The following is a 144,179-nucleotide window of genomic DNA, read 5'->3' on the forward strand; positions in this document are numbered from 1 at the left end:
ACCCAGAGCCATGTGCACCAATTCAGAGAGAGATCCCGACTTCCTGGGCCCTATTGTGATACACGCTGACCCAGTTGTAGCAATGGATTTCCCTGTGACACCGTTTTGTATCGGTTGCTGGGTACCCGTGCAGCTGACACAGGGTGTGAGAATAACCAACGCCACAAGAGGACAGGTGGGACCTTGGACTTTATGGAAAGAAGAAGGAAGCCCATGGCTGGAGGATTGAGATGGGTGATTATCCTAAGAGGCAGGTGCCAGATGCAGTGGTGACCAGGCAGGGAGTTACAAGAATGTAGTTTCACATTTACAATCTAGGAGCTGCCTGTCTCTGTGTGGGTGTCAGTTTTCTTGTCTATGGGTATAATAATGCACTTCTGATTCACGTGGCTGCTGTCAGGTGTGGGAGATGGAATAATGGCCCTCCGAAGATATTCACATCCTAATCCCCAGAACCCAGGAACATGACCTTACATGGCAAGAGAGACTTTGCAGATATGATTAAGTTAAGGATCTTCAGATGGGAAGATTCTCCTGGAGGGCCCAACGTAATCACAAGGGTTCTTAGATGAGGGAGACAGGAGAGAAAGAGTCAGAGAAGGAGATGTGACACGAGCAGAGATCAGAGTGATTTGAGGAACAGAACATGAGCCAAGAAATGTGGGAGCCTCTAGAAGCGGGAAAAAGGAAGGAATGGATTTCCCCACAGGGCCTCCAGAAGGAGCACAGCCCTGTGACACCTTGGTTTTAGCCCAGTGAGCCTGTACTGGACGTCTGACCTCCAGAACTGTAAGGTCAGAGGTCTGGGTTGTTTCAGGCACATTTACTACATTTGTGCCGATTTGTTAAAATACACCATCAATAGAAAACTAGTAACAGGTTAAAATAAGATCATGGATGTTCAAGTTCTTTGAAAAGTCACATGGAAATCAGAAGTGTCCTTGTTGCCCAGAGGCAAGGAGGGGTGGGGATGGCCGCTGGATTGACCACATCCCTGCAGGTGAATTTGTCAGCCTTACCTTCCCTATCGATTTTGGATCCTCTCTAGGGGAATAAAACTCCCAAAGAGCTGAAAGCTAACATCATCCTTCCCGTACCCACCGAGGCATGTACTGCTGACCCCGAGCAGAAACTAGGAGCCCCCCCTTCCCTTTCTACCAGTTTTGGAATCTTTGGTGGTTCTCAACCGTGGTGTCACATTAAAACCAGCTGGAGAGATTTTAAAATATTCCTGTGAGTGGTCCCCACCTTCAGAGAATCAGATGGGCTCGTTGTACAGTGTGGCCCAGGCCTCAGCATTTTTTAAACACTCCTGCAGGAGCATTCGGTGTGCAGCCGGAGCTGGGAACGGCTGGCCAAGAGGGGCCACCATGCTGGTCTACGGGAGAGTCGTCCCCCCTCACTGACAAGGATGCTGGTGTCCAATTTCTCCCAGCCCCTGCAGCCTGGCTGGCGTCAGCTTTGCCCACTAAGCCAGCTCCTCCCAGACAGGCAGGCTCAACCATAAATTTTAATTCAAAACTTTTCCTTTTTATTATTTTCAAATGCTCAAGGCCCTAAAGGAGATGAGAAATTTTTCTCACGCTGGGACCTGCAGAAAAGCAGAGAGCTCTTCTGGAAGTTCTCCTTCGACAAGGTGCGGAGTCTTTCAGCAGCCCCACGCCCCTGTATATACACGCACACACTCTCACACGTTAAACTGGTTATTCTTTGCATCTGTGGATACTGTTCTATCCAAGTGCGAGGCCAGTGCCTTCGCTCTGCTAAACCCTTTGTGTGGCGGCTTCTTCTCTGGGGCCAGATGGAAAGAAAATCCAGATAATCGCGGGTAATGTAAGTGCTGACAGGTCCAGGCGCATGGCCCTACCTGTACAGCCTGCCTACTCACTGAAACACATGCAACGTGCCCGAGCGTGAGTTCCTGGGGCTCCACGTTGGCATGAGCTCACCTGCATCCCCGGGTTGTTTTGTTTCTTGACAGTGCTCCAGACGCCATGTGCCTGGGAGCGACTGAGCCCCTTCTGGATGGCCTTCTGCCTGGATTATTGAAAACCCGAAAACCTGAAGCTGAAGGCTCGCTTAGTACCTGGAGGGAAATCCTGGTCCTGCTCCTGCCCTGGCCTCCATGGCCTGAGCCTGGGAGTGGAAGGGTCCATCCTCGAGGTCACGTGGCCCCAGGCAGCGGCCACTCTTGGTCTAGGAACTCTTGGGAAGTCACATTGTTCTGGTGAGCTGGAGAAATCAGATCCAGTGGGTCTGGGGCAGGGCCTGAGGTTCTGCATTCCTCACAAGCTCCCAGGGAAGGCCAATGATGCTGGTACCTGGACCACACATAGAGCAGAAAGGCCTGGGGGGTTCTGATGCGCTCTGAATCTAGGTCCAAACCCAGCTGGAGCTTTAAAGGAAACATCACTTGTTAATAGGCAGAAAAGCTCCAAAGGGAGCCATGGGGGACAGTGGAAGGACAGCACAGCACTGTGACCCATTTATGGCTATGGCTGACAAGCAGCAATGTTGCTAAAAAGCAGCCAGTGGAAGAGGCCTCCCTTTCCTCTCCCTTGCAGCCTGTACCTCCCAGCAGGGAAACCAAAACAATGTTCCCTTGCTGGATTCCTTCTGTAGCTCCCTAGACTAGGCGATACCCTTCTAATTGCTGGGGCAGCGTGTGGGGTCCTTCCCTTGGGTCTCAACCCACCTCTCCAGCTTGAGTCCCCTGCCCCACATCCCTGTCCCTGACCCCTGACCCCCACCCGCTCTCAGGCCAGGACCCAGGGACACCCCATCACGGTCAGAGGCAGAGCCCAGTAGTCGCCTCTTGTGTGTGGTCTCCCCACCTTCAGCTAGAATGATCCCCACGTTCCCCAGGCCTTGCAACACCTTGTTCATTCCCCTGCTCTGGAGCTTTCTCAGTTGTGCTATAATTGTCTCCCCTGCAGGCCTCTGAGCACCTTAAAAATAGCACCTGCCAGGCCTGTGGTCGGCAGGCAGTCAATGGCTGTTTAAAATACAAACAGGGCGAGCCGGCTTCCCCCGTGCACAGAAGCAATCTTTCCCTAACAATATAACAAAAATGCAGCCTGGTTCAGAGCCCAAGGAGGCACAAAGGGCATTCTCAGGGCAGTGGTGCAGGGGTGCAGAGGATGACTGCTCTGAGATAAGAGGAGAGAGGTGGAAAGTTATCTCTTGCTCACTCTGACAGCCCCCCTTAATCTTCTTTCCTAAATAAAAAGCCCCAGGTCTGCCGCAGGCCTCCTCGGAACCAGCAGGTGTATGGAAACCTCACAGTGTGAACACTGAGGATCCCTTTGACAAAGAAGTTCATCCCCAGAGGTGACGGCCAGGCTCTGGTCCAGGGCATCCCGCCAAGGCCAAGGGGCTGTGGTCTCTGAGGCCTCAGTCTTTTTGTGATGAGATAGGCTCACGGTTTTTCCATCTCTTGCTTCTTTCGGGGTTGGAGTAGGTCTTTGTTAAGAGCTTTGCGGGCTCCCAGGGAACTCGCTTTTGGGGAAGCTATTCCCTATTATATCAAACAGAATAAAATACATCCCTGGCTAATATTCGAACACATTTTTATATGAGTATTGTATTAAAGCAGAGTGGTGGTTGACTTTTAGATGTAATGTTATGTCTTGTAGACATTAAATTCAACACGTATTAATTTTGGTTTGTTTTTTCACTCCCTCTCTTTGAGGGAAGGGATGTGGCTTAAATTCTTCTGTAGAGTCTGGGTCTTGGCAAGCTCAGTGCCTCTAGGGCCCTTGCAGACCCGCCTGGCTGGGGAGTGAGGGTGTTGGGGGGTGGTCAGAGGCAGGCATCACTTTTCTCTTCTCCCATTATCTTCTTGGACAAGCATCAGTGCCCCGCTAACAGCTTCTCTTTTCTGCCTCCAAGCAGGATTCTTCCTCCAGGTTCCCTCCTTTGTAGGAGTGAGGGGAGTGAGCTCCCTGTAGGGTAGAGTAATTTACCTCGAGCTAGGAAGTCAGTGACAGCCCAACCCTTAGGCCACCAGAAAGCCTCCAGGACCAAGAAATCAGCTTACGGGTTTGTGTTCTTCTTTGAGAGGGGCCACCCAGGTGTGATTGTAGAGTTGCTTCTTTTTGATGTTGCACAGCCCAGAGCCATTTCTAGGGGCCCTGACTCCTGCTGATGAAGCACCTCTGCTGCCCAGGGGCCATTGCAGCTCTTATCTCCGGCCACCCCTTCCCTCCCCGCCCCTTTATGTAAGTATGAGTCCCTTTAACCCCAGGTGTCTTCATTGCCCTCCCCTCCAGACGCCCCCGGAAACACACCTGCAGCCCGAAGCCTCCTGACCTGGGCTGGGCCAGGCAGGTGCGCACTCCACATTCCTTGGTGCGCCTCACCTCCGGGCTGGCTCAGACAAGCACCCCTCCCCAGCTCGGGATGCACAAACAGAGGCCTTTCCCTCTCCCCAGCTGGGCCTAATTGCAGTGAAGCCTGGATGTGAGTGTCAGGCGGGACCGAGGAGAGCAGGTGAACATGCCAGGACGCTCCCGCTCTGAATTCTTCACCAGTCAGGATTCCTGCCCCAAGCGTGAGGCCCAGAAACAGAGACAGTGCAGGCACAGGAGCTAATTAAGCTGTAAGCCATCCCCAGAGCCCCAGTTCATTTGTAATTATGCTGTCTGATCTCAGAAGCACCCCCAGTGCTCTGGGAGAGCAAGGAGGAAAAGGGGGAACAGATGATTGAGAAGTTGATCAGGCCTTTTAGAATGGATTTTCATGAAACTGACATTTACACCATTCTTAGAGAACCCAGCTCCCTGAAAAGAACCATAAACCGTGCCTAATTCTGCCATGTGATCTGAGGAGCTCCAATCGGCCGGCCCCAGGGGGTGCTGACTTGTTTCATGTAGGTCAGGGGACCCCCGTGTGGTGTAATTTTGGAAGCCCCCCCACCTTGCTCCTGCCCACAGAAATACCCCAGCTAAGCTCATTGATGCTGGCAAGCAAGCTGTGCTTTCATTCTACTGCTTTGGCATCGCAGAAATCCAAAGGCTCTGTTTGCTTTCACAGACGCCACACCTCAGTGGGCAGGAGGCGGATCCAGTCTCTACGATGACGTGACCTAACTGCTGTATCCTCCAACCTGTATTTTTTTTTAAACCGTCAGCAAATCAAGACATGACCTAATTTTTAGACCTAATTTTTCAAATGGGTAAACTGAGGACCAGAAAGTGTTAGTGACTTAATTCAGTGTCATTCAGGCAGCATGTGGCAGAGCGGGACTTACATCCAAGTCCTCTGGCCTCCAATCCAGAAGACTCTGCAGTTCATAAGAAGTAGAGTGTAAAGAAAAAGCTAGAAAGCTAAGGATTGGTCAAGCAACACTATGGAGGCTGGTACTGGGTAGGGAAGGGTGCCTGCAGAAAGGGTCGCAGCCTGAACTTGGTCCCTGTTATCATCTTTGGTCATTTTTGATTTGTTAACTGTTAGAAAAATCCAGGTTGAGAATACAGCCATGCTCCAAAGGATAAGTTGCCGGCAGAAGCTCTCAGGCCGATGCGCTTGCATCTGTTAACCTCATCCCGTGTAGTAATGGGCCCTGTTGACAACTGACTCAGGTCTGGGCCCCGAGCACAGGCTCTCCCAGACCTTGCTGCTACCTAGACAGCCCCACAGAACCAAAAGGCAGCTGCTCATCTTTACGCGCCTTTGAAGAAAACCAAATAATACCGGGCTCAACCTAGCTTAGGCAGTGGCTATTTCTTTTAAAAACAAAGAAGGAGACAGACAAAATTCCTGCCTGAATCTGTTTGCCCTGTCCCTGTGGCCAAGCCCCAGGAATTCTGTCCTGGCTGGGAAGACTCAGGCCTCAGCACTTTTCTGAGCAGTGGGGACTTGGGCCAGAGACTCTGATTTTAGTTCCCAGAGTAGCAGCAAAGGCGTGTCAGAGGGAGCCGGCCTTCCAGAGCCTTCCAAATCTGTGGAATGAAGCTAAGGGATCTTGAGACTTTTTCTATTTTTATTACAAATTATAAAATGTAAACAACTCTTGTTTCATAGAATTTTAATAAAGAGTCAAGAGTTAAGGAACTTGGCCCAGTGCCGGGCAGAGGGTAAACACCCCCAAAATGATCATTATAGAAATAATACATTTCTAGTGATAAAGGTAGCTGTCTCATTGTAAACAAATTTGGAAAACACTGAGAAGTACAAGGAACAAAATTAAATTCATCTACAGTCCAAACTCTCAGACGTGGGACCTTATATATAAGGTCCTTATATATATCCTTCCAGAGTTTTTTCTAACCATAAACTCAATATATCTATATAATAAACTGGTTATGTCTATATCACATGTCATAAATGGAATATATTTATTCACACAAAATTTTTATTTGTACATGGTTATACGTACTGTTTGACTACATTTTCACTTGACAGCGTTTCATGAACTTCTTTTCATATTAACAAATATTCATCTAATTCATTATTTTCATGACCACATAGTACTCCCTTATATTATAAACAACTCTTCAGTGAACATCTTTGCACATAAAGATTCATCACTTGCCTGATGATTTTCTCTGGATAATTCTCAGAAGTCGAACTCTCAGAGTTAAAGCTTTTAGAGACACATGGCCCAGCTCCCCTCCAGAATGAGTGGACCAGTTTTATCCTGAGATCTTTTCAGGTACTAACAATACATTGACATGAGTCTATCCTCCTTATTCATGGATTCCCTGTTTGCAAATTCACAAAAAACATTCCCCAAAGTGTTCCAGAAATCTCTATGGAAAAATAGGATTCAAATTTTGGATCTTTTAACTCTTACTGTCCCTGGTTCATAGTAAGCACTCATTAAATACAGTGTGTGTTGAATGAGTGGGGAAAAAAGGCAGAGGTGGTTATACAATTTGGACCCCAGTTCAGCATAATGAACTTTTCTGCTTCCTCTTTCTTTAACCTGTATGTTCCCCCACCCCCACTTTTGGCTGGCTCTTTTTTTTTTTTTTTTTTTAATTTATTTATTTTATTTATTTATTTTTGGCTGTGCTGGGTCTTCGTTTCTTTGCAAGGGCTTTCTCCAGTTGCGGCGAGCGGGGGCCACTCTTCATCGCGGTGCGCGGGCCTCTCAATGTCGCGGCCTCTCCCGTTGCAGAGCACAGGCTCCAGACGCGCAGGCTCAGTAGTTGTGGCTCACGGGCCTAGTTGCTCCGCGGCATGTGGGATCTGCCCAGACCAGGGCTCGAACCCGTGTCCCCTGCATTGGCAGGCGGATTCCTAACCACTGCGCCACCGGGGAAGCACCTGGCTGGCTCTTTACAGGAGTTTATCTGAGGCACAAGCACCCAGCTTACACATACCCTCTCAGAAGCAGGCCACACCCTTGACCCTTCACCACACACTGAATCTGAAGGCCATCGATGGCGCTGAGCGCAGTGGAGATGCTGCCGACATCATCCCATTTCCCGGATGAAAGAGTCAGAAACGAGGATGTAATCTGATTTATAAATCTATTTACGGGGAAGAAGAAAAATATTTGCAGAAAAATAATATTTTATACAGAGCTCAAATTTCAGTGTCCATAAATAATGTCACAGGAACATAGCCACTCCCATTCGTTCCTGACCATTGTTGGCTGATTTTGTGACCCTGCGGCCGAGTGGAGTAGTTGCTACCGAGACTGTACAGCCCACAAAGCCTAAAATATTTACTCTCTCTGATGCTTTACAGAAAAGTTTGCCAACTTCTGACCTGGAGGTAGGAAAGGATATTTAGTCACAACGGACATTTTTTTTTTCTTAATTTCATGGTTGTTTTATTTATTTATTTATTTTAAGGTTTTTTTTTTTTTTTTTATATTGGAGAGTAATGGACACAATAGACTTTTAAGTGCACATGTGTGTGTACGCACACGCTAGGAGTGTGAACGTCCTACTGTTGAAAGCTATGATTCTCAAACTCCTTGGCCTCGGAAACCTCTTTTACCTTGAAAATCACTGAAGACCCCAAAGAGCTTTTGTTGACTTTGAGTTGTATCTATTGACATGTGCCATATTTGAAATTAAAACTATGAAACATTTTAGATATTTATTTATTAATTCATTTAAAATAATGTAATAATCCCACTACGTAGTCACACATAACACATTTTTAGGAAAATGATATTTTCCAAAACAAAAATTTCAGCCTAGAAGAGTGGCATTGTTTTACAGTTTTGCAAATCTCTTTAAGAGCTGGGTTAACAGAAGACAGGTAGATTCTCACCATTGCTTCTGTATTCACTCCAGTGCAACATTACACATCATACAACCTCTGGAAAACTCCACTATGTACCTATGAGGGAACAAGGGCGAAAAACACAAATAACATCCTAGAATTATTATGAAAGTAGTTTTAACCTAGTGGATCTTCTGAAGGTTTCTTGGGGCACCCCAGGGGTCCCGGGGCCACACTTTGAGAACTGCAAGTTTAGAACACAAGGGACACACATATGGCAACCTTTGCAGGGTGAAGCCTCTATGAGAAGCTGACTGAGCTGCAGCAAAGAGCCCCTCTATTGCCTCCCCTTCCAGCAAGGTAACCAGAGTGTCAGAGATGGAAAAGGTTAAGACAACACTGGCCACCCCCTCACTTGTCATGCAAACCTGGGGTGGGGGAGGGGCAGCTGCTCACTTGCAATCATGGCAACCAAAGCCTTGAGAGTAGCTGGAGCAGCTCAGGAGTAGCAGTTCCTCCTCCCCTGGGTCCCAGGCTTTCGACCAGCCTTGTCTGTCTGCTTTCCTATTTCTTCTCCTTCCCTTCACCCTCACCCATAAGCTGGGGGAAAAGAAACCAGGTGACATGCCTCCCTGTGCCCAGTATGTCATAGGGAAGGACCAGAGAATTTTCGTTTTCATTTCACGTGGGTATGGCTATCCCAAACCCTCCCTTTCCCTGGTGGAGCCATTTCCCCTGAAGGCTCCCCCGGCCACCTTGCTGCACCAATGCTTTTGGTATCATTTGGGTGCAGCTATTTTCTCTCCCAGGGAACATAAGATTCAGTCTATTCCCACACCTGCTTTTGCTCTTTTTATTTTGAAATTGTTGTTGCTAATCTGTAGAAACAGAAGGACAGTCTGTATACTGAACACAACCTGAGAACAAAAGTAAACTATTCTGAGCATGAAGGTGAGGTCTTTGATGTGCTTGAAGCATGAGTAGCTCCATCCCGCACGGCAGACTTCTGATAAGAATATTACTCTACTTTTATTGTCTGCTCACTAAGTACCAGGCACTTTTGCAAATACTTGAGACACAGACTGCAAATTGTATACCCTGATATCTGCTGTTCCCCTTTTCTTGAATTCATGGTTTTAAGCTAGGCACATGGCTTCGCAGTATAGAGAAAATGTCTTCAGTGAGGGTCTCATGGTTGGAACCCCAGTAACCATGGGCTAGAACTAGTCACATGGACCCACCTACCTGCAAGGGGACTGGGAAACATGGCAGGGCACATGATATGTGGTGAGAAGAAATGTCTCTGCCATCGCATGTAAGCACCCACATGTCTACAATCAGGTCCTACTGAAAAACATTCTGAGTCCTTTCCTTAGTCTTTGGTGGGGATGCATGGGAAATTCTAAGCTCCTATTAATGGAAAGCACAGATGCATAAGGACTTTCATGGGTATCCTGTCCTGGTGACAGAACAGGTGAGGACCTTAATAAGTATTTGATGGCTAAGGAGCAATTAGTCAAGAAGGGTCTGAGAACTAAAAGAGGAAACTTAGTGGCCTGAGGAGAAATAAGCCACTGTCCCAGCTGAGTCTGCCTTCCAGGCATGAAGACACCTGGACCAGTACCTGGGGCGCCATCTACTCCTCCAGCCCCTCTGATCACCCCCGACAAGGATGAGAGGAAATAGATACACAGATTTGTGGACTTTCTAAAGAGATAACTCAAGAGTATATATCTAGAGAAATGTACATTTTTATTTATACCCAAGTCCTCCAGTCTAAACACATTAGATTTTATTTAAGAGGTTTTGAAGAGAAAGAGTCAGCTTCTCTTTTTTACAGTTGGCCAATTATAACTAGCACCTAAGGACCTTGTGGAACCAGGGGCTGGCTTATTTTTGCTCTGGAACATAAATCGATCACCCAGGTATTTACTTTGTCCCTATCATGTGCCTGGTGCAATGTTAAATACTTTGATGAAAAGAAAAGTACAGTGTGCTATACAGCAACGAGACAGGTTTTGTAGTAAAAAATGTCACTTGTTGTAATATTTAGCCTGGAAGAATTTGCCCTTCAAAGTAGTCCCTTTAGAAGGTTGTATACTAATTTCTGAGATGGAGATGAGAAGGGCTGTGGCATCCTCTTTTGCAAATGTCTTCAGGCCCCAGGTAAGGACTCATATGAAAGCTGAGTCCATTTCTACTGTGACTTCTCCTTTTCTGTTATTATTATTATCCAGCAGAGTTGTCTGCCTTGTTTACTAGAGTTGGCTTTCAATACCTTTTGTGTATCCTCAGAAATTAAATATACACTCAACAGAGGAAGAATAGCAATGCCCAGTGAATATCTAGAAAAAGGCTCTGTAGCCTCTGAAGGCAAACCCCAACGTGTATTTTAAAACGTTATGACAGATTATATTTTCCAAAAACAATATTTCTAATGATATTTCTCATTCTATATGCTTTTTGAGAAACTTAACACCCACCCACCAAGAGGTAGAGTCTAATTCCCCTCCCCTTGAAACTAGGTGAGCTTCTGACTCACTAGTAAGCGATAGAATGCACGGAAGTGATGCTGTCTGATTTCAGGGTGAGGTCATAAAAGGCAGTGAGTTGAACAGTCTCCCCGGAACCCTGACCCACCATGTAAGCATTCTGATGGCTCTGAAGCTTCCATGCTGTGAGGAAGCCCAAACCCCCGACATGGAGAAAGCACATGCCCGTGAGCAGCGGGAGATCGCCAGCCAGCCCCCAGCTGTTCTCTGTGCACGAGAGACCCAAAACCATCCAATCAAGCCCTTCCTCATTTCCTGTCACACACAAACTGTGAGAGATAATAAAATCGTTGTTGAATTAAGCACAGCCAGTGGTAATTCTGGGCTCTCCAGAAAAAAGAAAAAAATCCTAATTTGTACTGTCTGTCTATTTCCATGGTATAAATACTCCTACAATGACCAACCTTAAGCTACCAATGAGGTGACTACTGAGTTGGGAAGAGATGCAAACAAGGGGCTCAGTCAGCGGCACGAGCTGGCTCCAGCCAGCCCCTATCCAGGGCTGGAGCAGACCCTAAAAGAAGACAGCTCTGCAGCCCCAACTGGAGCTGCTGGGTGTGTTTTAAATTTCCTTCCCCAGTTTATGTGATGGAGCCCAGAGCCAGATGGTATTGGGATTTGTGGAGCTTATCTGTGCCGGCCTTTGGCCAAGATAGAGAATAAAGCCCTTTTGGCTTCATGGTAGACAGAGAACTGAAACCTCTAACCAACCCTAAAGGACCCCTAATTTGACAGTATCTTCCCCTTCTAAGGGATAGATATGCCGATGGAGGTGGACAAGTGAGGCCATGGTTCTTTGGGGTTCTGAGGACTCTTCTTCCCCAACTAGGCTGGGAAAGCCTGTCCTGAGGGATTTGCCAAGTGCAGAAGAAACTTATATACAAGAAGCTTTGGGAATGCTGGGTCTGCTTTGTGAGAGATGGCCACCCTTGCAGGGATGGAATGTGCCTCCACCCCCTCCATCACACTGCCCCCAACCCTGGCCACCACCACTTGGGAAAAACATCCATCTCCGCCCATCCGAGTCTGCATGAGGGGTTCAGACAAAGAAGGTTATGCTATTTTCAACAACTTGTTTTCTATCATAAATTAATATATTTTACTGTGGGGAAAGAAACCACACAGATAAAAGGAGAAAATAAACCACACCCGATCCCTACTATCCCATTTGAAAACTTTAGGTTTTTGTTTTCAGTCTTTTAAAATATACAGTATGTACAGGTTTTACATCCAAAGCTGTTGCCTTAGCGTTACATCATGGGCATTTCCCTAAAAAAGTAATGATAAGAATGGTTACATAATACTCCATCATTTGGATGCTAACAGCTGTAACAGATGTAGAGCCCATCTCCCAAAACTTTTGAGCTACTCCAAAAATGGAAAACCTTGTGAGTAAGTCTTTGTGTTCTTATCTGACGGTAGAGCATTAATAGAAGTAGGAAAACATAATGAAACGATATGGCCATTTTTAAGACTCTTGATTAATATTATTGTCTTTTTTTTTTTTTTAAAGACAGTGAAATAGAGAGAAAGTCTTTATTTATTTATTTATTTATTTATTTATTTATGGCTGTGTTGGGTCTTCGTTTCTGTGCGAGGGCTTTCTCTAGTTGTGGCAAGTGGGGGCCACTCTTCATCGCGGTGCGCGGGCTTCTCACTATCACGGCCTCTCTTGTTGAGGAGCACAGGCTCCAGACGCGCAGGCTCAGTAATTGTGGCTCACGGGCCCAGTTGCTCCGTGGTATGTGGGATCTTCCCAGACCAGGGCTCGAACCCGTGTCCCCTGCATTGGCAGGCAGATTCTCAACCACTGCGCCACCAGGGAAGCCCAATATTATTGTTTTAAGAAAGTTTCCATCAGTGTGAACTCTGACCAGAAATGTGAAAGAGTGTCTGTCCTACAGCAAATTAATGGGCAAAATGGATTTTCATTATTGGTTTGATTTACATTTTTGATTAATGTATATGAGTATTTTACATGTTTGTTGAACATTTGTATTTCTGTTCTTTACTCGTGTTCTTGGTCCATTTTAATATGGTTATGTTAGCACTTTTCTCATTGTTTTGCAATAGCCTTTCACATAAAAATAAGATTCTTTGTGATACTTATCACAAACACCTTTCCAGTGTTACTGATGCCTAGAAGTTTTAATGTCTCTGTGGTCAAACCCAATAATCTTTTACTTTTTAACCTATGTCTAAGCTTTTATAGCTATAAAATTCCTCTCTCAAGATCTGAAATTTCCCCATGTCTTCTATTTTTATGTTATTTTTGCATATAACTGTTAAGTACATGTGGAATTTATTTTGGTATATGGGGAGAGCTAGGGATTATCTTTAATATTTTCCACATGGTTGGGTCCTAACATCCTTTATTGACTAATCTCCCTTTCCTCACGGATCTTTACCACGTACTAATTTTTTATCTCTATTAGGGTCTGTGTTTGAGACATTCTGTTATACCCATCCATATGTTGATGGTTTGATTTGGCTATTGAAGTTTTATAATATCTTTGTTTTTCTTCTTTTCCCTCAACGGTGTAATACTTTCAATGTATTTCTTTCTCAAAATATTCTGGGCTGGATCAAGCTACCAAAATTTCCTGAGAAGGAGCATTCCTGGCTACTGCAGGCCTCGTCTGAATATGACTCCTATTGACCTGAGTAGCCACCGTTGTCTTACGATAATAGTCAGCTTTATAACTTTCACCCAGGAACCTACTCTTTTGATTTTTTCCTGCTCATCCGGACCTTTTGCTGTAGAATGGAAAAGCAAACAAGGGCAGAACGAAGACAGAGCTTGGGTCTTGCTGGGCCACCTCGATAGGAAACTAATGTGTGTAGTCACCTTCTTCCTATTAAGAGCCTACTGTATAGCACATGGAACTCTTCTCAATATTATGTAACAACCTAAATGGGAAAAGAACTTGAAAAAGAATAGATACATGTATATGTATAACTGAATCCCTTTGCTGTACACTTGAAACTAACACATTGTTAACCAACTAGATACTCCAATATAAAATAAAAAGTTGTTTTTTTTTAAGAGTGTCATTTGCCTATCGTTGCTAGAAAGCAACAACTTGGATTTAGCCATGTCTTCAATGAACCTTAGCAGAGAGACACCCACAAAGGAAACCAGTAGCTTCTCATTAAAGAACACTGGCAAGGGGGAAGGGCTCTACTTGTAACTTTATCACTGAATTCTTTTGGGTGTGCTGCAGTCTCTCGGGAATTCTGCCGCACCATCTGTAAAATGAGGCTTCCAGACTGGACACCCTCCCAGCTCTAACGCAGCACCACTAGACAGCCCCATCCAAATCTTGCAATGAACTCCTCCAACTGCCTTTATTTTCCTGAAACCAGCATTTGTCAGAACTTTTCAATAGCTCTAAATTCAGACATCTTCCTGTTTTTCCTGAGCCTTCTTGCTTTGTGAACGGTCCTTTCAAGATCCCAGGAATAAAAGCATGCCCAAAGTGTGAAGCAGATAAAAAGCAACAGCAGTACAAGAGAAGAAAAAAGATGTGGGTTTTCCCCCCTTCCTCTCATTAGTTTAATTTCTGACCGATTTAAACATTTGTTACATTTTTCCTGGAAACTTCAAAGTTTAATTTGGTATCCAGTCACAGAGAGAAAATTCTGCTGAGGATATAATGCAAAAATATGGTTGCTAATGAGTGGCACTGATTTAACAGGAAATAAGGAAGAAAAATACAAATTTTGGAAGAAAATAAGCAATTTCATAATGTTTCCATTTGCTCCATATCCAACTTCATTGCTTCAGGGGGTAGCTTGGAAATTTTTCTCCTGAAAGCACAGTAAATATTCCTGTAGACTGTCTATTTTCTGGCCTGGAAGAGGTGGGTAGAGATGACAAATTTCCTAGAACCACTTCTGGGAAATTTGTGTTGATGGCACCTCTGATTTTAAACTCTTCATTCTTTCCTCCAGCAAAAACACACCAAATCGTGCAACAATGCAGGACAGAGCAAATTCCTGCGTCTTTCATTAAAAAAAAAAAATCTTTTAAGTCTTTGTTGTTGCTTTGTTTGTATGCGAATGTGTCTGGGTGGGGGGTGGAGTTTGGGGGCGGTGTTTTAGATGCCTTTTGAGATAGTTCAGGGAGATATCACAAAAATGATCACCTTCCTCCCCATTAGAAATTCTGATTTTACACCATTAATTGGCATTTTCAAAACAACCAGCGCCCAATTTGAAGTCTACAAATAAAATACAAGCCCAGATGCTGCGTTCACACTTGCGTGCATTTAACACTTCATAAGCAGTTCATTAAACTGATAACACTTTAAACAGAAACACTGCCTCTTTCAGACTCCCTCAGCCTGCAATTGTCCAGAGGCAACGAATGAACCCTTCCTAGGCTGCCAACCACAGGAATATACATTCTTGACGTGCGTCTCTTAATTATGGATACCCTGGTCCCTGGCTGAGTCAGAGAGGGCCAGGCCCGGGCCTGCATGCCCCAGTTACTGGGCACACAGGGACAGGTCCGAGGGGTTGTCGCCAGGACGCGGCACAGGGACAGATTCCAGACAGCGGCAGGAACAAGGCTGTCTCACAGCTTTCCAGAAACACCTTGGCTGGGTTTCAGCTGAGCCCCTTGGCTCTCCTAAACACCCTCCTTCTGACCAGAAGCTGGTTTTCCAAGAGTGAATCTTCCTGATTAAAAAGGATTTGGATCTATATGTGGAATCTAGAAAAATGGTACAGATGAACCTATTTGCAAAGCAGAAACAGAGACACAGATGTAGAGAACAAACGTATGGACACCAAGGGGGGCAAGAGCGGGTGGGATGAATTAGGAGATTGGGACTGACATATATACACTACTATGTATAAAATAGATAACTAATGAGAACCTACTGTATAGCACAGGGAACTCTACTCAATGCTCTGTGGTGACCTAAATGGGAAGGAAATCCAAAAAAGAGGGGATATGTGTATACACATAGCTGATTCACTTTGCTGTACAGAAGAAACTAACACAACGTTGTAAAGCAACTATACTCCAAAGAAATTTTAAAAAAAAAGGATTTGGGAAGAACGTTCATCACCGTCCTCCTGAGAGTCCTAACCCCTACCGCCCAAGTTCTCTCGAGATCACGGGAGACCCTGGCACAGTGAGGCCCCAGCTTCCCAGCACACACCTCTAGGACCTGGGGGTGACCATAATTAGAGAGGCAGCAGGATGTCTTGGTCAGCATCCCCGCACACAGTACACTCTCCAGAACAATGGAAAGATTAACAGTCTTTGGCTATTCGGGGTGTGCCAGGCGAGGTGTGAGCTCTGCACGCCTTTCATTCAAATAAACAACAAGCTAGAGAGGACACTGGACCTCTTCTGCGGATGACGACCCGAGACTCGCTTGGCCTGAGTTAAAGGGTGACGAGGATCAGTCGACTTCCCCGTGTGCTTGAGCGCAGGGCGCTGCTCTGAGTAAGCCTTTTCCAGCATCCTCTCCTTCAATCCTACTAACTGGTCGGGTCTATTATTATCACCATATTGCAAAAGAGAAAAGGGAGGCAGAAAGGCAGGGATGGTATTTGGAACTCAAGTCCATTGGGCTCTCATAACAGGGCAATTGACCTATACGCTCTGGTCCCTCTGTGGACACAGGGTGTATACAGCGAATTAGAGGCTCTCAAAGCCTGGTTCCTGGGGTTTCACCCCGAGGGCAGCGAGAACCCTGCCCCTCTGGCCCCTCTGGCCCCTCTTGCCCTGCCCGGCCCCAGGCGCCCTGAGTTCCCACGCCTCCCGCCTTGGGGATGATTTCCAACCCCATGGAACTGATGGGTAACTGATGGGCAACTGATGCGTAACTGATTAACCTTTGCGGGGCTGCTGCGACGCCGGAGGCGACCCGCGAGCGCCCTTCCCAGGGTTGGAGCCCCGCGGTCGCTCGGAGCTGGGAACCGAAACCTGATTTCCCATCCGGGGGGTCCGGCGTGAGCGCGCGCGGGGGCTGGATGCGCGGAGGCTCCGCGGCCGGCCCCACAGCGCCATCGTGTGGCCAGAGTGGGCAGCGCGGCTGGGGCCGTCGGCTCCCACCTTCTCCAGGACCAGAGTGAGTTGGGCGATCACGGTGGTTGGGGAAGGACGGCCACACCCTTTGGGGACATCCCCTGGGCTCCAGCTCTGGGCGCGGGCGGCCTGTGTGGCTGCAGCAGCAAAGGGAATGGCCCGATGGGGTCCTACTTGGCGAGGACTCTTTGGTCCGCCCTGAAATAGTGTGGGGAGCAAGGCACCCAGCCTGCCCTGGTGGAGCCGCAGGTTTGTCACAGAGAACAGCGCCGGTGATAAAGGCTCCCGGAACCCTTCTGCTCCTTCGGGGATGCATGGGTCCCTGAACCCGGGCAAGGTTATATTAAGCCTCCTGCTAGTATTCATTCGTTTTATGGTTCATTCAGTAAGTCAGTTCTCAAAAATGTAATGAACACCTGCTATTGCCAGGACCTGAGGTGGCTCCGGATGATACAGAAAAGAATAAAAGTGAAGGCTTAGAGCATGCTAGGTGCCTTTGCCAGTCAGATGAAGCCCCTGGGCTCCTTTTAATTGTGAAATAGTCATGTTCTTTGTTAATACATGATGTAACAAGAGCTACAGACCAGTATGTTAACTACCATTTTTTCAAAATAATGATGAGCACAAATGATATCAAGAAAATGGTACTGGGCTTCCCTGGTGGCACAGTGGTTGAGAATCCGCCTGCCAATGCAGGGGACACGGGTTCAAGCCCTGATCTGGGAGGATCCCACATGCCGCGGAGCGACTGGGCCCGTGAGCCACAACTACTGAGCCTGCGCGTCTGGAGCCTGTGCTCCACAACAAGAGAGGCCGCGACAGTGAGAGGCCCACACACCGCGATGAAGAGTGGCCCCCACTTGCCGCAACTAGAGAAAGCCCTCGCACAGAAACGAAGACCCAACACAGCCATAAATTAATTAATTAATTAATTAATTAAAAAACAAAACAAAACCAAAAAACGGTATCAATTGCAATATGAAAATAGCTGTGATCTCTGTTGGTGACAAAGTCACAGCCACTGCTAAAACACTGTGACATGTTGCCTATATTCATAATTGAAAAAAAGTTACATTTCACTTCGAGGTTAGTGAGACTAATGATGTAAATGCTTCCCTAGGCAAGTTCAGGGACCTCCTGGATTTTATGCACAGAACCCTTGGTTAGGAAGCCTGGTAGGTGAGCAGACAATAAATAAGTAAACAGGGTGAGTATAGACGGTGCTGAATGCTTTGAAGGAAATCAACAGGGTGATTCTGACAATACAATGAGAAGAGAGGGCCTGAATCAGGTGGGGCTGTCAGGGAAGGCCTGGAAGATGTGAAATTTGGTGTTACCAAGTCTTATACAGAGGTAGGAAATGGCCACCAGGGGGCCCAATTTAGCCTAAAAACCTGCACAGTCTGAAAAAATCTGACTCTCCTGTGCAGGACCAGTTTTTACCCTCTGACCACCATGCTCCTCCAGTTTCTAAAGCCCTGACTCATTTACATCCTGTCTAGACCCTAAAGGCATTTGATTGTGCACCTTTGCTGCTTGGGGGCAACCCAGCCAAACAGGAGCGATCTGCCCAGCAGAACAAAACCCCTCAAAGTTTAATCTAAAGAAAAAGCTCAGGATCTCTGAGTCCTATTTGGGAACCAGCCTCCTTAAGGCTTGGAGAACCCCCGAAGCTTCCAGGTCTCTACCATGTTTCATTCTAGCTGTGATGCCCCGGGGTCCCTCCTAAGCGAGTGGGTGTGGGGCACCTCTGTTCTCATCCGTGGATTCCCAGTCCAGCAGCAGCACGGGGCAGCGTTTTGGAAGGTGGTTGGTGACTTAGGGCAGGGTCAGAGGTGGCCTTTGCGGTCGGGTATGAACCAGTGTGGCAAGCTTGCGGGGTGATGTCAGGACTGGCACCGGCGAAGAACAACTTTGTTGACAAGAAGATAATTAGACAAATGTAGTGCCCATCAGTTACTGCCACCCCTCCTTGGGGTCAGCTCTAGTCAAGCCTTTTGCTAGAGACTTTTTTGTTCATCTTTTTGAAAGAAAGCCTAATTTCCTAACAAGGCAGCCAGAAAACAATTCATGGCGTGCCAGTGAGCAAGTACCTACAGGCAGGTTCTGAAGGAAGGGTTCCTGCAAACCGCCAGGCCTCGGGCTGGCCCCTCCTGGGAGCGACCGGCCTCTTCCTTCTACCTGTACAGACCCGGCCCCAGGAAGCATGTTGAGCCCTGAATCCTTCTTCACGAGGGAGGACGCCCCGTTTGTGAGCTCTATGGATCTTGCTTCCCCTCTGCCTTTCATGGGAGAGCGTCCCTAGAGAGGGGTTGGCAGCCAGCCATGCCGGGTCCTCAGAGCTTGGGGCCTTCCGCCACCTACACCTTCCCTCCTTTCACATGCCCTCTTTCTCCTATAGGCTCCTGCCCCATTGTCCCATTATTGGAAGAGACAATGAATCAGTAAGTCGTCGTGGCCTCATTCATCATTTGATAACTATTCATTGAGCCTCGTATGCCAGCAATACTGGGGATACAGGGGTGATCTTGATACATCAGGCCCTTGCCTTTTGAGGGCGGGAGCAGAGGCTTATATTCTAGAAGGAGAGACACAGCAGTGAGTAAAATAAATGCACAAACGTGCCTGTGGTAAAGGTCCAGAAGGAGCTAAGTGAGGGGATGTGGTGGAGAGGGCCTGGAGGTGGCAGCCATTTTGGAAAGGGCACCCCAAGGAGGCGAAATTGCAGTTGAGGCTTGAGGAGGGAGGGAAAATGGGAGGGAGAGCTGGCTTTCTCTCGGCCACAGGGGACAGGAGTCCGATGGTGCCAAGGGAAGGGGCTCTCTGTAAATATCCATTGACTGAATGAATAAAAAATTTTCTAAGTTGTGTTTTTCACACTTTAATGTGAATTAGAATCTTCTGGGGGAATTGTAGCCCTGTCTCCAAGCAGCCTGTTCAGTCCTGTCAGGTCTCCCTGAGGTCCTGGAAAGCCCTCGCGGTCAGGCAGTGGGCACCCAAAGCCCATGTAGCTCAGCAGGCCAGTCCCCCCGTAGCTTGTCATAGCCCAGGCCAGCCTGGGGGAGGCCCGGGTCCCATGCGTGGCGTGGTGGAGGCACCTGAGCGCACAGAGACTCCTAGGCCCAGGCGTCTCCTTGGCAGTGGTGGGTGGAGCTGGCCTTCTCTTTCCGGGGCCTCTGAAAGCCTCCTAGGGCTGCGCAGGGGTGGTAGCACTCAATGGCTTTGTCAACGTCCTAGACTCCCTAGAGCCCCACGGGTCCCCAGTAGCCTCCTGGACCCCGCACCTATTTCCTCTATTCCCGCCTGCAGGAATCAGCTGAAGGTCCACATTCTACTTTGGTGGCTGATGGGAGCCCAGGGTCTGATGGGCGCCTGCACCGAGCGGGGTTCTGGGAGCCCGGCCCTTTGAGGAGCGAAGCACCGTGGTCAGTGCAGAGCCCTGGGCCTTCCAGCACAGGAGCAACAAGCTTTGCTGCCCTGAGGCTGTCCTGTCTGAGACCCAGGCAGGAACGGGGACCTGCTCTGCCCTTGGGGCCATGCCCTGTCTGTGGGCGGCATTCTCCGGGCCCAGGCGGTACTTCCCTGGGTCCTGTCCTTGCAGAGGTCATCTTGAGTCTGCAGAGCCCTGAACCGGCTCCGGGTCTGTGTGGTGCCGGCCTCTCCCCCTCCGTCCCTTTCCCTTTGGGCGACGGCGTGGCTGGATGAGCCCGGTGGAGGAGGGGTCATGGACAGCACTTGGAAACGTGGGGCTGGTGGGAACACACACATGTGCAGCAAGGCCCATCGTGGCCCCGGAGAGAGCTGGGTGTGGACCTCCGGGGCGGGTCCCAGCCCGGCTCCCTGTGCCGCTGCGTGCTGACGGGCCACTCCTGCAATTCTTAAGTTCAAACTTCACCTTCCAGATGACGAGGAAGATGTTTATCAAGGTAGAAAAATAACACATTTTCTCTAACAGCTTATTATCTTGATTAATGATAGTACTCAACACCTGCTATGGGGCTTCCACTTTTGCTCTTGTCCTGGCCTCCAAAACGTCAGGGAACTAGGAGACACTTGGAGGAATTTACCAGAACGTAGGAAGCGTCCTCGTGGGGATGGGTGAGTCTGTGCCCCCTTTCTTGCATCCTCCCTGACTGAACCTCAACTCCGTGATCCTCCAAGTATGGATGGAGAAGACCAGCCTGGGTAACGTGAGATCCTAGGGCCGCCCCCAGACCTGATGATCGGGGTCCCGGGTGAAGGTCTCGGGAAGCTGTGTCTTTTGCCCTCGCCCGCCCCCAATCAGGTGACTTAAACGCACTCAGAAGTGTGAGCCCTTCGTGGCACAAGATCCATGCATGGAAAAGGGGACGGGAGTTCTCTGTTTAAAGCCTGGTTGAAGAGGTGCAGACTAGGAATTATCTGCTGTCTCTGAAGAGATGTTTGGGGGCCCTGGGGTCAAATCTTTGTAGGGAACTCCCTTTTCCAGCTGCACATGGAGGGTTCTCCAAACTCATGGGGCCCAACTCAGAAACTACCCGTGTCCATCGCATACCCCGTCCGGAGGCCCCCAGCACCCCACCTGGCCTGATTCTCTTCCAGGAGGGAATGTAAAAGTTAGAACAGGATGGAGTGAAAGGCCTGTGCATTATCCTGACCTGCCACCAACATGTGACCATGGACCCCCTGGCGCAGGGTGGGCTTTAGCACTGCACCCCCAGTCTTATTGGCACTTAAATGACTGACTTTCTGATTTGTTCTGGAGCCTGTGGATCCCAATCATTCGTAAAAGAAAAAGTTTGGATCCATCTGAACCTAATCTACTAAAATCAAGCAACACAAATCCAGTTGCTTACAGCTCTTTGTGCAACACCAGAAATATGGGTACATTTCATTCTGTCCCAGGAACCAGCCAAACAATACTAACCAACTAGTCAAAAATACAGCAACACTGTATGTTTTCATTTTTAAAATGTCATAACCACAAACACATCTAGAGAAAAAAAAGCTGTTGACCTCGACATTGCTGGTCATTTCCAAGTTCCCTGGTGTACGTGTGTTTGTTCCTTTGCTCGCTAGTGCAAGGTAAGCGATATCCAAAGCAATGGAAGATTTGACAGTGACTTGCTTTCTCTGGCTGACCTGGTGGGAGAGTGCCTTTTCTTCCCTCTCCAGTCCTCAGTTTCCCAGAGCTGTAAAGGTGATTCAGAAAAAAACTTCTGTGCAAGGCATTAGTTCACCTCTCCCAGTCACAAAAGAGAAAGCAAATGGATTAGGAAGTTTGTTGTTCCTTTGGCTAGTGGTTTTTGGAGCACTCCGTCGCCAGACTGCTGTTGTTGAAATGGAAGACAATTCAGTCCGTCCACGTGGTGTTCAGTGGGGTGATCGAGCTCCCAATTCTGCTCCGTTTCCTGATCTCTGCTGCCCTCTGCTGCCCAACATGGGCTGGGACAGGCCAATGCAACCCGCAGGTGTGGCAGCCCAGAACCACTTTGTTTTTACTGGCAGGGGACCTGAGGCTCAGAATGGGCAGCAATTTCTTCTAGGCCACACAGCAGGGCTGCTGCCGCCCCGTCAGCCAGGCAGAGGGTCCTCTGACCCACGGACCCTCCTGGTGCCTGGAACAGCCTCTAGAAAGGCAGCCTCCCAGGCCTCACCCCAGACCTTCTGACTCAGAAATGGTGGGTGGGGATCAGCGCTCAGCATTTTAATAAACCCTCCACGTGATTCTCATGCACACTCTAGGTGAGAACCTTTGCTATCTCTTTGGACATAGAAGTCTGGAGGAGGAATAGACCTTTTTTTTAAAAAAAAAAAATCATATTGTGCATCTTTAAAATTAAAATAAGTCATGGAAATGCAGAAGTTCGACTACTTGGTTTTTATTTCGTATTTGGGAAGTTTGGTGCTGTGAGAATGTTGGATTCCCACAGCACACAGGTGGGCTCCGTTCGAGCTTTTGCAGAGAACAAGACTCCTCAGGGACAGATAGAAAGTCTCCTCTGATCTGGGTGACACGTGTGCCACTCCAGTGAGTGACAGAGAGCTTCCGCTGTTGAGCAGGATCTCTGCATTTTGGTGACACCCATCTGATGATCGGCAGCATCGGGCTTTGGCTTTTCTGAGACAGTCCTGATTCGAATTCATTCATCCATACTTTCACGCATTCACTTATTTAGCAACTGTTTCTCGAGCACCAACTATGTATTCTACAGATGGTGCTGGCTGTTTGGCCTTTGGTCCCTACCCTTATTGATACAGTCCAGTGGGAAAGACAGATAGGAGAACACAAATTGCACAGAGAATGAATTTGCTGAAATTAATTAGTCACAATGATAATACGCTCTACGAAGAGGACATTCTGGGTGCTCTGATAGGCAGGAGGTCACAGCCCAGGGAAAGAGAGGATTATAAAACAGTGTGAAGACACGTCTTATGAAGGAGGTGGTCCCGAGTGCTATGGGAGAGGGAAGGATGCCTCAAAACAAAGCTTCCCAGGTGGGTACAAGGGAAACCCAGAGAAAAGACATCACAGAGGTTGGCATTGGTGGGCTGATTCTTTTTACCACTAGAATTTAAACATGACTTTTATTATGGGACGATTTTTTATTGTTAAACATTTTTTAAATATAGATAATACAGTGAACATCTTAAACCACCGACAATCCCATCATGTAGATGTAACCACGGACAAGAGTTTGCTCTAGAGCCTTCTGAATATTTTTATGTCAATCTACGTGATATATATATTATACTATACTATACTATACTAGCCACCATACTATATTGTTTGGTGATTTGCTTTTTAAATGAACAATTTACCGGGGCATTCTTTCTTCCTGCCTGCTGTTTGTGTGTGAACACCACTCTGCTAGTACTTGGCTGTTTCAGGTGCATCCAATGCTTCTTTCATTCTGATACGCATCAGGTTGTCTCCCCGCCCCCAAGTGTACCCCGAACACGTCAAACCACTGGGAGGGATTTTCTTAGTAAAGATACGGTAACTTTAAGAAAACAGTGGCAGTGTTGTAGGGCTTACTGTGGGAAAATCATTACACAGTTACAGAGATAATGATCCCCCAAGGGCAGGGGAGCACAAAATATGGATCTGGGAACTCCAGGCAAGAGGGGGGAGAATAGTGTGGGCTCTGCACGGGCAGAGACTGGGAGGGTAGGGGCAGGGAGACAGCAGTGTGTGGGGAACCGCACTGGGAAAGGCAGAGCCTGATTGGAAGGGGAGCAGAGAGCTGGGGGCTGAAGCGCTCACTGCCCACTCACCTCTCTGAACAGACACTTGAGGGGTCAACGTCAGTAACAAGGACCAAAGTCTTCTTCCCACAGTCTGCCAATCAGCAGCAGAGCCATGTGTCCACTCTGTGCCCTAGACCAGACATGGCCCTGGGACTCAGCCTCTGAGGGTGACAGAGCCTTCCACCGAGGTTCTGGTGACAGCAAGGCAGGGGCGAGGGAGAAAAATAGCTCCCAGTGCGAGGGTCTGCTTGAAGCAGCATGGGGGTATCCGCTGGGGGTGCAGAGGGCAGGTGAAGAACTAGGACACAAAGAGACGTCTGGGGACAGGAGAAAGCTCAGAAAAGCAACATACGCATGTGCACTGCACTTCACAACCTATTAGCTGCTCGCAGAATTTTGCATCAGTATCAGCATGATGACTGTGTTAAGAGTAGGGAAATTCAGGCTTCCCTGGTGGCGCAGTGGTTGAGAGTCTGCCTGCCAATGCAGGGGACGCGGGTTCGAGCCCTGGTCTGGGAAGATCCCACATGCCACGGAGCAACTGGGCCCGTGAGCCACAATTACTGAGCCTGCGCGTCTGGAGCCTGTGCTCCGCAACAAGAGAGGCCGCGACAGTGAGAGGCCCGCGCACCGCGATGAAGAGTGGCCCCCGCTTGCCACAACTAGAGGAAGTCCTCGCACAGAAAAGAAGATCCAACACAGCCATAACTAACTAACTAAATAAATTAATTAATTAATTAAATAAAATTAAAAAAAAAAAAAGCAATGTTTAAAAAAAAAAAAAAAAAAGAGTAGGGAAATTCAGATCACATAGCAAAGCGCTCCAGCAAGTGACAGAGGAAAGACCCACCCTGGGGCTTTCCCCTGTCTCTGAAGGGTCCAGAGAGTGGGCCAAGATGTCTGTGAAGAGGTGGACGCACCCCTATGCTGAGAAGACGGTTCCTTCTAAGCCGTCGGGGTCTTTGATGAAAGGAGTAGCCATGGAGGGCACGTCAGCTCTTAGCTGCCATCACTCTGATAAGAGAATAGCAGAGGGATAAGCAAGTAAACTCAGTCCTGACTGCACATTAAAATCACTCGGGGCGCTATGCAAACCTCGATGCTCAGACCCCAACTCTTGAGACTCCAACTGAACAAGGCTGTGTGGTTATATGAATTTATTTAAAAAGTTCACACACACTAATCAGGTGACCTGGAGTGAGGCAGAACTGTCTGGGACTCTACTCTCAGAGCCCAAGGGTATCCAGGAGGGGCCCTCGGTAGTTCAGGGAGACCATGGTGCGCCGAAGAGTTGGGATATCTTTTAGGCTTTCTTTCTTGCCTATTAACATAGTGGAGCTAATAAATGAAGTGTGATGCTGATGCTTTCTTATTTTTATGACCATGGAAGTCACAAACTATTGGCACAAGAGCTGATTTTGGCCCAGAGATGTATTTTCTTTGGCATGAACTGGCTTTTTTAAAATTTGAGCCAACATTTAAACATCTGGATATTTCATGTAGTTATTTCGACTTGCAGCTCCTTTTGAAAGATCAAAAGATCTGACACTTGGTGCCCCAATGGCACTGTTTCTGTGCCAACAGGCAGCTGGTGCTGAGTAGTGGCTACTGCTTTCTTTCCTGAGCCTGTAGCCATGGGACCCCCTGGCGCAGGGTGGGCTTCAGCACTGCACCCCAACAGTCTTACTGGCACTTATGACTGCTTTCTGATTTGTTCTGGAGCCTGTGGATCCCAGTCATCTCTGTAAAAGAAAAAGTTCTGGTCCATCTGAACCTAATCTGTACTAAAATCAAGCAACACAAATCGAGTTGCTCACAGCCCTTTGTGCAACACCAGAAATATGGGTACATTTCATTCTGTCCCAGGAACCAGCCAAACAATACTAACCAACTAGTCAAAAATACAGCAACACTGTTTTCATTTTTAAAATATCATAACCACAAACACATCTAGAGAAAAAAAGCTGTTGACCTGGACGTTATGGGTCATTTCCAAGTTCCCTGTTGTACACTGTGTTTGTTCCTTTGCTCACTGGTGCAAGGCAAGCGTTATCAAAAGCAATGGAAGATTTGACAGTGACTTGCTTTCTCTGGCTGAACTGGGGGGAGAGTGCCTTCTGTGGCATTTACAGTGCACACTGCAGCCCTTAGACCATGCAGGTGAGAAACCAGGGCTGCTGAGTCTTACCTTTTTCTTCAAGAAGTGGCCAAAATGTTTTTTCCTGGGTGTATACATGGTGACAGAGAGGCTGAGAACCAAAGTGAAGCTTTCAGTAGACAGGGAGGATTGAGGGACCCTGAAAGGCTTGGCATGCTCTAAAAATAAGAGTAAACCAGAGATAGACCAGCCCTCACAAGGGTCAAAACCCAGTTTGAATCATGTCATTTCCCAGCTGGATTAAGGTAACCTGAGGTTGCTAGTGCACCGAGCTTAGCTGCCTGCAAAACCTAACTAAGTCCTCTCTCGAGGAAGCAGCCCCAACCAGAGCTTCAATTTCCATCTAAATTTTTTAATATAGAATATCTGACAATCAAAAGTATCAGGCATATTCAAAGGTGTGTCAATAAGTCTGAAAACTGGCTTCTCCATGGAAATAGCAGAGGCTGGGAGACAATGGAATATCTTCAAAGTGCTTAAATAATTGCCAACCTAGACTATCCACTGAAAATAACCTTAAAACATGGAGATCAGAGATGACTGTTTAAGCTGGTAATGGGTATATAGGGGTTAATTACATTATTTTCTCTACTTTTATATGTTTAAAATTTCATAAAAGAAATGAAAACAAAATAGAGTTAAGAGGGCTTCCCTGGTGGCGCAGTGGTTGAGAATCTGCCTGCCAATGGCAGGGGACTGGGTTCGAGCCCTGGTCTGGGAAGATCCCACATGCCGCGGAGCAACTAGGCCCGTGAGCCACAACTACTGAGCCTGCGCGTCTGGAGCCTGTGCTCCACAACAAGAGAGCCGCGATAGTGGGAGGCCCGCGCACCGCGATGAAGAGTGGCCCCCGCTTGCCGCACTAGAGAAAAGAGAAAGCCCTCGCACAGAAACGAAGACCCAACACAGCCATAAATAAATAAAGGAGTTCCAAAAAAAAAAAAACCAACTATATGGTACTTAGGAGGGATAGCCTTTCTATATAAAGACACAGAAGGCTAAACATAACACAATACAAGCACAAGGGAAAAGAAGAACAATGCAGTTGTGCTAATATCAAACACTAGACAATGAGACAAGAAGCAAAGAGCACATGAACCAGTGGTATGTGGACCTGATGGCGTTGTCATTGCAGTAACCTCAGCTTCTAGTAAAGACATGGCCTGTGAAGGTCCTGGCCCCTGATTCACCACGAAGACGCAGGTTCATGGAAACTTGGAGGTGCCTGGCACTGTAGAAAAGCCAGAGATGCTGGCGGGGTAGGGCTGGGGTGGGGTGGGAGGGAGGCTGGTCCTGCTTTCCCAGGGCCAGCCCAGCATGGGAGGCTGGCCAATGAAGGGTACTTTACCATGTAGAGTGATAGGATGTGTGGGCCTCAGAGATGGGGCCCCTGCTCTGGGTTGTGGGGAAGGGAGGCCTCAGATGGGAGAGAATGCTCAGCCTTGAGGACGTGTAGATGCTCTCCAGGCAGATGAGACAGGAAAGGCGTCCCGGACAGCAAGGGCAAAGCTGTAACGATGTCACGTGATCAGAAACCACAAGCGTTTCGGGTTGATTGCATCGTGGGGTGCAAAGAGCAGATGCTGAGCGAGAAGCGGGGCCTGGGCCTGGGTGATGGAGGGCCTTTCACGCCATTTAAAAGTGAACTTGAGCCTAGGGGGATCAGTGACAGTTACACTGATTTATGGGGAAAACTGGAGGGGCAAAGTGGTTTTTTAAAACCACTTTCTCTTTTTGAAAGAGAAAGCTCCAGTAGCAGAGAAGGAAGGGAGGGACATCTTCATTGTTGTAGCTCAACAAACCACAATCAGCTGAAAGCAAGCAGAATACAGGGAGAACCTGTGATCAAACAGGTTTGGGAACCTTGAATACCATGTCCTTTGCTTGGAGGGACACAACTTGTATCTGACATATTAAAAGCCCTGAGAAGTTCTGCAGTACAGAAATTTGTTTAACTATATTTATTTTGGCAGTTCGCAAACTTATTTGACTATGATGTTTAAAAAATATTTACTAATATTTTGCAGGACATTACAGTTCTGAGGAACACATATTGGGATAAACTGACTAAAGGTATTCTTGGTTCCAGAAGCCTGGAAAGTTAAAACCACAGAGAATCCCCAACTCTGGAATCTTCCCCAAGCCAGAATCATGGGTCTGGATGGCTTTGACTACCAAGTGGGACTTCCCTGGGCTGTGGGTTCTGGAATTGCTGTTGTCCCTGGTTCTGCCTGATCAGCAGAGGGCAGTGGAAAGAAATGCCAGCAAAGCATCAGGAGCGCTGCTGAAAAGAGGCAGTCGGGAACAGAAAGCAGGGAGCCTGGTTATGTCAGTCTGGTTGACAATGAAATTTCTAGGTCCAGAAGTGCAACTGAAAACCGTTCCTTTCTTTTTGGAAAAGTGGGTTCTTCCCTGACAAAGCAGATTCAGTAAAACAAATGCAGGCTGAAGGCCTCCTCCAGCCCAGCCACAAAAGAATGGGGGAATGGAGTCAGAATTCTTACTGTTCTGGGTGAAGAAGGGGGACGTCAGCCCTACAACTTGAAGTCCCTGAGGAATTCCGTGTCCTCCTTTTTGCTCAGTGCAGGTGTCTTAGTTTGCCAGGACTGTCGTAACAAATGACCACAAACTTGGTGGCTTGAAACAACAGAAATTTGTTCTCTTGAGGTTCTGGAAGCCAGATGTCTGAAATCAGTGTTGGTAAGGCCATGCTTTTTCTTCAGGTTCCAGGGAAGAATCCTCCCTTCTGCTTCCCAGCTTCTGTGCTTCCAGAGAGCCTCAGCGTCCATGGTTGGCAGCTACGTCACTCCGATCCCCTGTCTTCACATGGCCCTCTTCCCTCTGTGTGTCCTCTCCTCTTCCTAGAAAGACACCGTCATTGTTTGATGATTTCATCTCAAGGTCTTGACTAATTATATCTGCAAAGACCCTATTTTCAAATAAGGTCACATTCGGAGCTTCCAGGTGGACATGAATTTCGGGGGGACAACATTCAAGCCCCTACAGGGAGGCCAGCAACTCCCAGCAGCCTCCAGCAGGTGTTCCAGCGCCCTCACCCTTGGCAGAGGCTGACGTGTGTGTCCGTGGGGCTCTTTCTGGGTGGATTTGGGTTTGATCATGGCCTGAAGGTCTGGGAGCTCAGAGGCTGGGCTGCAGCCCTGAAACTCACCAGGCATCACTGTTACTCTGTGAAAAGCCAGAGCCCCTCACCCCTCAGAAAGCAATCCCATGCATATTCCTAGTCCAGCAGGCTGAGGCATGAATGGCTGGAATCTTGGGGGAACTTAGTTTGGCCCAAAAACTTGAGTGGGCAGGGTCCAGTAGCAATGGAACTTGAATGTTTTCCTTTGTCTTTTTGCTCTTTTAATCTGCCGCTGTGTCCTTGACGTTGTGAGCTGGTTCTGTTTCTATAAGTGGTTGGAGACTCCATAATTCACCTTGGGGATGGACTCTCTTTGTTGCTGGACAAAGTGGGTCCAGGGGTCCTGGAGAGCATTGCAAGGATACTGTTCCTTCACCAGGCCCTGAGGATTGGAAGCAGATAAGGGGAGAGGGTCCCCACCATTGGCAGCTACAAATTTACACAGGGTCCCCGGAGAGGAGAAGGCAATGCGATCACAACCCTCTCACTGGGGTTCAGAGCTAGAAGAGCCTAAATGTGGGCAGGAAATGAGAACAGGGCGCCTGAGAGGCCATGAATCAGAAGGATGGGGCACAGCACCCCTTCCCTTCTTCCCCAGGGGCCAATTGTGCAGCTCCGGGCCAGACCCAGCGAAGGAGGGCCCTTTGAAGTCCCCCTCCCTCCTCCCTCGCCTGCTTCTCGGACTCCAAGGCCGCTCCAACACGTCCTGGTAGGAAGCTGTTGCAGGGGTCAGGGCTGAGGGGCGCTGCAAGCCTGACCGAGTGATGAGACATCTCTCTGGCTGTGGACGTGGCCCAGCAGTAACTGCCCCAGTGAAGCGGGGGAGGGGCTACAGGGCTGCGGGGAGGCGAGAAGGCGCTGAGGGCGGAACCGGATCTGAAGGCTGGGACCGTGGCTCTCATCACCGACAAGTGCGTGTTATGGGGGAACCCTTACTCCCTGCCCCCCAGCTTCCTCCACCCCCTCCGGTAGAGAGTGGATACTGGCTTTTCCGGACAGGTTGCCTCTTAGTATCTACAGATTTCAGAAAAGAAAAAACAATGAACATCATTTTCCTCTCTCAAAAGTGCTTCTTTCTGTATTCATCAACTACAGCAGAGGATGTTGTTAGACTGACACTCCAGTTAGTAAGTTTTCAGAGAATTGCATTTAAATAAGACATCATGTGCATTCGCTAAAGGAAATGAGATATGATGAGAAAAAGATGCGTGAGGAGGCTTGTCCTGCCACACGTGCCAGGGAAAAATGGAAACTTGTGGAATGTGATTACCCAACACTTGTCGGTAACCCTTCTAGAACACTGGAGAATGTAGGGGCTGCCCGAGGGCGCAGTCAGGTGGGAAGGCCTAAGGCGCAGGCCTGGTACCAGGCTGGTCTCGGAAGGCTGCCAGAGCCCTCCAGAGGCCCTGCCTGTACGAGTGGATCAGGGTGGCCCTTCCGATGGTGAGGTGACATTTGAGCAGAGGTCTCAGGGAGGGAAGAGCGAGGCCCGTGAACAGCAGGGGAAGAGAGCTCCGGGCAAAGGGCACGGCAAGTGCAAAGGTGCTGAAGCGGACGGATTGGCATGTTCAAGGTCAGAGACGTGGACAGAGGCAAGTGGGCAGGGCTAGATCATGCAGGGCCTTCCTTATAGACAGGCGTGGTAAAGGGCTGGCTTCTACTCCAAGTGCGATGGGAGCCGCTGGAGAGAGGTGGCCAGGGCAGCATGTGATGAGAATCTTGTATCTAAAGCATCACTCTGGCTGCTCTGTGAATGGACAGCAGGACTAACAGTGGAAGTGGGGGTACGGCTAAGCTGCTCTTCCCACCTCCAGGCCTGGACCTCCCTTTCAGGGGTAGTGGGCTGGGCCCGCCACGGTGGTCCGACAGACCTGCAGCCTCACTGCCCAGCAGGTCAGAAGCTCCTGCCTCTTCCTTCTCACCCACCGTCAGCGATGCGGCTCTGGGAACGCAGCTCCCCTGCTACCTGTAGCCGCTGATGGGAGCCGCTGGCCGGTTCTCTGGTGAGCAGAGAGCACAGGACCGGGCCCCACGGGGGCCTCCATGGGCGCCCGAGCAGCTGGTCCACACGCTCCTGCCACCCAGCCCCAGGGGACGTATCCAACATTGCTGAAAAATGGAACCATTTGCTGGTGTTGGTTCTAGGTCTGTTTTCACGGCCACACCTTTCTTTGCGCTTTTCATCTGCCTGGACCGGCTGGGCTCATTCCTGCCCATCCTTCAGGGCCACGCTGACACCGCCTCCCCAGGAGGCCCCAGGGAGTCGCCTGCTCCCTGGCCTTTCTGAACCCCACGGCACCTGCTGTGCGCCTTTCCTGGTCTGTCTTCCACTGTTCGCCGTGTGTCCTTTCACGGCCACTCCCGGGAGATTCTGTTCAGTCCTTCCTCTGTCGGGGGTGAACGTCCCCTCGTGCCCAGGGCTGCTCTTCACTTCTCTACTCCATCCCAGCCTCACCCAGTTGTAGGGAAGTGCCTCCCACGGAAGGTGGTGGCTCAGTCCACGCTCGGAGCTTGGTGGTTCCCACGGGTAAGGACAGGGCAGGGGGTGGGGAGGCAGCAGAGGGCTGGGGTGGGGGAAGGTGATGTGAGTCTCAGGCAGCAGGAGACCTGCTGCGTATGGGGGAGACGGTCAGGGAGGAACTGCTGGAAGTGGACGGAGCAGGTGTCTGGAGATGCCCCATGGAGACAAGGTGGTCCACCCTGGCACCAGATCAAGTTCTTTCTACTCAGAACAAGTTCTCCACGATGCCAGAGTGGGCGACGGACGCTAGGGGTGCCGAGAGTCACTTTCTGTCTTCCTTTTCTCTCCCTTCCTCCCGGCCTTGTTCTAATCCCAGCTCCTGCTGGTCTGTGTCTCACAAGCAAGACTCCCCGTCCTCAACGAAAGCTGACAATCTCACCCATCTTCCCACGAGCAGCGACGCAGACAGAACACACACGTTCCTGAATAACTTCGAAGGACTTGGGCATCCTCTAGACTGATGAGCCCTCCCACCTGTCATCTGTCATCTTTCTCTCAACCACCCTGGGAGGCAGGCAATATCATCCCCCTCTTACAAAGGAGGCTCAGGTGGCGGCTTGCCCAAGGTCAGGCAGCTAGATGGCAGGGACATGCCACCCCGAGGCCACGCTTTCCTCTTTGTTCCACACCTTGGGCACTGGTGTTCAGAACCACTGCTGAGCAGGTTTGCAAAAGCAAAAAGCAAAACCCAAGGCTTGGCTGACAGTTACCCTGCTAGCCAGTGTGGCTCCCGCAGACCCTCTGCAACGTGCAGTGGCATTGCCAAGAGCACAAACTTAAATCAGATTCTTAAGATCCCTTGAATTAACTAATGCTAGACTCTTGCTAGAACACTATCCTCTAGGACAGCTTTCCAGCTGCTTCACGGGACACGGTCTATTCTTCTTGTCCTACTCTTGACAGATATTAGCAACTTCAGACATGCAAGGGCCTGTCGTTCAATTACATTCCCGATGCGCACTCGAGACCACTGGGAAGTGAACTTAATCCACAGAACTAAATTTTGTTGTTGGACAGATGGTTCTTAAGAAAACGATCCGAATCATTTCCCCCCAAATCAGCCTTTAAGAAATCTCGTTTCTCAGGCCTTCCTCCTTCCCTCCCTCCCTCCCACAATGTATCTGTGCCAACTTACGGTTTGCCAGTTTCCTCCTCAGTTGAGCTTTTCCATTTGATTATGCTGCAGGCTTATCCATCCTCCCCTTTTGATAACCGTTCCACTTCCTGGCTCATCCATATGGGATTACACGAAGCCCGAGTCATCAGTTGCTGAGACTTCCCCCACCCAGGGTTTCTGTCCAGAAACATCTGTACCCTGTGAACTCACGTCAGCAACAGTTAACACCTACCACGGGCTTAGGGTGTAACGATTTTTCATCTTCCACCCTGCCTGAAGCATGAAAGCTCTAGACGGTAGAATGTCAAAATATTGGAATAAAATGAGGTCTTATTATAGCAGAACACGTTAGGAGGTGTCTGGAGTAAGACTGAGATTTGCTTAAAATTGCTGATAATGAAACAGCTCTTAGATATAAATTTTCTATCATCTGCTGATGTCATCTATCATCGACTGATGACGTATATATACCATCTATTTATCTCAGAACTGTCAGAAATAAGACTAAGGTCAGCCCAGGTGATACATGTTGTACGTAGTTTCCTAGACCCACTGCCATGGGAATTGGGGCCCATAAAGGAGCCGGATGCGATAACACTTATAACAACATCTTTCTAAAAAGAGGTAAGTTCTAGTGTACCTAGTCAGAGAAGGATCACTGATCTGTACCCAGAAAGACAACTGGACATCTGAAATTTCATCTCAAGTTGGCATTATGGACCTAGAGTAGGAGTGGGTAAACTTTTTCCTGTAAAGGGCCAGACAGTAAATATTTTAGGTTTTTTAGGACATAGAGTATCTGTTGCAAATACTCAAATCTGTTGAATGCTACGGACACTGAACAAATGGTCACGGTTGTTCCAGTAAAACTTTGTTTACAAAACAGGCAGGTCTGCAGGCCGCACTCTGCAGCCCTTCGTCTCGAGGAAGCCACGGAACGGGGGCCCCTTCCCGTGCAGCCTACCCGCCCACCCCCACCCCCCGCCAGCCCGCACTGCTGCCCCACACCAGCCCACCCGACTTCAGTTTCAAGAAGACAGTCAACGCGAGAGAAAACTGACCCAAGCAACGTTTTTAAGGCAGTGACTGAGGAATATCTTTTTATCTGATCTTAAAGTCTTAACTAATTTGTTCAATCTTTCTGAAGCAGTACATCACAGGGTTTTTAACAGCTTTCTTGCCTAACTGCACTTGGCTTTGCTAAAAATAAATATGGAAGATGGAAAAGCTAGATATCAACCCAAATCACCTACGGAACCTAGAATGTCTTTCCTTCTCTTGTACTTTGGACAGTTACTTTCACCTTGACTAAGTCATATTTCTCAATGTCACTGAAAAAAATAAGGAGGGTCGGTGGTGTTTAGTTGGCCTTTTTAGGTTTGAGAGCCAAATGCTGAGGCAAAATGCCTGCAGGGACTCATCTGAGAGCCGCAGTCACTGAAAATCTGAGTGGGAGAGAAGTGGGGCCTTCATGGCATTATTCTGCGTGGGCCTGGCATGGCTGATGGAGCAAACACATGCAAGGAGCCTTTAAGGACAAGAAAGGCAAGCGGGGCAATCTGCCCATCTGAGTGCCCTTTGGGCCTGCCCAGCTAATTGGATTCCAGCAGTTCTCAGGAGAACTGCATTCCTAAAGCCCAGCTCCTTCGCTTTTCTTCTTTTAAAACACCAGCACCTTCAAGTATAACCAATTAAAAATCCCTTTACATTTTAATTGAGAGACTTCTTTCATTCACAAGTTGCTTTGAGTCAGTCAAATCAGTTACAAGATGGGAGCAGAAGCTTTTGTTCTTCTAAAATAGATCCCAAAGAAATAGAGCCCTACTGGCTCAGAGAATATTCTAACTTGTCTGTCATTTCTGCCTTGCAGAATTCTTTTATTCTAGCATGACTACAAGTTTGTACCTGAACACTTTACTTCAATCATGAAGTGCTGCCAAGGAGAATGAAATACTGTGGGTGATCCCGAGCTGAGGATTCACTGAAACCTAATACTGTCTTCATGCAAGATGAAATCTCCAGGCAATAAATAGTCGAGAGAGGACCTGTTTTCATATCGAGGTGAGGTCTATTCTGTAGAGAATTTCTGATTAGTTGCATCTGGGAGGGACATGAAGCTTGTACTGATGCTGCTCTGATATCTATTTTAGAAGAACAAAAGGTTCTGCTCCCACCTTCAAAGCGATGGAAATAACTAAAGCACAAGTGCGGGCAGGCCGAGAGCATGCCACCACCCGCAGAACAATTAGTAACCGAACAGGAAAAAGGTAACAGTGAGCGACAGGAAATGGCTCTGCGAGAGCAGCCAGAGGAGTGGTCTCACACGGGGCTTCCCTTGCGCAGAAGCCCCTGCCCACCAGACCAGGTTTCTCCCCTCCACCCAGGCTTCCTTCATTGCCAAGGGAAGGGCCAAGGGCCTGACAAGCACACCTGTGGGGATTTGCACAGGGAGACACCTGCTGACCTGAAGTCACGGTCACTCTCCTTCCCAATTCCCGCTGCTTGTGTCACCCTAGGAAGCCTCCTTTGCTAATGCATTGATAACACAATGTGCTTAAAGACCTTCCGTGAAAAGGGAAGCTGAGGTTCAGAAAGACTGACTGTGAATGTGATTCACCTACCCTTGAATTCGAATGCTCACCAGAGGGGCGTGGAGCACAGTTTCAGCTTTGAGCCCACAAGGACACGGGGGAAGGGAAGTCCGGGTTCTGTTCAGAACGGGACTTTGAGTTGTATCTTGACACAGACTGGCTGCCATCCTGACCAGCCGGTCTGTAACATGTTCCAGGCTCTCGGGCCTCTCTGCTCAGCAGCTGCTGCTGAGCTGCGCCTGGTCCTCTCCTCCATTCCCACAATCAGGCAACAGCTCACTGCCTATTTGCCGGCCTCCAATTCAAAGCACATTTAATTTTCAAGATGCCCTATGCTGGAATTTCTTCTTTTTTCTCTCTGCTTACTAAGGCCAGCATTCTTTTATCCTTTAGCTAGTTGACGGTTGAATTAATAAAGTCTATCCTGACAATCATTTAACTAATAAACAATATGAAGAGAGCTGGGTTTGCCCATGGCCTTCAAAAATTCTATGTAACCTACCTAGGCAAAGAAAGGGCAAGAAGGTTAGCCAATCACAGGACCAATGAATGGGTCCTGGGTTTCTTCTAGGACATTTAGCCAAAACACTGGCCTGGGAACAAGCATTCCAGGGACAGGCTCTTCCTCTCCATGGATCTCAGTTCCTTGTCTGATGGGGCAGACTGGTTGATATCTAAGGGTAGAGACTACGATTTTATCTAAAAACACCTCCTGGTGGGTGTTACGATACGTGCCACCGTGGACGTCCAGGAGGAGAAGACAGGAAGGCCATTTCCTCACCTCTGAGAGCCACAAGCCGAGCCCTGCCCACCCAGGAACTCAGAGGCAGCTCTATGCTGCGGGCCTGAGTTCCCGCAGCCCAGGTTCTCTGGATTCAGCAAAGCGGCTTGGATGCTGGAGGGCCGGCAGCTCGACCGACTCCTGAGGCGCCAGCCCAGCACCCAGCCTGGTGCACAGCAGCTCAGAGAACACAAAGGCCTGGCTGGGATGAAGTCCCTTTTTATTTATCATTTCTGTAAATTATACACATTTAAATTTTTAGCAATAATTTATGACAGTCACATCTCATATAGTTCAGTCACTGGAAGAAAACAAAGACTATTAAAGAACAGCGCCTTCAGAGGGGGGGGTACTGTAACGCATCCCAGGAGTTAAAATCCAAATACACAAGATTCCACACACTGGACAAAATATAAAGCGGACAATTTCTCTATGCGCCTATGAACCTGCAATTACAAAACTTAGCAACTGCCTAAATCAGGAAATCAACAGTTCTGTTTTCAAGGTTAAGAAAACCAGGAATGCTATGGTAAGTCACCTTTACTGTTTAAATGTTTCTGCTCTGTTTGTACCTGGAATGACTGTATATAAACACAGGCAAAGCACAGATTTCAGAACAGGTCTCACAAACTCCTTTTACTATAGATTTAAATCTAGTCAATGAGAAAAGCAATTCAGCTGCTTGGATCTTAACTTTAAAAAAAATTAAAAGTGTTTCCAGGGACTCTTAAAACTGTCTCCAAAGTATAAAATGTTATACTTTCAAATTCTGAAGCGCTCCCACCTTCCTCTGAGAGAAACACAGGTCCTAGAACCCGCTCCTGACAGTGTGAATGTTCACACGCTGCTGTGCACAGGTAGTGAAACGGCCCACGAGGACCCCGGCAGGGACGGTGTCCGCATGAGCCTGGGCTGTGGCCGTCCACAGCCAGACCAAGGCCCCGGCCGACTGCTCGCGAGGCCGGGTGCCCCGGTACATGCTGACCTGTCACTCTTCAGTCACTTCTTGCTTGGGGGACTCCAGCTCATTCAATAAATCTTTGCCAGCTGCTCCAGCTTTTGAAGCAAAAAAAACCGCTCCCTGTTTAAAACCAAGGTTCTTCAAACTTCGGGCATAATCCGCATATATAGCAGAGATGAGTTTCTGTAAACCACAGTTAAGGAAAAGAAGGGCAAAAAGGGCTCCACCAGCTTCCCACAGGCCAGAAACAATGACCAGCTCTGCCGGAGTGTCCACGGGAGGGCAGCACGGGAGAAGCACAGGTACCTCTTCCCTGGGGGAGGGCAACTCCTGGCTGGGGAGGCGATGTTTCAATGTGTAATGTCCCTGCACTTGCACCAGCTGAGCCCAGAGCTTGTCCTTCTACAAGACCCAACTAACATCCTCCCGGATTCTCCAAGGTCTAAATGCACTTAACGACTGGAGAAAGAAGGATGACAGAAGTGAAACTCACATGCATACCCTCATGCCGTCTGAAAGTCGGAGAGGCTGTGGTTTAAGGGGCAGATGAGCTTCACTGAGCGGTTCTATTTACAAAGCCTGCCCCAAGGCAAGAGCTCCAGATAGCTGGGTGTTGGGATTTTAGACAGCCCTGTTCCACTGTGTTCTGATATCCAAAATGGCTCCTTCAAACTAGAGCCAACTTCCCCAGTGCCTAGATATATGACACTGAGTTGTTTAATTTTCTATAAAAAAATATACAGAAAATCAAAACCATGGCATGTAGAAATGAGGCCACAATGTAACAATTCAAGAAAAAGTGCCATGATATAACAACAAGGCCTCTGCAAACACAAGGACCTGAGAGTTGGATTCTCAAGCTCATTCTTTTCATAGAAACACATGTGACTCAAGTGACGTGTAGAAGAACTGAAATGCTCCTGGTCATACGTGGACCACAGTGACCTGCCTGCATGACACGTCTCTCTGAAGTGCTGCTGTGTCTTGTTCCATGTTAGACTGTCCCTATGGATAACAGCAAGTCTTTCTTTTTATTCTATTCCAGTATGCATTTATTCTAGTAGCAGCCTCCTATACCTTTCCTAAACTAGTCTTCCTCTGTCTTCTTTTTAAGTTCAAACAAAACATTACAAAATTCGGGCTCCCTCCCCTTTACAGCCCTTCCTGACGCTCCGTCTATCTCACAGCTGATGCCGGTGGTGCAACAACCTTCTTTCTGATTCTGTCTCTCTCGTTTCTCCCTCTTTCTTGGCTCTGGAGGGTCAGAATACAGATCTTTCTTGATAGACTAGTTCTTCCCCGGCAGCACAACTGAGAGAGATTCTAAAACCCGCTCACGGCATCCGCTCCTCCTCAGCACACATGTCCCGGCAAAGGATATCTCTGTCCTCGCTGACTTCAATCGCACTGTACTTGAGACAAGCTTCCACAAACAAGGCCGCTCTGTCGAAGTACCTCATGCTGCTCAACAGAACACGAGTTAGGTGCTATAATTTACGGTATCTGAGAGGAGAACGATCCCAGGGCGTGCTTCCATGTAAAGACTTGTACACACTCTCCCCAGAAGCCCAAGTGCCGCGTAAGTTGCACCAGCACCGTTCTCAGCCCTGGCTTAGAGGAAAGGAAGGGAGAATTCTCACGCCCCAACCCCCCGCTCTTTTTTATTAATACTTAAAAAAAGTTTGTGAAATCACTGAATTCCACAGAAATCTACAGAGATAGGACAAGGATTCACATACCCATTGCCCAGATTTAACAAGTAAGCTTTTGCAGTATCTGCCTCAACCTACCTCCCTTAGTTTTTAAATAAATAAAATGTCCTATAACAAGTGATGAGTATTAATTACCCTTCAAGGTTCTCAGAGGGGACACCTCCAACTCGCCACCCTTTCTTCACCCTTCCTACTGCCTTCTAGCCTTCATCTCAGTTGTTCTACTCAAAGATGAATTGTCCCCAATTCTCTGAAGACTTTTTTAATATTCTTTTTAAACAGGTACCTGTTAGGTGTGACTAGCATATTGGTAGGAAAATAACACAGTTCCTAGACCAAATGAAGAATTAATAAACATAGACTGTTCCATCCCTTTAGGTTTCTTTTTTAAATAAACCTAAAATGTATGCTCCTCCCTTCACTCCCGACACCGAGGACTACCATCGACCCGGCAGAGCCTCACGACAGCGTAAGGTGGTTAATCCCGGGTGGTCCTGACCAGCCGTGGACACTGGGTGTACCTGTGAAGCGTCTCAGCCACGCTGGAAAAGCAGCCCAGGGAGAGGAGGACCAGGAGGGCCTTTGACTTCTGGTTCACTTGAGGGGAGCAAAGGTGGTCAACCCACCGCTTTAAAACATCAGCGCACTCTTCTGAATTTAAACGGACCTGGGAGAGATGCCCACGTTAAAAACAAAGACATCCTGCACTATAGAAGGAAAAAAGAATTTAATTGAAATGGGATCTGTACCTATGAAACAAAGCTCGGCTCTGCTTTATTACACACCCCCTGATGCTGCAGCATCATGACCAGCAGTGACGGGGACACACACCTTCGGGACCGACAGGCCTGGCAACACCTCTGGGCTGTAGTCTGGGCTCACACCCCAGTAGGGAGAGGAGGCAGCTGCTTTCACTTAATTGCTACAAATGCAACCTCCAACTTGCAATAAGAAATGTAATTTATACTCAAAGAACAAGAGGATGAAAGTTGCAAGAAAATATTCGCAAAGCCGCTTTGCAGCCACAAAAATGCTTCTAAATCTTGAGTCAAACGTTCAAGACTGAACTTTCTATCCCAAATGTTCAAGGCACCTACTAGAATCACCTACTTTGGCAAGCCACGCTGCCCGGCTCCACTCGCCATAGGTCTGCAGGTAGCGGCAGGCATCTGCAGCTTTGTCTATCAGGCAGAGCAACTGAACACCCTCTGGAAGACAAAATAGCAGCTCTGCAAGTGACACTGGAGCTGTCTCTCTGACGAGTCACTAAAGGGTAAAATCACCATTTGACTTCATCTGCTCTTGGACATTTTATACCTACCTATTGGAGACATTACTGACTTAAATTTTAAAATAAAATATTAAAATAGGGCTTTACAATGTTACCACTCAAATGACCAGGGTTGGAAGTACAAACACAGTCCAGAAAACAAACAAGTAAAGCCTACCTCACTCACTGGTTTTCAGCATTTAGGGTGCCCAGGTTTATCCAATTTATGCCTATTGTCTTGGCAATTATTAATAGTGCCCCATTTACTCTTTAAAAAGCACTCTGGTCTAGATGATTAAATTATATGGTCATCTTATAAACTGCTAGCAATAATCTTTCTAGTTTTCTCCAGTGTATATAAAAAAGAAAGAAATACCCCTAATAACCAATTACTTTCCAGGAGTGGGTCTGATTTTCCAGAGTATTGACGAATATACCCAAAAACATGACTTACCTGCCAATTTCCCATTGGCAATCATATTAGTTGCCACGAGCTTAATGGTGCTCTGGGAGGGGCCTGACGAGGTGACAGTTGTGACCAAGCAGGCTTTCAGTGAATCACAGTAATAATGCTGGTTATCTGCGCTTGTTTCCAATAGCAACTGCACAGCTCTGTCTGTCTAATAAGAGAAACAGTTCTTCTAATTACGAGGCCATTTTCCTCCAACATAACCTTTTAAAATTCATAATTTGGAACACTGAAGTTTTCAGCTTAAAGAGGACTTTTCTCAAAAATGTTCGTGAACACTTTGTTTACATATATACAAGTTGAACAAAAGTACAACACTGCTTCTTTAGGACAAATGTAAAACCACATTCTGGTTTATACAGGTGCTTATGTAAGCTTTGCGCCAGTCAATTCAAAGACACAGAAGCAAAACAAAACAAAACTAGTTAGGCCTCATGTGACATTATGGAAGCCAAAATTACAAGCTGGTTAACCATATACCTTTGCCTTCTCAGAATGTTTGTTGGTCTTATTTTGAAAGAAAGCATAAATTTATACTTATACTTTTATACTTTTAGGGAAACACTATAGTGTATGTGTGTGTGTGTGTGTGGTATAAGTAATGCTGTAAATTACTAATCAACTAGGAACTCCCTGAAACATGAAAAGAGTTATAAAAATTGACATACTTGACCCAAGAGAAGTAGCTGGTCTGTACATTTCCTGGTATGATCATAAGTTGACCGTTTCACCTCCTGGAGATTAACCCTTTCCAGCTGAAATTTCTAGAAATTTCAGAAATTTTCAAAAAAAAAAAAAGAGAGAAAATTGAGGCTGGATTTTAAAACTTTTGAATTATTTAAATTATACTTAAAGTCATTCTAGTAAACATTACTTTGACTTCTGAGGTTATTAATCAGCTTCATAGAAATCTAACAATTTAATAAGAATCTAAGAAGAAAAAATGTTGAAATGTATTATAATCTGTATGCAAGTTTGCCTGCTTACAGAAACTTGCACTTCAGTAGAGCTGGAAGAAAAATCCCTATGTGTAATTTAGTACTCTACTGGAGGTTAAAAAAATTATTAAGCTACCTTTATATATATAGAACAGCAAATTCAAACCAAGTAAATTAATTATTTGTTATTTATAGAAAATTAAAATGAACCAAGTTAAAAATTTTAAGACCAAAAAAAATTAGAAGACTGTTAATAATAAAATTTTAATGTCTATTAAAAAACTCTGTAAGCATTTATGAGCTTTTCAAGTACTGAGTCAATCCTTTTTTATGTGAATGTGCCAAGGGACTCATTTCTATTACGTGGACCTTTACTTAGTGCGAAAGTTTCCCAAGGTTAAGATACTTACAAAGACAGAGCTTTAAAGGTTTTTAACATATGAAACCTAATACCTGAAAATAGGCATTTTCACAGAGCACGTCGTAACATATATCTAGTGGGTTGTTCACTTTGTCCCGAGGAGCAGTTTCTTCGGCAGCTGGTGCGCTTGCTGCCTTTTCCTGGGACAAGCTGTGCAGGTAGTGAGCAGCAACAGTCCAGAAGTGCAGCTCCGATTCATCGCCGTAAAGCCTGGCAAGGGTGAGACCAAAGTTTCCAGTGAACTCACACAGCAGAGCGGGGCCTGGATGGGGGCTTCCCACAGTAGCTTCAAGTGCTGGGAGCATGGTGCTGGCACGTGAAAGACCACGTGCCGGGCTGGGTGGAAGAGGTGAAGCTGCAAGTCCTCCGGCCCTGTTACTGGGTCTCGAACAGCACAGGGCCCTGACTGCATGAGGCCCCTTCAGACCCAAATCCCCCCTTGTTCTGTGTTCAGAGGAACACCATGGTTCTGAAGCCTGGGCCATTATTTACCTGGTTTCCCATTAGCATATCTTTCAATCTGGACCAACTAAGGAAGAAGTTCCTCTGGAATAACTGACTAGATAAGGTGTGGAAATAATATGCTATTTATTCTCTGGGGAGTGGAGGGAAATGTCTTTTTTTATAAGGGACAACTCTACTGTACAGTAAGAATGTACAGGTTATTACTTCTCAATATAACTTATTGGTATATTTAATACCAATATTGGCATACCAATATATATAGGTATATTTATGCACTTTGTAGCTGATATTTTAAAAAGCTGTCTGTAGGAGGGAGTCTTTTCAATAGAGAAGGCCTAGATCTCATGTTTAAAATGTGGGGGTTTTTTTTTCCTATTTGTAGTACTACTTTCAAAATTAATTGTAAGCCAACTATAAAGGATGAACTGATATATTTTCTAAAATCCAGAAGAGTTTGGTCTTAACTAACAACCTTAATAAAAGAAATGAGTTAACCTGAAATTCCCTGTGTCTTACACAAAACACTTCAAACAGAGTTACCTTGAAACAAGCAGGCATCTCTGCAAGAGAGTAAATTCCGGATCGAGCAAGAGTTTCTTTATGTCACTGCGGACAGGAATCCAGACAAAGGCAAGACAACATTTTTGAATCCAACAATAAAGGAGATAAATCAGTATACTCTTAAAATGAAAAATCCTACCCAAAGGGTATGTTTAGAACTTCCAAAAGAAGTCACTTTGCTGTGACCCGGAAATTGCAAAAGCTTACAGGGCTTAGAGTGTATCTAGGTTTGGAGAAGCAGTACCCATCAACCACCACAGCTTAAGGCTCTAATTGTGATTTACCTTCTTGCTTCTTGAAGCAGTTCAACTCATGTTTTTAAAAATATGAACAGCTGTCTAACTATAGGAACAAGAATGTCATTGTTGATAAAATGATTTTGCTGATAATCATCAGGAACAGTATATACTTTAGAGACGATGCATTCAGAATTTATTCTTGAACGTATTCAAAAATTAAAATATTTAAGGAAGAAAGGCTAGTGCTTTTATAAATTGCTATTTCTAAAATAGCCAAATATAGAATATTTATAAATCAGGAAGAAGAGAAGATAGTCTTTAAATCTATTCTTTTCCATTTAAACATAAAGGTTAACCTTGCAAGAGAGAAAACAATAAAGTAATTATTTCGAATTTGACATCAATAAAATATTCTATTATCGTTAATTTATTAAATATTAAAATACATGTGGCAGAGTCTAGATTGCAAAAACATGCTATGTTTTACCAAGAACTCCTTGTGGACCCATATTTTTCTACTTCCTTTCCAATATTATTCCCAGTACATATTTTTAAATGCTCTTGGCTCTAGGGAGCATATTAATTTCTTAGCCAGAATAGTGCACACACAGCTCCTGACACAGAGAGCTCATTTTAGGAGAGGGAAACGGACACACAAGAATCACCCTGCGTACACCCTCTAACACGAGGCTTCGCAGGGGACTTGTGCTGGAGCCAGGCTGAGCTACAAGACATCCACCGCCCAGCAATCGGATCCTTACTTCCACAAGACAAAGGTTCTACAGGGAAACACACCTCTGTGAACAGAATGGTCTCTCCGTGGGCCACTAAATATTTTCTAAAACAAAGCTTATTTTAATTTTAAAAAGCCTAAATCATTATGTTTTTCTTTTTCATATTCTTATCTTCTAATAAAACATAGTTGGAGTGCTTACTTAGACAATGAGTTCAACTGCTCTTGAAGGAGATTCTTTATTTCTTCATTTTCTGGATAATCACTGTACCAAGAAAAGATTTTAAATGAGTTCATTTTCTCCTCACTTACAACGATTTATTTCTTCACCAGAAAAAAAGTTGTATTAATATAGAAATAACTTCTTTGTAGTCCTTGGTTAAAAACCTGGTTGTAGACCAAAATAGCAACAGTCTACTCAGGAACTACTCAATCATCTTTAATGTCCGCTTTTATGTTATTTAGTCAAAACCAAGAAATGAGTACAGAAAGTCTCCTTGGCTTTCAAGAAACCAGAAAATTTATCAGTGAGCTCTAAAAACTATCAGATTTAGATTCATGTTAATAAAGAACTTAGCAATGACTAAAGGAATCTGCTTGTTCTGCTCTGCAAAATGAGCATTCTTTTCTTTAAGTAGATACTTCTTGGAGAAAAGACACCTCATCATATTATTATCTTTTTAATTCCCCTAACCCATGCCTATCTGTGCATTCCACAGGGCATAAGTCCTGTAACACCTGTGGTAGGTTAACTAATAACCACTAATAATTTGAATATTTTTTTGCAATGAGGCAGACTGTAAAACATAAAATACCTCTGAAGTAGGCCCCTTCATGCTGCTTCTAAAAAGAATTAATCTTGTCCCCAAATTCCTCTTGGCCTCAACCGGCCCTCTTCACACTCAGTATGCCATGCCCCATGTTCAGACAGTAAGACTACCACAGAGCCACCTGAGAGCAGCATGTGTACTCACAGCTGTCCACAGGCTCACGCTTCCCCAAAGTCCCCAGAGGGGTGAAGACAAGAGGCAGATCAGTGATTCTTTTATTGTGTCTGCCATTACTGCCTCAGCTTGGTTTTAAGGTTCCAATCCCTATAAGCCCTGGAGACAGGCCACTGCTGATTTTCATGGGTGTCCTTCAATCTTAAATCAATTAGGAAAGGAAAACAAAAATGCAAAAAAACTTACACATGAGAAATGTCTAAAGAATACCGTCCATTCCAAGGCTGATGTAATAAGAAAGCTTTCAAGGCGAGGGCGGCCCTTGGAACAAGGAGATATGGGCACCACACAGGTTCTAGACAAAAAAAGTTTTTGCTTTTAATAAGTAAAATGTTATACTACTATAAAGCTTCAGCTATAGACAGTTTACAGAGAAGTCAGCAGAGAACGGTGTGTAAGTCTGGTGGCAACTCAGAGAGTATATTCAATGTAATCACCACTTACGACACAGGGGCTAAGAGCTGGGGAGAAAGTGAGATTGAAGAGTCTCTGACACCATAGTGACACTATTTAAAGTGCTTGGAAACAGCATCATACTAAATGTTATTAAAGTCTCATACTCTTGAATTCCTTTTAGATGCTGCTAAAAAGAATATTAAGATTGTTTTATGCCATTTTATGCCCCTGATAATTGGCAGTGGGCAAGAAGGATTCTCCAACTCAAAAACAGGGATTCCAATTTTCTACATTTGTCTGACCTCCCCCTTTTTGGGGGGCGGGGGAAGGTATCAGACAAATGTAAATAAAGGCCAGGTGGAAGAAGAAGACTACCTAAGCTATTCTAAGAAAACATATTTGAATCAATATATTATGATATTTCTACTTGTCATCAAGGAGAATTGAAGAAAATATATTAAATATTACATCACTGCCTATGACCTCAAATGATTTTATTTTTATCCAACATCAGTAAGTCCAAAATACATTTCTAATTCCTCAGAATAGGAATGTATCATATCAAACAGACTGATATTTTTCCAAGCTCAAATCAGCACATATCTGGCAGCAAACACAGACATCTTTTTCCTAACTCCATATTTACACTCTCACCAGTTTTTATTCTTTAACATTTATTGAGTGTTGTTCTGAGTTTAAAGTTCAATATGTGGAAATATGCACAATTTTATTGACCTTTCCCCATTATTATTTAAAAATTTTTCCCTTTCTGGCTGAGGTCACACCAATAGAGATTGGATAGGAATAATTTTTTTTTTTTTTTTTTTTTTTTTTTTAGTATTAGGAAAACTTTAAAAGAAAAATGTAATCTAAAATCTGGCTGCACTACATGTAAAAGAATGAAATTAGAATACTCCCTAACACCATACACAAAAATAAACTCAAAATGGATTAGAGACCTAAATATAAGACTGGACACTATAAAACTCTTAGAGGAAAACATAGGAAGAACACTCTTTGACATAAATCACAGCAAGATCTTTTTTGATCCACCTCCTAGAGTAATGGAAATAAAAACAAAAATAAACAAGTGGGACCTAATGAAACTTCAAAGCTTTTGCACAGCAAAGGAAACCATAAACAAGACGAAAAGACAACCCTCAGAATGGGAGAAAATATTTGCAAATGAATCAACGGACAAAGGATTAATCTCCAAAATATATAAACAGCTCATTCAGCTCAATATTAAAGAAACAAACACCCCAATCCAAAAATGGGCAGAAGACCTAAATAGACATTTCTCCAAAGAAGACATACAGACGGCCACGAAGCACATGAAAAGATGCTCAACATCACTAATTATTAGAGAAATGAAAATCAAAACTACAATGAGGTATCACCTCACTCCTGTTAGAATGGGCATCATCAGAAAATCTACAAACAACAAATGCTGGAGAGGGTGTGGAGAAAAGGGAACCCTCTTGCACTGTTGGTGGGAATGTAAATTGATACAGCCACTATGGAGAACAGTATGCAGGTTCCTTAAAAAACTAAAAATAGAATTACCATATGACCCAGCAATCCCACTACTGGGCATATACCCAGAGAAAACTGTAATTCAAAAAGACACATGCACCCCAATGTTCATTGCAGCACTATTTACAATAGCCAGGTCATGGAAGCAACCTAAATGCCCATCAACAGACGAATGGATAAAGAAGATGTGGTACATATATACAATGGAATATTACTCAGCCATAAAAAGGAACGAAATTGAGTCATTTGTTGAGACGTGGATGGGTCTAGAGACTGTCATACAGAGTGAAGTAAGTCAGAAAGAGAAAAACAAATATCGTATATTAATGCATGTATGTGGAACCTAGAAAAATGGTACAGATGAGCCAGTTTGCAGGGCAGAAGTTGAGACACAGATGTAGAGAATGGACATATGGACACCAAGGGGGGAAAACTGCGGTGGGGTGGGGATGGTGGTGTGCTGAATTGGGCGATTGGGATTGACATGTATACACTGATGTGTATAAAATTGATGCCTAATAAGAACCTGCAGTATAAAAAAACAAACAAAACAACTAATACTAAACTTTCATTGGGTTATTTGTATGGAAATATGTTAATATAAATGTTTCAGACATTACATGAAATTTCTAAAAATCTTATATTTGTATTTGTATGGAAATATGTATGGAAATATGTTAATATAAATGTTTCAGACATTACATGAAATTTCTAAAAATCTTATATGTTCTGGTATAATGTTATAAGTAATAATCCTAGTTATTACTTCAAAATGTATATCTCAGAAATAACTAATTTTCTTGTCAACTGCATTATTATGAACTTTCATCAAATCTTTAACCGTGGTCAAAATAAATAAATAAATAAATAAATAAAATCTGGCTGCAGGTCAGCTGTTCGGGTATGGTATTAAACATGTGCTAATGATGGGCTCTAATTCTGTAGTCAGTTTAATTTAAAAATAAGTACCCTGGCTATGGACATTTTTAGATACAAATTTTAAGTTAAAGGTTAAAGAAAAGCTTCTCAAACATTTAGATTATATTTGCACACTTCTTTGTCTAGAATTAGTAACTAAATTAAAAGAAAAATCATCCTTGAAATTCCCTCCATTTCCTTAATAACTTTATGTTTAAAATATTATCTATGCTTGTCCTTCCCTAGGAGGAAGTCCTGTTACTTCTGCAGAGCTGGCAAGTGTCTCAAGGACAGATATGGGAATGCAATGCTCAATTTCTGCCTCAGCAGATGGCAGACACGGTTACAGAATAAGAAGTGGTGGTTCCCAAATACAGTGGCAGGGTGGGGCAGTGACAAAAACAAGAGCACACCTAACATAAGGTAGCCCAGCGAGAAGTGGTGGTTCCCAAATACAGTGGCAGGGTGGGGCAGTGACAAAAACAAAAGCACACCTAACATAAGGTAGCCCAGCCAACATAAACAACAACTTGGTAGTGCCTCAAGCACAAACATAACATGAAGGGGCAGGTTTTCAAAACACTATTGCCTCTGAATGTGCCAAAGACTGACTCTACAAAGGTATAGACAATTCCCAGAGCTGACAGTTTCTAAGATGAAACTCAGTAAATGACTAAACAATTCTCTAATGAAATTTTTTACAGATCAGATAGCTTAGAGTGTACACCAAATATATGCTTGGAGAAAACTTAATGAAGGAAGTCTGATTTTCTAGTAGATTGATGGGTGCATTCACAAATTTCTCATCCTTTTTTTACAGTCACAGTTATTTTTGCTAAAATATTTTTCATTCTGGAAAAAAAAATCTCAAAGCATAAACCATACAAAACCATACAAAAAAGGGTAAGGTAGTGCAATCATCTAATTTTGTTTTGACTGGCCCTTTAACAAGTCGTAAGATGGGCATCAAAATTCATGATACTCAGCACACTTTCCAAAGTGATTTCTCCATGATGCATGGTTGAGAAAGATATAAGGCTCACTATTAAAAAGCCAGCAGCACCTTATCACTAGATTTATGTCCTCTGATGAGTTCTCCTAAAGTCTGCGGAAGCCATTTTTATAAATGTAAACATCTTTGATCTTTTGACAGAGCACTCAGAAAAGGGTCAAGGAAGGGGTGCTTGGTAAACCAGAGTCGGGGAATGATTGACGTCTGCAGTTACAAAGAGTCTAGCATCTCAGCAATAAAAACACTCAAGCTTTAAGTTAATATATAATATTTTCTTAAACTCAGATTCCTAGAAAGCAAGACTGAGATGAAACAGAAGCATCTCTCCCCAGAAGAGAGCAGCTGGTACAAAATAAAGACAGGTTTCCAAACATCCTTTCCCTAGAACTCCATACCGGTTAACTCCTGTTCATCCATCCTAAAACACGTGGACTTCATGGACATCTCCAGGACCCTGATACACCCATCATCTGAAGCCAGGATCACTTTATCTGATGTACACCAGTCCACGTCCAGTATCCGAAAGGTTACATTTCTTCCACTTCTTAAACTGCTCACCATCTGAACCTTCAAGAGTGAATCTGATTGTCACTTTCACAAAGAAAAGGAAGATGTTTATCATTCCGGATTAAACAGTCAAGGAAAGACAGCGCCTGTGGCAAAGGTCCAGTTTACGTTCAAAACTGAACAGTCTTTGGCAGTCTACCTTCCACATGCAGACTGCATTTTAAAGGTCCCAAAGATAGTGATAACATTAAAAATCTGTTGGGCTATCACCTTTAAAACAGAAATACTGTGAAAGAAAAATTTTAAAGGAAGAAAACTTTTAATCAGCTTGACAAACCCATTACATAGTTTTCATTTCTAAATCAGAAGGAAGAAAAAAATACATAGTTCCTGTGGCCAGCGGCTTCATTTGCAGTGTACCCACGTGGAGCTGGGCCTACCTCTTTAGTATCCCATACTTCAGCTCCATCATTGTACATTGCTATTAATTTTTGGTTTCCTTTACCAGGGGCAAAACGAATCTTCCTCACCCAACTTCGGTGTGTAGGTATTCCTCTGAGGACAAACAAACAAAAACCAAAACACCAATATGAAGTAGAGTAATATCTCATCATCAAGAGATATGTCCAATGTCTCTTTCTATTTCTGTTTTTGACAAGGTCTAGTGACGTGACAGGAGAATCTCTGCTTTCTGGGACAGGGGCCACATATAACAGAAAGTGTCTGCTCTTTAACAATGGCTGGAATAGTGTCCCAGGACTTATGCATGAGCCACCTGCAGATAAGGGTCTTCTATGAATGTTCCAGAGTTTGGCTCAAGGCCCTTCCTCCCAAGTGCAGTGACAAGAGACCCAAGGGTCCAAGCTCCACATGACCATATTTGGTGACCCTGCTTATTACCAAGTCACAAGCCTCCAGTGGAACCATACCAAGAGATTTTTTTTTTTTAAACCAAATAACACGATTGCATTTTTTGATTCATACCTGGATACTCTGCCTTTCAAATCCCAAAAATTTAAATTTCCATCCATATCTCCAAGAACTAATGTATCACCTTTCCAAGCGATGCAGGTAATACTACCCATACTTCCCTAGGAAACAACAGCCACAAATACACATCAATTTCACCATTTATAAGCAGTCATAACAGAGAAATATTTTTATTTAATAACTGTGATAAAATAATAAAGCTATTTTAATAAAACATAATTATAAATGGTTTTGCTTTAGTAAGAACGTCATCAAACACTAACAGAGTTCAGACACTACAAGAGCTACCTAGCATTTCGATTTCAACTAAGAAGAAACAGGAGATTTCAATTCGATAGACACTGTTATCTGAACTAGATTTATAGAAAAGGGATGTCTTTTGAGGAAGAACTACTTCAGAGAAAAGAAAATTAAAAGAAGAAAAAAAGAGAAGGAAAGGACACCCTTTCAAGAGAGTTCTTGTCTCCAAGCTATCCCTCACTGCAAAAGGATAAATAAATCTATTCTGGGGGAAACTTAAAGCTGTTTCACAGCTAATTGTTCAGCAATTTTTCTATTGAAAGAGAGGATCCATCACTATGTAGTACACCTGAAACTAACATAATATTGTATGCCAACTATATTTCAATTAAAAAAAAAGAAAGAAAAAGGAGATCCAGAGCTTCACTGATACCTTCTGGAATAAGGAAGGTGAAGAGATACTGTGTATTAAAGGCATCTGCACAATTTGAATTCACAGAAGGCTCTGCAGAGAAGTTACATAGGGAAACACAAATAAAAGAATGAAACACTACTGTAATAAATCAAAGTGGGGAGAAAGGAGCTTCAAGATCTAACACATGCACAGAGGTAATGTGATGGAGAGCCGAGGAGCCTGGGCTCTGGGGTCAGCTGCCTGGGCTTGAATCCAAGCTTTATCATGTAATTTGCTGTGTGATCTGGGGCATGTTTACTTAATTTTTCTGTGTCTAGAATTTATCATCAATAAAGTAAGGTAAGCACACAGAACTTGAGGAGTTCCTATTAGTGTTAATAAATTTCTACAGGTAAAGATTTTATGACAATGCCTGCCACAGAGTAAACAGTCAATACATGTTAGCTATTAAATAATATTATTGCTCAATTACTTTTCTACTTATTCTCTACTTATATTAAAAGAAATCTTGTTTCTTAATTTATAGAACAATATAAAAATTCACGTGTTTAGTTCTCATGGCATCGATAGTAAGTAGGAAAGTTCCAAGGGTTTGCCAAATTGGCTATTAATAGACTTGCACACACACCAAATACTGCATACATCATAGTGTTAGTCAAGAAGCAAAAGAAAAAATTGGATTAAAAGCGAGTATTTTAATGAATTCAATTAATAAAAAACTTAGAAAGCTATGTTAAAAAGAATTCTGTATAGTATAAAGATCTTATTTCTATTCTCCTGACCATATTAACAGAATGTTTAAGAATTTGCCTTTAAATTTACTTTTTCAGTCTTAAATTTTTTTTTACATTTTATAATCTTATTTTCTAACTTCTAAAAATTAGAATATTAAAGTTTAAATTTGCCCAGAAATCAGTGTTACCAGCTTAGAATTACAAGTGATGTATTAATACAACTGCACAATTAAACAACCCAGACCTTTCCACCTAAGAGCTTGTTGATGGGATATAAGCCATATGGAAAGCCTAAGGTGCTTTCAGAGGATGTGGCACAAACTCGCTTTGTGGCTCCAAATAATCCCAAGAGAACCAGTGTAAGATTTAAAACTCTATGATAGAGTATTATTAGTTGACATTGATATATTGCCTACATGTAAACTATGATGTTCAGAAGATGAGAAGTAAGGCTGGCAGCAAAGCAAAGATGTTCATTCTCTCCTGCTGTTCTGATTTTCTGAATAAAGGCAGTCAGTCAACTATAAACTCTCCATGAGAACATAATTTAAAATATGTCAAGCTTTCTTCTTCTTTTCCATTTTTTTTTTTTTCCTTTTTTTTTTCCCCCATTTTTATATACTGTATAGTTCTGGGGCCAAAACTCAGGGGAAGTTTCAACTCAAAACAAATGTTTAATACTTTACATTTGGGAGGAGGGTAAGATAAATATTGGATTAAAATAAACAAACAAAACCTCTGCCTAAATTCTACATATTAGTCATTGAAAAATGTTTTGATTACTGCAAATAAAAATAATGAACCAAAACCAATTTCTCATGTTTTATATACTAGATGCTTAATTCTCTTTCCCTAAAAATAATCTGCTCTAAAATATGCACTAATTTCACTAATAAGGCTGGTCATTCCTTGAGGAAGCTGCTTCTAGCTGCGGAATAAAATAATCTGGCAGGCAGAATAGAGACTTGCTATATCCTGACTTCAGATCTCCATAAAACAGTGTAGAATCTTAAAAGCTGTGTGGTGCAATAATCCTGAAAGAAGCAGTTACAAAAAGGAAAATTCATGTGTCTAATGTTCAAAAATTTTAAACTTTTTTTTAGGGTGGGGGGAACTAGAATCTCAAAAATTATTGGATTATTTCTATTCTAATCTCAAATGCGACGTGATTAGAAAACAGAGAGACTGAGCTATTTGCAAGTGCCACTATCGGAGTTCAGATGGGTCCTTCTCTGGAGTCTAGAGGAGGAGCTCTGAATATTACTAAGAAAGCAAACTGATTTTCCAGAGGACAGTTCATTACACTGCAACTCTTATGTCCACACCCTTTAACTGCAGCTTTTCTTGCTACACACTTAAAGTTACTGCTCCTACTTATAACTACCAAATATCAATTTTTCACATTTGCATTATTTTCACACTAGTGAAAACTTTTGGCAATATTAGAGAGTTTCAAATAGACATTACTAAGTCTCAGATATGACTTGTTCTATATAACAGTAAAAATATAATTACAGTTTGAAAAAGCACTTTCACATGCTAGTTTCAATTTTTATTAATGAAGGTTTTTTGGATGCCCTCAATTCTTCTAAAGTTGTTAATAAGGAAGATGTGGTAGCCAGCACCTAAGAGGCCCACCCCCCTACCTGATTCTGCCTTTGGTATTCACGTCCTTTGGTAGTCACCTCCCACAATGAACAGTGACCCAACAGCATACTGTGAAAATGTGACTTCTGAAAACGAGGTCCTAAAAGACACTGCAGCTTTCTTTGGCTCTCTCTTTGATCACTCGCTCTGGAGGAAGCTAGCTGCCATGTCTGAGGACACTCAGGCAGCCCTACGGAGAGGTTCATGTAAGGAAGAACCAAGGCCTCTCATCACGGCCAGCATTAATAGCCATGTGAGTGAGCCATGTGGGAAGGGGATCCCCTGCCCCAGCCAACATCCTCACTGCAACCTCATGAGACTCTGAACCATCTGTAAAATATGGGGGCTGGCATTCGACTACAACATTCCATTTTTAGATGGCAATTTTAAATAAATATATATATATTTTAAAAACCATCTCATCCTCCACTTAACGGTTATAGTATTATACGTTAACAAAAACATTTTCTTCATCCATCCATTAAAAACAACCTGTGAGATACACGTTGACACAAATTATTAACTACAAAACCTTGGTTAGAGAACTCCACAAGCCCACAGGAGGATATATATGTTAGTAAATATTAATGAATATTTTTATACCTACAACCTGATTACTATTACCCAAAAATAATACTAGATTTTAGTCAAATCCTTCAGGGTAATGCTTGAAATGGAAAGAAGAGAAACTAGAGTCAGACAGACAGACCCGGGTTTAAGATGCTGCTCTGCCATGTCACTAGGCTGGGCAACCTGGGGAAAGTTACTCACTCTCCCTCAGTCTTGTCATAGATAAAATGTAAATAATTCCTCATGGATTATTATAGTGATAAAAATGAGTAGCACATGGTTAAGCACTTAATCGAAACAGTTATAATGCTATTCTCTAGCAGTATGGAACAAGTTTAATCAGTGATAATAGCTCCTTAGTAAAGTTTAGTTACATTACACTTTTCTGAGATAGTTTTCAAACTCAACTATGGCTTCACTGGATATAGAACCAATAAGGACTTTGATAAGAAATCTTAATGAAGATTTAATCACAGGTTGGACTCACGTCTGGTGGAATCCGAGCACTATCTTTCACTGAGTTTCCTTCAACAGTGAGATGATAAACTTGGCCATCACTATCGGTAAACACAAAATGCTCCCGGGCAGAGATGTTCTGACTGAGTTCAGATTTACTCTCAGCCTCCTGCAACAAGCTTTGGGATAGAGGAAAATAAGATAAAGATATTTCTTTTCCCTAGAGTGACATAATTAATTAACTCGCCCCAAATACAGATGCATTAACAGGAGGTCAAAACCATTTTTAAAAAAAGAAAGGCTGAAACTAATCTTTGCCTAGCAATAATAGGAAAACACAAATTACTCCTAACGCCACGAGTGAACGTTTACCTTGCACAGAAAAATGTGGTGATCTAGACCTCACACAAGAAAAAAAGCCTTTTTCCTGTTTCTGCTGCAGAACAGAGGCCTCACCTCGACTCACCATTCTCTCTGAAGTTTTTTGTTTGTAAATTTAGTGGGGATGGGGACGGGGTGGTACATAAGTTAGAACTCCTAATACCTTTCCTTTGGTGAACATAAATGACAATATGATCCATCTGGATATTCATGCTACATTCATTTGAATTTCAGAAGCTGAAGTTTATGGAGCAGAAGGGCACTGAGAATGATCATATTCACTAACGGGTGCTGATGTGTAGATGTTACTGCACAGGTTACTGCTGCAAACTGCACCAAGCAGTGCAATACTAAAACTAACTCTATAGTAATATGAGCATGTACTGAAACACCAACGTATGTTCAAAAGCAGACTAGCGGTGCCTTGGGATGACATTTGTCAATTTCCCAACCATGACTTGGCTATTACAAACGACAGGGGCGGAAACAGGGTACCTGATCACAGATGACTCAACAACACTCAGCTCTGTATCTGAGACCACGGTCTGGCGGGCCATGGCCTCTCGGGTAGCCAGCTGTTTCTTTCTTAGGCTCTTCAAGTTGTGAGAAGGTGACCACTCCTGTGGAGTAAAGATAGACATGCCCACAAGTGATCAGTTTCTCTGTCAAAGAACCCTTCCAGAAGAGCTGGGCATACCCGCCATTGTCCAGCGTCACTTATTATTACTACACATGAATTCACAATCTGTTCTTAGGTTTTACTTTTTTTAGAAAGGTTGAATGAATGCATCTTCATTACAGCTTATGGTAAAAGATTTTAAAGATCTACCTCTATTTCCTTCTACCTCTAATCTTCAATTACAGCTTAAGGGAAAAGAGCTTAATGGCCAACTCCAACAGGTTTTAAACTTTTGATGCTTTCATTTTTTTACAGAATGAAAATAATATGTTTAATTATGGTATCTCCCACTCCTTACCTCCCCACCTCCCCCTTAGGTACACAAGGTGAGATGATCACACTCCTCCAATCATGGCCCATTATCATCTGTAGGTCCACCCCAAACCTCTCCTTTTATTTATTTATTCCTGATTATTCTAATGCATTTAATCTAATATCCTCTCATATGTATAAATTCTTAACATGCAGTTATTTTACATGCACATATTTGTGATCTGCATTAACAGTAGTGTGTTATATATCTCATCCTGTTTCTAACTCTTTTTACTCAGTGCAATGTATTCAAGTCCCACCTCTGTTGTTTCTGCATGTTATATAACACTCCATAGGTACATCTGCTAATTTTTAGCCTAGTTTTTAGTTTAGTTTAGTTTCCCAGCAAAAGACACCCAGATTGTCTCTATACTCTCCTCACGGCAAATTACACTGCAGTCAATATCCTCACAGAAGTTCCTGTATGACCAGAAGCTGATCAGCTGGGACACAGGGGATGTCTGTGTTTGCCTAAGTGCTGCCAGTTTGCTCTGCAGAATGGCTTCACTGGTCTACATACCTATCAGCAGTGCCAAGGAATTCCTACAGCCCATATTACACCCACATGGGATGCTACCTGGCTTTCCAATTTTTGTTAGTCTAAAAGGTATATCATGGTTATTTTACTTTGCACATCTCAAAACCGATGAGTTTGAACATTTCTTCACATGCTTGTTGGCCTTTTAGGTTTCTCTGCCATTCATTAACTGCTCACATGCTTGTTCATCCTTCCACTGGGGCTCCTGTCGCTTCACTGCAGGAGTTCCCACAATACTAATCCCTTAGAGGGATTAGTTAGCCCTTTGTCCATCTTAGACTCTGGAAAATTTCTTTTTTCAATTTGTCTTCTATATTTAACCTTGACAATGGTCTGATTCATTGAATAGAAAGCACCAATCTTGATATAATCAAATTCATTCAATTTTTTTGCCTTTTGGTTTGAGCTTCGGATATCCTCTTTTGCCCCCAGAAGAGAAAAATACTCTTCTGTATTTGTATTAATTTTATAGCTTTATTTTTTTTTACATTTAGGTCATTAATCCTGTGGAGCCCACCTCTGAATATGGTATTATGCAGAGATCCAGTATTTTTCTCCATAAAGTGAGACAGTTTCCCCAATACTGTCTACTAAACAGTCTGTCCCTCCTCTTGGGTTTGTGAGCTACTTTACTGTACAATCAGTTCGCAAACATTCATGGGTCTGTTAATGAGCTCTTTATTATACTGATCCATTTCTGTTTCTTGGGCCAATATGACACTGCTTTTATGTCTACGGTTTAATAATATGTACTGTATGGGGTAGGATGGGTCCAACCCCTACCCATACTGCCTACATTACTCCTCTTTTTTCAAGGATGACTATGACCTTTATTTTTCCATAAATATTTTAGAATATGTTTATCATGTTCCTCAAAATATCTAAATTAAATTTTAATTGGAATTTAATATAATATTAGCTTAACCCATCCAAGAAAATAAGAGTTACCTCCATTTGTTTAGATCATCTTCTCTGAATACACATTTTTGACAAGAAAATACACAGGAGTAATGATTTCAATTCAAGCTAAAGAAAAATATTCACCACATATATACATATCTAAATAAAATGTTTACTTCTTAAATTGTAACTTACCAAAGCAGTTATTGCAGGGAAGTTTTTGGACATTTCTCTAAGAATGGTACAGGTCCTAACATCCCATAACTCCAGGGGTTTATCTTTGAATACAACTGCCAAATACTGCCTAAAATAAACAAAATTACTAAATAAACCTCTTTTTGCAAAATTTTCACAAGCAGTGCAAATAAAAAGTTCAGTAAATCAGAAAGCTCAGATGACACATTCTAAACAAAGAGAATTTAAACTAACCTTTAGCCCTCATGATTAATATAGTCCTAAGAAGGTAAAGCTCTAAAATGACCTGTGAGAGCCACATAGCCATAATTAGGCAAGGAGCCCAGCTCAGAGTGATGAGAAAAGGCATGAGTTCACATCCTGGTGCCACATCTTACAATAACCCTCCTGCGGCTCAATTTTCTCATCAACACATGAAAATACCACTACTTACATCAATGGATTGATTGGTATGCAGGTTATGTAAAAATTAAATGAAAAAGTAAGTAAAGTTTCTATCATGCTGACAGTGAGGAAATGTGACAGAGTAGGAAGATCCCTGTAGCTCAGTGTTATCAAAGGACTCCCACTTGATAATTATGTGACCTCAGACAAACCATGTGACCTTTTGAGTTTTATTCTGCTTATCTTTAAAATGGCAACACCTGTCTTACATACCTCACTAAATACTGTAAGGATAAAAAAAAAAAAAAGGACCAGCACACATGAAAGAATTTTATAAACCGTGATGGATTATACAAATGCAGTATGTTACATTTTTTTATTACATCTAATATAAAAACAAGTAAAGGCATGTATGTAAATAACTAATACAAAAGAGAATCTGGTAAATGCTATAAAGATTCACTATGAAAGTTGAGATTAATTTTGACAATAGGAAAATGGCATTCTAGGCAGAGTTACAAGTGTGATAAACGGCAAAAGACAGGAAAGGACACAGGGTGTTCGGGGGAACATGCTGTTTGAAATGCAGAGTATGTGACAGCAATCATCATGAGAAAGAAGGCTAAAATGTGAATTTTGGATTCACATTATAAAATCCCTAAGACACCTTAAAATGCAGTGCTAGCATGCACAGAGATTCATCCTGCAGAGAATAGCAGATCACTGAGTTCTGAAGCAGTGGTGATAATGTGATCAGTTGTTTAAGATGTACTAATTTAGTAAGCTTGTGTAGAGTCAAGACTGACTGGAAATAGAAGAGACTGGAGTCCAAACAGTTTGAGCAATTCTCAAACTTCTCAGTCCCAGGACTCCCTTACATTTAAAAAAATTATTGAGGCTCTCCTCCAAAGAACTTTTGTTCTTACGTGGGTTATACTAACTGATATTTTGCATATGAGGAATTAAACCTAATATAATTATAAACTATATTAATTCATTCAAAATGAAAAAAAGAGAAAATAACTACCAAGATGGTAGATGAAAACATATGCCATATTGATAATTACATTAAATATGAATAATTTAAACAATGCAATTAGAAGCAAAGATTATCAGATCAAACAGTAAAACAAGTCCCTATTATATGCTCTCTATAAGAAATCAACTTTAAAGACAGAGATAAGTTACAAATAGGAGGAAGGAAAAAGATATACCATACAAACACTAATCAAAAGAAAGCTAGAGTGGCTATACTAATCAGACAAATCAGACAAACTTCTGAACAAAGAATATTACCAAAGACAAACAGGATTATTTCACAATGATAAAGAAGTGAATGAATCAAAAGGATATGATAAGCATGGCAGTCAATGAAACAGAAAACAGAAAACCAGGGAGAAAAATCAAAGAAACCATAGAGTTTATTTGAAAAAATTAATAAAATTGACATAATTTACTGATTATCAGAAATGAAAGAGACATTACTCAGATCACACAGCCAGTAAAAGAATAAGGGAATTATTATGAACAAGCTTATATCAATAAATTCAACAACTTCAATGAAATGAATGGACAGATTACTTGAAAGACACCAACTACCAAAGCGTACTGAAAGAAATATATATATAACCTGAATAGCTTGGCATCTATGAAAGAAGATGAATTTATATTTTAAAACTTCACTGCAAAAAAAATTCTAGACCCAGATGGGTTCCTCAGTGAATTCGCCCTATTTAAGGAAGAAATAATATCAATTCTACACAAACTCGCCTAGAAAAAAGAAGAGGAGGAAATATTTCACAACGCATTTTACAAGGTCATTACCCTGATTCCAAAACCAGTCAAGGATATTACACAAAAACTAGACCAATATCCTTCATGAACTCAGATGCAAAAATCCCTAATAAAATATCAGTAAATCAAACCCAACAATATATCAAAATATTAGCAAATCAAATCCACTAATACATCATGACCAAGTGGAGTTTATCCCAGGAATGTCAAGTTTAACATCTGAGAAATCAAGCAATATAATTCACCATATTAAGCCAACTTAAAGAACAAAACAAAAACACACCAAATGATGATGTCCATAAATGCAAAAAAAGCATATGACAAAATTCAACACCTACTCAATGATACAAAGTTTCAGCAAACTAGGAACAAAAAATTTCCTCAACCTGATAAAGGGTATCTAGATATATCTACAGCAATATCTTTCTAGATATGTCTCCTCAGGCAAGGGAAACAAAAGCAAAAATAAACAAATGGGATTACATCAAAATAAAAAGCTTCTGCACAGCAAAGGAAACAATAAATAAAACAAAAAAGACAACTTACCGAATGGGAGAAGATATTTGCAAATGATATATCTAATAAGGGGTTAATATCCAAAATATATAAAGAACTCATACAACTCCACAACAAAAAGACAAACAACCTGATTAAAAACTGGCCAGAGGAGGTGAATAGACTTTTTTCCAAAGACACACAGATGGCACGTGAAAAGATGTTCAACATCACTAATTACTTGGAAATGCAAATCAAAACCATAATGAGATATCACTTCACACCTGTCAGAATGGCTATTATCAAAAACATAAGAAATAAGTATTGGTGAGGACATGGAGAAAAGGGAACCCTCAGTTGGTGGAAATGTAAATTGGTGTAGCCACTATGGACGACAGTATGAAGATTCCTAAAAAAATTAAGAATAGAACTACCATATGATCCACTTATCCCACTTCTGGGTATTTATCCAAAGAATAAAAAAAAAAAATCCGAAAAGATACCTGCATCTCCCATGTTCATCGTCACATTAATTACAATAGCCAAGATACAGAATCAACTTAAGTGCCCATCAACAGAGGAATGGATAAAGAAGATGTGGTATATATATATATATATATATATATATATATATACACACACACACACACAATGGAATATTATTCAGCCATAAAAAGAATATCCTGCCATTTGCAACAATGTGAATGGACCATAAGGGTATTATGCTAAGTGAAATAAGTCAGAGGAAGACAAATACCATGTGATTTTACTCATATGTGGAATATAAAAAACATAAACAAATTAAAAAAACAAAATAAACAAACCAAACCAAATTAAAATAAACATGTAGATACAGAGAACAGAGTAGTGGTTACCAGAAGGAAAGAGGTAGGAAAGAGGGCAAAATGGGTAAAGGAGATCAAACGTGTGGTGACAGATGGAAAATAAATTTTTGGTGGTGAGCACGCTGTAGGGTACACAGAAGTATCAATACAGTGCTGTCCACATGAAACTTACATAATGTTATAAATAAATATTACCTCAGTAAAAAATTAACTATTTCAGTATATAAATAATAATTGAAAATTGAAATAAAAAAAGAAAAAACACCATTTATAATAGCATCAAAGAAAAAGCAAAAAATAATTCACAAATGATGCGTAAGACCTATATGCTGGAAACTACACAAGATTATTGAAAGAAATTAAAGAAGAACTAAATAAGTGGAGAGATACACCACGTTCATGAATCACAAAACTCGGTAGACGTCAATTCTTCCCCATGTTGATCCACGGATGCAATGCAATGAAAATCAAAATCCTAGGAAGCTTTTATGGTAAAACTGGTAAGTTGAGTCTAAAATTTATATGGAAATGCAAAGATCCTCGAAAAGCTAAAGCAATTTTAAAAACAATTTCAGAGTGCTTACTCCTTCTTTCTTTGTTCTTTTGATTAGTTTTCATTCAGTCTCTGTTGTCAATAATCCTGCTTTACATTTATTTTCCCTTGGAACAAAAAACTCAGAAACTTACTGGAATTAGATCTAAATTACAAATAAGGAAAATGAATTCTTTTACTCAGTAAACCCAAACTGAGGTGGAAGTTGAAATAAGAATTTCACCAGACAACAAATAACATTTCTTAGTGAGTGACAGGCATTTATATCAACATAGCTATAGTGGAACACAATGGAGTTACTGGTTTTACCAATCTAATGAAATGTTAAGGTTCAGATAAGTTACCTTGTCTTTTTAGAAGTGGAGAATTAAAAGCAATAGCAACTTAATTTTGTGATTAAAATATTTTCTTTGATATGGCTGCACATCACAGTTTGCTGTCACTAAGAAATTCTATACGCATGCACGCATACTCTCCCTTTCTTAAAGATAAAAAAATCCCTGAGATTACCTTGTGATAAGACCAGAGAATTTTTTTTTAGGATGACACTTACTTCAAATGAGATACTTTAATCATTTCGATGGGCGATTCATCATTACCTCGTTCACCACGAAAAGCAATGCTCCTACCTTTAATTGCAAATATTAAAGAAAAGGTAAAAAAGCACATAAAACATGTAAGAAACTAAAAGCTGTACCAGTGTAATTTGATCAGTGCTACCGTCTATTCCTGTTCACTCTTCCATTTGCTTCTAAGCTGTTTCTAATAATCTAAATTCAAAAGTATTCTCAAGTACTCAAAAGTATTACAAGTTAAAGACCAACAGTATATTACTTACATTCAAATATCTACTTTATAAAAATATATTTTCATTTTTTTATAGAATTTCTTGAAGTCCTTCTGTGGTTTCTTTCAAATAATTTAATCTTAGAAATTTAGAAATACCAATTTCTAAAGTTTTAATGCATCTATGGTAAAGCAACTACTTACTGTAAAAACTACTGGTACATTCAAAGTAATATAAATATTTTCATGTTTACAAATACTAACTAGTGGAGAAAACACTCTTTGAACAGGTATTTAAGATTTCTTGTCCCATGTGCAAAATACTCAACTACAATATTTTGACATGTTCCTATCAAAAGGTCTCTATAAACTGAAACTGGGGAATATTAAGAATTAGTTAATAGCCAAAGAACCTAAATGGTTTTCTATAACTTAAAAAATGCAAGTTCTACTTTATGTTTGAACAAATATACATTTTTTTTGGCTGCGTTGGGTCTTCGTTGCTGCGCGTGGACTTTCTCTAGTTGTAACGAGCAGGGTCTATTCTTCATTGTGGTGTGTGGGCTCTCATTGCGGTGGCTTCTCTTGTTGCAGAGCGTGGGCTCTAGGCGCACAGGCTCAGTAGCTGTGGCACACAGGCCCTAGAGCATGCAGGCTTCAGTAGTTGCGGCGCGTGGTCTCAGTAGTTGTGGCGCACAGGCTCAGTAGTTGTGGCTCAAGGGCTTAGTTGCTCCACGGCGTGTGAGATCTTCCCGGACCAGGGATCGAACCCGTTTCCCCTGCATTAGCAGGTGGATTCTTAACCACTGTGCCACCAGGGAAGTCCCTGAACAAATATATTTTAATATCTTTTCCTAGATTTCTATTACATTAAACAAAAGAGAGAACATACTCAATTCAAAGACAAATGGATGCCTATATGTCTCCCTGCTCTTCAATGCCATCAAACAGAATCTCACTATTATTATTCGCCAAACACCCTATATCCTTTCCTGGCTCTGCTAGTCGGCTGCCCTCCTTAGAAGACAAGGCTGTAAAAGTCTATAATCAATAAATTTAAATGTCCCACCTAAGTCAGTAACTATTACTCAGAAATTTGTTCCTCAAAAATAAATCTGCGAAAGACAGATTTTAAGTTATCTAACAGTCCTAGACCTGAGCTGATTGGAAAAAATGAACAGGCATTTTTTTAGTGAATGATACTACAGAACAGCATTTCTTCCCTGGGCCACCATGTAACTACAGTGACCAGTGCCAGTTTATTGGCAAATCAGGAATGTAGGGATAGGGGTCACCGGGCAGGTCATTTCCAATTAGACTAGAGCAACACTGGACTAAAGTGGGGCTAATTCTTTGAGGTTTAGTAACATACTCTGATAAGTAAGAACAACTATAAATTAGAAATATATATTGAGAATACAAGGAAGCAACCATGTATATGATTTATTATATACACATGTAACTTACTGGTTAAAACTATCTACATATATTCATATTGCGAAGCCATTTAAAAAAAAACTCCCCACAATTTTGTAAAAAAAAAAAACTATTTGAAATCATTCCATGTGCTATATATAAAATAATATAAAACCTTCACCTTACTCTATTTTCAAGTTCTTATTTTGAAACTCACTGGGCTGTAGGTTTTTAACAATCGTGAACAAGTTACTTTACTGGAATATTTCCTATTGTAAAGTCTTTAAACTCCGAAATTAAGTTTTCCTATTTAGCCAGCCAGAGATTATCAAAAGTTTTAAATTTAAGCATTTAAAAAGAATCCTTATTTATAAGATTTTTAAGGGTTTCCTGCAAAGGCCAAAATTTTTAAAAGAGAATCTAATAAAGTATAACTACAAAGATTTATTTTAAAACTGTACTTCTGGTTATCTACAACAATGTACTTGAAAGTACAACTGATACCATATTTATGAATTTGTCCATTCAGGCTAATGGTACTCCATTTACCATGCACTTGTGTTAACACAATTTGCATACAAACAATGATGAGTCTTTTCCAAGGCAATTATTATAGAACAACCAAAAGATGAATACATAAACATAGAATATATAAAAATGAATATATAAATGAGAAAAAACTCCAAGGTGAAAGAAAGTACTTTGGAACATGTTTTATAAATAGCAACATCTCTGATCAATATGATGGTACCATTTTAAATATCTTAATAGTCTAAATACACAAACCTGTTGGAAGATCAACCAGCTGAAGTTCGTTCCTCACTAATCCCATGTTGTTTGGTGTTGAGGTAGAAAAAGAAAGAAAACCAGTTAAACTCGTCCATTCAATACCCCTATAATGAGAAATTAAACAAAGATTAATCTAATATTCTTTTTTTGTTTGAAAAATTTATTTGAAAAATAAGTTTTTTCTATGACCTAAATTTTATTATACAAGTTAATTAAGGAATTATATTAATATGACATTTATTTGAGACTATATTATCATACATTTCCAACATATATAAAATTATTTCTAATTAAAACTTTATCTCCAAATCCGATAAAAAGACAGGTTAGTTATCAGAATTCATAGCACTAAAATAGCTATTAAAATCTGGCAAAGGAAGAGAGTCACATCACAGTATTTGCCAAGAATTCCACTGTTTAAAAACAAGTGGTACAGAAATATTCTGAGCAGACTGCTTAATGTTGAGTACACGTAGGAACTATCAAATTTTATCAAAATTCCTAGTTGGTCAGGAAGCAGAAATTCCTGAAGCAAACAATACAAACTGAGCTACTAGATTTGGAAGTGGATGAACGTTCCAAACAGTATGTCAATTAGAGAAAAGCATAAAAGAAAAATCAGACACGTATGACAAGACAGTAACCTATCAACCTAATGTCCTGGGAGTCCCCTTTATTTGGGACTGATAGTAGGTGAGTCCATGTTTTTTTCCCACTAACATAACTGGCTTCATCATCAATGGAAAATGGGGGGGACCCAGGACAAGTGAATTCATCAGAGTCACAAAAAGAAGTGAGAAACACTACTATTACCCTGCATTGCTTACAAGGTAGCTGGCTGGGAGGCAAGTCTAAACCTCTGTTCTATACGCAATTGCTCATTCAGCATTTACAGGACAACCATTTTTAACAATGACATAATGTCTATGGCTGCTTTCACGATACAATGGCAGGGCTGAGTAATTGTGACAGAAATTTTATGGCCTACAAAGCTTAAAATATTTGCCATCTGTCCTTTACGGAAAATGTTTGCTGACCTCTGATCTAGTTTTTCCACTTCTACTCCAATTTGAATGCTATTGCTAAATTTAGCATTAATACTGCTCTGAACATGTCTCTCACCTGCCCAAGAAAAGGTATCAATACAATGGCTCCTGCATCAAATCCAAACTCTTCTCTGTGACTTTCAAAGCCATTCGGCATCAAACTTACCTCTCAATCATCTGAACCTTGTGTTAAAAAGGTTCAGATGTTAAAAAACCTTGCTATTTTAACGAGAGTAGCTTTTCCTCACTGACCCCTGTGTACCCACCTACTTGTCTTTTCTCAGAGGAGCAAAGATAATCCCAAGAGAACTGAAAATAATATTTGCAACAGCAGGGAATTACTGTAGTTATCAATTTATAACTCTTCAAATGTAAAGTTGTGTTGAAACACTCAGATTAGGCTGCTAAAAACAGAGAACTCTTGAGACTTTCCATGCCTGGAATGACCCCTCTCCTTCCCTCTTCAAATACTATCTAGTATCAAGTCCCGGCTCCAGCACTCACCAGCTCTGTGTTCCTCTACCTCTCAGTTTCCTCATCTGCTGTGCGGGAGTAATAACACTGAGTGCATAAAGAAGGCCTGGCACAGAGTAAGCGTTGTATGTATTCATAATCACCATCAATGATTACTCTTATTTCAAGATCTAACTCAAGCCCTATTTTCTTCATTAGGCCTCCTCATTTACTATACTCAAACTGCACCTATAGCGACTACTATATAAGTTGGTTAATTATTCACTGGAAAAGTCCCTTTGTCTTGTTTCTCTTTCTTTCCCCTAACACATAGTACTCATTAATTTTTCTACTGAGAGTGAACAAAAGGAGACAAGAATCATTTTGAACTTCTGTTCTCTAAATAAGTCTGGTAGCTTCAATCAGATCTGTTTACCCACAGAAACCTTAAGATATACTTTCCAAGTCTTGCTGCTGGCAATCTGAACTACTTATACTCCAGTATAGTAATGCCACTACCTCTGGACAGTAAAAATTTCAGTCCTCCCACTTTTCATTTATTATTTTTAAAAATACATCTGTTAGGTACCCCATATATGCGGGTGCCTGTGCTATTAAGTACCCAGTACATGCCAGCAACTTTGCTAGGCTAGGGAATACAGATGTGAATGAGATGGAGGTAACTGTTGTCCTTCAGGAGCCTACAATCTAGCAGAAAAGAGACGTTATACAAGTGCATCCGGTATTATCTATCTCAAAAGAGAACAGTGCTGAGTTCAACAGGAGCTTGTAAGAGTCACATGGAATCTGGTCTCAGGGGCCAGGCTGGGCTTCCTGGGGAAACATTAAAGCTGAGGCTCAAAGGGCAAATAGGGTTTTGCCTGGAAGCCTCAACTGCTTTCAGTGGAAACAACAGTGTGACCGATGGAGAAGCACTGCAATAGACTGTACTCTCTTAGAAGGGAGGTACCATGCCCTGTCTCTCTAAGCACATGACAGGCACTCAGCAAATTCTGTTAGATTAAAAGAACGATGTCCCAAAAAAGCCTACCATGCCTCCTTATGTTTCTAAGTGCCATACATATTCAGAGAAGTGCTTTCCCCACTGTTTACAGGATGTCCCAGTGTTCAGGATATAACAGAACATGGGTGGCTGCTTATTTATAATCTAGCACCACGAGTGTGTTGCCTTTGAGCAGATTCCAGCAGCAGCCTGTATATCTGACTGCTACTGATCAACTAAAGAAAATAAAAATCACGTTGGACTTCAAAGTGTATTAGATAAGGAGGGGATTATTTCTCAAAAGAAAAGAATGAAAACTCTTGTCAAACACAGCTGAGCACAACACTGCTCCCAGGGTTAGAAAACCACTGTCTAGGTTTAACCACACACTGAGCTCTACAAAAACTCTTAAGAACAGCAGCTCATTTTCTGACTCAGTCTAAGTTTGTTTTGTAGCATTCCTTACTACTGAACAATTGTAACCTTAGAATCTACCCACAGGTATTCAGTGTTTTGACTCCTACAGATTCCCAAGTTGGGCCTGTTCACCTGCACTGGGGATGCTACGTTAGCTACTTCTCAACACTGGGTGGCTGGCGGGGGCAAACACTTTCTGAAAGGTCTTGAAGTTCTACCATTATATGAAACTAACTTCTGCAAATTTACAGACAGACAAAATAGAGATCATTTTACTTTCCACAAATCACTCAATGTACTCAAAGCAATACTGAATCAATCAGTGTTTTGATACCCATATAAACTGCTGTTTTAACAGTTTTTGACACTGAAAGTAGTATTGGGCTATATTATTGTAATTTTAGCCTATTGGACAAAGACACCAACTAATAATATAAGAACTCTAATAATCTAAGAAAACCTATATGTACCACTCTACATTATTTACTTCTAGGTATCTTCCACTGGATTATAAGCCTCCCAGGTTTTGTCTGTTTACAGGCATACAGAAGAGGATCAATATATACTTCATATTTGTAAAGCATAACTGGTTAAAACGTCATAGCTTTCAAAAAACGCACAGATGCAACTATCTGTAGTTAGGCAGTACCAGGCCATATGTATGCTAAAGACTGAAGTACTTAAGATGAAGTGGTTTTTAAAAACACTTTTAGTACTAAGCAGAAAAACAACTTTCTAAAGTTGGCCTTTAATTTGCATATGAGTATCTAGAACGTATTGGGTTTATTGCTAATAAGTTCAGCAATTTTTATAACACATCTGTGAAATTTTCATAATGGCTTTTAATTGTAATACTATAATTGCATTAATTGAAACACAAAGACAGCAGTATTTTAGCATCCTCTTGGGCACCATCTCTGGATGTAAAATGTGAATTATCTTCAAAATGGCAATTAAGAGGGAAAATTTATATTTAAAAAAATGGAGCATATTTGCGTGATTGTTCACAACACTAGCCTGACTGAGTAGCATACCCCTTAGAGTTATTTGGTACCCCAAGTAACACATTATAAATAATTTTGGTGTCAATAACAAATATTATCATAACATGTGTAAGTCATGTACTTAGTGACATCTACGACCTGAACAATCCAGGAAAACAATCTTACTTACAGTAAATAGCTCACTGATTAACTAGCTATTGTGTCTTTATTAAAGATTACGTACTGTGGTGATCATTTCACAATATATACAAGTATTGAATTACTACATTGTACATCTGAAACTAATATGTTATATCTCAACTGTACCTCAATATAAATAAACAAACAAATAAATAAATAAATAAGATTTCAGTGTTCCGAAAAAAATGACAATGTGCTTGATTTTCCAGAAGCATGTACCAAATTCCTGGCATTAATCCTGGTTTAGTCAACATTTTTATCTTATTGCCAAAATGTTTCCAACTAATCTATGTGAATTTTTTAGCTGGAGATTTAGCACATGTATCCTAAGAGCTCAGTTCTAAAGCCTGAAACGCCTGGACTGAATTCCATGTACCTTTTCATGACTCCACAATACTCAGTTTCTTCTTCTGTAAATTGGGAATAATAATAGTGCCTACTGCATAGAGTTGTAGTGAGGATTCAATGAAACAATGCCTGTAAAGTGTCAACACTTAACATAATCCTTAGAACAAATACTGATTAAATGGTGAGTTTTGATTGATTGGTGTTTGCCATAAAAGGGAACACTGCACACAAAAGCCAGGGGTTAAAGGAAATGTCAAGAGAAGAAACGCAAACAGGAAAGAAAGGGAGAGAGAAGGTATCAGTGGCAGCAGGGACTACTGGAAGGAGAGAGAAAAGATGAACAACAGCCTGGAAGGATCCAAGCAGAGACCTGTGTCTCTGCACCCCAAAAGCCTAACACTTTTGAAGACATTACTCCTCCATGTAGATGTATTTAGGGAGATACTGTAGGGGCATAGCATAAGGTGGCGATAAACAGTCACTCAGGCTGTACCAAAAAATCATGCACTTCAAAGAATAAGGCAACATAAACGCTTCAGAAACTTCCATCATAATCAGAAGTTGAGATACTTCAAGGGTTGACCCTTCCCCATTTAGAAAATGCATTTATTCCGAATAATGTGCACACTAAGGGTTCACTAAGAATTTTAACGCACACATGAGAACTATAACTATAATACAACATACAGGAGTGAGAAATGGCCTTTCGGATACATCTGTTCCAACATCATCAAAAAATACTGGAAGATTAATAAATTTATATTATATATGTGTAACTTTACAATCCGTCATTGCCAGGGCAAAGAAAGGAATATAGTCATGTGATCAGCAAGGTAATGCTATGGAGCAGGTATGTATGTACTTTACTTATTTTTAAAAAATTTTTATTGGAATGGCATGTATGTACTTTAAAACAGAAAGCAAGAGTCATCCTTCTGTCCTGTTAGCCTTCCCTCAGATACCTCTGCATACAGAGAACTCATAAAACAGATCACATCTCAAAATGAAAGAATAAATGAGATTAATTAACAATTAAAATGCCCTTATTCAAATTTTTCATGAGCAGTCCTACTGAGGGATCTTTACAGAAAAGGGAAACAAACTATATAAACCGGAACAAGGGAAAAGAGTGATATCCAGTGAGAAAACAGCCTAGACCTTAGGAGAGATAAATAAGATGCAGAAATAAAGTGAGAAAAAAATTCTCCACTGCATAATGTTCTCTACAAAGTAAACAATTAGTACTCATCCTTGATGAACATAGCCATTAGTTGGACATGAATATGCATTATTCAAAGTTTTCAGCCAAATAATCACCACTGCAGAGTATTCAGTGTCGAAAAGTCCACAAGAACTTTTTTCTGGTATTACGTATGTTTATGATCTCAATATCCCAATGACAGACTCACTTGACTTCACACGAGTGGATGCTTAACTCCTTGTGCAGCAGCCCACTGGTGAGATGGTACACCAGGACAGAACCGTTACTTGTACCTATTAAAATGACATAATAGAGGAGAATTAATCTAGTGGAAGTTCCAAATCTAACAAAAGTCTTTTCTCAAGATTTCAATTATTTTACAATATCTATATTTTATAAAAGGAACCCAAGCTAGGTGTGAAGAAAGAGTAAATTTCTGTGTCTTCCTTCTCATCAAAAATGGGCTAAATCTCATGTGCTCTGTAATCCTACCTAAATCCAGGGACAGATTTTCAAAGACTTCACAACCTAATTCAATACACACAAAATCCGAAGATGCACCTTCTTAAGCTTTTTGAATGTTTATTATAACTGATCCTCAAAAAGGCAACCTAGCAGAACTAATTAACCAGATTTTTCTAGTTTTCTTTACAAAGATTTTGGTTTTGTTCTGTCTTTAACATTAAATACATCATAAAGTAAAGCAAAGTACAGTGGCTCACTGTGGATTTTACAGTTAAAGAAGCCTGAGTTTAAGCCCTGGCTCTGCCCTATACTCTTGCAAATTACCTGCCCACACTAAATTTGTGTTAGTATCCCTTTAACATGGGAATAATGGAAAATCTATTTGTTGGAGATTAAATGAGAAACATACGTAAAACACTTAGTATAACACTCGGCACAAAGTAAGTACATGATTATTACTATTTCTGTTATCACTGTAATTATGATTCGTAGTTATTATTATTCCTAAAGCTTTTCGTGGTCTCAGGTAATACGTCTAAATTTTAATTAGAAGGGACATGGCCACTTGAGAAAGTAATACTTTCTTGAGAAAGTAATGTTTCAGCCCTCAACATGTTTTTATAAGTCAAGCAATAAAAGTGAACAATGTAAGCGGTTGCACAATCACTTTCTCACTGCACATGACTTAAAAGAATTAATGGATTCATACAAAGCAATAGAATGTAGAAATAATAATAATATAATAATAATAAATGTAAAAATGCTAGGCAATTTCCAATTTTAGCTAACTTGCTGAATTAAAGCTTCAGAAATTTCTTGCAAAACTATTCTAGAGAAATACAGTATTACACTTGGTTACATTTATCACCTATTCTACAGTATCTTCTAGTACTGAGAAAATATCTAAAGAATTACCAACACTTTTCAATTATCAGATGTTCATAATAATCATATGATTTCTACAGTCTGCACATTTTGGTGATGTTGAAACTATGATTTAATATTTAAGGGGCCCAAGAAGAAGAAGTAATTCTGGTTGAACTCTGCTTCTCTTTCCTAATGACTCTGCAAGACTTTAGGCACTTATATTTTTTGCTTTTACTTTGTTATTATACTAAATTCAATAAATGACTTGCTATTCACTATATACCAGCACAATACAGCTTATTCTACAATGGAAATCTCAGAGCCTGACTCAGCTCTTGTTATCTAGCTATCCCAAGAAGTAATTTTCTCCAAGAAATTAATAAAATCCTAATTGAAAAAGAAGATATACTGACATTGTACAGAGAAGTACACACTATGTACACTGACAAATCCCAATTGAAACCTCAATGAGAAGTTTAATATGAATCAATAGTTTCTAAAACAAAAATTAAACATCTATCTGCATTTATATAAATCTGGACACCTGTAAACACAGACCACTGAACCTTAAAATTCAAATCACTTTCAAAAGATAATAATGGAAAAAATGGGAAAATAAGAGTAGTGCCAAACAGTAATACTCAAACGAGCCATTAGGGCTCACAACTCAGCCATTAAGTTGAGACACACTGGCCATAAGGTCAGGTTTTCATTTTAGGAAAAAAAAGAATCACAAATCACATGTTTACAGACCTTCTGGGAAAAAGCCAGAAGTCAAACCAACAGCATCTTAAGAAAAATGTTGACAATTTCAAACAAATATATTATTGTTCAAAATTTTAGAGAAATGAATTTTAACCTTATATACTAGTAGCAAATAGAAATTTGGTCCTCTCCGTAAAAGAAATCAGGTTAATCCCATTACCATGAAATTACTGTGACAGCAAGTTGAAACCCAGACCAATTTTTTTTATCTACAACATAAAAATATGCAATTTCAACCCAAAAGGCAAATCTTTAGTTTATAAAGACAATAGCCACTTTAAACACAATAAAACCAGGTTTAACATACAATTCTTAGCACATGAAGAACCTTGCTATTATTAAACTATTAAATGTGACCATATTATTAGTTAACAAAAACTCAGAACAAAATGACATGCACAGGAAGAGCTTGAGATGGTCCAAGAAAAGACAAGTAGTCTGGTTTCAGCATTACACAGGGACTTTCCTCCTGACATTTTAGAGATGTACCCATGGTGTCAGGGTCTCTGTCATCTGGTGTCAGGTGAATGAGTTATCATTGTGATTAAAAAAGATTAATAGAACAGAAAAAAACAAGTATTTCAAGATGAGTATTTATACAATTTCATTTAGCCTCTTCCTCCTCTTAAAGCATTTTAAAGGAGAATAAAGGATTTTCTAGTAACCAGGAAACTTAAATATCTTAAAAATGTAAAATAGACATTAAGAATTAAAAAAAGAACAGGTCCAATACTCACCAACAGCAAGCAATGGCTGATACATCTTGATATTTTTTGTGGTCAATGGTGGGCACATACGGATAGCAAACTGTGGTGAGGGCAGTCCTGAAAGCAGACCTGTTAGCAGGAATTTGAGTTGCACTTCCTGCAGAATGGAGCCTTTGGGATGTTCTTCCCCAGCAATTGCACTTTGCCCTGATTTGTAATAAAAAATACAAATATGTTATTTATAACATACGCTGTTCTTAAAAATCTAAAGGAACTTTACAGTGGAAGTATACTCTTCAGGTCTAGAAGGTGTAATGTAGCACTCTAGTGCCTGTAGCTATACAATGAGTCTTACTTGGCTATGGGACTTAAACTGCATCATCTAATATCCCAAAGGATAGATTACTCCAGAGTATTGCTATCCAGAATTCAGGGACCTTTGTCTCCTAAGAAACACCATTTTAGCCAAAGTTCCTGGTATTAGGGCACCCAAGGCAAATGAAGAGGACTAGGGTTAGAGAACAGTTTCTGTAGCATGAGATATTACATTCCTGTCTTACTGCCTTTCTAAAGGGTTACTTTTCAATCTGATGCTCTTTAAAGTGCACATAAAATTGGTAATCACAAATAGCAGGTTCAAAGAACTCATTTAGATTTCTAATAAGAAATCTTAATGTGTCAATGTAATTACAACATTTAAGCTTTATAATTACATATTTTTATATAAATAAGTAAAATAAAATTTAAATACATACTTACAATTACTAATATATAATATATAAACCATCACTAGTGACAGTTAAGTCTTAAATGGCATTATTTTTAGATACAGTGTTCGTACTTAGGTTATCAAATTTCAAACTAAAAAGATGATTCAAATAAAAACCATTCACAAAATGTGAATACAAAGTGTGCAACAAAATCAAAACCATTCACTAATAAGGGTATAAAAATTTTCTTCCTTTAAAGCACTACTGAATACTGGGATAAAGTTGTCAAAAGTACGTATCAGGAATATGTGTGAGTATATATATATATGTATGCACACACACACACACACACACACACACATTGTGAAAGGGAAGAATGAAATAATTACTAGGAGTGGGTGACGGGATTCTAACTAAACCTTTTAAAGCTGTAAAGTTGTTTTAGTAATAATGTTATTGTAAAATCGGTAAGATAAACAGAAAAAAAGGCCATCAATTGAATCCAAATAAATGATCCCTTAGGATAAGCCATACAATTGGTATCAATCTTTAGTAACAAAGATGGGGTCTAAAGGAATGGCAAGTTCAACAGGTAGGTACCATGTTTACCAACTCTTGGCAGCTTGGAGTTCACTTCAGGAAACTGCCATATTTCTCTTCAAGCATCTTCATGTGAGGTGATTCACAAAGTAGGGCAGATCAGGCCTTATAAGCAGCAGCCTTTACCCAATGAATATAAATCAGGCCTCTGTCTTTAACTGAATTGCCTTTCAATTACCACTAAGTACATAGTGAATTTCAAATTAAAAGTTTTAATTAAAATGTTTTCAAGTAACAAAGATTTATTTAATACTTTTAAATCAACAACACTGTCAAGAACTGCTATACAATCTGTATCATTTTGTCTCCTAAAAAATGTAATTTATATAACTGCTATACAATCTGTATCATTTTGTCTCCTAAAAAATGTAATTTATATATCACTTAGATAACTAAACAGCATAAAATTTCAAACTCCTACAGGCTTTGTATTACTGATTAGTTCTGTGCATGTGTGTTTATAATTCTTTTCACTTTAATATTTTATATTAAGTGCAGACAAGGTCAATTAACTTGGAAAATTGTGTAACTAATAAAATAAATTTTGCAAAACAATTATGTGTCTAAACTTCCTCGTATGGATTTATGTCTAGAAGGTGAAAGAATTTTAAGTATAAAAGTTAGTGTCACTGAGCGCAAGGATTCCACAGCTGGCAGGAACTGTGAGAATCCCAGGGTCTGGAGAGGTCAGGTCTTGCTTAGATTACGGTGAAGCAGCCGGGACTAGATGCCGGGCCGAGGAGCAGACTCCAGACTGGGATGACTAGGTTTACACTCCCACTTATTGGCCGTGTTGTCTGGGGCAAGTTTTTTAATACCCCTGGGTCTCAGTTCCCACATACATAAAATGGAGATAATAATAATAATAATAGTACCTACTTTGTAGGGTTGTTGAGCTAATACTTAAGAGAATTTGGCACAGTATTTAACATAGTATTAAGCACTCAATAAATGTCATCTCTGATTAAGAGATTAATAAGTAATGCTCTTTCTAGTATATCATGGATCTTTACAGCATTTCAACAAAAGAACCTAGTAAATAATATCCATTTTCAATTACACTGTGGGAGAACAAATAATGATAAAGAAAATCCTTTATAAACCACTAGCCACAATTTTAAAAGAATTAGACGTCAGCACTGCTTGGCATATTTACAATTTCTAGTTGTATATATTTGAAACCACCAATCCTCATTCTTCCTTGAATATATAGTGGTCCTATAATAATTAAATAACTTTGAAGCAATATATTATCTGCAAATAAAGATTTGTTGAAAGTAAGAATTCCCAATGTGAAAATAAGAAAATTTAAGTCAAAAAGTTAAGACGATTTTTTCTAATACTGCTCAGTTACTTTATTCCTTCAATAAATATTTATCACACATCTAGAATGTGCAAGGCCCTGGGCTGAGCGCTGGGGATGCAAAGCTGAATCAAGCACTGTCCCACCCTTGTGGAGCTTATAATTTACTGTAGGGAAACAGACAAGTAAAATCACAACTACAATCAGCTGATGACTATTAGGGACCACATACATCAGGCTTGGGAGATGAAAGAAAGCAACACCTGAGCTGAATTTTGAATAAGGAGTAGCAGAAAGGGAGAGAGAGAGAGAGAGGAAGAGTGTCTTCAATTCTGAGCTGAGGGAGCAGCGAGCATGGAGGAGGGGGTATGGTGTTGCCCAGCAAGGGCTATACATGCAGCGTCCAGATGCCTCACGCTGTCTCCTTCGTTTAGATCAGAGCCCCTCACGAATGGACATTTTCATTTAGATCAGAGCCCCTCACGAATGGACATTTTCATTTAGATCAGAGTCCCTCGCGAATGGACATTTTCATTTAGATCAGAGCCCCTCGCGAATGGACATTTTCATTTAGATCAGAGCCCCTCGCGAATGGCCATTTTCATTTAGATCAGAGCCCCTCGCGAATGGACATTTTCATTTAGATCAGAGCGCCTCGCGAATGGACATTTTCATTTAGATCAGAGCCCCTCGCGAATGGACATTTTCATTTAGATCAGAGCCCCTCGCGAATGGACATTTTCATTTAGATCAGAGCCCCTCGCGAATGGACATTTTCATTTAGACCAGAGCCCCTCGCGAATGGACATTTTCATTTAGACCAGAGCCCCTCGCGAATGGACATTTTCATTTAGATCAGAGCCCCTCGCGAATGGACATTTTCATTTAGATCAGAGCCCCTCGCGAATGGACATTTTCATTTAGATCAGAGCCCCTCACGAATGGACATTTTCTAATTCCAGCACTACAATAACAGTCTATACTACTTCAGGTACTGTTATGCTTAAATATTTTATACCCCTCTGATTTATTTAGGAAAGAATAAGTCTACATTTTAGTTTCCTGAAGTATTAACTTTGACTTTATAATAACTGCAACCACTGACTATTAATTTTGCCCTTCAAAAAGTATACCTAACATGAAAGTGAGAGAAAAAAAAAAAGCAGTTTACCAATCATGTTATCTAAGGAGAGGTCTGGGAGTTTATTCTGTAGCACTCCTACAGGAATTCCACAGAAAGACACGGGTGAATATAAAGGTGACACGCCAGAACTACTGCAAAGACATAATAATTAGATGGTTCTTACATATTTAAAACATATTTAAAACCTGGTTCTTACATATTTAAAACCTGCATCACATGTTAGTAACTCAAAATACTAATTTTAGATCATAGTAGTCTATCAATTTTTACAGTATTCATTAATCTAACCCATAGGTGAAATATCTCTAGCAGGTTACATAATCCCCTAATAATCTAAAGTCTTAATTATCAATTTAAAAATATTTTTTCAGAAAAAAGGTCCTGCTATTTTTATATGATTCTGGTATCTAAAGAAAGGGGGAAACAAAGCAAAACAAAAAGAGATCCTATTGGTTCATTTACCTGTTCCGTGAATTTCGATTACAAACGGCAGACTTCAGTTCCCATATCATAACCCTGCCATCACTCACTATGAGGGCAGCTGCATTCTCATTGACAGGACAACACACCATGCTGAAGGGGCGGACAGTTTTTGTCACCCTGATGGCATCACACTGGCTTCGTAAATCATAGGTAAGCTCCTGGACAGGATCTGGATCTTAACAGAGTATAGTTTTCTTTTAAATATTAGAGAGCAACCATATCAATGTCACTGCTACTTGTTTTAATTTAAATAATACCTCAACCAAAAAGGATATTATCCCTTCGCTAATGCAAAGTTTGTCAAAAATAGCTTCCCTGTTTACAATTACTAATTTCTTCAGGATATAAAGATAATTTACTTAATGACTGTCTACACCAAGTTTAATTTCCAAAATGACAATTATTATCAAAATAGTCTATTTAATATTTTTAAAATAAAGAAAATTCTTTGAAAAAGGATCAACAGTAATATATGATTAAATAATGAACAGTGCACTTGTAGCCCAACATAGTTTACTGTGGTCTACAATAAGCCTGAAAATAATTATACTTTATAAAAGATGTGAAAGTCACTTTCACCTTTACATAGTACATCATTCCATAAAAACATTAGTTTTGTTCTCCAGGATAAGATTGAAACTGACAACTGAATGCCCTGGAGACTTATTAACCTGTTAACTTTACCATGGAAATCCTAAAGCAGAGAAGTCAAAGGGGTGTAATAATAAAGGTATATACAAGGTTGGACTTGTGCTAAAGAAATAATCACAAAAGATAACATCCACTTAGCTCATGGATATAATCAAGAAGGGATTACAAAATATTACTATCTTTGCAGCATACAAGAGGTGCACTGTTACAACACTCAGAGATTATCTTGGGCTTGGGCTTTTTTACGCCTCATGTTATAACCATATTCTACTTTCTTAAGGCAAGGATTATTATTAACTCCATGCTTTGGTAAGTATTTGCCACATGAAGCTTTATAAAATAATTCTGAAGAAAAATATAATTAACATTATTGTGAGATATAAACTCACCTGGTTCCTCACTTGAAGTGGTGAAAATACTATTGTAAGATCTTCGAACACGTAAGGTTATACAACCATTTTCATGTAGGCAAAATAAACCATCACGTTGAAAGCAGGGTATTACCTTTAAATAGATGATGTATTTGTTTTTAAAAACAATAGATTTTAAAAGTATATAAAGTGAGATTCATAAACTCATATTTAGAGAATATGGGTGAAAAAAACCCCAAAACACAAAAATATACATATAATCCCCTAGTTTTAAAACTAAATGAACATTTAAAAAAATCCATCAATAATCCTAAAAAATCTGTCTTTATCCATGTAACTTAAATAGTTCAGTACATATCTCCAGATCAGTCAGAAGAATTTCTAGGGTTAAATCAAACCAATCTAAAGTGCAGAAAAATAAGGAATGTAAAATAACATTGTTAATATTTAAATAAATAGAAAAAGAGAAAGTGAGACTAAGGACTTTTGCAAGATTATGGTTTTTCTCTACATAATTCATAATCAACTTTTGGTAATATAATTTATAAGCTGTAGATACCTGCAGAAATGGAACTCCTGTTCGTTCTATTGCAATCACACCCACTGTCTGATTCACCTCAAGGTCAAGGATTAAAATCTCTCGAGGATAGAGTAGCAACATGTGATTCCTTTTAGAAGGCAGGTATGCCAACTGAAGGCAATCATTGAGAGTTATGAATTCAGCACTGAAAAAAGTAAACATTTACTTCAGGCACCAAGAAATGAGTCAGACTCACAGATGAACTTATTCATGAAACAGAAACAGACTCAGAGAAGCAGAAAACAAATTTATGGTTACCAAAGGGGGAAGGAGGTAGGGGAGAGATAAATTAAGCGTTTGGGATCAGCAGACACAAACTACTATATATAAAATATAAACAACAAGGTCCTACTGTGTAGCACAGGAAACTAGATTCAATATCCTGTAACAAACTATAATGGGAAAGAATCTGAAAAAGAACATGTAATATAATACATATAACTGAATCACTTTGCTGTACACCAGAAACTAACATAGCATTGTAAATTAACCATAATTCAATTAAAAAAAAAGAGTCAGACTTTATTCGTATCAGAAAAAGCTAAAAAAGGACTGAATTTTGTACTTTCCACATAATAACTGTCAATGAGAATGTACAACTGTTTCCTGAAATGACCAACATGGGCTAGCATCTAAAAATTAGCTCTCTCCTTTGTGCCAAAATGCAAATTACGACAATGATACTGCATAGGTCAGATAGAGACATGTTTCTGAATATTTGAAAATGTAAAGTAGTCTAAGTCTGTGGTATGAAGCGGTCAGTGACAATACGATATGGCATTCACAAGATAGTAGTTTTATTTTGATTTTGTAATTAGAAGTACTAGACAGACTGCTGAAATGAAGCCTCAGGACTAAAACATAAAGCACGTAGGGCAGTTAGGGCTAGGCAACTGGATCAGGAGTCACTGTACTATCTGACGGCTTGGGCAAGGCCTTCATTCACTTTTCAGCTGTCTTAAAGCTTTCTTGAAACAAAGCTTGGTATTTTATTCACTTACCACAGCATTTTCTTCCGTGTAAATAAAAGAGATGAAATGATATGAGGATTATAAAGACTGTTAAAGAGTCTCAAAACTCATTTTAGTAAGTTGTGATTGTGGTATATATTTAATCACAACTTTATTTTATAATAAATTTATATTTAATATATTTCAGTAGGAATGGGCATACATTATGTACCTTTTTTCTACATAACAATTTTATTAAAAGGTTTGAACTTCAAATAAAGTTAGATTAGAGAACTAGAGACAGGGATGTGGATTGCATTAAAATCCTGGTCTGCATTTCCTAGCTGGGTGAGCTTAAGTAACATTTAAACAATGTGAGACTCAGCTTCCTCATTTATACGTGGGCACAGTACTACTGCCCAGGATATAGCAAGATTATATGTAATAATGTATGTGAAAGCACCCAGAGTAGTTCTATTTGAAGGGATAAATAATGCATTTCCCCAGTACTCAAGATGAACATATGATTCACATGACAGAAAATATAACGTATATAAATCATAACTTATAAAACTATGCAGGCAAAAAATAATTATTTATGATACAGAATCAATGCAAAGTAAATAAAAAGTTCTCAAGATATTTAAGGAGCAATCTAAATTATTTCAGCACAGGGTGGGGATAAATTAGTGAATTTAATCAGCCTATGGTTTACTATATAAAATGATATTACATATAAATTCAGAATGTATTTGTAGAGCAATTTGTATTTTCACTTTTAGGTAATTACCCCACAAAGTCTAGATAGAATAATCTTACCATATTAAAAATAAAAGCTTTTAAAAAATGAATGCCAAAAACAACTACCAAAGCAATAAAAATATAAGAACTACCAAAGCACTAGGAAAAGACAGAAATCTTATTTTTAATGCATAAATTAGTTCTTTAAAATAAAATTGTATCAGTTGAAATTTCTGAAATAACAGTAATAGCTAGCCTTTACCAAAAGAATGCTTATTGAGTATCAGACACTATGTTCAGTACTTAAGCTATGCACCTATTAATCCTTACAACCCTAAGAAATCCTTTTAAACACTATTTTAGAGATTGGAGAGTGAAATTTGAGCAAGATTAAATTATATTTTGAGTCCACAGAGCTACAGCTTCCCTTAGAATCTTGGCCCTTAACCAGTACGGGAAACATCTTCACATGCATGAGAAAAACACATATATTTTATTGGCTAATGAGATGACACAGCATTTAAGTCAGGAAAAATGTATTTAAAATGAAATCAGCTTTGTCCCCCAATTTTAATGTGTTCAGTGGCCATAATCTTAGAATCTTTATCTCTTATTTTCAGAAGTCAAAACTTTTCATGTGTAAAAATCAGTGGGGGTTGTTTACCACATTACTGGAAACAAAGGAGCCACGTTAATGCTAAATCTCTTCTTAGGGGAAGAAACAAAAAAACATTTTTCCTCTTATAAATTCAAAATTACAAACAAGAAAGGGTAACATGAAGAAAATTAATCTTAGTACATCTCCAAAAATGATGTTTTCATGAATAGATAATATCTAGATAAATGTTGAATAAATAAATGAATGTTGCTGTTAGTTTTACACTTGTAACTTACCTAGGTTTCTCTTGAGTGATTAAGATTTTCACTTTATTAAGAGCCTTCTTGGCCCCTGTGGCTGCAGCCAGCTTGCTGTGAGCTGGGCTGGAGTGTGGGCTGGATATGTACACTTTTTTCCCAGGGCCTGAGGGTGGCTTGGATGGAGAGAAGTCTGAGATGAATACAATGCCCTCACTGGTGAGTACTGTATTGAGAGAAGCAAAACTCTGATTAAAGTTTAATCAAGTTTAGCATAGAGTTTTATTCCAATACACTTTTGAGAGCAAAGTAATGATAATTTTAATAATATAGAACTGGCAGTGTTATGCAGTCATAACATAACCGGAATGTTCTCCAAGTTACAGTGAAACTGGTGGTCCATTACAATTCATCAGAGGCCTCCAAGCTCAGCATTCCAAATTAATGTTTTATATTGAAAAGACACCAGAAGGTTACTGGCAGAAAGAACAAATGTTTGTTCTTCCAAATATATTCAGTGCATGGACTTTCATTAAAAACCTTTCCTCATTATATCTCATAACTTCAAAATCCAAAGACTTTCAGAATATAAAATTCACAGAAGAAAAAAAAAATCCCATATGGCTCTGCGTACCACACTTGGTAAGTTCAAATATTTGACTTGATGATACTAATTTTTCATTATTATCATGAGCTACTCAGTCTAAATATATTTCCTTTTTCTTCTTGAGTATCAAATTGAACCTCAGGATGTGTAAAGAGTGTTCTTTTTCTCTTTACATCTAGAGTAAAAGTAAAGTGCCAACAGCGGTTTACTAAGTGTACAGGAAACAGAAATATTCAAGGAGGCAGCACCACATTTAACAATACAAATTATGCCTTTTTATGACTGAAAAAATAATCCCCCTCAAAACAGGCTGGCTAATACTAATACATATCTGATTATAAAAGTCTTATCTATCCTGGCAATCAGCAAGGCTGCTTTAAACACAGGGAACAAAGCAGCATTCAAGAATCATGACAACCCCAGCACATTCAATGAGCAAATTAAAGATGTTAGGTCAACTGATGCTTTGAAATATATAGTGCTCTCATCAACCAAATTACAGAGATGCAGTAGATTAGCCTGAAGCCTCTCTCCTTTCAGATTACAGAAGTCACCCTTCAAGGACCCAGTCATTCCCCTTCTTTTGCGATGCCCTCACTCCCGGACTCTGCCAGCTAGGCCAGCCCTCCTCTGTGCTCCCACAGCACTGCATTTCACAGCAAACTAGTGAGTGAATGAGTGAGTGAGTGTACACATACGTTCATATACACACATTTATATATACGAAGCCTAAACACATTGTACTGCAATTATTTATACAGCTGTGTTTCCCATTTTAATTTCTACTTGTCTGTCCTCCTCTCCCTGCATCAACTCACACATGCACACACCCCTCAATAAATGTTGGTGGATACATGTTAGAATTTTGAGTCATTCAAATCCAGGGAAAACATTCTTTACCATAGTTAATCCCCTTACCTCCTTCCAGTCGTTGATCAAATATCAAAATGAAGCCTACTTTGACCACTTTATCTAATACAACAACTTGCCCACTCCCATTCCCCCACTCCCTTTACCTTGTTTTACTTTTTTATACCACTTATAACCTCTTAATATATTGTAATTTATTAATTCATTATGTTCATCGTTTACAATCTGACTCTCCCTCACTAGAATGCAAACTTTATGAAGGAAGGAATTCTTGCCTTGGTTCACTGATATATTCCAGGTTCCCAGAACACTCCTGGCATGTAACAATAGCTCAAGAAATATCTGTTGGATAACTGAATAAAAAATATTTTCTACATAATTTAGTCACAAAAATATCTGTCTAGAATCTAATTTTTAGATCAGTAGCTCAGTAAAATATCAAAAGCACATTGGGAAAAACAGCCTCCACGAGAAAAAAATCCCTTGGGCTTGGTCTGTTCCTGACATGCATCTGTTTATGGCACTCAAAATACACGGCATGAATTAAAACAATTTTTTAAAAAGGAAGAAATGAATTTGGCCACAGACTAAATGAAACCCTTGACTCAGGTTCTTTCGATGTTCCTAGAAAAAAATTTAATTAAGTCTGAATTAGAGTAACACAGCAACTCTCTCTTTCTCTGACTAATCTAATTCTGTTCACAAATTCCACACAGTGAAGGTCTAGCTTGCTGATTTAAATTTCTAACCATCAGAATACCTGCAAATGCTATGGGTTATGATTTAGTATCTGTAATAGGAGCTGAAAATATATGAACTAAATGTGTTTCTCATTTTAACATTATAAATGTATAAAGGGTGTGTGTGTGTGTGTGTGTGTGTGTGTGTGTGTGTGTGTGTGTGTGTGTGTATCTTATGTACATAGCATTAACCATATATGTTACAAACACCTCAACTCATTTTCCACAAGAAACTAGTACTCACAAGTCAAATGTGAGGGATCAAAAGGATCAAAAGAAAAAGAAAGAATGTTATCTGCATAGCTCTTCTTCCAGAGTCTGGTGCCAGTATCTGCATTCCAGAGCACAATATAATTTGGCGGATGGATAGCAAGCAATAAATCTCGGGAAGCATCTTGATTCCATAACCACTGAACATCTGCAAAGACCAGAAAAATAAAGGCAAAATTCAGAAATCACCCACTTCAAATTATTTGTCTAATGTGTCCTTGATATCTAGTTGTGTGTGTGTGTGTGTTTACATAATCCTTAAAATCTTAACTACCCCCCCTCAATGTTGCATATATGTGTCAGGACTGATAGGAAAAGCTAATTTTATATAAAAATGAGCTGTCTGGACATTAGAATCTAGAGGTCAAAATTTCCAAGTAATCTGAAATATTACTTCAAAGAAAATACAAAGCAATTTACACTATTCATTATTTAAAACTTTATGTCAAAGACTGTCCTAGCCATGATCAATGTCAGACTCTCCTAATGTTTCTGTGGAATTACTTAATGGGACTTTACAGAATTTCATGTTTTTTCATAACAATAAAGAGGATAAGGATCTAGTTCAGTAGTACAGTAAGTACTTGACAAGTATTTTTTAAATAGTCATTTAAAAGATTCACTCAGTCAAGAGAGCCACTCAGTCAAAGCCTGAAGAGCCCAGGAATACTGTATTGATGATAGGTCAGTAACATAAGCAAGCTAACAAATGATCTATATGAAAATGAGAAAAAAATTTTATCTCTATTAAGAGAAAGTAAGCACTGAGGGCTAATTCAAAAGAGCAGTTTGGGCAAGCTTACTTATATCATAGCTTACATTTACAAGACTGTTCACAGCAGCTTCATTTTTCTCATCATCATGCTCAACTGAGGGCAAGACTGAAATTAATGCATTTTACCAAAGCACAAATCAACTGTGATTTGAGGAAATAAGCCCAGAAGCGTATTGATAAGGAAAAGAAAGCTAGATTCGGATCAGCAGAACAGGCTAAACACAATCAAGAGTTAACTGAGAAGTGACGAAATTAAACGAATGGGAAAAACCAACCACTCTAAGAGTAAGTGTATTAATACAGACGCTTGGCGGAGTACAGACTTTCCTCACCCTGAATAGGCTTGGCATGCTCCTGGATCTCACACTGAGCTACTCCTGCTGCTACATCCCAAACGATGATCTTTCCATTGACATCAGCAGAAGCTAAGCGCAAGGAATATGGCGAGCCAATGTTATGGTGATAATTTTCCCTGGCCCATTTAACCTAGTATCAAGAAGAAATCAAATCAAGTAAATACTTGCACTGGATGAAACTACACATAATTTTCATAGAACACCAACTGGAACCCAAACTACATTCTACACTTATATTATAAAATAGGGAACAAGGGAACCCTCCTACACTGCTGGTGGGAATGTAAGTTGGTACAGCCACTATGGAGAACAGTATGGATTTTCCTTAAAAAAACAAAAGAAGAACTACCATATGACCCAGCAATCCCACTCCTGGGCATATACCCAGAGAAAACCATAATTCAAAAAGATACATGCACCCCAATGTTCACTGCAGCACTATTTACAATAGGCAGGACATGGAAGCAAACTAAATGTCCCTCAGTGGAGGAATGGATAAAAATGTGGTACATACATACAATGGAATATTACTCATCCATAAAAAAGAACAAAATAATGCCATTTATAGCAACATGAATGGACCCAGACATTGTCATACTGAGTGAAGTAAGTCACGTACAGAAAGACAAATATCATATGATATTGTTTATATGTGGAATCTAAAAAAAAGGGTACAAATGAACTTATTTACAAAACAGAAGTACAGTCACGAATATAGTAAACAAACTTATGATTACCAAGGGATAAGGGCAGGGGGAGGGATAAATTGGGAGATTGGGATTGACATTTACACACTACTATATATAAAATAGATAACTAATAAGAACCTGCTGTATAGCACAGAGAACTCTACTTAATACTCTGTAATGGGTCACATGGGAAAAGAATCTAAAAAAAAAAAGTGGATATGTGTGTATGTATAACTGATTCACTTTGCTGTACAGCAGAAACTAACACAACATTGTAAATCAACTACACTCCAATAAAAATTTTTAAAAAAGGAAACTAGCTTCCATCTTGAAAGTCAGACATTTTTATTATTATGATATTTTTTAAAAGTTGCAATTAAAATATTTTTGAAAACATCACCATGTTCCTGCCTTTAAAATATGAAAAATGATGCGCAGCCTTAATAATCTGGGGAATTCAGGTAAAAAAAACTCCAGAATACCATATCTTAAAATGGTATGATCATTGGTATATCGTTTGATCATAGTAATAACCATAAAATCTAATTCTGAAATAACATGTAAAATCCTTAAATTGCTAAGCAGAATCTTTTCCTGCATCTATTCTTCTAATTAAAAGGAGACAACCTACAGCTACAACAACCTTGCAAAGGAAAAAAAACAAAAGCAAACAAAAACTCTGGCTATCCCTCTCATAAATTGGAAAATAACGTTAACAGTTTTTTCTCTAAAAAACCAATTTGTGCATCATAGTTTTAGTAATATCATTAAGATAGTTTTTTTAAAAAATAAAAAACACAAGAATCCTGGCACAAAATCAAGGAATTAACTGATCATCGAATAATGGCAGAGTAAGGAATAAAACACAGAGTCCTTACTCTGAGCCAAGGCCTTCCCTGGACACAACCTCCCCTCCCCTCTAGCTCAGCATCCTACTTGCTTACTTCAGAACATTTCCCACACAACACTTTGTAATTACTCTGTTTACTTTCTTTTGACCTATCACCAACCCTATCACCAATCCCACTCCATAGGGCAGGATCACCAAGGCCTCGCTCACATTTCTATCCCCGAGCCTATAACACAGTGCTTGCAGCTGACGTTCGAGTATGTGTTCAGTAAATGAACTTAACACCACAGACACTTCAAGTATATACCTATGTAGACATATGTACACAGACACACATATGTGTGTATTTATAAGTAAGCACTCATAGAAAATGCTAGGTTAGGGAAGCATGCTAACCAATTCCAACAGCCTTCATGAAAAAGATGGAAACAAAAAGTTTTCTGAACTCCAGTGTTAATAAGCCTTATGTTTCTACTCCAACACATCTTTTCCTCAGGCAAGAATTTTTTTGATAAAATGTGTGCGTAGGCATATATATATATGCATATATGTTTGAATGTTTATATACGTATATTCACATGTGTGAATGTAAGTATACTCTCCCTCCTCATTATTTGCAGATTCTGTATTTGTGAATTTGCCTACTCGCTAAAATGTATTTGTGATTTTATTTGCGAAATCAGTATTTGCAGTGCTTTTGCAGTCATTCATGGACACATGCAGGGTAGTGAAAAATCTGAGTCCCTCAACATACAACTGCATCCCAGCTGTGGTTGAATGAGGCACTCTTGTTCCAGTTCTCATAATGTAAACAAATGTCTTTTCTGAGGTCTATTAAGTACCATGTTTTTTGCATTTTTGTGCTTCTTGTTGATGATTTCACTGTTTAAAATGGTCCTCAAGCGCAGCGTTGAAGTGCTGTCTAGTGCTCCTAAGCACAAGAAGTTGTGACATGCCTTACAGAAAAAAAACACGTGAAATAACCTTTGTCCAGGCATGAATTATAGTGCTGTCGGTCATGAGCTCACTGATAATAAATCAACAATATATAATAAATGTCTTTTAACAGAAACACATATAAAACAAGGTTATGTATCAATCAGTTGATGAAAATATTGTGACTAAAGGCTCACTCGGAACCACACTGTGTATTTCCCCGAGGAGCCATCAATGTTTCAGTATATGCTAACTCAGCGTTTGCAACAACTTTACAGAATAAAACAACCACGGATAAGAATTATTGTTGTGTGTGTGTGTGTGTGTGTGTGTGTGTGTGTGTGTGTGTGTGTGTGTAGTACTTGAATTCCATCTTTGTAAATGTCAAGCAGTGTACATATTAAAAAAAAAAATCAGACCTACTAGAGAATGGACTTGAGGACACGGGGAGGGGGAAGGGTAAGCTGGGACAAAGTGAGAGAGTGGCATGGACATATATACACTACCAAACGTAAAATAGATAGCTAGTGGGAAGCAGTCGCATAGCACAGGGAGATCAGCTCGGTGCTTTGTGACCACCTAGAGGGGTGGGATAGGGAGGGTGGGAGGGAGGGAGAGGCAAGAGGGAAGAGATATGGGGATATATGTATATGTATAACTGATTCACTTTGTTATAAAGCAGAAACTAACACACCATTGTAAAGCAATTATACTACAATAAAAATGTTAAAAAAAAAAATCACCTAAACACAGCATAATCAAACTGCTGAAAATCAAGAAAAGGAGATGAGATGAGAAAAGATACAATGCATACACAGAAACAAAGACAAAAATTTCTCATTAAAAATTACCCAAGCTGGGAGTGATATCTTTAAGGCACTACAAGAAAAAAAGAAAAACAAAAACAAAAAACAAAAAAACTGGTGAAATAGTTTCTCAGCCAAACAAAAGCTGAGAGGATCAACCAGCTGAGAGGATCAGATACCTCAAGGACTTAAAGGAAATTCTTCAGGCAAAAGGAGTATGACACCAGACTGAAACACAGATCTACACTAAGAAATGAAAACTCCAGAAATGCCAAAAAGATAGAAATGGGGGGGGGAGAGAGAATATATTTTTTCTCAAAATAAAAAAAAACAAAAAAACCAAAAAACCACCTATACCTAACATCAGAATTGATGGTGAAGGACTGAATGCTTTCCTCCTAGGCTCAGGAATAAGACAAGAGTATCCTCCCTCCACTTCTATTCATTGTAGTAGAGGTCCTAGTCAACACAATAGGACAAAGGAAAAGAAATAAAAGACACCAGATTATCAGTGAAAAACCCAAACTTGTCGTTATCTGCAGATAACGTGATTGTCTATGTTAAAAAAAAAAAAATTCACCCAAATTACTAGATCTAACAAGTTTAGCAAGATCACAAGATACATGTTAGTATTAAAAAAAAAAAATCACCTGTATTTTTCTCTACTTCACATTACACACAAAAATTAACTCAAAATGGATCTGAAATTTAAATACAAGAGCTAAAACCATACATTCTTAGATGAAAACAAAGGTGTAAATCTTCTTGACATTGGGAAGAGCAATGGTTCTTGGATACAGCAACAAAAGAAAAAAAATTATACCTACATCAAAATTTAAAACTTGTGCTTCATAGGGCACTATCAAAAAAGTGAAGATAACTCACAGAATGAGGGAAAATATTTGCCAACCATATATCTGATAAGGGACTTGTATCTAGAATACATAAAGAACTCTTACAACTCCAAAATTTTTAAAAATACAATTTTAAAATGGGCAAAGGAATGAACAGACACTTCTCAAAGAAGATCTACAAATGGCCAAAAAACACATGAAAAGATGCTAAACATCATTAGCCATCAGAGAAATGCAAACCAAAACCACAATGAGAACCACTTCATATCTGCTAGGATGGCTATAATCAAAAGGACATGTAATAACAAGTGTTGTTCAGGATGAGGAGAAATTGGAGCCTTCATACGCTGCTATAGGAATGTAAAATAGTGCAGCCTCTTTGGAAAATGGTCTGGCAGTTCCTCAAAAAGTTAAACATAGAGTTACCACGAGTCAGCAATTCTAATCCTAGGCATATATCCAAGAGAAATGAAAACATAGGTTCACACAAACAGACTGTGCACAAATGTTCACAGCAGTATTATTCATAATACCTAAAAAGTGGGAAATACCCAAATGTCCATCAATAAATAAATATTGTATTTCATACAATGGAATATTATTCAGCAATAAAAAGGAACAGAGTTATTGACATATGCTACGGCATGGATGAACCTTGAAACATTATGCTAGGTGAAAGAAGCCAGGCACATATCGTATCGTCTCATTTATTTGAAATGCCTAGAACAGACAAATCTACAGGACAGAAAGTAGATTAGTGGCTGCCTAGGGATGAAGGGGACGGGGAAAAGGCATGGGTGGCAACTGCTAATGGGTACAGGGTTTCTTTTGGGGGTTATGAAACTGACTGTGGTGACAGCTACACAGCTCTGTGGATATACTGAAAGCCAGGGAATTGTATGCTTTAAACGGGTGAATTTAAATGGTATGAATATCTCAGTAAAGCTGTTAACAACGAAAAAGACCCCAAATCTCTATCTCCAATTGTAACATGTCTCCTAAAATTTCAGATCAGTGTAATTCAATTGCGCCAGGTGTCTCAGACTTTGCACGTTAAACACTTAAACTCACCGACTTCTCACACACTCACCTCATCAAAGCAACACTGCCATTCAACTACTCAACAGAAACCTTGGAGTCATTCTATTCTGACTCTCCCTTAAGATTGTTTACTATAAAGGCTATCAAGTTTACCTCTTAGCTCCTAAATGTAACTCCTTCACGCCTCCGCTTTATTTTAGGCCCTAAGAATTTCCTGCCCAAATTACTGCAGTTCTCCTAAATGATCCCACTGCCTTGTCTTGCCTTTTTCCAACAGATCCTCCACTGATTCCAGAATGAGTTTTTCTAAAATGCAAATACGATCATATCAATCTCCTATGTAAAAATCCAGATTCCTTCATAATCTTACAAACCTTTCGGGGCAGGTGAATTTCTCCAGCTGCCTTCTTTCATCACTCCTACATGTGTATCCCATCTTTTAGCCATCCTCACACATATTACTTCCCTTTGTGTATATTCTCCCTTTTTCCTGCAGTGCACCTCTCCCAATTTTCACTTGGCCAACTACTGTTTACCAGTTCCTAAAATGAAAAGACTTCTGAGACCCTCCTCTGATCCCTAAAACGAGGTGACCTGTAGCTCCTTTGTCTTTCCACAGCATATTAGGCAGGTCTCACCTACCACACTGTATTTGTGTGTTTTCTTTTCATTCTTCCTCACTAGACAATGAATTGCTTGAGGGCTTTCATCTCTATATCCTTTGCACATGTTAGGTGCTCAAAATTAATGAGTGAATGAGTGGTCCAGTACATGGTAGAATTAGTGTTTTCCACCAGCTTTGAAATGACCTAAGAACTAGCATTTTAGCTCATCCTAGCTCATCTGAGCCATTCTAGCTCATCCTGATGTGACATTATATATGGAAATACTAGGCTATCCCAAATAGATTATCATACTTAAAACCTATTCAACATGTGTACATATGACTTACTGAGATTCTAGCGATATTTAAAACTTTAGAATAGACAATATGTTATAGGGTCAAAGTAGGATCTGACTTACCTTGACAACATCAGCTTTATGTTTTTCTAAAACTTGAAGCGTTTGAGCAGTATTGGAATCAATCACTACCACCAGCGAATGACATCCATAAGCAATTAAACCTTGCCAGCCCCTAACAAAAAGTGTTAAAATTTAAGTAAAAAGCAAAGCAAAGCAACTTCTCTCTTGCCAAGAGGCAGCCTAAATAAGTGAGAAATCTAACATGCACCACCATTAATAAAATTATTTAAGCCCAAAGGCTAGTATTTTACATTATACCATTTAAATAAAATGTCTAGTTTAGCTTTAAAAAAGCTTGTTTAGTTTTTCTTTCAGATAAAAAAAGGTTCTGAGAGATATGCACGTAGAGCCGTGAAGACGTATAAAGCAACTCCCGTCGTCTATTTGCCTTTGAGGGCATATACCTCGTCTTATTCAACTTTGAATACTGAGCATCCACAAAGTGCGTGGGACCACGCTCCCCGGTTTCTGTGATTAGCCCCGGTCCTTCCCACCAGATAAAAAGACAAACAGTGAACAAGAGGTTTCGGTACTCTTGCCAACATTCCCAGTAGCCACAGCGACCGCAGTTTGCTTTATATCTGTCTAGTTGTTAATCTGCAGTGTCATTTTACAGTAAACCGATAAAGGTGAAATGAAGTGCCGGCGAGAGCACAGGTGCCTGGCACAGGGTCCGGCACACTGTTGAACGAATAAAGGTAAGAGACAGGGATGAAAGAGAAAGAAGACAGAATGGACAGAATGGGGACGAGAATGTGGTCGGGGAATTGACATTGGGGAGAGAAGGCTGGAGACTGGAGAGAGGTTAAGAGACGGGACTGGGAGGGTGAGGAAGGTGTGGGGAAAAGAGCAAAGAGAAACAGAGATGGGAGAACGAGGGCAAATATATCCACACCGGGAAAGTTCCCACATGGGGCATTTACGGCTTTTACAGTAACAACAAAAATCCAGCATTTAAATGAAAATCTCCAAGTGTGAAGGCGGCACCCAGTCTTTGCGAGGCCAAACTAAGCGGGGGGGGGGGGGTGAAACCTCTTGTTTTGTCCCCTTCCCCTCACAAACTCCTGGCCGAGCCTGGCGGCCTCGGAGCCCCGCGCCCTCACCAGTCCACCGCCGCCTTGTTGTGGGCACTGAGGGCCCCGGTGAGGGTGCGCGCCGACACCTTAAAATTCACCGTGTAGGGCAACATCGCTGCGGCTAAGCCCGGCCCTCGACGCCGACCCGCAACCAGGAAGCGGCGACCACTGCGCTTCCGCTCCAAACAGAGTCCGGGTGGCTCCGTGGGCGCCGCAGTTTGGTTCCGCCGAATCCGAGGTTCCACCGCCCCCAGATACGGCTTCCTTCAGGTTCCGCCACGCCTATGTTCCGGCTGCTTCAGGATGCCGCCGCTGTAGCGGTTCCGCAGCTCTGCGTAGGAGCCGGTGGTTCCTGGAAGAAAGAGGTGCTGACTCTGGTTACGTACGGTTTGTTCAGACTGGGACTGCGTAGACCTATGTGCCCTGCTGGAAATGGTGAAAAGCAGGAGCTAAAAGCCCCAATTAGCCTTTCTGCCTTGGATTAGTTCACTTAGGGCAACTACCAATGACAGGCACTGTTGTAGGCATCGAAGATGTGGTGATGAAGAAGACACAAAGTCTCCGCCCTCATGGAGTTTATAGAATAAATGCATGTGTGAAGTTAATTGGATGAATGGAGAGAGTGAATGAGAAGAATGGCCGGAACATAAAAAATTTGCAAATATGGAGAATACTCCATATCTGGCCTTGGAAATACTTTAAAAACAACAACCACAAAAATAGCGTTTCTCCTGAGGCCAAGTGCCCTTTGCCTGTTCGTCTGTTTGTTGGGGTAGCTTTCGTTTGGCAGTTTCTCCTCTGCTGCTCTCCTTCAAGTCAGACTCAGTGCCTCCCTCCTCTGTACTCCACACTTTTTTTATCCTTTAACACTCGACACAATGATTTCTTTACAATTTTTGCAGTCTTCTGTCTCTCCCCCAACACATTGCTAGTTCCTTGATCAACAAAAGGAACAAAAGTAATGGTAATTTTGTCATCATGGGTCGTTGTATCCACCTTATCACTCTTATAAAACAGCTTTCTCAAAGATTACCGACAACGTCCTCTTATTTGTTAAAGTTAATGAATACATTTTGGCTTTTAGTTGTTCTCTGGCAGTTGTTGCTGCTTCCCTTCCCTTCCCTTCCCTTGCTGTCCTGCCTTCCCTGCCCCACATCCCTCCCTACTGATGATACTTTGGGGCTAGCAGAGATACCCATAACCACAGATCTAAATATACCACTCCCTCATTAAAAATCATTGGTGCCTCCTGTGACAGAGATTGCTAATTGGCTCCCAGAATTTATTCCCACCTTCCTTCTTAGGAACGTAACCACAATTTGTTTCCAGGCACATTATCACTCCATTAAATTAATACATACCCCAGCTTCCCTTACAACTAGATCAAGTCATAAGGCTAAATTCTGGCCAGTGAGTTGTAAATGGAAGTGTGTAGTGACCTCTGAGAAACCACTCTTCTGTGCTGTCCTTCTGTGCTATTTCAATATTTATACCCTACATTATTGTTATCTGCAGATATGTTTGTCTAGCAAGGGAGACTAATACATTTTTAGGCAACTGTGTTATAGCAGAATAAATACACTCTAGTAGACTTAGAACTCCTCTCAGAAAGGAACCAAATCTCAATATTCCTTTCTTCCCAATGCCCAACACTCTTCCTGGTCCTCAATAAATGACTGATGGTGCAAGAGTTTTAAATGGCCTTAAGCATAAGGTCAACCAGGCATGAGGTGACAGTAAGGAGTCAGCGCAGAAGCTCACAAGTGGAGAAGGGGAGCAGGGAACCCTCTTATAGGAAGAGGAATTAATTAGTTTGAATCTGTAAGCTACCTTGAGGACATGAATGTTGAATATTCAGGGCAAGGATGGATGAACAGCTGGGGTTGGGACAGTAATATGTCTCCCATGATACGAGAGTGTGAATTAAGTATGTTAATGGGTTTTTATGACTTTCTCTGAAGCGTCTGTCTTGGCCAGTGTGGAAGACAGAATAAACACATTGGACAATTGCTCTTTCCATGGGAAAGAACCTAAGCTCCTCTTCTATGCCTGAAAAATTACCATTTCACTCCACGTCCAATGACGTCAACTCCAAAGCCAGGTAAAGTGGGCTCAGAGCATCCTTCCACTGCTGTCTCATTTGCTTCCCTAAACTAGGACAACTTTTTTTCCTCTTTTAAAGTTGGTGGAGATAAGAATATAATGGTGATATTTCTGATTACTACTCTGTGTGGGTGGGACAAAGCAGAGGAAAGGGATGAAGACAGAAATAATATATTACTGAATAAATCACTTTGTGAGTGAAATTTCCAAGGTCACATCAGAGAGAGCACTGGTAAATTGGTTTGACCATGGATGGAGATGTTGAGGATGAAGGTGATGAAGTCAGTTGCTTACTATGGAGCACTCATAAAATGCCAGGTACTATGATAAGCCCTTCACCTGCATCATCCCACTGAATCTACTCAAAGTCATAAGGCTGTATTATAACAAGTATCCTATGGATGACAAAATTAAGGTTCACAGAGTTGCCTGAAGTTATACAGTCAATAAAAGGCAGAGCCAGTGTTGGAACCCAGGTGAATCTGATTCCAGAACTGATACTTTTAACTACTGACAGCACCACATTGCCCTCCATGGCACAATCCACACCACGGTCCAGTTGCAATGAATGCCAGCTGCCTGGGAAGCATAGGATTTTTTAAAAATCATACTTTTATTGAGATATAATTCATATAATTCACCTACTTAATCACACAATTTGGTTGGTTTTAGTATATTCACAGAGCTTTGCAACCATCACCACATTCAATTTTAGACTATTTCGTCACTTCAAAAAGAAATCCTATACCCGTTAACAGTCAGTCATCATTTCCCCCTGACCTCATGACTCCCTCCTCATCCCTAGGCAACCACTAATCTACTATCTCCATAGATTTGCCTATTCTGGACATTTCACAGAAATGGAATCATACAACATTTGGCTCTTTGTACCTGTCTTCTTCCCTTAGCGTAATGTTTTCAAATTTTTCCATTTTGCAGTATATAGCAGTACTTTATTATTTTTATTTCTGAATAATATTTCATTGTATGGATATAGCACCTTTTATTTATCCATTCATCTGTTAATGCACATTTGTGTTGTTTTTACCTTCCAGCTATTACAAATAATGCTACTGTGAACATTCCTGTGCAGGTTTTTACGTGAACATATGTTTTCATTTCTCTTGGGTATATACCTAGGGCTGGAACTGCCGGCTCATACAGTAATTCTAATGTTTAACTTTTTAAGGAACTACAAGATTGTTTTCCAAAGAGGCTGCTGCACCATTTTACATCCCATCAGCGGTGTATGAGGCTGGCACTTTCTCCACATTCTCCCCAACACTTTTTATTCTCTGTCTTTTTGTAGCCATCCTAGTGAGTGTGAAGTGGTTCTCATTGTGGTTTTGGTTTGCATTTCTCTAATGGCTAACGATGTTGAGCATCTTTCCATGTGTTTATTGGCCATTTATATATCTTCTTTGGATAAATGTTATTCAGATTTTTGGCTCATTTTTCAATTGGGTTATTTGCCTGTTCACTACTGAGTTATAAAAATTCCTTACATACTTTAGACACAAATCCCTTATCAGATTTACCCAAAAATTCTCCCATTCTATAGGTAGCAACATGAATGTGGAGCCGCTTGGCTGAGCACATATACCCAATAAGGTCAAGGACTGAAGTCATGGTCTTATTTCCAAAACTAAGAAATATAGCGGTGGCCTGGTTGCGGCCTGATTGTGGAAAGGGACAGGAACATAATTCTGATGCTGAAACATGGTGTGTAAGGACAGGTCACATGCCTAGGAATAATGAAATTAGTCAAAGAGAAAATTTAGGAATTAAAAATTTGTCTTTTTGTTTTATTTGCATATTTTACTATTTCCGTAGCTTTTAATTGTGTTTTTGTTTTCTCTCACTTAGGATGGCACGTAATGAGCAACTTCAGTCACACTGTTGGTAGTCCTGCTCGGTTCCTGGCCTTCACACTTGTCCAAATGTCTTCTCACACCAAGTGCTTCTATGTGCACAAGTCCATGGAATCCACGCACTGTATGTGATCCTTTAAAGGTTCTTTTAATTCACTTCTATTACTGATACCAGGTATCATTTGCTGGGAATTAACCACGTGTCAGGCAGTGAGCTAAGGACTTTCCATGTGAGCTAAGCCTTTTCTTTGATCCTTATACTGGATTTCCTTCTTCTGGTCCTAGGGAGTCATGGATGGTTAGTATCAGTAATAGAAGGGCATTTATTGTGACTTTGGGCAAATTACTTGAGTTGATTAAGCCTCCTTTTCTTCTATTTTTTAGAGGGGGTTGGTAATGATCCTTGGATGATTAAAAGCATTACATTAGATAATACATTAAAAGAGCCTAACACAGCACTTGGGTTCCTAAGTACCTTGTAATTTACTGACAGAGCTGGGATAAAAATCTAGGCCTTTTTTTTTTTTTTTTTCTGATAGCACTGGCCCCTCTAAGCTTTATCACCTTGAATTTGAAGAAAGATCTTCCCTCTCTAAGATGCATCCTGCAAAAAGAAGAAGTAATGAGGATTTGGGTAAAAGTGGAGTTGAATTTGCTGTGTCAGTCACCAGGATACCAAAACCACAGTGACCAGCTTTAAGACCAGGGTTTTAAGGGAACACATCAGACAGGGTTTGGGGAATCGAAGTTCTGGATGGACCATGATGACGTTGGCCTGAAGGGGCTAACTCAGCTCTTTCTAAAAGACCAGGCTGTCCTCACACATAGCCAAAGACACAGGCTGTTTGAGCTGCCGAGCAAGCCCCAACCAGTGCTCTGCTGACCGCCCTGCAATCACATCGTGCTTACAATGCTGTTTGAAGCTCAGGGCCGGTGGCCTCAGGGATTAGCTTTTAAAGGATAGGGGCTGCAGCTTGTGTATCTTTTGGGATGACAACGCCTCATTCTCTTCCAGGCTTGGGTCCCCCGAGCCTCCGTTCTCAGGCTGTGTCTTTACTGAGACCCTGCTCTTGACCCTTGGTCACTCAGCCTCCCGCTAACTCTAGCACCACTTTGTGCCAAGACATTTACTGCATCTGTTAGAGTATTTTCCTTATAACATTGGTATTTTAAATTGGTCAATCCTGTCTTATTTAAACGAAAGCATTTGAATTCCAAACCAACCTTGTTTCGTCAGTGGTAGCTATCGCCAACCCCATGTTCTAGATAAAGAAACTCAACCTCAGAAAGGGGAAGGGACTTACCCAAGATCACATTTCTGGCCAGTGACAGAGGCGAACCTCTACCTGGTTAGGACTCAGTCCAGGATACAGAGCTTTCATGTGAGGTTTAGGAGTGGTTGTGACATTGTCAAAGGGGATGAAATGGGGACCAGGAGTGCACACTTTGTGCAGGCAGTACATTTTAAAGGAAAGGCACCCAGTAACGTGGGAGGCACAGTTGGCAGCTGAGCGGGGGATTGGCTGAAGGGGAGGGGTACTAGATTGACAGCCTAGACTTGGCATCTGCCTATCTTTCCTTGAGTTTTTCTTTAAACACCTTCCGCCCACTCCTTACTTCCTCGTGGATAATCATCAGTCTGATTTATTATCTGGTTACTCTCGTTATTGATCTCTTTTTATGTCTCTACATATTATGGATAATTATTACAGTATAATGGATCAGTCACCGCACCTTATGACATGGTAATTGAGGTTTATTAGACTAAAGGATGTTTCTGAGAAAAGCAGTCATGATGAAATGGATTTCTCCCGAGGAAGCTGTGTGAGGGATGTGTTTCTCTTTCATCCTGCACACAAGGAGAGGCAGTTAGGAGTTGCTGGAGACAGCGAGGGCTTTGCGGTTAGACAGCCAGACAGACAGACAGACAGGAGTCCTGCTCTGGTCCCGCCACCTCCTAGCTCTGTGACTTTGGACAAATTTAGGGGTTAAAAATATTGCGTGTAAGATTCTCCAGTGTGATAGTTGTCCCGGGTATTAAGGACGAGAAGCCAGGTCAGCACCCGTTCTCACCCTTTCCCTCTTTCCAGGAAGGGTCCACATAATGGACCTGCCAGCAAATCTCATTCCTGGGGCCACTTAGGTTCTGTCAGTGTGTGTTGATCCAGTTATTGGCTGTTTTTAAGGGAAGAATAAACTAGAGGACTTCCTTATTTGGTTTATTCATCAGAATTTTATTAGTCCAAATAAACAATGTCTTAATATTGTGCTCACGGAATAGCATTTCATAAATTAGATTAAGCCCACGAGGTTGTATGTGGTAGGCAATCATGATTTCTTGGGAAGAAATGATTCTATTGATTTTCACATTCTTAATGAGCTTGGACCTTGGTGGAAATAGATTGTGAGACACTCTAACAGGCTTTCACAACATTGTCTGGTCTTTCACAGAATCCTCCGATTGTTGCAATTAAAAACAAATGCCAACTTGCCACTGATACGTCGAATCTCTAAGTGTCATACTTGTATTTCTACTCAAGGTAGATGACTGATTTGTAATTGAAAGTCTGCCCTGTGATAAGCCTTGAGTGTGGACAGACTAAATCAAGAGGCCTAGAAGCCAGCATAAGACAAAGCAGGGCACTCATAGCCCCCTGACATATACTGAAAGTGTTTATCTAAGAGCATCTAGTTTTACTCCTTTGAAATATAAAGAACAATATCACAATTTTTTTAAAAGAGAAAAATGTATCCACAATCTTTATTTGCTAATGTAATTTTTTATATTCACATGTTTTTCTCCCAATCCTGTCCAAATGAAGACATATTTTACACAATTTCATAATACACATACATTTTATTAATCTTTTTCTTTTCTCTTTTAAAAAATTTATTTATTTATTTATTTATTTTTGGCTGCGTTGGGTCCTCGTTGCTGCTCGCAGGCTTTCTGTAGTTGAGGCGAGATGGGGCTACTCTTCATTGCGATGCGCGGCTTCTCATTGTGGTGGCTTCTCTTTGTTGTGGAGCACGGGCTCTAGGTGCGTGGGCTTCAGTAGTTGTGGCACGTGGGCTCAACAGTTATGACACGTGGGCTCTAGAGCGCAGGCTCAGTAGCTGTGGCGCACGGGCTTAGTTGCTCTGCGGCATGTGGGATCTTCCTGGACCAGGGCTCAAACCCGTGTCCCCTGCATTGGTAGGCGGACTCCTAACCACTGCGCCACCAGGGAAGCCCTTAATCTTTTTCTTTGAAACTTCTATCATAATTGTAATACTTATATAGTCATCATAATTATTATTTGAATGATTTCACAATCTTTCACAGAATATATATACAATAACTTATTTAGCTGTTCCACTATTGCCTGATATTTAAGTTATTTCCATTTTTAATAACAAAGATAAAGCTACAGTAAATATCTTCATGCTTATAATTGGTTTGAATTTTATGTTATTTCCCTAAAATAATTCACAGGAGTGAGTATAACTGTCTCTTTTTTACTATTAATTTTTTTCTAAATTACAAAATAAATAAGTACTTATTGTAGAAAATATGGCAGCTTCAGAAGAGCATAAATACAAAAAATATATGATCCCTGGTAATATTGGCTTCTTTTAAGTGACTAAATATTTCTTCCTTTAAAAAGTGCATATATGTTTTATTTTTTATAAAACTGAGGTCATACTATAAGAACTATTTTTACTCTCCTCTTTTCCACTCAATAATCAGATGCAATCATTTGCAAATATTTCCCTAATGTAATCTGCCCTTTATTTTGTGAATTTTTTGGAAATACAGAAATTTAACATTTTCTAATGGAATAAAATGCACTGCCCATCGTATGCCCTTTTCATACAATGAAAGCATGTCTTTCATTGCTTGACTGCCAGATTACCATTTGACAACACGATGTTCTGTATTTGTCATAACACACCTGACTCTAGGCCTGATGTCAGAAGCCAAAGAAAAGGAGCCCTGTCTGAAGTCCCCAGGTGATTCCAAATCTGGAGCTGAGCCAGGTGCCAGGACTGGGAGGTGTCATCCCTCCTTCCTGCTTATCCTGCTCCTCTCACTGGCCTGATGTTGTTCCCAAGGGGACATTGGGTACAGCAGGAACTGTCTCCCAGAATCTGTACTCACTGTCTACATGACCCCTGTGGGGAGCCTGGGATTCCCAGTCTCACCTTGCCTTTCCTGGTCCTTTGTGTGTCACTGAGCTCAACACCTGGGAGGCTGGTCCAGACCCACTCGTCTGCCTCAAGACAGACCTAGTAGGTGGTCGCCAAACAAGTCGATTACTGAGAATTCAGCTCCCACCTCTGAAGGATGCTGTTTTGAGGGTGAAGTTAATGCCTAGGGGTTTCCAGCCAAATTCATTAGGAAAGTTATATCTGACTTGGCTATGTGCCAAGTCTCTCACATCTGTCTCATTTGTATGAAGGGTTTCAATAGAAATTAGACAAGGAAAAGTCATTAATCTTCCTTGTGGCAGAATGTAGTGGTTGTAAAAGTTAATTCTCTGTAGGATACAGGCTTAAATTTCACTTAATATATTTTAAAGGGAAAACCACTAGGATTCTTGCATAATTATATAAAGGGGCATTTTATAAATCCTGATGAACTGAATAACAGTGCTACTTATTGAGAAGCAGTACACTAAAAGAAAATTTGTATTTCTGATTATGTATATGTGCATAATTACAAATACGAATACTATATATATATATATATATATATATATATATATATATATATATATATACACACACACACACACATATATGAGAAATGTTTTCTTTCCTACCGTAACTTGCCATCTGGTAAAGCGGCAGTGATATTAAAATGCTCTCCTTCTGAGTCTTGCCTTTCCTAGCTGAGTGCTCTCTGGGGGCTCAGGAGGTAGAGGATGTGAGTTACTGCTGAGGCCGGAACAGAAAGGGCCAATAGAGCAGCCATTATCGAAGACATTTATGGTGTCTATGGTTGAGGAATCCATTGGCTCTCTGCTTTATTCAGCCCATAAGAACAGTCTTTACATGGTAATATATTCATGTCAGGGCTATATTGGTATTGCAGGCTTTGCATTAGAGCTAATTAATCTACAGCAGGAGGTAGGAGGTTCCTTAATATGAACTTTAGTGATTCAAGGAAGTGATAATAACACATCAATTTTTAAATTGTGGCGAAATTGTCCATCCCTGAACAGTAGCTATTCCTAAAGTGGAGTGTGCCAAGTGCAGTAAAAATTTCCTTTATTCTCTGAAAACTGCACAGCGGTTCCCAATAGCCCTCGGGATCAAATCTATCCTCCTGGAAAACCATGTTCTTCCCTGACTACTGCCCTACTCCTCCTGCTGCTGCTCACCCATCCTCATTCCACGTCACACATGTTCACGGAGCGCCTGTTACAGCTAGCGCTGCAGGCCCAGCTGGAGTCCATCTGTCCATCCTCGATTGCTGGGGACACAGCAGTGAAACAGGCAGACCCCAAGGCAGGCTTTGGGGACCTCACCATCACCTGGGGTAATGCCTCTTTTCTCCTGCTTCTGAGCCTTTGTTTATGCCGATTCCTCTTCATGAAATAACCTTTGTCTTTCTTTGATTGTTTCTTCCTCCTCTTTTAAAACTCAGATCTGGTGTCCTCTTCTCTGCCAGGTCTTTCTAGAATCTCCAGATTCAAGGCTAAATATCATTGCTTTTATGCCAAAATAGCTTTTCTTTAAAAAAATAAGTTTCCTGTATTCTTCTGATTACATAAGTAGCATATGTTCACGAATGAAATATTGCTAAACTAAAGAAATGATCACTGAAATATTGGTAAATACAAAAATGTACAAAAGACGGGACTTCCCTGGCAGTCCACTGGTTAAGACTCCACGCTTCCAATGCAGGGGGCGCACATTCGCTCCCTGGTCAGGGAACTAAGATCCCACAAGCCATGCAGTGCGGCCAAAAATAAATACATAAATAAAATAAGGCAAAATAAAAGAAACTACAAGAAATGAGATTTTTAAAAAATGTACAAAAGAGAAAAAGTCAGTATTAATCCCCTCTGAAGATAACCATGAGTTATATATTTTAAAAGGTATCTTTTAATATGCCTGTTCCCTTCTCTAGGCCTCTTGGGGACATATATTCATGTCTCAGTCATCCTGTGCCTTCCTCTACCTAGTTCTATGCCTGTCACAGAGTAGACCTTCAATACATATTTGTTGAACTCAACCAGATTAATTCACTTAAATGCTTTTATTGATACAAAAAAAATGACCAAATTAAGCATTTTATTTAGAGTGTTAGAAAAGAGACATAAATTCCTCCTGCCAAATAGAGGTATAGAATGAAGGCAAAAGAGAAATAGAGTAGTAAAAGAGAGTGGGATTAATAAATCAAAGCAGTCTTCTTTTGAAAACAAGAACAATAAATGGATAACCCTCTTTCAATCCTTAAAAAAAAAAGCAAGAAAAAAACCCAGAAATAATATTAGAACCATGAAGCAGTTATAGGAATGGAAACATTAAAAAATTTTTTATAGTATCATACTTGATTTTTCTGAAAAATAGAAATTGATACCACAATCTGCTCTACACTTTGCTATAAGCAGGATTAAGGTGGAGTGATTGAGAATGTGGGTTTTGGAGCCAAGTAGACCTATGTTTGATGTTCTGCTCGACCACTAATTATGTGGCCTTGAGGAAATCACATCATCTTTTCAAACCTGAATTTATTAATCTGTTATGGTGAGAAAAATACCTACTAACAGTGTTGTCATAGGGATTGGATGTTTTTCTGACAGTGCTTGGCACATAATGACCCTTGAGAAAGTGAAAATAGCCCTTCTGGTCATCAGATAGTCATGTTTTTAACAGAACATAAACACTGTTTCCAACGCAACAGGGACAAGGCCACGCAAACAATGCTTCTATATGAGGCCGAACCTCGGCAGACGAAATGACTAAGGATCCCTTCCAGGGGATGGCTGCTTTCTCATCAGTGCTGTGCCCCCTACCTTCATTCCTCCTGCCTCCAGAACAAAGCTCGCTGACATACTGGATGGGTGAACTGACCCGGCTTCTTGGCAACATCCAATCCAGAACTAGCCTCTGCTTCCTTGCGCTCTCTTCAGAACCATCCAGCACAAGCCCAAATCCTGTAAAAAGCCCCCGTGTAACTCGCTCCTATTGCGATGCCCCATGGTTCAAGGCTCAGAGATCTGCATTTTGAAGCAGGTCACTCCCCCACCTCGATTCTTTTGCACACTGGAGTGTGAGCAGCATTGCTCTGGTCAGTATATTGTGCTGGGATGTTGCCAATGCCTTTGTCCAGTTGGGACTTTGCCGTCCCACACCAGGGGTCCACAAGGCAAACCCAGCAAGAGCTCTCAGGACACTATGAGCAATTTGCCCATCCTGCCTCTCCTGATGAGCGTTCCTACTGCTTATTGTGGAGTGAAGGATGTTATCTTGGTCAGTTTGCATTGCTATGCCAAAAAAATCATAAATCGGGTGGCTTAAACAGCAAACATTTATTTCTCACAGTTCTGAGGCTGGAAAGTACAAGATCAAGGTACTGATAGATCCAGTGTTTGGTGACGTCTGCTTTCTGGCTTGTAGAACAGCCACCTTCTCACCATATGCTCACAAAGATGAGAGCAAAGGGAGAGACTGCAAACTCTCCTGTGTCTCTTCTTTTAAGGACACTAATCCCATTCATGAGGGCGCCACCCTTATGACCTAATTACTTCCCAAAGGCCCCAACAGATTGGGAATTAGGATTCCCACATATGAATTTTGAGTGGACACAAACATTCCATCCATAACAAATATAGAGGTGGGAGTTTAAGAATTAAACTAAAAAGAGTATTTGTGTTGACAGTGCAACCTGGAAAGGAAAGTGAGCTGTACAAACTTTTAGCTAGTTAACATTGGCTAAATACCATTAGCTAAACTTTTAGCTAGTTAACATTGGCTAAATATCATGTATTTCCCTTGTGTCTTATCTAATAGAACTCAGACTTTATTCAGCTATGTACCCCTTCCCAAATAATCCATAAACCTCAGGAGAAGCTGACTTCACTACCCTTGGCTCTAGGCTTGGGCCTGATTGGTTCAAGTGAGTTTCCTTCCTCTTTATCAGGGGTTCGTTCAGGAATTGGCATGAAATATTCTGGCTAATGAAATATGAGAAGTGTTTTGTTGGAAATTTCTGTGAACCTTCTTCCTTGCTCCTCTGAAAGGCTTTCAGAAACGATTCTCCCTTTCTCCTGTTGGATATGAACAAGGGAGAATGTAGTCCTGGTTGCTGCTAAAGCCACCCTATGACCAGGAGGAAAACCGGATTTAGGATGCCGTTGACTCTGGACATCAGAGCAGAGTCATGCAAAGAGCCTGGGTCTCAATTACATCATGAGCCTGATATCAACTACCCCAAAGCCCACCCTATCTTTGGACTTCCTCTTATGTAAGTGGATGTTCAGTTTAATCCAGTTTGAGTTGGTTTTCTGTTACTGCAGCCTAAGCTACCCAGATTGACATCTTTTGACACGGGAAATAATACACACTCCAAAAGTTAAATCATAGCATGAAATATTGGTGCCAGCAGTGTCTGAAGACATTCTTTGATAAGAACCAATGAGCAGTCCACACTCACCATCAGGGATGTCATTAAATGCAGAAGGTACACACTGCCTCCTGTCAGGAAGCATCAGGCTCCCATGAAGGCAATTCCTGCTCCTGTAGCATTTGACTTTGGCAGACCCTGTTCTGACCAGCATTTCAGCCACTCAGCTATAGTCTGGATGCTTAGCCTTGAGTTGTGCCATTGATTTTCTTAAGACCTTATTCAACTCTCAATTTCTCCACTGCTATCCTAACAGGCCAAGGAGGGCAGCTGTCACTTACCTTGAGAAGCACTTTCATTTATATTCATGATTAATTTGTGGGGAGTCAGCTGAGAGGCAGCAATAGAAAAGCTGTTGCCTGGGAAACAAGATTCTTCCTGGAACTTTTTGAAAAATGTTGGGTCTTTGATGCTTCACAAAACACTGCACAGCGGTTCCCAATAAATCTACTCTGTAATAAACTCCACACTTATAGGCATAACTGAAGATAACAAATTCTGAGGGACTCCAGACTGTTCTGTCTTCTACCTGCTGGGCTGGTGGTAGCATGTTCTTCTTTATCAGACCCTCATGGAAAAGATATCTTTTGGGCCTGGAGATGGAGGATTGTACACCCCTGAGGAACTCCCAGTTTTCCCTTGAAGTAATAGCATGTTGCAACAGAAGCTGAATTTCAAGGGTAGCATGCTAGCAGGTTTAATAAAATATTAAAAGCCATGCCATCCCACCAAGGTGTACAAGTGTTCCACTTTCTCCACACCCTTGCCAACATTTACTTTTTTTTTTTTAACAGCCATCCTAATAGGTGTGAGATGATATCTCATTGTGGTTTCGATTTGCACTTCCCTGATGATGATTATAGTGATCTTGAGCATCTTTTCATATACTTGGCCATTTGTATGTCTTCTTTGGAGAAATATCTATTCAAGTCTTTTGTCCATTTTAAAAAAGAGTTATTAGGGCTTTTTTTCCTTGAGTTATAGGAGTTCCTTATATATTTTAGAAATTAAGCCCTTATTTGGTTTGCAACTATTTTATCCCATTCCATAGGTGGCCTTTTCCACTCTATTGATTGTTTCCTTTGCTGTGTAGAATCTTTTTAGTTTGATGTAGTCTCACTTTATTTTTGCTTTTTTTAATCTGTGTTTTTGGTGTTATAGCCAAGAAATCATTGTCCAGATCCGTTTCAAGGAGTTTTCCCCTATGTTTTCTTCTAGGAGTTTTACAATTTTGGGTCTTTAATTCATTTTGAATTCCATTTTATGTATGGCGTAAGATAAGGGCTCAATTTCATTCTTTTGCAAAGAGATATCCAGTTTTCCCAATATCATTTATTGAAGACACTATCCTTTCTCCCTTGTGTATTCTTGGCACCCCTGTCAAATATCAGTTGACCGTATATTTTTGGACTTATTTCTGGCCTCTCTATTCTGTTCCCCTGGTATATATGTCTGTCTTTACGTCAGTACTATACTGTTTTGATTACTAGCTTTGTAATACATTTTGAAATAAGGAAGTGTGATGCCTCCAGCTTTGTTTTTCTTTTTCCAGATTGATTGGACTATTCAGGGTCCTTTGTGATTCCATATGAATTTTAGAAATTTTTTTTGTTTCTGTAAAAAGCACCATCGGGATTTTGATAGGATTTGCATTGTATCTGTAGATCACTTTGGCTAATATGGACATTCAAACAATATGAGTTCTTCCAATCCATGAATACAGATGTCTTTCCATTTGTTTGTGTCTTCTTTAATTTCTTTCAGCAATGTTTTGTCATTTGTGGTGTACATGTCTTTCACTTCCTTAGTTAAATTTATTCCTGAATATTTTATTCTTTTGGTGCTATTGTAAATTGGATTGTTTTCCTAATTTTCTTTTCAGATAGTTTGTTGTTAGTGTATAAAAACACAACTGATTTTTGTATGTTGATTTTGTATCCTGCAACTTTACTGAATTCACAGAAGGACAAATACTGCATCATTCCACTTATATGAGGTATCTAAAAATAGTCAAATTCATAGCATCAAAGAATGAAATAGTGATTGCCAGGGACCAGGAGTTGGGAAAACTGTAGAGTTGTCAATCATTGGGCATAAGGTTTCAGTTATGAAAGATGAAAGAGTTCTAGAGATCTGTTGTACAAACATGTACCTGTAGTTAATAACACTATTGTATACTTAGACATTTGTTAAGAGTTAGATATTATGTTAAATGTCCTCACCATAATAAAATAAAATGTAAAAAAACCCCACACAAACAAACAACCAACCATGACATCCCAAATAAACATGAGGAACATTTGCATCAAATAAAAATGGTGCTCCAAGTCAGGAATTTTGGTTGCAAGGGACAGAAATCCAACTCAAACTAGCTTTGGCAAAAAGAGAATAATTTGGCTCATGGAAACTAAGGAAGGAAACATCTAAACTGCAGGAAGGAGAGGGGTGCAGCAGGCATCTGGAGGAATTAAAATTAGAAAGTCAAGTACTGACTAGAGTCTGGACCCTCTCTACACCTTTGCTCTCTGCTTCTCTCTCTGTGTTGGCTTTTTTCTCTCTCGTAGCCTGTTTTCCACCAAATTGCTGGCAACGTGGCTGTCAGCAGCTTTCAGCTAGATTTCACTGCTTCCCGTAGCTCTTTCCCAAGTCCGGAACAACTCATGGAGATGAATTTTGATTCATCTGTTCAGGCTGGGTGCCTGGAAGAACCCCCTCCGGCCAGAGGAAGCCAAGCTGTGTAATAACGTAAAGGACCCCCATATAGTTGTGTGCATGGCGGAGATGCTTCTGGAAAAAAAAGAGGTTCTTGCAAACAGTCCCTGAGAGGTTCACTCTGCAGAGCCTCAGCTATGTGGGAGAATCAAGGCAGCAAACGACAGGGCTGGGACTCACTATGGGGACCAACTGGTCCAGGTAACCAGGAATCAGACTGACCAGGGGGCTCAATCAAAGGTCACACAGAAAATTTGAGGTCAGAAAAACTAAGTGTCATTCTCTTCAAAAGAATTGTACTTCTCAGCTTCTTATAAACTCACAACAAACAGGAATGTGTAGCCTATGATAGTTTGTTATTGCTTTTTAAAGAGGAATTGAGAATCCCTTCCTTCCTCTATGTTAGAAAAGAGGAAAGGGGTGGGGGACAACCCTCACGGGGCAGACGCTGTGCTCAGTGTTTCACGTTCCTCATTTCATTTATTCCTCACAGCACATCCCAAGTAAGCATACGCATTTTACAGATGAGAAAACTGAGGCTCAGTGTAACAAGATAACTTGCCTAAGTTCTCCCAGTAAATAAGGGTTGGAGCTTGCTGGCAGGCAGCTGGTTAAAGACCCTCCCCATGGACCCGCCCTGTGTAGGAGGGGTGGGGATGTCGGCAGCTGGCTGAGAATCTGCTCAGCCCTGATATGGTGAAAATATACTTCTTTCTGCCACCCTTGTGAAGGATTCTTAATGAATCTCTGGGGGATATTTACAGATTAGGAATTACTTGCCCCCTATCCTCCCTGGCTCACTAGGTAATACAGCAGGTCTAGACACAGGATAAATACTTGTGCTTCCCCCTTTGTTGCCCAGGTAGCTGGAAGCCACCTTCAGCCCCAGCCCCCAGAATCTGCCTGAGAGGGCTCTAACCAAGCCCCCCCATGTTGCCTGGGCCTTGAGGTCAGCAGCACCTGTATAAATCCTTGTTTGGAAAGTTGTCAGATACTGTATTTTCTCTCTAAAATGAGTAGGACTAATTTTTGATTTTCAGATATTTGATTTTCAACCATAAGCACATCATAATGAAAGCAGTGGATTTTCCAGGCTGGACCTTATTGCAGTACCTTCCAAATTATATTAAAATATTTATTTGTACCCTGAGTAGTCCACAGGGCTGCTAATTCCTTTCATAATGTCATGGTGTGCCAAGGCTCACAAAGCTAATGAAATAATCATCCATTGCCCCCCTCCCTCAAAGCAGTCATTTCTTATCACATCTCAGAAACTATTCACACAAAATCATTTGAAGTAGTTTTGGGGACTGTATTATAAAGATGGATTTCTGCTATGAGAGTGAAATTCAATTTAAATATTTTCAGCTGGTTTTCCAGGTATAAGAAGGCTTTCCCAGGGTTTAATGGAGCCATTTGTCTCTAGAAATAAGCACTAATGCAGTGTGACACGTATAGACCCAGAGTCCTGCCATTTTTCTCTGGCTTGAGCAGCCAGTGGGGGAAAGAAAGGCTCTGGTAGCAATGAAAATCACAAAAGGCTGCTTTTCTCTTGGAGATACTGTGAATCTCCAAGGAACTGCAAGAATAGTCCGACTATGCATTCTCATTGTCAAGGCACGTAGATTCCTGATCTAGAACATTCCCTTCTGTGTGGTTCTGGATTCTCATTGTAGGAACCCTTTAAAACCAAGAATGCCTGGAATTTAGACTTAGGAGAAAGGCTGGCCAGGATTATCGAACCATCCTAGTAATCTTACAGCAATTACCGGGGCTGTTATGATTACTTCAGTCTTACGTACAAATTGGCAAACTGCTTTCTAGTCATTTTATACCAAAAATCAAGAGCTGACGGACTCTTGCTAAAGAGCATTCAAAAATTGCTGACAACTAAAGAAAGAGCCACTCTGGTGAGGAAGTAAATAACTGGAGCTCATTATAGAAATTTACGAACAGATGATATTACAGATAAAAATAATGTTAGTTAACACTGCATTGTGCTTGCTATGTTCTATCTAAGTGGTATATATCATTTAACTCATGTAATCCTTATCACTACCTGGGGAGGCAGGTAGTACTATTATTCTCGTTTTACAGGTGGGGAAACTAAGGCATAGAGACTAATTCAAGGTCACCCAGCTACTTACTCCATCTCCGTTGTTTTTGCCTAGTTAATCTCCATTCCTGCTTTTGGTAACAACACTCCATTTACCCTTTGGGAGCCACCCACCCATCCCCCACTCTCACTGCCTGTGGTTTGCTTGAGGTTGTCAACTCCCTCTGTCCCATCCCCAACCCACCCCCAGCGACTGAGATGGGTGGGTATGTGACTCAGGCTTAAGCCAATCAGCAAATTCCACCTCCACGATGTCTGACTCAGGGACAAGGCCATGGGCACAATCAAGCTGAAAACAACAATTTCTGCAATGTTAAGAAAAGAGAACTCCTCTCTGGGCTCCACTCAGAGATGGGAGGATGTAAGCCTAGAGCTGCAGGAGCCCCTGAGTGGAGACAGCGGTCAGTCTGAGAGCGGAGCCACCCAAAGCAGAGCAGAGCTGCAGATGGAAAGAGACGGGGCCTGAGGATATTGTGGAGGCCATACATCCAGCTGTTCCCAAAGTCTGCACTGGACTTGCCCCACTTTTACTTTTTTTTTTTTTTATTCAGCTGTTTTCCTTTTTCTTTTCTTTTCTTTTCTTTCCTTTAATATTTGCAAGATTGTGCAACCATCACTACTATCTAACTCCAGAAAGTTTCATCACTCCCAAAAGAAACTCATTAGCAGTCACTCCCCATCCCCCGCTCCTAGTAGCCGTTTGCAACCACAAACCAGTGCTCCAGTCCCCACAGGTTTCGGGTAGAAGCATTGCTCACTCAAGATCCAGGTCTTCCTCTCCCTGACTCCCATCCCTGCCCTGGGAGAGCGTTGGTCCTCATGAGGATCGTTGAGGACATACACTGAGGATAATTCACATCAGGGGTGCCTTATCTGTTGTATCTAAACACACATAAACAAATTAGGAATTAGAGAATCAACTGTGAAAGTGACAGTAGGAGGTGTAAGGTGACGGGGTGGTTGTAGCACGTGACTCTGATGGTGGGTAGGAACCTGCCACCCCTTGCGTTCTGGATAAGATTGTCATTGAAACCCCAGATCAAAGCCTTTCCCACCATTACTGCAGATCACTGCTGGAGCAGGGTCCCCAGGCTGCCTCCCTGGTGCTGCTTTAGGTTGTGCTGCTGACTCTGCATCACTTGTGTCAATTTGCAACTTGGCTCCTGTTTGATTTCTTTTTCACTTAAACTCCACTTGCACAAAATTTACTTTATGATAAGCTGAGGGGGAGATCAGGAAGGTGATTTTGGAGCCCCACAAATCCCAAATTAACATCCAGCCTTCAAGCCAAACATCAAGGTCTTCCTAAGACCAACTAAACACTTAGCTGTGAGGCCCACTTTAGTGGGCCTAAAGAATTTTTGCCTTCATGAGCCACTTCTTTCATCTATCTATCTATCATCTATCTATCTATCTATATTTATTTATATATTACATATATATATATATATATATATATATATATATAATCATATTCATGACTGTGTTGGTATAAGAAAAATGTAATTTTAGCTGGATTGTATTTTTTTTTAATTCTGATTTTAAGAGAAATTAAAACTTGCTCATAGGTCCTTAAAAGTTCCGTGGGCCCTGGACACCAGCCTACCATTCCTATTGGCTAAGTTGGCCCTGCCGTTAAGATAATACATTCTCCGTCCTGCTTTATATCGGAGTGAGGTGGGATTTTTGGTCGGTGGAGAGAGAGTCTTCTGCCTCTGAGGTCTCCTTCACAGAGTGGGCTTCTTGGTGCTCAGGCTGAGGCCGTGGTGAATCTCACTCTGCGCCCCCTTTTCTCTTTGCTCCCCTGCACTCACGGGGAGAGGACGAGGAAGCTCAGTCCAGGCACCTTGGGTTCCCCAGCAAATTCCTCACCGAGGGTGTTAAAGGAACAAGGACCAAGGGGTGAGGGAAGGGGCGGAAGGGGACCCATGAGGTATTGGGCCACGGCGGGCACTGTGCCAGCATTGCTTCGATTCATATCCATGAACATCTGAGAGGCGGTCAGACAACAAGTACGCGTAAGGCCTTTACTATGTCCAGGTGCCATGCCGAACACTCTAATGAGCTTATTTAATATTCATAGTCACCTGAGAAGTAGGTATTATTTGTCTTTATTTTACAGGTGGAGATGTCGATGTTCAGAGAGGGTTAAGTAAAGATTTATGAGCACAGCCAGGGATAGAGGCAAAGTGCAGGATTGGTCATTACTATAAGCTGAGCTTCAGGGACTATCCTAGGACCACAAATGACTCATGCCCTCTTGGCATAGCACAGTCTGGCGTAGACTTTGACACAAAAGGACTGTCACCTGAAGCATGGGCCACTGTGTGTGACAAAGGGTTGACAGTTTAGTCCTGGGCTCAGGGGCTCGGTGACTACCTCCTCAGTTGGAGCTTAGGTTAGGTTTTGGGAGAGGTGGGGTTGTGCCATAGAGACCAGGCGATATTGAGACTCATACACCATGGGTCTCAAGAATCCTTTAGTACAATAAACACGTACCCACTTGTTTACCAAATCAGACACCTGGGAAGCAGGTTTCCAGTAGAACGATATGACAGGTCCAATTATTTAATGTATAATTATTTTTCTTTTAAAGGGCCTGTTCCTAAGAAACTTGCCTTGCCCATAGTACCTTTCAGAACATAGCAGCCCATTCAACCGTCATGTGAGCCCAATGTCATTAGCCCAATGTCTAATAACAATAACAGCTAATAGCAACCATCATCGTGGTTACAATATTATTGGGTGCTTATTGTGTTCCTGAAACACTTAAAATACTTTATATGTCATGTCTCTCTTAATCCTCCTAACTACCTTGGGAGATAGAAAATTTTTTTAAATCTATTTTTTTAAAAATATTTATTTATTTATTTGGCTGCGCTGGGTCTTAGTTGTGTCCCGCGGGATCTTCGTTGCGGCACGTGGGATCTTGTCCCCTGACCAGGGATTGAACCTGGGCCCCCTGCCTTGGGAACACGGAGTCTTAGCCACTGGACCATCAGGGAAGTCCCTAAATCTATTTTACAGATGAGAAAACTGAGGCTCAAAAAGGTTGAGTAACTTGTACAAGGCTACATAGTAAGTGGTAGAGCCACGTCAAATCCAAATCTGTCTGATTCTAAATCTGGAGCTCATGACCACCAGTATATTCTTCCAAACCTTAAACGTAAGTGTTTCTCATCCTCTGAAGTCAAGTGCTATTTCAGGAACCATGACTGTCTGAGGCTGAAGCTACTCAGATTTGCACACTAAATCCTATTGTCAGAAGTTTCACGTCCATGGTTTTCCAGCAGGGATGATTTTACCTCCCAAATGACATTTGACAATGTCTGGAGATATTTTTGGCTGTCACAAACAGGGCAGGGGCAGAGGGTGCTACTGGCATCTAGCAGGAAGAGGCCAGGGATGCCCCTAAACGCTTTACAGCTCGCGAGACAGCGCCCACGGCGAAGAATTTTTAGCCAGCCTCAAATGTCAACAGTGCTGAGGTTGAGAACTCCTGTACTACATAAACTAGCACTTGGATTCTAAGTCAAAATAGAAAAATCATCCTATCTTGCCCCTCCTGATGCAGTGTGTCATTTGTCAAGGATGCAAAGTACAGCTTTGGGAGCGGCCATCAGACAGTGACTCTGAAATGAATGGCGTCTCGAGGGTCCTACCCGGTAGGGTGACCAGATGTGCTATCCTGCAAACTAGGACACTGACTCTGAAAGGAGACGCTATTTACAATTACTTCACGACACCGGGCATATACCTGGACAAATGGCCCCCTACTATTGAGTCCACTGTTAAAACATGCTCGTGGCAGAGGCCAGTGCAGCAGTAAAGATGAAATGCTGCCTCGTGTGTCTTGGCAATGACTTCAAACCCTCCCAACTTAAAGGTGCATTTTTTTCCAAGAACTCCCGGACACTTTAGATTCCCAGAGGCTGTTCTGGGTCCCTCCGTCATCCACACAAGTGACATCTAGCACCATCTGTTGGTTTTCAGACACAGCTGAAAAGCTTTTGCTCTGCAGCCGGTTTTGAAAGCCCGTCACTTGAACTTTGGCAATCGAGGATCTTCTACAGTTCATTTCATCTTGGCAAGCACCCTGTGAGGGAGGCCATGTGATATGGTCACTTTTAAGAAGTGTAAAGTGAGACACAGAGAGGCTGGCGCCTCTGGGGAGCAAAGCGAGTCCACGCCCAATGACTCTGTCATAAGACAGGAGACGGATGGCGTCACATAAATACACCCCCAGGGGTATAGCTAGACTTCAAGAAAAACCTGAAAATTTTTTTTTACTACAACCATATCTAACTACCATCATTATTAACAGGCATCAGTAAAGGTGTGTCCTGAGCCAAGGAAGAGCCGAGGTGGTCGAAGGGTTCGGGATGTGCTGTCTGCACTTGACCCTTTTTTCTTCCACTCAGGAGGGCATATCAGAATGTGAGTGAAAGTTATTTCCTTGTAAGGATAACCTTGGCTGCATTCTGTTTTATTAGAAAAAAGATTTAGTCACAAGCTTTAATGTGTCGCAGTAATTGCCTGTGACCCATCTTGCTGTTGGCCATGACTCACCAGTGCTTTGGGCACCGTGCTCCAGCGTGGGGCTCCCCTCCACTGTGCTCCGTCTCTGGGGAAACGAACACAAGTAGCAAGCAATAAAACACTGTCATTAGTTTAGTTCTTATCTTAGAATTGTTTTGTTCTTGATTTCTCTTTTGAACTCAAGATCAAATCCCCTGGTTAAAGCTCGTGGGTTTTGGGAAGATAACAGTAGATATTTTGAGGCATAAAGTGTCTGGCTGTGTTAAGACTAATTATGGAGAAACGGGCTGGTGGCTAGAAAATAGTCGTGAAAGGTAAATAGGCTACAATCAGGGGTGAGGTCTTGTGAAAAGAAATGAGCTCCCCCGACCCAATCTGGAGGACGTGATGCTGATAAGGTAAAATATTAGGTTGTGAGGTTCATGTAGGGCTTTATCACACATCCTTTTAATTCTGCAATTAAAAGAGGGAAATAAGTGTGCCGTGTTTCTTTCTCCTTTAGAGAGATGGTGGAAGCTGTAGGCAGAGAGTTGCCACTGACAACCAGAAGAGGAAGATGGATGCCCCCAGCTCCTCAGAGAGCTTGCATTGGAGTTTTCTCCTCTGCTGCATTCCATTTTTCCTTGTCATGGATCCTGAGTTCTCCCTGTCCCCAGCTGAAATACACTCCCTTCTGTTTGCAGATGGCAAATGTGACAGTGCAGTGAGCTATGGGCTATATCCAGCCTGATAGGCACCCTGGCCTGTGAGTGGAAGCCAGAAATAGTAGGCAGAAAGGCAAGCCATGGAGTTGAGGTGGCCTCCTGGAGTTCTAGAGAGGCCCTGGAGAGCTCTGGAGGGCGGCTTTACAAATCAGCTTTCTTCTTCTTGTCTCCCATTCTTTGGGGCTTCTCCGTCTTTTTTTCATCTCCCATTTCTGCCCCCCCCCTCCCCAGGCTACCCTCTCCCTGTGATTCAGAGCACAGCTGTAGCACTGCAGGAATCCCCTAAACTAACTTCTGTTTGGGGTTTATGGGAAGAAGTGTCTCTCTCCATAGGACCTGTGGGGTCAGCTGAGGCAAGGTAGCTGGGAGAAGAATGGGCCTGGGGACATCGGCCTGTTGGACCTTAAGAGTGCAAGAGTTGAAAGTATTGATACATCTTGTTTCAATCACTGAACGCAGTGGATTTGAATGTTACCCTACATCTGTGCACATAAGAAATGTCACAGTGCTCTTATTCTCCTAAATCAACTTTAATTGGCTCTGCGCTCCCACCAACCTGACTGGCAGGAAATTCAGCCTTGCTCATGGAACAGGGGTCCTCCTTCCCCTCCTCTGGATTGTACCCAGGCTTGGAAGGTATGGCAGAGTCCAGAACATTCATCGAAGGCTCCTCTGGCCTTTGGGTCACATTCCCTGTTTAAGGAATGCATCGAGGTGCCCTTGAGGGCAGGTGGCTCCAGAGCTTCCTTGTCAGGAGATCTTTGCTGGGACCGGGAGGCTCGCTCCTGACTCATTCCCGTGGGAGGTCCTGCCTAAGCCCCGCCCACAGCCCCAGTCCCAGTGTGCCACATGGGAACAGGCCTCGGGTTCCTACTGCCCAGTCAATCCTCAAAAGCTCCAGCCCCTAAAGAAGCTCTAAGTGACCTTGCTCCCTGTCTGTGTCTTCACCATCCTGACTCCTCAAAGTCTGCCTTACCACTTCCCTTTGTCTGCAACCATCCACCGTGTCTGCAAAATGAGCTGACTTTTGTCAAAGACCGAGCTGTTGGCAGGGTTGGTTTCTTCTGAGGGCTGGGATGGAGAATCTGCTCCAGGACTCTCTCCCAGCTTCTGGTGGGTAGCTAGCTAGCTTTGGCTTTCTTGGCATCTGCTGAATCACCCAGTCTTGGCTTTCAACTTCACATGGCGCCCTCCCTGCGTGCATTCCTGTCTCCCAATATCCCCTTTTTATAAGGACACTAGCCATATTGGACTAGGGGCCCAACCTACTCAAAGATCACCTCATCTAATTCCTCATTAATTACAACTGCAATGACCCGATTTCCAAAAAAGGTCACATTCTGAGGTACCAGGAGTTAAAGCTTTGATATATGAATTTTGGGGGAGACACATTGAATCCATAACAGTGAGCAATGTGCCGCAGTTTTTCCTGAGGTTGTCCTGGTTTTAAAGTTCCATGTCCTGGAAACTTCCTCAGTCCCAGGCAAACCAGAACAGCTGGTCACCTTATTTGAAGACAATCCCGAAGAAGTAACAAAAAGTGTCCAATACTTGGTCATTTCCCGCCGTATCTATTTCTTGGGAACCTCAAAAAAAGACTGGCTACTGGCAGATAAATTTGGGTATTCCTAGATTCCTTGGGTGACTGTCACTTCTTTAACTGTTGACACGTAGCAGAGAGTCACTAAGTGTTGATGAAATGTGAAGGAGAGATGCGGAGAGGGTTGGGCTAAGGGCCAAATGTGAGAGGAGGGAGGAGGGGTTGGACACTGGAGTATGGTGGAGAGATTACTCTTGGAAAGGAAGAGTCTGCGTAGGTGAGGTGTCTGTCTGAGATGCTGGGGTGCAGAGAGGAGGGCCTGTGGGGCGTCACACCTGAGCCCCCTGCCTCACCTGTTGAGAGTGAGCCATCAGGCAGAGGAAGCCGAGCATCCAGTGATTCTAATCTCTGCATGTTTCCTTGTTGCTACCACTGCCGAAGAGAGGGAACAAACAACTCTTTAAGTCTCCCATAAATTGAAGATGATGAAGGTCACCTCTTAGAAGGTTCTAATCATGCTTAGAACACGTGTGTTTTGCAAGTCTCCATCCAGGACTGATTACAGTGAGGACAGGGAGAATTAAATGTTGAGGAGGAAACCCATTTTAGGAGGGGGGAAGCTGGGTGGTAAGAGAAGGGTTCCCCTGTCCCCACTGTGGTCAGCTGTTGCTGCTGTTTACAAGTTAGGTTTTAGGAAGCTTATGCAAATGCCTCCCGAAGGATCCCTGTGTTATTTGACATGATCTTGAAATAATCCCCTCAAAATAATTTTTCTGATTACTGATCCAGTTGATAGAGAAATCAAAATAAACTCCCTTTTGTGAAAGCCACTACTATGGATTTATAAAGGTGTCCTGGGCAGGCAAATAATTTCAGAAAAAGGTGTGGGGCTTCCCTGGTGGCGCAGTGGTTGGGAGTCCGCCTGTCAATGCAGGGGACACGGGTTCGAGCCCTGGTCTGGGAAGATCCCACATGCCGCGGAGCAACTGGGCCCGTGCGCCACAACTACTGAGCCTGCGCGTCTGGAGCCTGTGCTCCGCAGCAAGAGGCCGCGATAGTGAGAGGCCCGCGCACCGCGATGAAGAGTGGCCCCCGCTCGCCGCAACTAGAGAAAGCCCTCGCACAGAAACGAAGACCCAACACAGCCAGAAATGAATAAATAAATACATAAATTTATAAAAAAAAAAAAAAAGAAAAAGGTGTGATTTTGACAAATCAGCAACTGCTCTTGTTAAATAATCATTCTCTTTTCATAAGACCAGAAATAAGTCACAGCTCAAGTGAGGCACAGTTAATTAGAGAAACATATTTTCTTGTTTATAGTCTATCAATAATACTATTATTGAGCAACTATTAGGTATAGAGCAAAATTTTTAGGGATTCCAAATATTTTGCCCAGAATAGGGTTTCCCTCCATTACCAGAAATTTATGAAATTTATGCCACTGTCCATATTATTAATGACCCAGTCCTGGAAGTCGGCATCTCCCTGGTTTTAATTAAAACATCTTCAGAATTGCTCCATGGCAACCCAGAACCTATTTTACAGATGGAAACACTGAGGTACTTTGTGCCTTAGAGAACCAGCCAGAAGCAGAGTCATCTCTGAACCGATCCTCAGAGTTCTGGGGACTCCACATGCCGCTCCACATGTTGGAAGGGGTGTCTGATTGGACAATGTCCGCGGTCCTGGGTTTTAGAGGGGTTCACCATGTGCCATCTGTTCTTTAGTTTTGGAATCACTGCAGCACGCTTTCCTTTCTGATTAGCAACCACCACCTGCTGTTGGAAGTCAACCCAAAGGATCTGGCTGGTGTCCCATGGCAATCTGTCACCTCGCCTGGAAGAAACACCTCCCCCGTGCTAAGAGTTCTCCAGGTGACACACCTCACCCTGCCTACCCTTCACTTGTCTCTCCTCCATGCGGGAGAGGGTCACAGAGGGAACCCTGAGAAAAGCCAGGAGCAGGGACGGCCAAGAGCCTCCGTGTGAGAAGGAACACCTACAACGTGGAGGCATCAGGTTCCTCTTGGGTTCTGTGCAACTACTCCCACTAATTCCAGTACATTTTAATCACCCAAAAAGGAAACTCCATGCCCATTAGCAGTCACTCTGCGCTACCCTCCCCAGTCCCTGGCAGCCGTTAACTTACTTTCTGTCTCCATGGATTTGGACATTTTGCAGTTAAAGACCTACCCATTAACAGCCAAGAAAAGGAAAACTTAAGGCCCAGGATAAAAGATGGAAAACCATTTTCATGACACTTCTTCTTGACTTCTGAAAAGTAGCAGCACCCCACTCTCTCTTCTCTAGCTGCAAGTCATGTCTTTCTTTTGCATCCAATGCCTACACCCCACGGCGCTGTCCAGGGTTCAGCCCTGTTCGGGGCATCGGGGTGCAGTGTGTGGAGCTCCCTCCCTCCCTGTCATCCACTCTGTCCACTCCTGTGGCTTTGACCATCCCTTGTAGCAGTGGCTGCACCACCGGTCCATCCGAGCCCAGGCCCTCCTTCTGAGCTTTGATTTTTACCAGATACACCGCTGGGTGCTTGAATTAATTTCCTATTGCTGCTGTAACAAATGACCACAAACTTAGTGGTCTAAAACAACACGAATTTATTCTCTTGAAGTTCTGGGAAGTCAGAAGTTCAGGCTCGTGTCATTGAACTGAAAGGTATTGACAAGGCTGCACTCCCTCCGGAGGCTCTAGCGGAGAATCGGTTCCTCGCTTCGTCCAGTTTCTAGAGCTGTGTCCCTCACATCCTGTGGCTCCTGGCCCCTTTCTCTGTCTTCAAAGCCTGCAGGGCAGCATCTTCAAATCTCTCTCTGCTTTGTCGTCACATCGCTTCCTTCTCTGACTCTGACTCTTGCTGTGCTCCCTCTTAATCACTTTTGCCATGGAAGGTAACCAAGTCACAGTTCCAGGTATTAGGACATGGACACGTCAGGGGACCACTATTCCATCTTCCATGGTACTCAATGTATGTTCATGAGAGAGATAAAGGAAAGAAGGAAGGAAGGGAAGAGAGGAGAAAGAAGAAAAGATGCAGACAAAGCATAGTGTTTCCCTCCGAGACTCTCTGATCCACTGATTTTTCTGATGATTGAGGAGAGGGCTCCGGGAAAGGCAGGCTATTTGGAAGAGCCCCCGGTCCCGGGGAGGGACATGTTGGGGAGGGTGGTGGCAGGGTGCCTCTGTGATTCTTTTGACCGTCTCATCTCTCCTCTCATCAAACTCCTTTTAGGTTAGGCCAGGCTTGGGGTGCAGGACACGGGGCAGGGAGAGAATTTGGATAATAGCAATAAGCCACGAGGAGCTAGGGGTCCCGTGGCCATTGCGGAAGTGGTGGCTGTGACCCACTGTTGGAGCAGGGCAACTCTTTCCCCTGTTTACCTACATTTCGAAGGGTAGGTCAAGGAAGCAACTGGAAGAAAATTAAGAAAACACTGCAGAGTAAGGCTGTCTTCTTTGCTTCCTCTAAATCAGAATAACTAAGACATGAAGAGTGCATATGGTCCAGCAAGAGAAGCCCTCCTAAGCCTTTCACCATTTAGCACGTTGTTTTTGTGCAGGTTCTTGCATGATGCAGCTGTCACAACTAATACACATGCAGCTGAAAACACTGCTTTGGAAATCAAAGCTTGCCATCAGATCCCAGGGTTGTGTGCATGTGAGTCAGTTTAAAAGCCTTTTTTGTGGGTGTTATTTTCAATTTTTCTTTAAATAAAATGAACTGTTTACAGCAAAAATAATCACAAGATATTATGTAGATTATAACATAGGTAGAAATAAAATGTATGACTACAATAGCACAAAGGCTGGGAGATGCTATATGTAATCGTGCAGAGCTGTAATAATACTTGAAAATAGACTGGAGTAAATTTAATAGGTATAGTATATACACCTATTCCCCTTGGTTCTGTTTTGGAGAATATGTTGTTTTAAATAAAAAATTATGTTACTTGATATGGATTGGGCTTAATTTTGTTGTTTGGGCTTATCACTTTAAAATGAATCAATCAATATTTTAAAAACCTCTCAGTTTTAATTTCTAACGTGATAAGTATTGATACATAACCCACAAAAACAAAAGCTCTTTTCGGTCTTCAATCTTTTTAAGAGTACAAAGAGGGAATTCCCTGGCAGTCCAGTGGTTAAGACTCAGCGCTTTCACTGCTGTGGGCCCGGGGTTTGATCCCTGGTTGGGCAACTAATATTCCACAAGCTGTGCAGCTCGGCCAAAATATAAAATAAAATAAAAAATAACCAAAATATGTCTCTAAATTAAAAAAAAAGAGAGTGCAAAGAGATGCTGGCGCCAAGATTGAGAACCATGTGCCCGTGAAAGGAATGTGTCACCCAATGTTTATTATATTCCAGATATTGACTCCAGAGTCCGTTCTCTACATATGTGACTGCCTTGCTTCTCAAACGTAAAAAAAAAAAAAAAAATCAAAATTTAACATCCATTTGTAAAGAAAAAAATAGAAATTTAGGAATAGGAGGGAACATCATTACTTGATAAAGAGTTTGCCTAAAATATATGGAGATATCATACCTAAAGAGTAGAACACTATACATATTCCTTTTGAATTCAATAAAACCTGCACTGCTTCAACCACTGCTTCTATTCAACTTTGCATTAGTTTTAAGTCAGTATAATAAAATAAGAAAAAGAAACAAAATGTATGAGAATTACAAAGGCAGAAACAAAATTGCCATTATTTGCAGACAAAATTTCTGTTGACACAAAAACTTTAAGTGGATCTACAGAGAAGCTACAAGAACAAATAAGACAGTTCTATATAGTTGCTGGACAGAAGTGTAATATAAAAAATCAATATCATCCCTATATCCCAGAAACTATTACATAGAACGTGCAATTTTAAAAGAAACCTAAACTTCATATTTGTAACAGGCCTTTGCAGATAAAAGAAAAAAGGTAAACAAAAAAACTTTATTGGAAGATGTAGAAGATCTAAATACCAGTTTGTAGGTGGGAAGATTTGATATTATAAAGAAGACATATTACCTTTATTATTTCATTGCCTATCTAATACAAGCCTTGACATTGTTTTTCACAGAATTTGACAAAATGCTAAGACAAATTTGAAGAATGTGGCCATGTGTGTGGAAATGGAGAAAGCTGGGGGAATATAACTTATCTGCTAGTAAAGCAGGCACTGTAAATAAATGGGTTCAGCATTGGACAGGGAGTCCAAAGAACCGTGTCAGGCAGCCTGGAAACAGAGCCACATATATGTGTTTGAGCTGGTACATGACAGGTGGCTTTAAAATCGGTAGGGAAAGAGTAGTTCAAACAACTAGTGTGTTGGAGACTGGAGGGAACCAAAAGTGCCCACCGAACTGAGAAGGCATCTTGAGACTGAAAAATGAGACAGGTGGCGCCACATAATCAATGGATCAGTTCATTACCCTCATTAGAGGGTAAATTACAGGGTGGGATAGGGCGGTCAGCTGTCTGGAAGCATTAACACCTGCACTCTGCACTGCCGAGCGGCTACTGGGACAATTTTACTGTTATCCTAGGGTATGGGGGTAGGTGCTTGGAAACATGAAGTGCATTCCTAAGTCAAGATTTATAAATGGTAACTAGTCTCATGGGTGCCAGGAATACATCAGCAAAGGTTTTCATCATTGTTTGGGGACCAACAGAGCATAAAGGCCACCTGGTCCTAATGATTATTAAACAATATCTATTAACTACAAAGCCCTTGACGACAGAGAAGTGGTTTAACGCACCATAAAGTCCTGGGTAGGGTCAGCAGAAAGAGGAGAAACTGCGACGGCCCGAGAAGGCACTGGTTATGCTAACAGCCACACATAGTGATCCTGGGATAATGAGATCTCTTTATTTTGGAAAAAGATAACATTAGGTCATTTCCTACCATATTAAAAATTAATTTCCATTGTGTAAAAGACACACATGTCAAAAACAAAACTATAAAACTTTTGGGAGAAAACACAAGCAAATATCATTATGACAGTGGAGAAGGGACAGATTTTTTTAATGACAGAAAAACTGCATGAGTCACAAATAAAAGGTTTCATCAAGCCATTTAATTAAGACAATAAACTTTCATGACAAGAAGCAGGAAAAAGCATGTAAAGATAAGAACAGATTTTGTAATCCAAGTAATTGACAAAATGTCAGTTATTAGAATATGTAAGGAATTCTTATTTAAAAAAGACAAACCCAGGGATTTCCCTGGTGGTGCAGTGGTTAAGAATCCACCTGCCAATGCAGGGGACCTGGGTTCAATCCCTGGTCCAGGAAGATCCCACATGCTGCGGAGCAACTAAGCCTATGCACTACAACTGCTGAGCCTGCGCTCTAGAGCCCGTGAGCCACAACTACTGAGCCCGCAAGCCACAACTACTGGAGCCCAAGCACCTAGAGCCCGTGCTCCGCAACAAGAGAAACCACAGCAATGAGAAGCCCGCGCACTACAACGAAGAGTAGCCCCCGCTCGCCGCAACTAGAGAAAGCCCACGCACAGCAACAAAGACCCAACGCAGCCAAAAATAAATAAATATGTAAACAATAAATAAATAAATACGTTTATTAAAAAATAAATAAATAAAAAATTTAAAAAGCAAACCCAATAGAAAGACAGGGAAAATAAAATGAAAAGGCAAGTTTTCCCAGAGGAGAAAACCTTCATGGTCAATAAATATATGAAAATATTCTCACCCTCTCACATAAATAATCAAATTTAAACATGAAACAGCAATGAGATACCATGACGTGCATCAGTTTAGGACAATTAATAAGCCCGTTCAAACCAAGTGTTGTCAAAGATGTATAGAAATGGGTGCTCTGTCCCAAAGGTGGTGGGTGTGCTGATCGGTGAAGTGACCACTCCAGAGAGCAATATGGCACCTCTAGTACGTTCTCCTCCAGAGAAACTCACATTTGCACACAACTGATATGCACACTTTGGTCACTGCAGCTCTGTTATTTCATAGGATATAAGTGGAAACCACCCAACAGTATAGGAACTGATAAATAATCTGAGGTCTGTTAGTTAAATGGAAGTTTGAGCTAGATCCACATGGAATCAAAGTGAGTACATTTCTAAGACATGATGTTGAATGAAAAAAAGCAAACAGCAAACTAAAGGAACAGTGTTATACTATTTGTCTAAATGTTTAAAAATATGCAGTCTAGTAGCATATATGCTATTGCATGGATGGTAAAATACATTAATGGCAATAATTCATATCAGCTTTAGAATGGTGGACACCTTTAAGGAATAATGTGGGGGGGGAAATGAGAGGTGCAGTTGGGATTTAGCTGTGTTTGCAGTGTTTTATTTCTGAGAGAGTCTGGAGGCCAAACATACATGGCAAAACGTTATCTGTTTAGTTTTGGTGGAAGACACCGCATGGCAGCACGTGGGTGGCCCAGGACCTGTGTTTAGTTTGAGCAAGTCCATTTCTGAGAGGGGACTCAGGTGGGTTGGGGGCTGGAGCAGTGGCTGTTGTCCAGCCTGGGGTTCAGCCAGTGGCTTCAAGTGGTGTTTCAGGGATGCTTAAAGCAACTGGCCTTGCTGGGCATCTAGAGGAAAGATGCAAGGGCAGCCGTCAAGAGAGAGGAAAGCACAGAACCACAGCAAGCTCAGTTCAGTGAAAGAGTTTTGTATAAGAGCAGCTATAGACCATCAGAAAGCAGGTGGGGAGCAGGGTTAGGCCAGAATGGGGCAGGGGATGGACTTTTGCTTTGGGGGGAAGCTGTGCTTTTGCATTTGTTGTGATGCAGGAAGTGAGTAAATCAGATTTGTGCTTTTGAGATTACTTTGGTGTAATTTCCCCCTGAATTTCATTTTACTCAATATAGAAAATCAGTCTTGGACCAGCACTGTATTCAATTCTTCAAGTACATCTCCTTACAAATGCAAAGAGGTCCTTTGCTCCTAAAACATATATATATACATATATATATACATATATATGTATATATATATGTTTTTAACATAGTTTTACAGAGGGATGCAGTTCTAGGTGATCTTGTTTCCATGTAAATCAGAAAAATAAATCAAATTATTTATCAAACGTATTCTTTAGGACATTATGCTTATCTTTTTTTTTTTTAATTGTCCTTCTATGTCTACTCTAATTATTCGATACAGGCTTCAATCTAGTAAAGGCATGTTGCTGTCCTTTTGAAACATGAAAAAGTTGTTTAATGTCAGACCATAAATGAAGAGTACTCTCTACCCTAGATTTTGACCTATATGATTCGTTTCTTCTGTTTGGTTTTACTTAATTGAAAGACTGTTTCATACATTTTTCTTTTTCCCTCATATCTATTTTCATTCTTTCTAGTCTCATTTCAGAACTCATTCAGCCATTTCTGCTTCTCAAAGCAATGCTATTCTGTTGGTAATAGAGAAAGCTCCAGGTGCAATGCTGTAACCTAATTTCAGGATATTATTAAAAGCACTTAATTCACATAATTGTGTTTGACTTGGAAAAAATGACTAAATCTTGGATTGAACTGACTGGGGCATAACTATTTCAGGGCTTGTTATTAAGAATTTAAACATTATTGGTCAATTTCTTTGGGCTGTTTGAAGTGCCTATTTTCACTTATAATAATAGATCTCCTTGTAAAACTTTCCACAGATAGCATTTTATACTTAACAGGGGGCTGGCCTGTTTTATTTGATATAATCACTTTAATGTCTCACCTCAGATATTCTTCCATTATTTTCATTTTAAGTTTGGGGAAGAAGCCTGAGGCTTAAATGACCTGCCAAAGCTCATTGGTGGTGGGTGGCTCCTTCACTTGCCTTCAGGTTTAAAAGTCAAGTCTCCTTCCATTGTTGTCCTGTGAATTCCAAGACTCCATCTTATCCTTGAATTTGTTGTTCCACTTGTCTTCAAGACATCTGAGGATTAAGCTATCTGCCTCCCAGAAACATGGTATGACTGGTTTTTGTTCAACAATTTCTAAAATTGAAGGAGGAGGGCTAGGAATGTTTCCATTGGGTATTGATAACTCTGTTTCAAGTTGTGGTCTTTAACTAAGTCATGATGCATTATTATTCATTCCAACTGATTCTTGATATTATGGTGGGCACCAACGTTAAGTCATAATTCTAAATTATTTTCTCTACTGTGAAATCAGTAACCCTTTTTTCCCCTTTACTATTTGTATTCTTTTGGTATTGTTGTAGAGTGGGGTTTCTCAACCTCAGCACTACTGACATGGAGGGAAATCCTTCTCTGTGGCGGGAGGGGAAGGCTTTCCTCAGCACTGTAGGATATAGCAGCATCCCTGGTCTCTACCCACTAGACGCTAACAGTGTACCCTCCCCCCCTCCCCAGTTGTGACAACCAAAAATGTCTCTAGGCATTGCCAAATATTCGCTGGCACAAAGTCATCCTTGGTTGAGAACCACTGCTGTCAATGATATAGGCAATGAAAGTTAGTTAGAAGCACATTTATCTATTGATCCTTGTATAATCAAGAGAAGTCAGTTGAGAAAGTGTCCCAAAAGAGAGAAAAACAAAAATCTAGTTAATACAAACATAACCCCTGGGACCAGGTAATTAAAGATGTAATTAACTGGTTGTCTTACCAAAATCAATACAAATTGCAGTTTCATCCATCTTAGCTATAGACCATGTTTTCTTCTAGTGATGTTCCTGTCAGAGATCTTAGGACTAAGGATGGAGAAAACAAGCCAGGGATGGCATCTTTGGTTGCATAATAAATAAATGTGTTTGACTCACATCAATCTGATTACTCTGCAAATTTGATCACTCTACCAATTTTCCTTTATAATTGGAAACACAACAATCATTTATGATTGGGAAAAAAGGAGGTAAGGCTCTGGGTAAAGAGGCATAAATAGGAAAGGGAGAATAAAGCAATTCATTTCAACGCAAAGTGCTTCTTATTTGTCAGTGCCGTCCAGCACAGGGCTGTGTTGCAGGTAAGGCAGTGAGTTCCCTGTCACTGGAGGTGTGCAAACTGAGTTGTAGCATGGGAAATGGGAAGAGATTAGGTCAGGCGGATCTTGATTTGAAAGCTCAGTGGCTTGGCTATAACTTCACTGAGCCTCAGTTTCCTATCTGTAAAATGAGACCACCTAACATAAAAGGTTGTTTTGAGAATGAGAGATGCCATTTACAGAAGTCCTGACTTAGGCTAGATATTCAATAAAGGGCAGCTTTGTTTCTAATTTCTGTATAGGCCCATGCTTCTGTTGGAGGGTTGGGTGGCTTCACCTCTAGACTCTACCTTGACAGACACCCAGGAATCCTGGCTACGCAGGAACTGCTCCAAAATGGCTTTATCCATCACCATAAAGCAAACATTTTGCAGTACCCATTAGATGCATATTGTTATTAACTTTTCCCTGAAAGTATCCTTGACTGTTTCATGGGTTGAGAAAAAGAACGAGCAAGAAGAATAATGGTTAAGTGCTCCATTCACTGAATCCTGGTTTATGGCAGCAATAAAAACAGTGCGTTATCCAACCATAGCGTCTATTTTTAAGTAAGTTAAGCTTAGCTTACACTATGCAGACCTGCATGGAAATGTGGACTTGAGTGTCCGGAAGCGTCTCGGGGTAGGTTATGCTGGCCCGGCTTCCTGGCATGAGATGCTCGGGTGGGGGGGCGGGGTGAGGGGGCAGGGGTGTGAAGAACCACAGGCAAGGAGAGAATGCCCTTCTCCTATTGCTGGAAAGCTTTCCCTCTGCACAACCCTCCGGAGCTGAGAAGGGCCACCAGACCCGGAACAAAAGAAACCAACATACCTGTGTCGACCACAATCTAGGTCTTACTTTGTCATTCATCAAAACGTTTACTATTTCAAACTCTTTTGGTTCCAAAGAGAATACTTCATCAGCAAGGCTCTTGAGTGCTGGAGCAGGGTGTAGGCTAGTGGTTTTCAATTACTTTCAAAGATACGGACCCGTCTCCATACATCGAACCTCCCAGAGGAGACTGACCTGTAAGACAAACGAAAGGGACACCCTCTGGCTGAGGGAGGGGTGGGAACTGGAGCTTTGCAGTCTGTCCACCTCCTGCTGCACAGCTCCCCCTAGTGGCCTGGAGGATCCCCTTGAGCCTCTAGGGCTCCCGCAATCCCAGTCGAACACCAGCGGTCTCTGCCATTTCAAATCCTTTTCTTAAGAGCCTTTGGCTGCACTCCTTTGCGCACAGTGGGCTTACAGGCCTTTCTAACGTCAGTAGGTAGTACAGTAGCTACACCAGCATTTACTGAAAAAGCACAGCAGCAAACACCTGTTCACTTGATGTTGCCATGATTTCAAGTGTCTGTGAAAACGTTGCCAGAAGTACAGAGTCTTGAGTGTGAATGATGGTTCTTCCATCTTTGGGAAGTGGAAGTTGGGGGCTGCTCTCATGGACACTCTGCTGAACTTGCTTAGATTCCGAAGTGTCTAGAACAGGGTCTGGCACATGGTAGGTGCTCAACAGGCACTGGCTGAATAAGAAGGAGCCCAGGGCCCTGGAAGTGTCCCAGCTTGATCATGCTCTCCATCACACTGCTAACGTTTAATTCCAGCGTGAGAATTGCTGGATTTTGCTGACTAATTATTTCCCCCTCTCTTCTGGCTCCTATCTCCTGAGAAAATGAAGACAAAATATGAGATAAGATACATTTACATTTTTAATTTTCTTTTAGGAGAACAGCCTTTTTATTTTTTAAAACGCGATCGTGGCGGCAATTGGCACAAGTAGATGCTGAAACCAATTAGTGGGAATGACGTGAAGTAAGACCAAAAAAATGTCGATTTAATTGAGGAAAGTTGCAATATAAAATCCAGCTGCCAGGCTTTAAAGTTGTAATTAACTCTAGGAGGAAGAGAAGGCTCATCAAATCACGCTGGCTGCATCTTCGGTAGAGTGTTTGCACAACCTCCTTTCTCATTTAACTCTCCCCTCCTTCAAGGTCCTCTCAGGCGTCTTCTGATCCGTGTTAAATATTCTTCTCCGGGTGATGACTTTACAACTCAGTGGCTACAGGGAAGCTCTTTCCTCTGGAGAGGTTTTGGGCACTTTCTGTTTGAACAAGGCCACATCTTAAGTTCTGCCCAAAGACGTGAAATGTGGCAGCCGACACAGTCACGCTACTAACTAGCATCTCAAGTCTATCTGAGGTCAGAAACAATGGTTTTGTTGGAAATGATTAAAACACAGTCAGTCAGGGTGCTAAGGATATCAAGCTTCCAGTCAGGACAGGCATTAACCCACCCACCTATGAGATAGTTGACACTCGATAGACTCACTAAACAGTGAAGGAAATCTGGAAGGAGACAGTAAGGATTCAAACAGAGTCTGAAAATTCTCCCCACAGCCCCCAAGTCTCTCTCAACCCAGCCTCCCCAGTGCCTGAAATCTCCTCATCACAATTCGTACTGTGGTTGATTTCACCAGTTATCTTTTGAAAAAGGTAAAAACTCTGAGAAGGCATCTCTATTTCCCTGTGTGAATTAGTTGATCAGATACATTTCCTCTCTGGCTGTAGAGACACAGGCAAATGGGTAGGTCATTGAGTTGTGAGTGGTAGCTCATTGACCAAGCCTTTGTTTACCCTTCTCATTATGACCTTCCAGCATGTGCTAAGTTGTACAACAAATAATATTATAATGGTATATTATAATATTATAATCTCTGCTATATTTCTGGCAAAGCCATTCTCTGCAGCCTCTCTTCTCTCTGGAAAGGCAGAGAAAGCAGAAACCTAATTCATGGGCCCCTTTCTCATGATCACTGTTCACAGAAAGCTCTGCATAGTGAAAAATGTCGAGTCATACATTCCTGACTAGGAATGGCAAAGAACCGATACTATAAGGAAACAAAGGAGCTGGAGTGCATACAGAGATGCCCGTTTGGGGCAATAAACGGGTCTTAAAGTTGTATGCAATTCTTCTTGAAAGTATTAGGGGCATATCAATTTTCATTTCAGAAATGTTATCCTCTTTCTCACTGATCTTTAATGTGCGGTGACTAATGATTTTAACTTTCATTGTTCTTGCCCTTGAGCTTGTCAATGAAATAATGATCTTCCACGAAACATGTCCAAGTTCTGCAACCTGAAGAATTCTTTTGCAGAGTAAATCCTGATGCTCTAATTGATCTGTTGTATCTGTTTTTGCTTTAATACATTGAAATATTTTACTCAGCAAGGAAGTGAGTAGGATAGATAATTTGATGTCTTTTTCTTTCTTAACGTAAACCTTTCTCCAGGGAGCACACACAATTAGGAAACATCGAGGGTGAGCAACAAATAGGCTGAGCTTGTTTTTTTAAGTGTCTATAAATTCTGTAGTGATGTCCCCTCTTTCAATCTTGATATTGGTAATTTGTATTTTCTCTCTTTGTTTTGTCAGTCATTGAGGGTATAGACTGTGTCAAACTGCCCAAGCAAAACTACGTTTCCCAGGATTTCCTTCTCTGCTTTTTTTCCGGGTCATGGTTGGGCCCAGGAGAAATTAACATGAGATTTGGAAGGCAGAAGGAAGCGGCACCCAGCTCATGGGTGGGCAGGCACTGTTCAGCTCCTGCTCGTTATTGCTTCTCTGTAGGCTCACCTGATGGGTGGGGACAGCAGACAAGCCTGCAGGTCCTCCAGATCCTGCTGGATCTCCTCCTTCAGCTTCTTCAAATCCTGGTCCAAGTGCACCAGCGGGTCGGTCACTTGAGACATTGAAGGTGGATGCTTAGCAATGGTGAAGATGAATGCAGGTTCTAGTTTGCACTCCTGCATTCCAGCTGGTCCTCCTTGCTTGTCCTGGTTTCTCCCACTTAATGTCCCCTTTTCATTCCTGACCAAGGCCCCTGTAGGCTTCAGTCACTGAAGCATTACTTCACATGGACTGTTTAACCAGCTCCCCCAGTTACATAAGGTCAAATTCCTACATCCCGCATTCTGTACGGCTCATATTGGCTCAGATTCTCCAATCAACCCCCAACTGAGAAAATCAGTGTTGCTAAGGGATAATCAATGTTACCAATTTCTTCAAAGAATTGACTATTGTCCTTGTTAATATTCTCTCTTACTGATTTTCTATTTCTTCAATTGCTGCTCTTATCTTTATTTCTTTCCTCCTTTCTATGTATTTGAGTTTAATTCACTCACATTTTTCTAGTCCCATAATGTGGAAACTTATGTTCAAAAAGAAGATTTTAAATCAATCATCTGAGATTTAAAACTATACATTTCTTTTAAGTCAGTGCTTTACTGGAATCATTGAATGTTTGATATGTTGTGTTTTTATTATCAGCTTTCAGTGCCAATATTTTCTTATTGCTTATAATTTCTTCTTTACCTATACACCATATAGAGGTATGTTGTTTAATTTCCAGGTACTGGAAGATTTTCTAGATACCTAGATATCTAGATATTTCTGTATATATCATGTGTCCTGATGAGTTGACCCTCTTATCACCATGAAATGCTCCTCTTTATCTCTGCTCATGGTCCTTGCCTTGAAATTTATTTTGACTGGTCTTAATATAGCCACACCAGCTTTTCTGTGCTCATGCTTTGCATGATATGTCTTTTTCCATCCTTCATCTTTTGGCCTATCTGAATCTTTATATTTGAAGTGCATCTTTTTTTTAATACATTTGTTTTGCCATAGCATAGGAAGAAAAATCATAAAAATTACTAGATGACTTGTGAAGAAAGAAGGGTTTCTAAATGGTATTATGTCTGGATAATAATACCATTATTATCCAGACATAAGCTAATAATACCAAATATTAGCTTTCACGAATTTAGGCAAGTGATTGATTAAAAATATAATCTCCCCATAATTTGGCAGTTGCTCAGCTCACCCAGATCTTTTTGACAGCTGTTTCTTAAACAGTAGAAATATGAGACTGTCAGAGACAGTTTGGGTTGCTGGTGCTACGTCTTGCAATAATAACATCATTTGAATGAAATGAGATTATAACTGTTTGCTGCTATCTCTGAACAAACACCATCGTCTTGCAGCATCTCAGAGGATCTACTGACAGAGTTCGATGACGCTCACTGAAGCGCTTATCATGAGAATTGAGATGAAAAGACAAAGAAGGGAGAGCAAAGCAATTATTCCACTCTAAACAACAGATGTCTTGAAATTAAACAATCTTTAGTAGTTAAATGACCTTATGTACCTGCACTCTTTCCTATCCATCACCGATGTGTACTGTCTAACCTTTCAAATTGCTAGACTGAATTAAAACTTTTATCTACACAGCCAGGAAAATATGAAAATCAATATAATAGTCATTACTATGGTGATAATTATACTCTGTATTTATTCTTTTCTATACTTCTCCTACTTTGTTCCTGTGAAAAACTGTTTCCTGTTCTCCCTCACAGCTAAACTCCTCAGTTCAACCAGGCAAGTGACATCACTGAAGGTTGGGGGAAAATGAAAGAGAAATATAGCACAGAGAATAACTAGTCACCCAGCCTGCCTCTGCAGGGCATACCCAGGCTCCCGACCACCTGGGAGCTCCAGACATTCCCCGGATTGATGGAGATGAAAAGTTGGTTTTCACTTCCCTTTTTCAGCTGTGTCTAAGCCTCCTCTCCTGAGTCTTCATTTCCTGGACCAACCTCTTCTTAAAATGACTGACAGTGGGAGCCTCAAGCCCTGCAGGGGTGCGGACGAATCCTCCAGCCTGCACAAGAGACCCTTGAAATAGTCCCATACCAGGCACACTCTAAGTTGTGCAGCCTCACATGATCCCACAGGTGGGACACCTCTTAACCCAGGTGAGGCAAGACTGAGCTAAATTCAGTCCAATTTCTTTTCAGCCTCTTCCATTAAGGTTTAAAAGATCTTGGGGTTCATTCTCTCCTAAAGTCTCCCAGTTTCAGTAGGTACTGTCATGCCCATTTTACAGATAAGAAAACAGAGGCTCTGAGAAGTTAAGGACTTGGTCAAGGCCATACCTCAATAAGTGCCAGAAATTTCCACCATTCCTACAAATTCAGAATTCCTAAAATAAAAATCATCCCGACCTACCCCTCCAACGAGACAGGAACAGCTGGACTCGACCCTCACCCTGTCTCAGCACACGACTCACCCTTCAGTCTCATCTAAATGAACGTTGACTCTTCTCTCCAAATTGCAGAGAGAGGCCTCAAATAAATTTCCAATCATCCTCTCAGTACACAGAAACTACATAAATTATATTTAATAGCATTAACCTACTTTATAATGACTCTCCAAAGCAGGAAACATATCCATGGAGACTAATTCTATTTGAATAGATTTTTAGAAAACACCACTAGATAAAAGAACAGACTCCAGTTTAGACAATACAGGAGAAGAAAAAAAAAAAAAAAAGAATAAACTATCCCCTAATGAAGGGGGTGAGGATGGGGAAATGGAGAAGAAATAAAGATTGGAAATGTTTACTGTGCATAATGCTGATTTTAGATTTGGACAGGATCACCAATGTAACCATGTTATAAAACATCCCCCCAAACAAAACAGCCACGTTGACACAGCTGTGTCACAATGTCCTGCTTTGGATCAGGGACTGATTAGAAAGCAGAGGGTGAGATGGCTCAAGGGGCTGATTCGGGACACAAAGGATGAATGAGGTGAGCGCTGGGGGGCTTGTTTGGATTGTGTGCTAGTTAATTGCTTGTCCTGGGGCTGCTGGCCAGATGCTTGGCCAGCGGGACAAGAGGACGTGCCTATGTTTGATCTGGGTCCTTTCTAGTACTGAGTCAGGGCATGTAGCAGGTGCACAATGAATGCTTATCACGTGATTGCATTTCAAGCTCGGTAAAAGGGTACTTATTTCCCTTATCAGTTGTAACTAATAGTTCTACCCTCTTCTTCATGGTATAAGTTATAATCAGTTAGCGTATTAATAGCAAAGGATGAGCACAGAGAGTAAATAAGCATGAACATGATGGGCAGAGGGTACATTAGATTTAATTTTCTTTAATTAATTATATGTGCTTATGGGATATATAATTCATTCTTTAGAGGGAGAAAAGGAGGAAGAGAGAGAGAATACGAATGAGAAAGAAAGTGAATTGTTAGGAGTGGCCTGTCTTGCTGTTCCCCAGAGTGTTTTCCAGTAAGAAGGAGCTGGGCGGGAGCGCTGCAGAGCGTCAGGAGCGGGGGTGACAGTGGGCGTGACAGTCTCTACACTCAAGAAGGTCTCAGACTGGCTCACCAGCTCGAAGGGGGATGAAACTACCAGCCCTGTGGGTGGGATGACGTTAGGCCCCAACTCCATCCACGCAGAGCTGAAAGCAGGTCCAGGACACGGAGGTGACGGCCACCCAAGGTCATGCATGATCACTGGTCCATCCCATCATGCCCTTCCCCAAGTGCAGGGACCGAGTCTTGCTCATCCATCTACCTTCCAGCCCCACACACAGCTTGGCTCAATGTAGAAGCCCAGAAACATTTGTTGAATGAACAGATGCGCAAGTGAATGAATGAATGAATGAACTGTTTGTTCTTACATCTGTGGTTAGTAGAAACCGCTCTTTTTACTTTAGGAACCATTCTCTCTTGTTGTTTCTTTGAATCGTTTCCTCTGTGTTTTGTGACGTTGCAATGCACAACCGCCCTCACACCTTACATTCAAATCCAGCCTGAAATCCTTGTGCTGGGGAACAAACACAAAAACATTTTGAAAAACACTCCAACCCTAGGCCAACTGAAGTCCACCCATCGCGGCATGGCGGGAATGTATGTGGGAGGGAATTGATGTTTATTTATGCATCTACAATGTAAGTGGTTTATAACCTGGTTTATCCTCAGGAGTTTCTGGCTAAACTCTATCTTTCACGATATTCTCAGCCACAGAAATTCCCCCTTCACACACAGATATTTTGAACACCTGCCCTGACCAGCTTTATGGATTTGGCATCCTTATAGCCAGACCGCACTTCTAAAGGGCAATGGGAAGAACACAGTGGATCTTGACCACCTGTCCTGCAGAGGAAGCTTTGATGAAACCAATCCAAGGGTGTGCTGGGGCTGAGAAATTGTCTTTGGGGCCAGAAGCCCATCTCCAGCCCTCTCTTGATAATGACATCTGGCGAGCGGTGAGAGGTGAGTTTATCCACTAGTGAGGCAGTGTAAAAGGTCAGCTGGCCAGCCTGAACCTATTAAATAAGCTAACCCATGTCACATAACATCGGCTATATGCTAGAACTCTTCTAAATGCTTTGCACATATTAATGTATTATCTCATTTAATCCTCAGGATCCAATGGGCTTGTTCCCACCATCACACTCATGTTACCTGGAAGACACTGGGACCAGGAGCACTTGAGTCCATGTTCCTGTGCTATGGGTTGTAGGCAGTGGGGCCGGGAGGGGGACCGAGTTAGGTCACGGCAAGTTTGCATTGCTTCTCATCAAAGGCTGTGTTGCCATTCCAGCTACGACCTCTGGGCATGAGACTTCACCTCTGATATCCATTACTTCTGTTACATGGGGGATAATTCGACAATAATATCTACTTCACTAGGTTGTGATAAAGATGAAAATTAATCACATCTAGTGATGCTTGGCCCATAGTTTCTGTTTGAAAAATGGAGTCATTTTTATTAGGCTAAAGGTTGAAAATGGGATAAACATGAATTCCAACTTCTATTAAGTTTAATTTGCTTTATATATAAATACAGGTTGGACTAACTAAAAACAGAAACCTGCTTATATTGATTTTCCTTTAAAAATCATTTTTATAAAGTAAATGTCACAGAGCTATTTCTTATGACATATAGTTCCCAGACAGCTTTGCGTTTCCAAGACTATTAGTTTCAACATGTCAATACATCTAGCCCACGGGCAGGGAAGGTTAGTACTAAACTTGGTAGTCAGGTCTCTCTGTGGGGCTCTTTGGATTTTTTGTACAAAAAAAATCAAATTTCCTTCCTCCTTCCACATAAGATGCTATTCCATTTATTGATTATCTAACGTGTCTCAGCAAAGCTCCTTTTCCCTAGTGTTGGATGTGCTCCCCATCACAGCCTTGTGAGGAAGGCATTATTAATCCCATTTCACGGAGGGGAAGCCTGAGTCTCCATGTGGTTCCGTGACCTGCTCAAGGTCACACAGCTAGTGAATGGTGGTGCTGGGGTCCCAGCTCCCTGCCAGCGCCCAAGTCTGTGATCCCTAAAATGTATCCTGTGCACTAGGCCAGGCTTTCTATAGCTTTGGGTTCTGAAAAATTGTAAAATCTTTGATGTTTAAGCCCCTTTTTGGACAAAAGATTTGGAAAATTAAAAATTACACACTTTCCTATCCTGTAATAGTAAATAGGCCAAACACGAACCATTGCTTCATGATCCAAGTTTATCCTTATGAACTGTCATCATCCTATCTCACCATATAGAGGTGGGGAGGACCCACTTCTTCTATACACAATGCCTCAATTGCTATGATTTGGAATATTTTTGCTTTTATATTTACTTTATCATTTTTTGCTGGATTATTGTAAACTACAGACAATATGATATATTACCCTTAAATATTTCAGTACATCCTTCTAAAAAATAAGGACCTTTTCCCATCTAACTATACCACCATAATTATAGCTGACAAAATGAATGTCATCCTACAGTCCATCTATATATTCAGATTTCCCCAGTCGTCCCAGAAATAGCTGGTCAAATTCTCTCTTGAAATTCTTCCCCATGAGAGAAAATAGCTGATCTTGTCTGAAAACTGGCATTTGGAGGCATGCCCCCAAGCAGGGGGTCAGAAGAGGTTTGGATGACTCCAGTGAAAGCTCCTCGCTGAAACACAACAAAACCAAACCTCTTGGCCAGATAGAAGATGCACCTACAATCAGGCAGTGTCATGTGTACCAGTTACATTTAATATTTAGAACTCAGTGGTGGTTTTCCCGGGGCTTGTTACCTATTGTAGCTGTTGCTGCCGTGTCTAACCTCTCCTGCTGCTGGAGGCATGACTCATCTTCCCCTCCGGTGGACACTCAAGGTCACAGTGAGGTGTCAACCAGAAAAGCGGGCAGCCCCCTCCCAGCTCGGACTGCCCGCAGGGAGAAGTTCAAGGGCTGCCAGTGTTGAATCTCAGCGCTCTAGGTAGGGAGGTACAGATGCTGCAGAAACCTCATCGTTCTTCCAGCGGAGTGACCAGCCATCGGGTTTCCCTGAGGTTGAGTGGACGTGGGACTTTTGAAACAGACCAGGACCCTGTGGGGCTCCTGGGCACAAAAGCCCTTCTGTGTCCCGCATTTCTTGATTACAGGAAATAGGCTTCATTCAGCTTCCATGACCTTCCCTGAGCTCCAAAGGGCAGGTTCAAACAGTTGCTAATTAGGGAAGGGAGGGGAAGCAGAGACAAGGGAGGAACAGTCAAGAAACAATAGTGCAGCCCTGGGGCAGGGTCCTGGTTCCCCCTCAAGGGATACACATCACAGTACCTTTGAGCTGTTTTGCAGATACTGAAACGCCCTCCTGTTTTGCAGATACTGAAACGCCCTCCGGGTGGGAGAAGTTGACCGTACTCTGCCGACCTCGGTCTGGTTTCTCAGACCCCTTGGAACCGGAAGGTTTATCATGCTGACTCTCACTTACCTCACCACCAACCAATCAGAGGAACGCCCATGAGCTGATCACGCCCTCTTTGAACCATTACTACAAAACTCCTCACTAAGCCCTCCAGGTCAGGACACAGTTTTGAGGGCATTAGCCTGCTGTAATAAAGCTGTTCTTTTCTACTTCACCCAAAACTCCTGTCTCAGATTTAATTCGGTGTTGGGGTATAGAGGCCGGATTTGGCTTTAAAACTTTCAGTTTCAAAACTGGGACAAGTTGGCCACTCTACTCGTGAGGGCCCTCTGTTGGTCTCTTGTGGTGAAGCTCTTCCCTTTTACTTGGGCTGACACTTCCATCAACCAGCAGTAGTTACTGAGCCCTCTTTCAAGTCCAGCAGAGTACTGGGGTGGGCTATACAAAGAAGGGCGATGGGAACTGACATTACTGACAACCCACTGTGTGGCCAGCGCTTCACAAAACCAACCGGTTCACCCGGTTCACCCCAGGTGTTACCTCTAGGGGGAGGGGAGTGGAGGTGCTTCTCTCCTGGTCTCCAGCCAGTCTCCTGCCTGGACGTTAGAATCACTTGGGCAGCTTTTAAAACAACGATTCCAACATCTCATCCCCCAGGAGTGGGGTGAAGGCCTAAAAAATGCTTCTAGTTGATCCGGGATACTCTTTTTCATGGATCCCAGACCAGACCTATAGGTTTCTCAATGCAAAACTCTAGGCAGCCAATCTAGCTGGCATGTACAAGAAACGTGATTTGCCCAACTGACATGCAAGATGGCTCCCTTCGAACAGAACCAGTATGAGAGCAGCCTTGCCAGTGAGGGACAAGCTCACGGTGGGGCCCAGGCACTCTGGGCTGAGATGCCAGCTCTTTGCAGGCTGCCCAGACTCCTTCCCCCACCAGAGAAATGGGGAGCTCCTGGTCCAGCTGGCTCGTTATTGAGCCAACCCCAGGTGAGTTCCTGTGGTCATTTGCAGACAAGCCAGCCTGTCGCCCCACACTGTCTTGTATGAAGAAGTGAAAGTCATGGGCTTCCCTGGTGACGCAGTGGTTAAGAATCCGCCTGCCAATGCAGGGGACATGGGTTCGAGCCCTAGTCCAGGAAGATCCCACATGCCGTGGAGCAACTAAGCCCGTGTGCCACAACTACTGAGCCTGTGTGCCACAACTACTGAAGCCCACGCACCTAGAGCCCATGCTCCACAACAAGAGAAGCCACCGTGAGGAGAAGCCTGCGCACCGCAATGAAGAGCAGACCCCACTCGCCGCAACCAGAGAAAAGCCCACGCACAGCAGCGAAGACCCAATGCAGCCAAAAAATAAAATAGATAAAATAGATAAATTAAAAAAAAAAGAAGTGAAAGTCACAGTGAGTGCCTGCTACATAATACCCACACCCATGTCTCGAATAAAAGTTGGTAAAATATGACAGGGTCTCATGAGAACATAATCAATAAGGTCAGAGAGACAATAAACAATGTAGGAGTGGAGAAGCACAACAGAGTCCTTAGGGCTGGGGTGGGTCTGGAAGGCTTCGTGGAGGAGGTGGTGTGGACAGGAGAAGACAGGTCCTGCTCAGAAGAGGATGGATTTCCCCATCATAACAGATATTCGTTTGGAGGAAAAAATAGAAGTGTCACTTCATTTTCAGACTTGCATTTTAAGGTCACTGACATTACCAGTGAATATAAAACTTAAAAATTAAGAACATAAACCCCTGAGTTGAGCTACCTATGTCTAAGTCTGGGTTTCTGGTTATGGAACCATGGGCAAGATACAAGCCTTGCCTATAAAACTGGAATAACAATAACAATAAAGTCTTCTTAATACGATTGTGGTGATGGTGATCAGATAATGCACATGGTTTGTGCAGTACAGAGCCTGGGACATAATAAACTCCCAGTAAGTTCTGGTGATGAACAAGTTGTTATAATGACCTGGGTCCCATATCATCTCTCAAAATATTAAGGAACATTCTCGGTGAAGCCATTACTCACAGAAGATGGCTGTCCATTAGGGTGACGGGGACATAGCTGACACTGACATTCTCACCACGTTTTGATAATCATCAGCTTAACTCGAGATCTAGCTGATGTTTTAGTTTGCCAAGGGGAAGAATAAAATAGCACAGATTGGGTGACCTAAACCAAAAAAATTTATTGTCTCATAGTTCTGGAGGCTGGAAATTTAAGATCAAGGTGTTGGCAGGTTTGGTTTCTCCTGAGGCCTCTCTCTTTGACTTGTAGACAGCTGCCTTCTCACTGCGGTCTTTCCTGTGTGTGTGTGTGTGTGTGTGTCCATGTCTTAATCTCTTCTCATAAAAGCACCAGTAGGATTAGAGCAGAGCCCACCGTAATGGCTTCATTTTAACTTAATTAACTCTTTAAAGACACTATCTCCCAATACAATGACATGCTGAGGTACTGGGGGTTAGGGCCTCAACAAATGAATTGGGCGGGGGATATATATAATCAGCCCATAATGGCTGAGTTCTGGTTTCCATTCTACTTCTATTGATACAGAGCAAAGGGAGGTTCCAGTGGCTTTTTTATTGCCTGCTTGGGAGAAAATCTGGAATCCTTCAAGCGCACCTAACACATGGTTCCATATGCCCACTCAGCCTGGTGAGTCTGTCTGAAACACTCAAGAGCCACAAACCAGCAACAGTTTCCAGCATAAACAAAGCAATCACTTCCAAAGTGCTTCTGAGAAGTGAAAATAAGTTTTTAAATATGAATCATTTGTTGAACACAGCTGCTAGTATGTGCAGCCAATACTTCTCATTAATGGATAGGCTGAAAAACGAATTTATAGCCAGTCTTGCATAATGAAATATGTGTACTCTTTATAATTACTAATGATTTAGAACAGATCATTCCCTTGCTTAGTAAATGGTATTTTCATATTTTTATCTTAAATAAAATAAAATCATGTTAATGATATTCAACCAAAAGGAAAGGCAAAATAAAGTGGGCTTTTTTTTTAAGGTTTTGGGTGTACATGTGTGTTTTTAACATGCTTTCTCAACTTTTATATTGCTGAAAACCTGTGAAATTTTATAATAAATTGTTGGCTTGTGGTGTTCAAATGTAGAAGAGCTATCCCAAATTATTGAGTTGTTACTAAAATTTGGTCTTGCAGGCTCTTTTAAAGGTTTGTTGTTTTTTTTTTTAAGGTACTTGGATCTTCAAAATGTTTAATTGACGTGGCTGTTTTCTCCAAGGCAGCACAAAAAAGAAAATGAAATCCATTAAAAAAAATTTTCTACCCTAATAGGCTGGAGTATTCACTTTATCTTCACCAACACACACACACACACACACACACACACAGAGCTCCTCTTAAAAAGTAAGAGCTTAGAAAGCCTAGAAAGTGAGGTTTGATTCCAGGGTTATTTTGGAGATTCTCTCATGTTCATTTGCTGGCTTGAAAATGTTGCCCCAGTGAGGACCAAATGGTGCACATTAGGCCTTTGGGTATCCTGATTTACTTATGAAAAGTATTCACCATTGATTATTTTATTCTTTTATCCAATTTTCCTTTTTGGGAAGATCTCTGATGTGGATTTTAAGTGTACCGTTTACCAGAATCTAATTTATGGCCAGCCGTGAAGATTGGTATCTGCAAAAAAAAAAAAAGCTTTGTGATACAGGCTTAATTTACATGGCTTTATTGAGTTATAAAGTATAGATTAGACCTTAAAGCATAAATCTCCCCAGTGATGGGATGGCCATAAAGAATTGCTGTGCTCATAAAAGTAATGATATTCCCTTTGTCTCATTTATATTATGTAAATCATTTTATGCTATCGCACCATTGAATACACACACACTAAAATGTTGTTGGGATATTTAATCAGTAACTCCCTATTTTATTTGGCTAACATAATTCTAGTCTGACTTGCACTAGAGAGGCAGAGAGAGTGGTGGGAGCAGCAGTGTGGTGCTGGGCTCTGGGGCTGAGCCACGCTAGGTGGATGCTTTGATATTGCATCACCGCTGGTGACCTTTCAGGAGCTCCAGCTTCCATGAACTTGCTGACTTTTAATGACTCTGCAGTTGCCCTCTCAAGTCACCAGAATGATGCAGTCTATCAATCAGCCACCTTCATAAAGGTCACTTGTCATGGGGGAGACTGTGTAGGGATGTGTAAGTGAAAGGTGGGGTTTCCCAGGGGCGGTTCAGAGGTAACAGGACAGAATGGTTGTCTCAGACCCAAGCCCTGGCATCTGACAGATCGTCTTTGAGCCAGGACCACCTTGGAGGGATTAAGAAATTCATCCAAAGCCACACAGATAGTAAATACCTACTGCACAAGGTAGTGAGGATTAAATGCCACCAATTATCAGTTCCTGGCACATTCAGTAACGTTGGCTGTTATCATCCTTAATACTGTGATGTTTACAAGGGCACAGCTCTATGGAGACTTAGCCATTATTTGACATCAGAAACATCTATAGACAAGTTAGTGAGACCAACTGGTTTGTGATCAGTTTGATTCTCTCTTGCCAAATTTCCACTTCATTTTGGGCCGGGTAGATACACTTAAGCAGGAAGAATTGGAGATACTATAATTTACTAGCGTCTGCAAGCTGTTCCAAGCCTTTCAGAAAACTTGCGATTGCCAATATTCACCAATTAAGCATCCTGCTCTGATGCCCATGATCTGAAGAGTTTCACTTCTTGGCAAAAGTAGCCAGTCTGTGATTTGCGGGACCAATGTCCACCTGCTGATCAATGCAGGGGAAACATTTCTGACCAGGCAGCCTGTGCTGCTCTGAAGTCTGGACTGGAATCTTGGTCCTTTACAGTTGGACCAGCTCTAGATTTTAGGGCTTCCCTCTCGCCTGGTCTCCCAGTAAGAAAAAGCTATTTTCCTTCCACAGTCAGGGGTGACTAAAACAGAGAAATAAGTTCCTTCTCTAAGTACAGGTGTCAGGACAAATCATGAAAGGGAAACGTGGAGAGCTGCGGGCATGAAAGCCGCGGGGTCCCCCAGCAGGCATCTCAGCAGTTCCCTCTAGCTGGGTCCTGCGTGGAGCCTGTGCAGTGTTTCAGTGGGGCCCCACAGAGCATCATTTATCAAGGCCAAGGCTGCAGACCTGCTTCTCCCTGCTGTGATGCTGGCTCCCCGCAGCTGCCTCCGGAGTCTCAGGACAGCCCCTGTAGCATTTCTCTCTGCTACAGTGTCTCAGGGTTCAGGCAACTCAGCCATACTCTGTAGAGGCTATCTCTGTGGTTGGAGTGACTGCAGCTCACAGCTCATGACACAGTTCCTGCTGAGGGTCCAGGGGCAGCTCTGGTGCCTCACAGCTCCTTCAAGGAACCAGGCATAGCTTCCTTGTCAACACACCTCTTCCGGCCATTCCTTCTTGCTCTGCCCTGAAGCCTCACTGACTTGGTTAAGACATTCCTCTTCTGTTCCTTCCCTTGCCCCACCCCTGGGGGCTCCTAAGGGAATTTGATTTCCAGCCCTCATGTACTTTGTCAGGTCACTGCGAGCAGTGCATCTGGGGAGATGGAGAAAAAGTCAACTTTTTATCATTTTTCTTGGCAGTCTACTTGTATGTGCTGGAGATTACCCCAGGACCAAGGGTAAGAAGCAGGAAGGCCAGAGCAAGAGTGGGAGATAGGAGAGGGCCCTAAGGGCATATTTCTGGCTGCAAGGAATAGAGTACCTGAAAGCAGACTAAATGCAGTTTAAGCAGCAAGGGCTTTCTCCCCCTACATCGTAAGAAATCCAAAAGGAGCTTATTTGGGGGGTTGGTTCAGCAACTCAGGGGTGTCTGAGGTGGTGCCTCTGCTCTTTTCTGAGTCCAAAAGTCCAGAAGTAAGAGTAGGGTGAAGCTTCATCCTGTATCTCTCGGGGAGGGAAATCTTTCCAAGAAGATTCTCAGTATATTTCCTCTGAAGTCTCTGGACCAGATTAGGTCCCATGACTGCCAGTGGATCAAGAGCAGCTGGAAAGTGAGTTTCTGGCATATTCAGCCTCAGTTTATCATTGATCCACCAGCAAGAAAATACAGTGGGGGCTGGCGACTGGGGAGGCAACAGATAGCATTGGTGCTGGACACTGTCATTTATGAGGGCTTAAGTGGTGGCATCATATTTCTGCCCCTCTACCCCAATACACTCTAAGAATATTTTTGCAAATGCCTATATATCTTTCTCCCTATCCGCTCACTAGGGACAATATATTAAATCTTGCAGCACAGCTCCGTGTGTGCATGTATGAAAATTCTGTGTAAGATGTGGGTTATATACACATACAAGAATTAGCTTCATTTTCAAAGAAGAAACAAAATAGCATACCTAACTAGTGGTAGAAAATAAACACCCTTATCCCTTTATTGAATCAGAGGATTTGGACCTGGGATCTGCTATGAATTTAAATGCTTCAGCAAATTAGTAACCACAGTGGTGAGAAAGCCTAGCATCTCTTCCTGATTCCTTTCACCACCAGGCAAGGAGCCCAGCTAAAGATGGAGATGCGCTGTTATCATGTGAGCCAGAAAATGTCTGAAAGGAAATATAGAAATGTGTGAAATATAGAAAGTATTTTCTAAGATTTTATAAACCATACCACCGAATTAAAAATACCTAAGGTTATCCAAGGAAGGAGAAAGGAACCTACTTGCTGACCATTTTACAGATAAGCTAACTGAAACTCATTGGTGGTAAGTACTTAGCCTAAGAGCTAGCATGTTGATCTGTCTGGCCCCAAGTACTGTTTTTTTAATCACATCACCCAACGAAAACCCAACACTCTAAGGATTAACAGAGATTTTCTTTAAATTCTTCAAGTGTGTAGTGAATGTTCTATTTTATTTAAATTATATTTGAAAATTAGACCCAGTAGCACCTGTCGTTCTTTTAATTTATTTTTGCACATGAGATGTAGTTTGATATTTATGCGGTATGCAAATGACGAGGCACTTCAGTGCTTGGCAACTGTGTCTCAGTCTGCATAATGGCTTACTGGACTGTTCAGTCAGGCTCAAGCAACCGCAGCTACCTTGGGACAAAAAAGCACTCAGTCTTACCCACCAGAAAGGGGATGGGCTCAAAGGAGGATAACTCATCTGTAAAGTTGCCAATTTTC

General features: G+C 41.7%; 1 protein-coding gene and 1 long non-coding RNA gene across 3 annotated transcripts; both read right to left on the reverse strand.

Annotated features, from left to right (window-relative positions):
• Positions 1–28,116: 28,116 nt before the first annotated feature.
• On the reverse strand, positions 28,117–33,888 carry LOC118883132. Its single transcript, XR_005016926.1, has 2 exons — positions 32,969–33,888; positions 28,117–30,326 (listed from the first exon to the last, which is right to left on the reverse strand). It is a non-coding gene; the product is annotated as an uncharacterized LOC118883132 (long non-coding RNA).
• Positions 33,889–36,525: 2,637 nt separating this feature from the next.
• Positions 36,526–92,493, reverse strand: WDR11 (WD repeat domain 11). 2 transcript variants are annotated; one of them, XM_036828635.1, is made up of 29 exons: positions 92,348–92,491; positions 91,245–91,356; positions 85,022–85,175; positions 83,889–84,062; positions 81,467–81,653; positions 78,861–79,026; positions 78,320–78,434; positions 77,259–77,454; positions 76,824–76,927; positions 73,070–73,246; positions 70,444–70,528; positions 64,581–64,687; positions 62,146–62,221; positions 57,522–57,630; positions 55,393–55,517; positions 54,548–54,695; positions 50,449–50,555; positions 49,905–50,019; positions 49,353–49,524; positions 45,282–45,390; positions 44,294–44,356; positions 43,099–43,164; positions 42,126–42,303; positions 41,403–41,498; positions 40,720–40,885; positions 40,106–40,203; positions 39,517–39,662; positions 38,665–38,744; positions 36,526–37,468 (listed from the first exon to the last, which is right to left on the reverse strand). In XM_036828635.1, exons 1-29 carry the CDS (start codon positions 92,431–92,433, stop codon positions 37,311–37,313), a joined length of 3,675 nt encoding a protein of 1,224 aa, XP_036684530.1. In that variant the 5' UTR covers positions 92,434–92,491; the 3' UTR covers positions 36,526–37,310. The 2 variants fall into 2 exon arrangements, with proteins under 2 accessions (XP_036684530.1, XP_036684531.1); XM_036828636.1 differs by lacking the exons at positions 36,526–37,468; positions 38,665–38,744; positions 40,106–40,203 and having other exon boundaries at positions 39,524–39,702; positions 92,348–92,493.
• Positions 92,494–144,179: the final 51,686 nt, after the last annotated feature.

The sequence above is a fragment of the Balaenoptera musculus genome, chromosome 16 (genome assembly GCF_009873245.2).
Source record: "Balaenoptera musculus isolate JJ_BM4_2016_0621 chromosome 16, mBalMus1.pri.v3, whole genome shotgun sequence".
Taxonomy (NCBI): Eukaryota; Metazoa; Chordata; class Mammalia; order Artiodactyla; family Balaenopteridae; genus Balaenoptera; species Balaenoptera musculus.

What these genes read in the sequence shown, in the direction of transcription:
- WDR11 (XM_036828635.1), bottom strand. Translation starts at nt 92,433, where the DNA reads ATGTTGCCCTACACGGTGAATTTTAAGGTGTCGGCGCGCACCCTCACC. An exon ending in GCATGCCAAGCCTATTCAGG is followed by an intron (nt 84,063 to 85,021) that starts GTGAGGAAAGTC and finishes TGGTCTTTGCAG; the next exon opens with ATGTTCAGTGGTTATGGAAT. An exon ending in TTGAAAGGCAGAGTATCCAG is followed by an intron (nt 50,020 to 50,448) that starts GTATGAATCAAA and finishes GTTTGTCCTCAG; the next exon opens with AGGAATACCTACACACCGAA.